Genomic DNA, 115,842 nt, shown 5'->3' with positions numbered 1-115,842 from the left:
CCATTCTCCTGCCTCAGCCTCCCGAGTAGTTGGGACTACAGGCGCCCGCCACCTCGCCCGGCTAATTTTTTGTATTTTTAGTAGAGACGGGGTTTCACCGTGTTAGTCAGGATGGTCTCGATCTCCTGACCTCGTGATCCGCCCGTCTCGGCCTCCCAAAGTGCTGGGATTACAGGCTTGAGCCACCGCGCCCGGCCTTTTTTTTTTTTTAATAGTGACATGGCTTTACCATGTTGGCCAGGCTGGTCTCAAACTCTTGGCCTCAAGCCATCTGCCCGCCTCGGCCTCCCAAAGTGCTGGAATTACAGGTGTGAGCCACCACACCCAGCCAGATTCTTAAACTTCTTTGGGTTATGCACATCCCTGCAAATCTGGGGCCCTCTCTCCAGAAGACTGCACACACCCACACATCCATGAATTTTTATTCTTTTTGTAAAGCGAAAGCAAGTTTATTAAGAAAGTAAAGAAACAAAAGAATGGCTACTCCATAGGCAGAGCAGCCGCATGAAATTTTTCATACAATTTCAGAGGGTTGATATTATAGATAATACTTACAATAAATAGTGTTGATAAGGTACCAAAGTCCATCTGTGGACCCAGGATAAGATGCCCTCCAAGCTTTAATGATATTAGGAACAGGGTGGAGTTCAATCTCCTCAACACAGCATACAAGGCCTTTCGTGATCGGGCCCTCACCCTCCATCCAGCTTCTCCTAATGCTTGCCACACGTAGCCTCTCTAGGCAGCTCACAGTTCTTTCTCACTTCTGCATTTTCATGCATATTAATCTCTCTGCCTGTAATGTTCTCCTCCCTGATTGCTCGGAAAAGAACTCAACTCTGTCAAGGCAGAGTTCATCACTTCCTTCTCTTCTTCCTTCTTTGTTGTTTCCCCTGCTCATTTAAAAATTTTTTTTTTTTTTTTTTGAGACGGAGTCTCACGCTGTTGCCCAGGCTGGAGTGCAGTGGCGCGATCTCGGCTCACTGCAAGCTCCGCCTCCTGGGTTCACGCCTTTCTCCTGCCTCAGCCTCCTGAGTAGCTAGGACTACAGGCGCCCGCCACCGCGCCCGGCTAATTTTTTGTATTTTTAGTAGAGACGGGGTTTCACTGTGGTCTCGATCTCCTGACCTTGTGATCCGCCCGCCTCGGCCTCCCAAAGTGCTGGGATTACAGGCTTGAGCCACCGCGCCCGGCCTTAAAATATTTTAATTAAAAAAATATATATATTTGCTTTTAAAGACAGGGTCTTGCTCTGTCATCCAAGCTGGAGTGCAGTGGCATGATCATAGCTCACTGCAACCTTGAACTCCCTGGCTCAAGCAATTCTCCCACCTTAGCTAGGACTACAGGAGCAAGCCACCATTCTCTGCTAATTTTTTTAAAAAGTTTGTAGAGACAGTGCCTTGCTATGTTGCCCAGGCTGGTCTCAGACTCCTGGCCTCAAGCAATCCTCCCTCCTTGAGGTCCTAAAGCTCTAAGATTACAGGTGTGAGCCACCATACACGGCGCCTCCTGCTCATTTTTGACGGGAAAGGATTCTTTTAGCGTGATGAGTAATGATCTCGACCACAATTGATAGATATTAACAATAATGAAATTTCTATGTCTAGGTACTCCCATCTGAAGAATCTGAAAGTTCAAAGACTATGTTTGCAGATGGAGTCAAGCATGACATTATCCTTGGTCCTGACCACCATGGACTCCATGGCAGACATTGTCCCGGGCTGCCCACAGCCATGTCCAGCACCCACCTCTCTTGCTGCCTCCTGCCATAAGGGCTTTCCTGGTGTCCTTTGCAGTTAGAGGCTGAGCCATGCAACCTGGTTTTGGCCAAGGAGTTTTTTTTTTTTTTTTTTTTTTTCTCTCGCTCTGCCGCCCAGGCTGGAGTACAGTGGCCTGATCTCAGCTCACTGCAAGCTTCCGCCTCCTGAGTTTACGCCATTCTCCTGCCTCAGCCTCCCGAGTAGCTGGGACTACAGGCGCCCGCCACCTCGCCCGGCTAGTTTTTTGTGTTTTTAGTAGAGACGGGGTTTCACTGTGTTAGCCAGGATAGTCTCGATCTCCTGACCTCGTGATCCTCCCGTCTCGGCCTCCCAAAGTGCCGGGATTACAGGCTTGAGCCACCGCGCCCGGCCTTTGGCCAAGGAGTCTTAAGGGAAAGACTGCTGGGAGCTTTCTGTTTTCCTGATAAAAGGAACAGCTAAGACTGGGGACATTCCTTTTCTCTTCTTCCTTCATTGAAAGATGATGCAATGTTTAGAGCTGTGGTGACTGTCTTGTGACCATGAGGTGATCTGCATGAGCAGCAGTTCTCAAACTTGAATGTGCACCAGAATAATCACCCAGAGTGATTATAATCCAGAGATATTATATCCAGAGTGATCTAAAACCAGAGATATTATAATCACCCAAAAAAATCTTTATTTTTTTGAGATGGAGTTTTGCTCTTGTCGCCCAGGCTGGAGTGCAATGGCACGATCTTGGCTTACAGCAACCTCCGCCTCCCAGGTTCAAGCGATTCTCCTGCCTCAGCCTCCTGAGTAGCTGGGACTACAGGCATTTGCCACCATGCCGGGCTAATTTTTTGTTTTTTTAATAGAGATGGGTTTTCACCATGTTGGCCAGGCTGGTCTCGAGTCCCTAATCTCAGGTGATCCACCCTCCTTGGCCTCCCAAAGTGCTAGGATTACAGGTCACTGCACCTGACCCAGAGGGCTTCTTAAAAGAGATTGGCAAGCCCTGTCCTCAGAGGTTCTGATTCATACATCTAGAGTGGGCTGAGAATTTGCATTTCTTTCTTTCTTTCTTTTTTTAAACAGACAAGGATCTTGCTATGTTGGCCAGGGTGGTCTTGAACATCTGACCTCAAGCAGTCCTCCTGCCTCAGCCTCCCAGAGTGTGAGCCACTGTGCCTGGCCAGAATGTGCATTTCTAACAAGTTGCCAGGTGACACTGATGCTGCTTGTCTGGGGACCACACTTTGAGAACCATTGAATATCAGGATAAAAATACAATAGGTTGAGGATGGCAAAGCAGAATGATAAAGCCTGGGTATTGATGGCCTTGTCCAGGTACTGAATCAATGTAAACCACTCCCTTGCCTCTGGATTTCTTGTTCAGTGATAAAATAAACCACTCTTCAAGCTACTGTGAGTTGGGTTTCTCGTGATTCTCATTCAAAGGCCTTCTGAACTTACAGAGAGCTGGGCTCTGTAGGCAGGGCACAAGCAGAAAAAAATCCAGTGGGATGCTCATCCGAGGGTGACTTCAAATGGAATAAAGACTGCCTCAACAGGAAATGTCTCAAATTATCTCCTAGAGTCCATGGGGGTTGATAATAGTAAGATTGTGAGGTTTTGTTGTTGTTGTTGTTTGTTTGTTTTGTTTTTCTTTTGAGACGGAGTCTCGCTCTGTCGCCCAGGCTGGAGTGCAGTGGCGTGATCTCGGCTCACTGATCTCCGCCTCCCAGGTTCAAGCGATTCTCCTGCCTCAGCCTCCCAAGTAGCTGGGACTACAGGCGCCCACCACCACACCCGGCTAATTTTTGTATTTTTAGTAGAGATGGGGTTTCACCATATTGGCCAGGCTGGTCTCAAACTCCTGACCTTGGGATCCGCCTGCCTTGATCTCCCAAAGTGCTTGGATTACAGGCGTGAGCCACTGCACCCAGCCAAGTTTTTTTATATAAGGTTAGTTAATTTTTTTTTAAATGAGAATTGTTTTGGATTTTATTAGCTTTAGTAGTATAACTTGTGACCAACTAGGTTGGCATATCAGAGCAGTGAAATGAACCAAAACATTGAATAATCTTTTTTTTTTTTTTTTGAGACAGAGTCTCACTCTGTCACCCAGGCTGGAGTACAGTGGCGTAATCTCGGCCCTCAGCTCACTCCAATCTCCACCTCCCAGGTTCAAGTGATTCTCCCGCCTCAGTCTCCCAAGTAGCTGGCATTATAGGCACCCACCACCAAACCCAGCTAATTTTTGTATTTTTAGTAGAGATGGGGTTTCACCATGTTTGTCAGGCTGGTCTCAAACTCCTGGCCTCAAGTGATCTGCCCGCCTCACCCTCTCAAAGTGAGGCCTGAGGTGCACCTGGCCTCATTTGAAGGTTTTACAGATCATTTTATGACGATACTGATAAAGAGATTTGTCTCATGCAGTTATGTTTTCCATACTGAAGTAGAATATAAAAATAGTTGGGGAAAATGTTGCTGAGTTAAACATAGTAATATTAGGTTAATGCAAAAGTAATTGTGGTTTTTGCCATTAAAATTAATGGCCACTAATAGAAACTGACCAGAGTTCTATTCTTGCTTTGCCACCTTCAACACTCTTCCAGCCTCTACTCAGGGTATGATAGTGGTGCTTTTGCCTCTGACTAGTTTTCAAAGAGAATGATGAGTATCAGTGCCTGTTTACTAAGCTTTTTTGTTTTGGTCTCTTTTTTCCTTATTCCTCATTATCACTATGCTATTATACTTTCAATATGTATTCATAATTGTTTATTTTTAATTTTTGTGGGTACATAGTAGGTGTATGTACTTATGGGGTACATGAGATATTTTGATACAGGCATACAATGCATAATAATCACATCAGGGTAAATGAGGTGTCTCAAGCATTTATTCTTCATGTTACAAACAATTCAATTATACTCTTTAAGCTATTTTAAAATATACAATAAATTATTTTTTACTATAGTCACCCTGTTGTACTATCTAATACTAGATTTTTTTTTTTTTTTTGCAATAGAGTATCACTTTGTTGCCCAGGCTGGAGTGCAGTGGCACCGTCAGGGCTCACTGTGCACCCTTGACCTCCCGGGCTCAAGTGATCCTCCCTTCTCAGCCCCCCAAGTATCTGGAACTATAAGCATGTGCTAATTTTTAAATTTTTTTGGACAGATGAGGTCTCACTATGTTGCTAAGGTTGCTCTACAACTCCTGGGCTCAAACGACCCACCTGCCTCAGCCTCCCAAAATGCTGCGGTTATAGGTGTGAACCACGGCACCCAGCAAATACTAGACCTAATTCATTCTATCTAACTATATTTTTGCACCCATTAACCATTCCCACTTTCCCCCACCCTGCCTCTGGTAACCATCATTCTACTCTCTATCTCCATGAGTTTCTACCATTCCCCGCCTCTGGTAACCATCATTCTACTCTCTATCTCCATGAGTTCAATTGTTTTAATTTTTAGCTGCCACAAATGAGTGAGAACACGTGAAGTTTGTCTTTCTGTGCCTGGCTTATTTCACTAACATAATGACCTCCAGTTCCATTCTTGTTGCAAACTAGAGGATCTCACTCTTTCTTATGGCTGAATAGTACTCCATTGTATGTATGTGCCACATTTTCTCTATCCTTTTGTCTGTTGACAGACACTTAGGTTGCTTCTAAGTCCTGGCTATAGTGAACCGCGCTGCAATAAACATGACAGTGCAGATATCCCCTCGATATACTGATTTCCTTTCTTTTGGAATACACCTAGCAATGGGATTGCTGGATCATATGGCTGTTCTATTTTTAATTTTTTTTTTTTTTTTTGAGATGGAGTCTCGCTCTGTCGCCCAGGCTGGAGTGCACTGGTGTGATCTCGGCTCACTGCAACCTCCACCTCCCAGGTTCTCACCATTCTCCTGCCTCAGCCTCCCGAGTAGCTGGGATTACAGGTGCCCGCCACCACGACTGGCTAATTTTTTGTATTTTTAGTAGAGACGGGGTTTCACCGTGTTAGCCAGGATGGTCTCGATCTCCTGATATTGTGAGCCGTCCACCTCGGCCTCCCCAAGTGCTGGGATTACAGGTGTGAGCCACCATGCCCGGCCCCTATTTTCAGTTTTTTGAGGAACCTCCAAACTGTTCTCCATAGTGGCTGTCTTAATTTACATTCCTGGCCGGGCGCGGTGGCTCAAGCCTGTAATCCCAGCACTTTGGGAGGCTGAGACGGGCGGATCACGAGGTCAGGAGTTCGAGACCATCCTGGCTAACACGGTGAAACCCCGTCTCTACTAAAAAATACAAAAAACTAGCCGGGCGAGGTGGCGGGCGCCTGTAGTCCCGGCTACTCGGGAGGCTGAGGCAGGAGAATGGCGTAAAAACCCGGGAGGCAGAGCTTGCAGTGAGCTGAGATCCGGCCACTGCACTCCAGCCTGGGCGACACAGCGAGACTCCGTCTCAAAAAAAAAAAAAAAAAAAAAAAAAAATTTACATTCCTAACAACAGTGTGCGAGGGTTCCCTTTTCTTCACAACCTCTCTAGTGTTTGTTATTGCCTGTCTTTTGGATAAAAGCCACTTTAACTGGGGTGAGATAATATATCATTGTAGTTTTGATTTGCATTTCTCTTATGAGCAGTGATGTTGAGCAACTTTTCATATACCTGTTTGACCTTTGTGTGTCTTCTTTGGAGAAATGTCTGTTCAGATTTTTTGCCCATTTTAAAATCAGATTATTAGACATTTTCCTATTGAGTTTTTTGAGCTCCTTGTATATTCTGTTTATTAAGCGCTTGTCAGATGAATGGTTTGCACATTTTTTCTCTCATTCTGTGAGTTGTCTCTTCATTTTGTTGATTATTTCCTTTGGATTGTTGAGTATTTCCAATGGCCCCCGTTTTCCATTTTTGCTTTGGTTTCCTGTGCTTGTGAGGTATTACTTAAGAAATTTTGGATCACCTGAGGTCACGAGTTCGAGACCAGCCTGGCCAACATGGTGAAACCCCAAATCTCTACTTAAAATACAAATATTAGCCAGGCATGGTGACGTGTGCCTGTAGTCCTAGCTACTCAGGAGGCTGAGGCAGGAGAACTCCTTGAACCTGGGAGGCAGAGGTTGCAGTGAGCCAAGATCACACCACTGCACTCCAGCCTGGGCCACAGAGTGAGATTCTGTCTCAAAAACAAACAAACAACAACAACAACAAAATAGAAATAAAAAAAGGAAATCTTTGCCCAGTCCAATGTCCCAGAGAGTTTCCCCAGTGTTTTCTTTTAGTAGTTTCATAGTTTGAAGTCTTAGATTTAAGTCTTAGATCAAATTTTGGTTTGATTTTCATATATGGTGAGAAGGGTCTAGTTTCATTCTTCTACATATAGATATGCAGCTTTCCTAGCACCATTTATTGAAGAGACTGTTTTTTCCCCAGTGAATATTCTTGGCATCTTTGCTCAAAAAGAGTTCACTGTAGGTTTATGGATTTGTTTCAGGGGTCTTCATTTTGTTCCATTTGTCTATATGTCTATTTTTGTGCCAATGCCATGCTGTTTTGGTTACTACAGCTCTGTAGTATAATTTAAAGTCAGGTAATGTGATTCCTCCAGCTTTGTTCTTTTTGCTCAGGACAGCTTTAGATATACTGGGTCTTTTGTGGTTTCATATAAATTTTAGGATTGTTTTTCCTTTTTCTGTGAGGAATTTTTTTTTTTATAGGGATTGCATTAAATCTGTGCATTGCTTTGGGCAATATGAATATTTTAACAATATTTATTCTTCCAATTGATGAACATGGAATACGTTTCCATTTTTTGTGTCCTCCTGATTTATTTCATCAATGTTTTATACTTTTTATTGTTGAGATCCTTCACTTCTTTGGTTAATTCTTATGTATTTTACTTTATTTGTAGCTATTGTAAATGGGATTACTTTCTTGATTTCTTTTTCAGATTGTTTGCTGTTGACATACAGAAATGCTACTGATTTTTGGCTGGGTGCAGTGGCTCACACCTGTTATCCCAGAACTTTGGGAGGCCAAAGTAGGCAGATTACTTGAGGTCAGGAGTTCAAGACCAGCCTGGCCAACATGGTGAAACCCTGTCTCTGCTAAAAATACAAAAAATTAGCTGGGCGTGGTGGTGGACACCTGTAATCCCAGCTATTTGGGAGGCTGAGGCAGAAGAATTGTTTGAACCCAGGGAGCAGAGGTTGTAGTAAGCCAAGATTGTACCGTTGCACTCCAGCCTGGGTGACAGAGCAAGACTCCTTCTCAAAACAAAACAAAACAAAAAAACACACACAAAGTGCTGGGATTACAGGCATGAGCCACTGCACCTGGTCTTGAATTTTTAAAGACTTATTTTATGGCCTAACATATGCTCTATCCTTGAGAATGATCCATGTGCTGAGGAGAAGAATATGTATTCTGCAGCTGTTGTATGAAATGTTTTGTATCTATTGGTTCATTTGATCTTTAGTGTAGATTAAGTCTGATGTTTCTTTGTTGATTTTCTATCTGGATGATTTGTCCAATGTTGAAAGTAGGGTGCTGGAGTCTCCAGCTACTAATGTATTGGGATCTATTTCTCTCTTCAGCTCTAATAATATTTCCTTTATATATTTGGGTGCTCCAGTGTTGGATGCAGATACATACATCTTCTTGCTGAATTGATTCCTTTATCATTATATAATGACCTTCTTTATCTCTTTTTATAGTTTGTGTCTTGAAATCTATTTTGTCTGTTATAAATATAGTTGCTTCTGTTCTTTTTCGTTTTCATTGACATGGAGTATCTTTTTCCATTCCTTTATTTTCAGTCTTTGTGTATCTTTTTGTTTGTTTGTTTGAGACGAAACCTTGCTTTGTTGCCCAGGTTGGAGTGCAGTGGCACAATCTCAGCTCACTGCAACATCTGCCTCCCAGGTTCAAGCATTCTCCTGCCTTAGCCTCCCAAGTAGCTGGAAGTACAAGTGCATGCCACCATGCCCAGTTAATTTTTGTATTTTTAGTAGAGACAGGGTTTCCCCATGTTGTCCAGGCTGGTCTTGAACTCCTGACCTCAGGTGACCCACCCACCTCGGCCTCCCAAATTGCTGGGATTACTAGCATGAGCCACTGCACCCCTATGTGTGTCTTTATAAGTAAGTTTCTTGTATGCAACAGATCACCGGGTCTTGTTTTTTCATCCGTTCAGTCTCTCTATGTCTTTTCATGGAGAGTTTAGTCCATTTACATTCAGTGTTACTATTGGTAAGTAAGGACTTATGCCTGCCACTTGTTATTTGTTTTCTGGTTGTTTTGCGGTCTTCTCTTCCTTCTTTCCTTTCTACTTGTCTTCCTTTTAGTGAAGGTGGTTTTCTCTGGTGGTACACTTTACTTTTTTGCTTTTTATTTTTTGTTTATCTGTTGTTTTTTTTTATTTGAGGTTACCATGAGGACTGCAAATCATCTCTTATAACCCATTATTTTAAACTGATGACAACTTAACACTGATTGCATAAACAAACAAGCAAAGAAAAAAACTAATAAAAATGCAACATTTTATTCCCCTCCTTTTTAAATTTTTGTTGTTTCTGTCTATATCTCATTGGACTGTCTATGTCTTGAAAAGTTGTAGTTATCGATAAACAATCACAGTACCTGCTTTTAACTTTGTATTACAGAAAGAGGCACTGAAGAGAGTACAAAAGACAGTTCTTCTTCTCCTTCTTCTTCTCCTTCTCTTTCTCCTTCTCCTTCTTCTTCTTCTTCTTTTTGAAATAAAGTCTTACTCTGTTGCCCAGGCTGGAGTGCAGTGGCAAGATCTTGGCTCACTGCAACCTCTGCCTCCCAGGTTCAAGTGATTCTCCTGCCTCAGCCTCCTGAGTAGCTGGGATTACAGGTACCCATTACCACACCTGGCTAATTTTTGTATTTTTAGTAGAGTCAGCATTTTGCCATGTTGACCAGGCTGGTCTCAAACTCCTGACCTCAGGTGATCTGCCTGCCTTGGCCTCCCAAAGTGCTGGAATTGTAGGCATGAGCCACTGCACCCAGTTCAAAGGACAGTGTTGAATTGCTGATGGCACTGCTCCCCCATTCCCCAGCAGCAGCTGTGTGGCTCAGAGAGAGAATCAGTGTGCTTGGGGGAAGGAGAGCACAGTGATTGTGGGACTTTGCATTAGAACTCAGTGCTGCCTTGTCACAGTGGAAAACAACCCTGGGCAGAACTCAGCCAGTGCCCCAGAGGGAGCATTTAGATCAACCCTCGCCAGAGGGGAATTGTCCATACCAGTGGTTGGAAACAGTTCACAGTAGTCTCAACACCCCAGGCCAAAGTGCTCTGGAATACTAAGTAAACTTGAAAGGCAGTCAAGGCCATGAGGACTGCAATTCTGGGGAAAGTCCTGATGCTATACTGGGCTTGAAGCCAGTGGACATGGGGGACACATGACCCAGTGAGACACCAGCTAGGGCTGCCAAGGTAGTGCTTGTGCCATCCCTTCCCCAACCGCAGGCAGCATAGCTTGCAGTTCCAGGAGAAAGTCCTTTCTTCCACAGGAGAGGAGAGAGAAAAGAGGGCTTTGTCTTGCAACTTGGATACCAGTTCAGCCACAGTAGGACAAGGCACCAGGCAGAGTCTTGAGGCCCCTATTCCAGGCCCTAGGTTTTGGATGATATATCTAGACACACCATGGGTCAGAAGGGAACCCACTGCCTTGAATGGAAGAACCCAGTTCACTCAAGAGCACTTGGGCCCCGAATAATCAGAAGCAGTACCCAGGCAGGACTCACCATGGGCCTTGCATGAGACTCAGAGATGTGCTGGCTTAATGTGTGACCCGGCACATTCCCAGCTGTGGTGGCTACAGGAATGGACTCCTTCTGCTTGTAAAAAAGAGGGAAGAGTAAAGGGAACTTTGTCCTGCAGCTTAGGTACCAGATTGACCAAGTGGGCCCTTGAGGTCCTCAATTCCAGACCTTGGCTCTTAGATGGCATTTCTGAACCTTCCCTGGGCCAGAGGGAAGCCCACTGCCCTGAAGGGAGAGTCCCACACCTCGCAGCATTCACCACAAGCTGACTGAAGAGCCCTTAGGCCTTGAATGAACATCAACAGAAGCCAGGCAGTACTTGCCGTGGGCCTGGGGCACTGGTGACCACAGGGAGAGACTCCTCTGCTTGAGCAAAGGGAAAGGAAGAGGGGGAAGGACTTTGCCTTGTGGCTTGGGTGCCAGCTCAGCTGCTATAGAAGAGAGCACCAGGTAGATTCCTAAGGCTTCTGACTCCCAGCTTGATTATGCTGTCATTTTTGACAAAGTGTCCATGGGAGGTGAACTGGTTAGGATTCCAATAGGAAGTCTATGGCCAGTGCAAAAGAGGCCAGTGAGGAGAGTTTAAAGAAGGGACCATTTTGTAAAGTGTGAGAAGGGTGAAAGAAAATCAACTGAGGGCACTTTGGGAGGCCGAGACGGGTGGATCATGAGGTCAGGAGATCGAGACCATCCTGGCTAACACGGTGAAACCCCGTCTCTACTAAAAAAAAATACAAAAAACTAGCCGGGCGAGGTGGTGGGCGCCTGTAGTCCCAGCTACTTGGGAGGCTGAGGCAGGAGAATGGCATAAACCCCAGAGGTGGAGCTTGTAGTGAGTTGAGATCCGGCCACTGCACTCCAGCCTGGGCGACAGACGGAGACTCTGTCTCAAAAAAAAAAAAAAAAAAAAAAAGAAAATCAACCGAGGGCATGTACCTTGGGGCGAGCAAGTGCAGATGGCTGTTGCCCTCAAAGCCTAAAGAGGCCATGGGAGAGAGTATGACCAGAATGTGATGTGAACCCTCGCTGTAGGAGAGAGCCACTATCACAGGCACGAGGGCCACTGTTGCAGACACTTCGGCTGTCCCTGGAGGGGGGCAGTAGCTCTGCCAGCAGGGAGAAAGAGGAGAAAATAAATAACTCGACTTCTCTCTCCTCCTGCCTTCTGATTTCCCACTGTTCTTCCCATTGGTTGAACACAACCAGAAGCTGGTGTGCAGAGGAGCCAGGTTGATGCCGCCCATCAAAGTTGTCTCTTGGACCTCAGAGCCAGGTGAAGGGCCGAGAGAGGACATGGAAGCCAATGGATCACAACCAGCACAGGAGGAAAGATTTTGAAATCTACAGTATGTGAAACTGTCTTTATTCAACACTGCCTCTAGAATAGCAGTTTGGCTGGTACAGAATTCTGGGTTGGCAACTCTTTTTTTTTTCTCAGAATTTTGGAGGCAAAATTTCATTGCCCTCTGGCTTCCAGTGCTACTGTTGAGAACTCCATGCTATTCTCATTCCTGATTCTTTTTCATGTGCTTTGTTTTTCCTCTCTGGAAACTACAGATCTTGCCTTTTCCCCCAGTGTTCTGCAATTTCACGTTGATATGCTCTGGTGTGGGGCAATTTCCTATCATTATACTACAGAGTTCTTGCAGTAGGCCTTGGTCAGTTATACTTGCTCAGTCCCTCGTAAGCACGAAATCCAGAAAACAGAGCATTCAATACAGGAAAAAGAGGAAGGCTATTCCCAGGATAATAGTGAAGGGGAATTTCAGGGTGATGATTAAGCAGCAGGAGCCTCCTCCAGCTTGGAGCGGCAGGGCAGAAGCTTCAGGATGGACAGTGCCAAGAATAATGAAATTTATAGCTTAGCTGATGTGTTAGAACTTACTAAGAGGAAATTCTCTTCTGTCAGAGGATTGGGAGATGAATTAATCATAGATTCATAGAAAATTAAGCACTTCAAAGTGGAGCAATTATTGACTCCAGGAAAAACAAAAAGTTTAACCAGGAAAAAAATGTAATCAATGAGTACAAAGCACAACTGTCAATAATATTAAGTCATAAAATTATAAACATTGAGCATTAATTTAACAAAATATTGTTATTTAACTATACTAGGAGAATGTGGGAAAGGAAGTCTGCGGGAGTATATATAAAGAAATCTAAATCCTCATCTTCCATATCAGGAAGTGAATAAACAGAGCTGGGAAGGTAAATCATGGTGGTATAAGCATGTTATCTGGGCAATACATAAATTGTACAAGAAACAGCTATAAGAGTGGAAAATGGTTGTCTCAGAGGAGTAGGGACCGGTGTGGGCAGAGATGGGGCAGAAGATTACTGTTTGTCATTATACACCTTGTATAATTTCTTGACTTTTAAAACTATGTGCATGTTTTACTTTGATTTAAAACTTAAAAAAAATATCTAATATATCGGAAGGCAGAGCAAGATGGCCAAAAACAGAAGACCTCACCAATTGTCCTCCCGACAGGAACACCAAATTGAACAACTATCCACTCAAAAAATCATCTTCATATGAATCAAAAATACGGTGAGTAATCACAGTACTTGGTTTTAATTTCATATTACAGAAAGAGACACTGAAGAGAGTACAAAAGAGTCTTGAATTGCTGATGCCACTCCTCCCCCATTCCCCACCAGCAGCTGTGTTGATCAGAGAGAGAACTGGCGTGCTTGGGGGAAGGAGAGTGCAATAATTGTGGGACTTTGCATTAGAACTCAGTGCTGCCTTGTCACAGTGGAAAGCAACCCCGGGCAGAACTCAGCTGGTGCCGCCAGAGGCAGCATTTAGACCAGCCATAGCCAGAGGGGAATCATAAAGCTCACTAAGCTTAGTCTCACTAAGCTCATTTGCATGTGATGAATAACACAGAGCTCACAGTAAAACAGGGAGCATAATTATCCAGTTTTCTAAATGAACAAGTCATTCTATGAATGTTATCCGGAATAGGTAAAGTGACTGGCCAGTGAATCAGAAACTGATTAACATATGGCTTAAGAGATTTTGATCTCTTAGCTATAAGATACACTAATGAAAGTTTCCTGTGGCAATAGTCCAAAAATGTTCACCATACCTCTTTCTTGATAGTAATCTGGGCATTTTGCTACTGTGGCTTCTCTAATATAATGGTTTTTATTTTGTTCTTATTTATGTGAGTTGGGGTTTCAAAATACTCTGATTTAAAGAAAAAAAAGAGGCCGAGCATGGTGGCTCACACCTGTAATCCTAGCACTTAGAGAGGCTGAGTGGGGAGGATCGTTTGAGGCCAGGAGTTTGAGACCAGCTTGGGCAACATAGCCAGATCCTATTTCTACAAACAGAAAATAATTCTTTAAAGAAAAATAAGATGGACCAGGCACTAGTGATTCATGCCTGTAATCCCAACACTTTAGGAGGCCAAGGCAGGAGGATTGCTTGATTCCAGGAGCTCAGGATCAACCTGGGCAACATGGTGAAACCCTGTCTTTACAAAAAATACCCAAAATTAGCTGGACATGGTGGCGTACGCCTGTAGTCCCAGCTACTCAGGAGGCTGAGATGGGAGGACTGCTTGAGCCTGGGAAGTCGAGGTTGCAGTGAGCTATGTTGGAACCACTGCACTCCAGCCTGGGTGACAAAGTGAGACCCTGTCTCCAAAACAAACAAACAAAAAAAATAGTCCAAGACTGTGGATATCCTCCACAGGGATATCAAGGTGCTGAAAAGCTCAGTAAGAATAATAACTGGTCAAACAGCTGTCAAAGAAGTATGATGTCTTTTTAGCCTCAGAGTCTCTGATCAAGCAGATCCCATGAATCCTTGGCCCAGGCCTAAATAAGGTGGGTGAGTTCCCTTCCCTGCTGACACACAACAAAAACATGGTGGCCAGAGTGGATGAGATGAAGTCCACAACCAAGTTTCAGATGAAGAAGGTGTTATGTCTGGCTGTGGCTGTTGGCCATGTGAAGATGACAGACGATGAGCTTGTACATAACATGCACCTGGCTGTCAACTTCCTAGTGTCATTACTCAAGAAAAATTGCCAAGACATTCGAGCTTTATATATTGAGAGCAATGTGGGCAAGCCCAGGCCCCTGTATTAAGCCACATTCTAGGCTCATGCCTGTAACCTCATCACTTTGGGAGGCCAAGGTGTGAGGATTGCCTTAGGCTATGAATTCAAGACCATCCCAAGCAACAAAGCAAGACTCCATTTCTATTTCAAATAATTATTTAAAAGGCACATTTTAATAAATTCTACTGCCACCAAAACAAAAACAAAAACAAAACAAAACAAAAACAATAAAGAAGAGAAATTATCTGGAAGCTGACTATGAAATGTGGTGTCAGGATTCTTCAATTCATTCCAATTTTCTGAAATCCATTAGATACAGTGCAACCAAACTGTGCTCAGTAGCCACTGGGACAGATAGAAAATTCTATAACTGGCTGGGCACGGTGGCTTATGGCTGTAATCCTAGCACTTTGGGAGGCCGAGGTGGGCAGATCACGAGGTCAGGAGATTGAGACCATCCTGGCTAACAGGGTGAAACCCCGTCTCCATTAAAATACAAAAAATTAGCCGGGCATGGTGGCACGTGCCTGTAGTCCCAGCTACTTGGGAGGCTGAGGCAGGAGAATTGCTTGAACCTGGGAGGCGGAGGTTTCAGTGAGGCAGGATCGCACCACTGCACTCCAGCCTGGTGAAAGAGCGAGACCCAGTCTCAAAAAAAAAAAAAAAAAGAAAAAAAGAAAAAGAAAATTCTATAACTAATGTGAAACAGTTTTATATAAGATAACATGTGCATGATGGAACAGAGTGAACATTTTTGCAAGACTTGTCAAAGCAAAATTCAGGATTTCAAACAAAAATGTGTACTCGTGAAGAGCAATTTGCTTTGTTTATACCCTCAGAGCAAAGTGGGCTATGCTCTCACTTTACTCTGCTATTAGTAATGATAATTTAAAAAAGCTAATACTTGATGTATCTGTTAGGATAGGCTAGCTTATACAGTGGTAAACAAACAAACAAAACTCAATGGCAACACAATGCTTATTTCTTGCTTATGCTAAGTTATCCTCTATGGGCTGGCAGAGAGCTCTTGTTTATCAGCTACACAGAAATCCAGGCTAATAGAGCAACCAACATCTTCAGCATCGATGGTTGCCATGGCAGAGGGAAAGAGAAGCAGAAGAGTCTCAAAGCAGCAAATAAATGCTTCAGAGACAAAGCGATCCATTCTTTCTGCTCAAACCCATTGGTCTTTCCCAATCACTTGAAAACTAGGAAATGAAATCCTGCCATGTGCTCAGAAGGCAGAACACCAGAAATATTTAGTGAAGAGCACGAATGGTCTATCATTCACTATGTGCCAAGGGCTGTTCTAATTATATGACAGGAATTATTTCAGCTAAGTCTCATAATAATCTTGTGAAATAGGTACTATTAATGTTATCATCATTCCCATTTTATAGATGAAATAACTGAGGCACCAAGAGGCTAAGTAACCTGCTCAAAGTCACATAGATAATAGATGGGAAAAGCTGAGGATTTAAACCTAAGCATTCTTGCCCCAGAGTCTGTGTGCTTAACCACAAAGCCATGATATCTCTCACTAGGTGGAAAAATTTGAGAAACCCTGCCACAGGCAATGGAGAGCCACTAAATGATTTTTTAAGCAGGAGAGTGTGAGTCAATCAGATTTGGCATTTAAAAGCTCCCTCTAGAGAGCACGGTGAAGGATTAGTTTAACCAGATTTAGACTAAGGCCAGAAGGCTATTTGCAGAGTGAGGAGATGAAGATGGGGAGGGCTTGAACTGAGGTACAATCACCACTCATCGCAATTAACTGGTTTGTTGTTGTTGTTGTTGTTGTTGTTGTTTTGAGACAGGGTAACAGGGTACATTGGAGGTTGGAGGGGTGGTTCTTACTGTGTTGCCCAGGCTGGATTCCAACTCCTGGGCTCAAGTGATGCTCTGGCTTGGCATCCTGAGTAGCTAGGACTACAGGTATGTGGCACCACACCCAGTAACTGGTTAATCTTGACTATTTCAACTGAAAAATTGTTACGGTAATACCTATTTGGATGGGTTTTCTCAGGAAAAACACCCCAATGAACTTGTGTGTTTTTAAAAGTCAAGTCCCCTAGGCATGGCTAGAAGGGAAGAGACTTAGCCAGAAAATTTAATTGTTGTGATTAATAAAGTAATAGAAATGTTTAATTTTCCTCTGATGAGATGAAAGCTTTGAGGGATCCTGGTCTTGGGAGAAAGTAAAGAAATGGAGGAGAGGGTTTCACTAGAGTTTAGATAACTCTTAGCATCTGCTTACCATCTTCCCTGATTAATTATTTCCATGGAAGCCAGAGTGACCTTTTAAAACCACAAATCGGATCATGGTGTTTCCTTTTCCCCTAGTACAGTGCCTGATACTTAGAAATTTCTCATTAACATTGTGCTCAGTGAATGAATGAATGAGTGAATGAAAACACAAGCCAGATGGCAGGTGGATCCCTAAGGAAAAGGACAGCCAATGAGAAATTATCTGTAGCAAGGGTGGCTTTGTACGATGATGTTTAATAATCATTTTTCAGGAGTTGCCTGTTCTGTGCTATGCTTTAATCACTGTCCTCCACCCTTCCCAAATAACATTCAGTAAAAGTCTGCCACACAAAGCTCGCTGTTTTGTGAGAATTTAAGAAATGGAAGAAGAAAGAAATGTCTGGGCACCAGGCCAAACAATATCCAAAAAGGCAGGAGTCACAGAGGAGAGCTAATGAGTATTAGTGGGAGCACGTGTTCCAAGTGAGAGGCGACCAGAGTCCTCTGAAAATCTGGGGAGGGGGTGACGTTCTTATATCCTGGGTTAGGGGCTTGGACTCTTTTAGTTGGCTGTTGGAAAAAACAAGCTGGAGGACTTTGGGGTATCCACAACCCTTAGGTTACATAAGGATGATAAGTAATTCATAGGGTTGTTGTGAGGATTATATTGGGATAATTCATGTAAAGCGCTTAACACAGTGCCTAGCGCATAGTAAGAGCTCAGTGTTAGTTGTTGTCTTCCTTCACTTTCTTCCATTCCCTCCACTCCCTTTCTACCAGGCTCCATTCATTCTCTTCCAAGGACACGCAGGAGGCGTGCCCACCCCTTCCCTCCGCCCCCACCCAAGCCCCGCCCCCTGCTTCTCCACCGATTGGTTGCCGAGAGGCGGAGCTGAAGGAAGAGCCCAGTGCGGCGCGGTGGGGGCGGGGCGCATGCGCGGGCTGGGCAGGGTGGAGGTGGGGAGGAAGAGCTGCCGGAAGTAGGCGGCGGAGGTGGTAGCGGAGCTGACGGCAGCTGCCAGGGAAACCGAGGTGCGGGACGCAAGGCCAGCAGACAGACCGGCCAGAGGGTCATTTCTGCGTCCGGCACCCAGGAGGCTCGTGGTCTGCCTTTTCCTGGGCTGAGGGTCTCTGGCCCCGCAGCCTCTCCTGGCCGCGGGCCTGTCCCTAAGCCCGCCAAGGGGCGCCGCGCCGAGGGGCTGCGGAGTGGGGGACGGACGCCGCCGACCCGGGAAGGGGTGTCCGGCGGGGCCAGAGGAGAGGGCTCTCCCCGCTCAGGATTTGCCCCTGGGCGGGGGACCGGGAGTCCTCACCCCCGGACTGAGGCAGGGGTCTCTGGGGGCGAGGAGGGCGCGTCGCCCTCTGCCCCCGCCGGCACCCTGGCCATGACAGGCAAGTCGGTGAAGGACGTGGATCGGTACCAGGCTGTCCTGGCCAACCTGCTGCTGGAGGAGGATAACAAGTTTTGTGCGGATTGCCAGTCCAAAGGTAGCGCATCCCACCTGGCGGGCCAGGGGTCCAGCCGCGTCGGGGTGGTGGGGGTGGGCTGCTTGAAGAGGAGGTTTCTGGAGCTTAGGCCGCCCAACTCGGCTTATAAGTGGTAACGCGTGCTGCGTTTGCAATGAGCCTGCTGGGCTTTCTGCTCCTCGGGGATTGGTGTGGGGAGAACTTGCGAGGGCGAGTGTGTGTGTGTCGGGGAGGATGGAAGTGATGGTGCGGGTGGAAGTTGCCTGGCGTGTTCAGGTGAGAATGTCTGTATTTGAGGGCCCTGAATGAGTTCTGGGCCGGCTGTCAGTCCAGAGCTCCCAGCATGTCACTTGCAAAGCTGGGGATGAACTGCAGTGCGTGCGTGCGTGTGTGTGTGTGTGTGTGTGTGTGTGTGTGTGTGTGAAAGAGAGAGAATGACGACGAGGAGGAGGGAAGTGAGATGGCGGAGAGGAAAACTGCTTAAATGATTTTTAAAGGTGGTGATTGTTGCTGCCTGCTCTTTGGTTAGCAACTCCTGTCATTTTGCAGCCTTGCTAAGATCTGACAAGAGTGCTTAGGTGGTTTTATTCCTCCTGGATATGTGCAGTGGGAAACTGCCTTATGCAGTGACACAGTGCGGATTTCTAGACAGCCTAGCCCTGGCTTGTAGAGTGCTTTGGAGGCCTATGTATGAGTGGTGGCAGAAACTAGCCGATTATGCCTGTAGTGCAGGATCCGTTTAATCAGTGGAGACAGAAAGATGAATTCGATGAGTTCGTTGCTTCTATGGTGATTACACTTCTAAAGGTGAAATATGATCATTGTAAATTGGCAGAACCATTTAGTCTTTGTTTTCTGTGCCCTAGAAGATACATAATTTGATACAATTAAAAGTCTGTACAATAGGAAATCTTGGTTATTAGTGAAATGTTGGCACTTGACACTTACACAAGCCGCTGTGAATCTTTTTTTCCGTATTTTCTAATTCTTTTGGCATATAATTGGAGGAGTTGGGAAAATTATTTTCCCTTTGGTTGGGGAGAAATGAATAGTTATAATTTGAGGGCGACTATGCAGTGGATTTGCCAGGGTTGTTTGCCGTATAGCGTAGTGGCATATACTATAAAACAAAGATTCAGTTATATTTGTATTTATATGTTTTGAGAAAGGAAGGAAATACTTAATTGATGCTTTCACTTAATTACCTTTTATTTTTGAAGAATAAGGTTATAAAAGGAGAACAGGGGAATGATACATGGACACCTAGTAATGTGTTTTGGTGACCTCTACCAATACATAAATGGAAGTGCCATTAGGAAAACAAATTCCTAGACTTATTTCCTGACTTTTTGCATTAGCAATAATTCATTTTAAAAAGTATTTTAGAATCAATTTATGTTGAGTAGGTTTGTGTCTTATAGGTTGATTACTGTTAGATCTTCTGTTAAATCTATTGGAAGAGTCGATTGATTTTAGGAGCGTATCTTGGCTTTATTCAAATTCCCTTATGTCCTCATGTGACAAATCTTGAGTCACAATGAAGCACCCACTGGAATGAGCATTGCTGCATTTGGAGAGTCAGATGCCATTTTGGTGACTAGAACCCCCCCGCCATTTCTCATATTACCCTTGTACTTACTCATATTCCAATAAAATACAGCATATAGAAGAGAGAGGCTGATTCACTACTTCTTCCTCCAAATTTCCATTGCTTTTTATTTATTTTATTTTTTATTTTTATTTTTTTGAGACAGATTTTCACTCTTGTCGCCCAGGGTGGAGTGCAATGGCGTAATCTCGGCTCACTGCAAACTCCGCCTCAGGGGTTCAAGGGATTCTTCTGCCTGAGCCTCCCGAGTACCTGAGATTACAGGTGCCCACCACCATGCTCAGCTGATTTTTGTATTTTTAGTAGAGACAGGGTTTCACCATGTTGGCCAGGTTGGTCTCGAACTCCTGACCTCAGGTCATCTACCCGTCTCGGCCTCCCAAAGTGCTGGGATTACAGGCATGAGTCACCACACCCAGCCCCAAATTTCCATTGCTTTTTATTAATAAGCTTACTGGGGATCAGGTTATGAAATATCAATTAATTCTTAATAAGAACTAGTAACTGCTGGCTTGTAAACTTTATTAACTACTGTTGATGGTAGACTCCTGGATCCTCAAACAATTTCTTTTCAAAAGTTCGTTTTACATTTTACCGGGTGGCTTCAGTGACTTGGTCATTGTATTAAAAATGAGATGATAATGGGTCAGTTATCTTTCGACTATGACAAATAGGCATTTGTTGGGGCCTCTGTTTATCCAATTTGTGAATTATCTATCCCATTCCACCCCTCAAAGCCCTCTCACTCTTTTTCCCCTACTATTTTCTAATTTCGGTTGTCATAATGATCATTTGGACAACTATCACATTGTTGAAGGAAAAGATGTTTGGATCAATAAATTGTTACCTGTTAGTGCTGATAAAAAAATACATTTCATTGGAGGAGGAATTTAAAAAGTGTTGGCTAAAATGAGAATTGGGTTTCAGTTTATTTACCTGTATTCCTGTGTCCTTTCCTGAAAAATTGGAAGTTAACTGTATAGGATATGGTGAGTGATTGCTCATCTATTAATATCCAGTTAGATGATGTGGCATAGACTGTAGAGCTATGAGCAGGCATTTTTGCAGTGTTCCAAAATATAACTCTTTGGCAATGACTTTTATTTTTAAATTCCTATACTTATTTAGAAACACTTATTAGTTAACTTTTAAGGTATGTGATTTAAACTTCAGAATAGAGGCTGGGTGTGGTGGCTCAAACCTGTAATCCCAGCACTTTGAGAGGCCGAGGATGGAGGATCAGTTGAGTCCAGGAGTTCAAGACCAGTCTGGGCAACATAGTGTGACCTTGTGGCTACAAATAATTTAGAAATTAGTTGGGTATGGTGGTGCGCATCTGTGGTCCCAGCTACTCAGGAGGCTGAGGCAGGAGGATCACCTGGGCACCTGAGCCCAGGAGGTCGAAGCTGCAGTGAGTCATGATCGAGTGCCACTGCGCTCCAGCCTGGGAAAGAGAGCAAGACCCCGTCTCAAAAACAAAACAAAACAAAACAAATAAGCATCAGAATAGAGAACAAGCATGTGTTCTTTTTACTTTGTACAAGTTTTGTTGATCCTGGGGTTTTTAACTTGCTTGGGCACGAGTCTCACCCGTTTCTGGGGCCACGAAGCCATTCCAGTAATTTCAGTGTGGGAAAGGAAACTTCTTTGGTGCTGCCTTTTTAAGAAATGCTATGATTTGCTCTAGGCTCAAGATGTGATTTCTTCATTACCCAAAGCCCTGGGGTTAACGTGACTTTTAGGGTGAGCTTTTGAATTGACTTAGGTAGTGATAGAACAGAGGACAAAAATACTGAAAATTCCAGATATGTGAATGGTTACTCTGGCTGATTTATTGAGGCTGGGTTCCATTTTTGGATATGGATCATACTTCCTTTGTACTTAGGGTCATACTGGTCCAAGATTTAACTTCTAGCTCTGCAGTTCCAGATTTTATCGGTGTGTCAGGAATAACTGCTAAGCCACCCCTTCAGAGACTATGTTTTAAACCGGACACTGTCTTATTTACTATGAAAGGATCTACAGTTGTCCTTTGGTATCCATGGGGGAAAGGCTCCAGGAACCTTCTGGGGTATTGAAATCCACAGATGCTCGAGTCCCTGATACAAATGGCGTAGTGCTTGCATATAACTTTTACACATCCTCCCTTATACTTTAAATCATCTCTAGATTACTTATAATACCTAATACAATGTTAATGCTATGCCAGTAGTTGTTACTCTGTATCATTTAGGGAATAATGACAAGGAAAAAAGTCTGCACATGTTCTGTACAGATGCAACCATCCATTTTTTACTGAATATTTTCTTTTTTTTTTTTTTTTGAGACAGGGTCTTGCTCTGCCGCCCAGGCTGGAGTGCAGTGGTGCAATTATAGCTCACTGTAGCCTCAGACTCAATCTGTCCTCCCACTTAGCCTTCCAAAGTGCTGGGACTACAGGCATGTGCCACAGGACCCAGCCATGTTTTCGAATATTTTCAATCTGCAGTTGGTTGAATCCACAGTTGCAGAATCCATTTCTAACAGAGGGCTGACTATACCTTTCTGATGACCTAAATATTTGTGTCCACTATTGGGACACTCCTTTCTTAGTGTCAAGGTTTGTGAGAAATTAAGAGCTGTTTGATGGGCAAAGATGTATTTATTCATTTACTGGATTGTCTGCAATTGAGACAGGGTCTCACTATGTTTCTCAGGCTGGTTCTAACTCCTGGGCTCAAGGACTCCTCCCGTCTCAGCCTCCCAAAGTGCTGGGATTACAGGTGTGACACATCATACCCGGCAGAGCAAAGAGTTAAAAGTACAAGACATTTGATCATCTTGAGGAATATTTACCTCAGACTGAAACACCATATGAAATTCTAGAGTCTGACAGAAAGTGTAATAAGTTTTTGCTTTTCCCTTCTTCTGCTACATCCTATCTCTGAAATGTTTCACCCCACCCAACACTGCCTGTGTTCCAACTCCTATTGTATATTTTTAAATTTACATTTAAATTTACTTTTTGAAAAAAGTAGCACTTTCATGTAGTTCAAAATTCAAAAGGTCCAAAGGGGAATATGTACAGTATAAAATCATTCTCCTGTCCCTCATCTCTGAGCCACCATTTTCCCTCCCTGGAAGTAACCAGTGTTGGCAATTTCTTTTCTTTTCCTTTTTTTTTTTTTTTTTTTGTGTGTGTGTGTGTGTGTGAGACAGAGTTTTGCTTTTGTCGCCCAGGCTGGAGTGCAACGGCGAGATCTTGGCTCACTGTAACCTCTTCCTCCCGGGTTCAAGTGATTCTCCTGCCTCAGCCTCCCAAGTAGCTGGGCGCCCTCTATTTTTAATAGAGATGGGGTTTCACCATGTTGGTCAGGCTGGCCTCGACCTCCTGACCTCGGGTGATCGACTCGCCTCGGCCTCACAAAGTGCTGGGATTACAGGTGTGAACCACCATACCTAGCCCATTGTTGGCAATTTCTTACGTGACTTTTAAGAGATAATATATGCGTAGACAAACAACAACATTTATTTATTTATTTATTTATTTATTTTATTTTTTTTTTTTTTTTGAGACGGAGTCTTGCTCTGTCACCCAGGCTGGAGTGCAGTGGCCGGATCTCAGCTCACTGCAAACTCCTCCTCTCGGGTTCATGCCATTCTCCTGCCTCAGCCTCCCGAGTAGCTGGGACTACAGGCACCCGCCACCTCGCCCGGCTAGTTTTTTTGTATTTTTTGGTAGAGACGGGGTTTCACCGTGTTAGCCAGGATGGTCTCGATCTCCTGACCTCGTGATCCGCCCATCTCGGCCTCCCAAAGTGCTGGGATTACAGGCTTGAGCCACCGCGCCCGGCCAACAACAACATTTAAATATGTTTCTTTGCAGTGCTTTTATGCAAACGGTAGCATATTACCCACAGCTCTTGACATCTGCATTCTTCAATCAATAGAACATGGAGAGCATTCACTTTCCATGCACATTGAGGAGTGCTTTGCTCTTTGAAGGTGTTTTCTAAGGCTACGACCAAGTTATCTTGATTAAGTTGAAAGATATTCTTAAATGATTTGGAAGACACTGCTCTCTCTCTCTCTTTTTTTTTGAGACAGAGTCTTGCTAAGTGCAATGGCGCTATTTTGGCTCACTGCAAACTCCACCTCCTGGGGTCAAGTTCTCCTGCCTCAGCCTCCTGAGTAGTGGGGATTACAGGCACCTGACTAACTTTTATATTTTTAGCAGAGACAAGGTTTCACCATGTTGTCAAGGCTGGTCTCGAACTCCTGACCTCAAGTGATCTGCCCACCTTGGCCTCCCAAAATGCTGGGATTACAGGCACAAGCCACCACGCCCAGTGGACTCTGTTCTCTTTGAAGGCATCTTAGAAAGTGTCCTAGGCCCATAGACACATATAAGCCTACCGTTAAGATGGCAGAGAGGCAGAATAATGGAAGAGTCTGTAGACTTCGTGTTGAAACAGCTAGTTAAACGCCTTTACTTTGCCTATTGCAGCTTGGTGACCTGATTCCACATACACCTAACTTTCTCAGTTTAATTTTCCTAGTTTGAAAAACGAAAGTGCTTTGTAAGCTAATGTGTTACACAAATGTCTGCATTATTTATTTTCACCATTGCTGATCATAAATTTTTTTATCTTGATTTTATTAGTTTTACTTTTGACTTTATTCCCTTAAGATAGTCTGGTGGCCGGGCGCGGTGGCTCAAGCCTGTAATCCCAGTACTTTGGGAGGCCGAGACGGGCGGATCACGAGGTCAGGAGATCGAGACCATCCTGGCTAACACGGTGAAACCCCGTCTCTACTAAAAATACAAGAAAATTAGCCGGGCGAGGTGGCGGGCGCCTGTAGTCCCAGCTACTCGGGAGGCTGAGGCAGGAGAATGGCGTGAACCCGGGAGGCGGAGCTTGCAGTGAGCCGAGATCGCGCCACTGCACTCCAGCCTGGGGCACAGAGCAAGACTCCGTCTCAAAAAAAAAAAAAAAAAAAAAAAAAAAAAAGATAGTCTGGTTACTGGAAGCCACAGTTAGAATGACTCACCCAGTAATTCCCTAGTCTTTAAGCCAAAACCATTTTCTATATATGGAGTTCTGGCATTTTTGCAAAAATGTGCTTTATGGTACCCTTGAGGATGGTCTCTGGATGTTTCCTGATTTCAAACTCGTATGGAAGATTAGACCAGGGAATTTCTTTGTGTAGAAATTTTCTCATAGTTGTCTTAAATTTCAACTCATGTACATTAATCTTTAGCTTTGCTTTACATTTGTTTTCTGTTGATAGCCAAGTCATTGCTTATTAAATATTCCTTAGAAATGAACTTTCCTATCAATTTTAAATTATTTCAGCTGTATCTGTGGCACTTTTTTTTTCTTTTGAGATGGAGTCTCGCTCTGTTGCCCAGGCTGGAGTGCAGTGGCGCAGTCTTGGCTCACTGCAACCTCCGCTTCCCGGGTTCAAGCAATTCTCCTGCCTCAGCCTCCTGAGTAGCTGGGATTACAGGCTCCTTCCACCACACCCAGCTAATATTTTGTATTTTTAGTAGAGACAGAGTTTCATCATATTGGCCAGACTGGTCTTGAACCCCTGACCTCAGGTGATCCGCCCACCTTAGCCTCTCAAAGTGCTGGGATTACAGGCGTGAGCCACCACGTTCAGTCTGTGGCACCTTTTAAAAAGTAAAAATTCCAATGGAGCTAAACAACAGAAGGAGTTCTGCTTCCATTTCTAGTTGTTAAATGCCTTTCTCTAGCCAAGATCACATACATTTCTGGGTTTTTACAGCTAGTGCACTGTAACTCTTGACAGTCATGCTTAGATTGATACAGTTTTACTGAAAGTAATTTATCAAAATCCCCATTAGATTGTCTTTTAATGTCAACATATTAAACCTGTTCCCTGAGAGATACTTTCGTATTTGTTCTCCTTGCCCTTTAAATATCATTTGGTGCCAGTGAGATGAAGAATAGAAAATGTAATATCTTTTAGGGGAACTTCGCAAGCCTGAGATCCCCTACTACATATAGTCATTCAGAAAATGTTTCTTAAGCACTTACTACCTACTTTTTCTCAGACATTGTACCAGGATATATAGATTAAAAGAAAGGGTTTTTGGTCTCAAGGATTTTACGGTCAAATGGGGAAGCAGATGTGTACAAATATAAATGATGCAATATAGAAATTATTGTGGCATGGTATACAGGGAGAAATGAAAGCACCGAAGAAGGCAAAGAAGTCTTCCTCAGGAAGTCATGGCTTCAAAGAGAAAAGTAGGCTGTGTCTTAAAGGATAAGCATGATTTGCCAAGTGAATTTAGGGAACTTTGCATTCTAGGAAGAGGGAACAGAATGTGTAAAGTCTCCGAGGTGCACTGTTTTGTGTGTGTGTGTGTCGGGGGGATTCTTTAGTATATTTTGACTGCATTTTGAGGAGCAATGAGGAGTAGAGTTTGATAGGTAGTTAGGATCCTGTAAGGTTAAAACCTGAGCTCTGTGGTTGACTTGCTCCGTGACATAGAGATTTTGAATATGCACTATGCTTTAGACTTCCTGTTGTATAAGAAGCCCATAGTATTGTAGGTCCACCTGCTATTCACATGGGGTTATAAATACTGCTGGCATGAAACGCTTCCTAATCGCTGAATAGTAAGAAAGGTCTGAGCACGGTGCCCATAAATTCTCCATTGAAATGTACCTTTGTGGGTACGTTAAATTATTTTAGCATAAGTCTAGTGAAGTGCCAGAAGTAGATATTATGTTATTTCTGGAGCTCATGATGTTGATTTTTGAGGCTGAACATGCTCTTAGGCTCAAGCAGGTCATATTTGGAATACCTGATGTGTGCTCCTGGTTGCTCAGTGCTTAGGATGCATAAACAGGTAGCAGCAGTCTCATCTCTCAGTATATATACTTTTCAGCAAATCTTTTTTTTTCTAGATAAATTAGAAAACTACCTTCTTTCTGCATTTTTCATCTGATGTCATTATGGTATGTAGGTGGCAGCTTTCTTGGGCACAGTTGTCTATATAACTGTTCACCACATGAGTCATTGTCTGTTTCTGTTCTTCTGCCTGAAAATTCCATCTTGGAAATTGTGTCATGCAATCAGTGACTGCAACATTCTACTTGTTATGTACATTGCCACTGGCTGTATATGTTATGTTGATGGACTCTACTTGCGCTACAGAGAAGGAATAAAGTGACTTATTAAATTGAGTCAGACTCAGTTCCTCCAAATACCAATGGTATTTCCTGTAAAAATGATGCCAAGCAAGAATCTGCATAAAACATACATATGCTTTACACTGTAAGCACACAGTGCCTATCTTTTGTTATTGTGTCTGTTTAAATCCTTATCACAGTTGTACTCCTGTTTGATCAAGTGGCCAGTTTAACTAGATACTAGCTTTAAAGAAGTTCTGTATTGGCCCCTGGAATGTGACAGTTCATACCACATTGAAAAGGTAAGAACCAAGTCTTTGTAGAGTAGAACACCTTAAAGTTAATCCACTGTTATCAAATTCCTCTATTGTTAAAGCAACAGTCCTGTATTGGCTAATTTTAAAAATTGTAATGTGCCACACTTTACCCGTCCCTAGAATGTAAGCTAGGGGACAGGGGTCTATACCTGTTTTGTTCACTGTAGTATTCCCAGTACCTAGAACAGTGCTTGGCACAGACCAAGCTCTCAGTAAATATTTGTTTGAATGCATGAATTGATTTTGTCATCTGTAAATGTTTTGTTTCATATTAGAAGATACCTTTTCTAGGTTATCTGAATAATTGTTTTAATTCTTAGGAAAGCTATTAATTTTCTGAAAAATAAGTTTTGAAATATGTTTGGAAGGCCCTATGTCAGTCAAGGACCAGTCAGGAACAGAAGCCACTGTTGGTCTTATAAGCAGAGGGAATTTAAAATAGGGAATAGGTTACACGGTTGCTAGAAAAGCCAAGAAGCTAAACGGGCTGGTGAGGCACCCCATCGATTAGCAATGCCTGGGAACTACTGTGCCCACAAGGAAAATAGACGGTGCACTGGTGTCACCAAGGGCTGGAAGTCCCTGTGGTCTGGTGTGAGTGGAAGCATGGAAAGAGGAGCTGTCTGGTGAGAGCTGGAACTAGGCCGAGTGAGAGAGTGTATTACCCTGGCTGCTCCCTGCTCCTGCCTCTTATCCTCGTCAGTGCCTCCCGTTGATGGAACTTATCCCGAAATCAGTTGGCAAAGGGAGCCTGGGAGATGTAGTTCCCTGTGATCCCAGCGCAAACAGGCAAAGACACAAAGGCACTGAATTCTCCAAGATGTAATTTCTTTCCCCTTATAGTATTTGAATTATTTTGGACAAGAGAACAGAAGGTTTTCCGGCGGATACAACATTGAGTGCTTCTAAAGGATCTTGACTGTTGCTGAAACAATTATTAGTCCCAGCAAGTAATGTAACAACTCAGTCATAGTTTATATACTTAGGGGGTATGACTAGGCAAATTGGCTCCTATATTGAAATGTATTTGACTGTTGGCTGCTGCCAGGAGCAACTTAGGTTACTCAGAAAATAAGTTCCCACCCTGTCAATTCTGAGAAGTCTTAGGTATGGTGTATCCACATTGAGTACATCTACAACTGGACAGCTTGAATTAATAACACAGAAGCCATACACAGAGAATGTTGAAGATTGCAGCCTTAAAACATGGTACAGCTCACTCTTTTTTTTTTTTTTTTTTTTCTTTCGTTTTTTTGGAGACAGAGTCTTGCTCTGTTGCCAAGGCTGGAGTACTTTGATGCCGTCTCAGCTCACTGCCATCTCTGACTCCCGGGTTCAAGTGATTCTCATGCCTCAGCCTTCCAGGTAGCTGGGATTATAAGTGTGTGCCTCCATGCTCAGCTAATTATTTGTATTTTTAGAGTAGAGACAGGGTCTCACCACATTGGCCAGGCTGGTCTCAAACTCCTGGCCTCAAGTGATCCACCCTCCTTGGCCTCCCAAAGTGCTGGGATTGCAGACGTGAGCCACCAAGCCCGGGCCTCAGCTCAGTCTTTTCTTTATAGTTAAGGTGACTGCGGTGTGGCTGTTTTATCTTGTGCTGCATGTCAGTTTGACTAGTCTTACTGATTTGTTTGTTTTACCCCACAACTTCAGATAAGTTTGCACTGGGTGAGGCAGGCAAGATCACTGGGTCTGTTTTCTTCTACCCTGACCTGAAAAAATATTTTGTCTTGTAAGGAATGTTGCTGCTGCTCCATTTAAGGGCAGAGCTTTCCAAGTTGTGGCTACTTGTTTTCTTCTTGATTATAAAAGTGTCTAATGAGTTATATGAGACAAGTTCAGCCCTTTCTAGAAGTGCTTTTTTTGTCAATCAGGTCACCTGCATTTGGGCCCTTGCTATATTAATGGAATTGGTGGAACTAGGCCAGCAGAGTTTTCAGTGCAGTGTGAGTATGTTTGCTTTTAGGCTGTTACTTCCCACAGAGGCCGCAGATAAAGGACTCTCATTGTTTGAGTGAAGTTACCAACTGTAACAATTGCATAGGTTTCCTTGTTTCTTTCTTTTCTCCAAAAAACTCATTTCCTCTTGGCAGGCGGTTACTATAATTCACAGGTGTAATGAAAATGTAATTTGGGATTTGAAAAAGCATATCAGACTGCTTTCCAGAGTACCGGTTCTTTTCAACTGGTCCATTTCAACTTAAGAGATCCATCTATGCATTTTTGAAGCTTCACATTTAATAAACATAATATTTCACTGCTATGTTTGACTATTCCGTTTCCTACACTTTTTCCTTCCCTACCCCACTCTTCTGGATCCTGTGTTTCCCCACAGGCTTTGTGAATGCCGGTCCACTGATGGCTGAACTGCAGGTCTCTCCCCAGTGGACAGCCCCAGAGATGAGCCAGATCTGCCTCAGCTGTGGCCATCCGTCAGCGTAAGGTTGCTCTGGGGGTCGTCTTCAGTTTGTCCAGCTCTTCCCCTTATCCCCCATCCTCCCTCATGTGTGGCTGAAGCTTGCCCTGGAATCCCTCCTTTGTAGCATGTCACTGGGTAGTAGTAGAATTTTATTATTGTTGCTTCTTTTCATTTTCAATTAATGTTAAGTGATTCTCTGACAAGTTTTGTTGACCATAGCCCTCTTTTCCCCTCAGTTTACAGATTTCCTGTAGGAATTCTGGTTTGCTTTTAAATACATATAGAATGCAGTTTATTTAAGTTCTGGATTTCATAAGCTCACTTGGAAAATGCTTTTTTTAAAAAAAAAATTTCAGGTCGAAGCTTCCAAGAAGAAATTTCTTAATCTGAAACAACGAGAACTGGGTTCCTCAGGCCTCATGTCATTTCCCCTCACCCACAAACCAAATGTGTAATGCTCTCATTTTATGATGTGTTGAAACAGTGAAGCAAATGCGAGAGGGGGAGAGACCTACTCTCAGCTGTAGCTGATAAGCGTGTCCTAGCATGGTGATTTGAGCAATTAGAGCACCTTTTCTTTTCCTTTTCTTCAAATAGCCATGCTGTCTTTTGCAGCAGTTGCTGGTGATGGAAGACCATAAATCCCCAGGCTCTGTCTACCACAGAGCTTACGTCTTTAGATGTGGGTTTACATGTTAATCCTGCAGTGTTACTTCACCTCATTGGTCCGAAGTGCGCACACAGTATATTTTGTTGTTTAACTTCCTCTTTTCTTGTCTAACTGGAAGTCCCCAAATGTGTGGATTTAGAAAATAGTTCTCTAGTGTTTCTAGTTTTGAGTTAAGGAAATTTTGTCTGAATATTATTTAGGTGGTTGTTTTTGTTCTATGCCTTCAAAAATAATTTCGTACAGGATTTTCTGTGTGAACCGGTGACATCATATGCTGTAGTGTAAAGCTTGTAGAGAAGGGGGCATCGGTGTATTTTTGTTGTTGTTGACACTTTATCACTCCTTGTAACTGACACAAACTCTGAGAAGAGAAACAGGAAGGAAACTCCCTGTTCTTACCATGATGCTTTTGTTCAAAATAGCTGAAAACAGCAGAGCTGACGGAAACCAATTTGAGTGTGACAGCTGATTTGAGAAGGAAAGAATTAAGAGATGCAGGTGCTTCTGCTATGTTGAAATCATTTTTACTGAAAGATTAGCTGTTCGGAACAGGGATTGACTTTGTCTCTCTGAAAGTAGGCATGAAGAGTTCGGTTAGAGGAACTGTTACAGATGGAGGAGAAACTTGAGGAAAGGTCTTGCCTGTAGTGTGACTACAGTATTAATATTCCCAGATTATATGAAAGAGAAAGGAAGCTTCATTAAATGCAACATTGGAATCAGGAAGACTCCAGCTTGGCTCCTCTGAGCATTCTAACTTGTTCTGAGTCTAGTCTCAACAGAAGTAGCCTGACACACGTGGCTCAGATCAAGGGTCCATATTATGGGCAGAGTAAAAATAGGTCCCAGTTTCATTAGACTTCTCATACATTTAAGGAAAGAAAGATTTGTTGCCATAGTTGTTTTCTGTCTTACGGGATTTTAGGAGCTGGGGAGATGGGAGGATCCCTGTGCTTATAATCAGTAAATGCTGGTTGTTTTTTTTAAACAACAACAACAACTTTATCTTTTATGATTATGAAACCTATACCCCATGATAAAAATCACTGGAAAGTATGAAAAATATAATGATGCTGAAGGTATTTTTCATAATTCTTTTTTTTTTTTTTGAGACAAGGTCTCTCGCTCCGTCACCCAAGCTGGAGTACAGTGGTACAATCTCAGCTCACTGCAACCTCTGTCTACCAGGCTCAAGCAGTTCTTCTGGCTAAGCCTTCCGAGTAGCTGGGACTACAGGTGCACACCACCACGCCCAGCTAATTTTTGTATTTTTAGTACAGACAGGGTTTTGCCATGTTGCCCAGGCTAGTCTCGAACTCCTGAGCTCACATCATCTGCCTGCCTTGGCCTGCCAGAGTGCCGGGATTACAGGCATCAACCATCACACCCAGCCTTATTTTTCATAATTTTTATCACCCATTTACTTAAGCTTATACCATAATGATTTTATATCATTCGTTTTTGCTTAACATTTATTATAAGCTTATTTCATGATGTTAAAAACATTTAAATACCTTTTTTGTATCCCATCATTAGAATATGTCATTATTATCTCTTGCCCAATTGTTAATATTTGAGTTTTCAACTTTTCAACAATACAAATAAGGAAGTATAAATTTTTGTGGTGTTGTTAGAGTGATGGGTTATTTATGTGTTCAGATTTGAGTAGTCAAGTGGGCCCTCTAATTGAAAAAGTTACCAGGGGGATTCTCTGGGTTGAGCCCACGTAGAGACGGCTTTGCTCTGGGCGTTATTCTGAACTGCTTCATTGCAGTAGATGTCTGCTAAGGCAAGGAATGGGGAACTTGGGAGAACCCTCGTTTCTCCAGAAGGGACGTAAGGAACATAAGGGACATAAGGAGCATAAAGAACAGCTTTATGGGTCATATCACAGCAAGATGGGCCGGCACTTTCACATTATATACCTGATGTGCAGAAATACCCTTGTGCCAATGACTAGCATCTTAGGTTGTTCATATAGTCCTCATTGACTTAAACTTAGTCCTCTAGGAAAATGGATTAGAGGTCCTACATTAGTAGAAAGGAGGTAACAGCTACTGCATTATTATTTCTTTTGAAGAAGGGCCTTAGACTGGAAATGAAGACAGGGACTGTGTTTTCACATCTATCTGCATACCTAATGCACAGTGTCTGGCACATAGTGTCTGTGTCCCTGTTATGAGCAGCATTATTCTATTAATGTGTGTTCAGGTCATCTACTTTGTTTTGTTTTTTGATAGTCACCCTCATACTATTAGCCCAGATAGCTGAAGATCTGTGACAGTCCAAGAAGCTGAACAGGTGAATCTCATGGTTGCTTTGTGGTAATTGCTTCTTTGTGCCATTTCATTTCTGTGCTTCTGCCACCTGTGCTGCTTTGAAAGCTGGAGCTAGACATGAAGTGAATCCTCTGCCCTCTCAGTAGGAGGTTTTGGTGTGACACATCGTCTTGGGAAAAATGTAGCATGAAGTGTGAAACAGGAGGCTGAAATAGCAGCCCTTTAGCCCTTTTGTGGGATGGGAGTAAATATTTAGACATTGTTCTCAGGTGCTGTGGAATTTAATAGCCTTGCAGCAGTTTTAGAAACTCTCCTTGTGCCCAATGGAACAGGTTTGTTTAATTTAAAGAATCTTACTTGGGCTTTTTTGAAATTGTGATACCCCTCCCCCTGCCTTTCCCCTGCCCTGCCCCGCCAGACTTTCCCTGGGTTCATCTGCCTAATGTTCCCTTTGCAGGATCTTTCTATTCACATGGCTGGTATCTTTGCCCCACCCCCTTGTGCCATATCTTTGACCTCTACCTCATTGTATTCTATTCTGAAACCCCTAGGTTTTGAAACATCGTGGTGAATGTTTTCCTTTTCAAAGGGCAAATCTCCATCTTTTGCTCTCCTCCCTTAAGCCAGGGCTGTTTTGATGACTGATATTCAGCACCCACTGGACTAACCAACCATCTGTACTTTGATCCCAGAATTCATTTTGATTCTGCTGTTTGTTTAGAACTGGAAGCTCTCTAGCTTGTTTGGATGTGGTTGTGATTCAGTGAAACTGGCACTGATTTTCCATCTGTTTGCCGTTGGTTGGGACTTCCTCAGTGTGTTAGGAAAGCTGCTGTGCTGAGTTGCAAAGAGAAATTCGCATGTCCATGGTCTTGTACAAGGGCTCATTTGCTCACTTAGAAGGTTTTGTGTAGAGCCTCTGCCTGGGTGAAAGACATGAGCTTCCCTGGAAACAATGGAAAAACATTTGCTGCCAGCCACTCTGTCTTGAGCTCTAGTACGTTACACTGTTTTTCCCTTCTGGGCTTCTTTTTGAGGAAGGGGAGTGTGGATGGGAGGAACTTCGTCTTCACAAACAGTCTCAGATTCCCAGGAGCAGAGAGTGAATTGTATGTTGTAACTTAAAAAAAAAAAAAAAAAAAAAGAACACCTAAAGAACAAGATATCAATTTCGTGACCATTATTGAGCATCTACTATGTATAACACACGTTTGGGTGTGTAAAGGTGATTCTAAGTTCGGTCCAGAGGATCCTTTCTTCTGTGAACTTGGGCAAATGGCTTGACCTCTCTAGGCCTTAGTTTCTCCAACTGTGCTTAGACTAGATCATTCCTAAGGTTTGTTACAATTTTAGAATTTTATACTCTAAATGTGTATCTGTTTGTTACAGAACAAGAGAAGAGGCCTTTCCACAAAACTGACATATTCTTATGTCTCACTTCAAACTAAATGGCTTAAAAATGGTTCCTCTAGAGCAGGATTTCTCAACCTCAGACTATTGACATTTTGGGTAATTCCTTGTTGTGGGCACTGTCCAGGGCATTTTAGAATGTTTAGAAGCCAGCATTCCTGTCCTCTGCCCACTAGATGCCAGTAGCACTTCCCCACCCCTCTGCCAGTTGTGACAACCAAAAGTGTCTCTAGACATCAGCATTGCCCCTTGAGGGGAAATTGTTTCTGTTGGGAGCCATTGGTCTAGAGGGACAAAGATGAGACTATTTGAATATGGGCTGTTTTTAATACCAGTTTTCATATTGTTCCACTATTGCTTATTCCCTGTTTAATCAGTAAGCATGTATCAAGTGTGTACTATACACCGAGCCGACACTTGATTATGAGTGACTTTAATGACCATGTCAGATTTATAAATGTTGAGTCCACCTGGCCAACTTTGAAATGATTGCCCAGCTGTTAGCTCTGCAGTCCCTATACGCCTACACCCACCAGCCTGCTGTTAGCCTTGGTCAGGGTAATGATTGAAATGTATGAAAGCATTTACTCGCAAAGGCTATCAGGTAGCAATTTAGGAAGGCCCTGGGATTGTGAGTTATGGATTGGGACTGGGTCGTGTGCATCCAGAACCTAGTATTATGATAGTTATCCCTTCAGCTTTCTAGGGGAAAAAAATCCCTCGTCAATGTGGTGGGGTGGGGAGTCTATCCTAGGGATGGAGGTTGAAGAGCAATCTCACTGGACAATGACCATATCACCCTTTTGAGTAGCTTCTTCTAAACACAGGCCCCTTCCCTCCCGCAGCGGGCAGGCTCACTTTGCAGCTTTAGTTTTTTGTTTTGTTTTTGTTTTTGTTTTTGTTTTTGTTTTTTGAGACGGAGTCTTGCTCTGTCACCCAGGCTGGAGTGCAGTGGCCGGATCTCAGCTCACTGCAAGCTCCGCCTCCCGGGTTTACGCCATTCTCCTGCCTCAGCCTCCCGAGTAGCTGGGACTACAGGCGCCCGCCACCTCGCCCGGCTAGTTTTTTTGTATTTTTTAGTAGAGACGGGGTTTCACCGTGTTAGCCGGGATCGTCTCTCGATCTCCTGGCCTCGTGATCCGCCCGTCTCGGCCTCCCAAAGTACTGGGATTACAGGCTTGAGCCACCGCGCCCGGCCTGTTTTTGTTTTTAAATATATGAGTAGATACTGGTTGTTGCAAAGAGGAAGTTAACCTGAAGTAACCTAAAAATGTAAAGAACTAAATGTCCCCAGGAGATGAAGACAGTAACTTGAGAACCAAGTTTGCATATATTACCTGAAGTGAGGTCACTAGGAAATTGGTTTAATTATAATATCAAGTTTTAAAATATCAGGTCCACCTGGCTGACTTTGAAATGATTTGCCCAGCTGTTAGCTCAGCAGTCCCTCCCTGCACACCAACTCCACCCAGCCTGTTATTAGCCATTGAAGTGGTGATTGAAATGCATTCGATTTCCCAAGAAATCTAATCTTTGGACTTGCTACATTTGCTATAAAATATCAGTTTAGTTTTAATAACTTTGAATTTGCTCCCAGTACCCCTAGTTTTTCTCATCTGTTTTAAATTCACATTCTTCACTCGGTCGGGTGCAGAATGGTGCTTCTCGCTGATTAGGGTGAGCATCTTTGCTGGGATGCTCTGGGATTCCAAAGCCATGATTCAGACACTTAAGCCTGTGTCAGTCCCTATCCTTAGGTCCTGGCAGGCTCCGTGTTCCATTCCAGCTGAGCCTTTGCTGGAGTAATTACCCACATGGAGTCTTCAAGCCAAACAATTGTTTGTACTGAGATAGTCTCACTGTTTGGCTCCTAATGAAATAATCTCTTTCCTGCCCTCAATGAAAGCAGCTATTTTTTGTGTCCTCCCTCCCCTATTCAGAGAAGCCATGTCTCATCCACCACTCTTCCAGCTTATTCATAAATGCTTTAAGCAGGGTCTTTGTGTAAAGGAAATTGGCTAGAGCTGAAATATCATAGGCTAACCAGGAGACAAGGAGCATTAAGGACACCCTTTCCCTTGACTTTCTATTTAGGGTATTTAAATTACCTTTGTGTGATTTTCTGTAATAAGCAATCTAAAAACTTAAATCCACATAAGCAAAATACTCATACTAGGTTTTAAAAAAGTATACTAAATTAGGCCGGGCACCGTGGTTCACGCCTGTAATCCCAGCACTTGGGGAGGCCGAGGTGAGCGCATCACTAGGTCAGAAGATCAAGACCATCCTGACTAACGTGGTGAAACCCCGCCGTCTCTACTAAAAATACAAAAAATTAGCCAGGCATGGTAGGCATGTGCCTGTAGTCCCAGGTACTCGGGAGGCTGAGGCAGGAGAATGGCGTGGACCCTGGAGGCGGAATTTGCAGTGAGCCAAGATTATGCCACTGCACTCCAGCCTGGGCGACAGAGCGTGAATCCGTCTTAAAAAAAGAAAAAAAAGTATACTAAATTAGTATACTTTTATTTGTTGTTGTTACCTAAAGGAGCTCTCAAAAATAAAAGCTGGCCAGGCATGGTAGCACATGCCTGTAGTCCCAGCTACTCAAGAAGCTGAGGTGGGAGGATTGCTTGAGCGCAGGAGATTAAGGCTGCACTGCACTCTAGCTTGGGCAACAAAGCAAAACCCTATCTTAGAAGAACAAACAAAAAACCCAACAACAGAACAACCACAAATCAGTGAGTGCAGCAGGAGAGGCAGCAGAGTGCTGTGGGAGTTGGAATAGGAAGGAGAAAAAGCTTCAAGGGGAAAGTGGGCAGAGCAAGATTTGCACAAAAAGATGTTTTGCAAATAGAGGAAATAGGCCCTGTAAAGCTATTTGTGAGAGATTATAAGTTGATCAACAAAGTGTAAGTAGTTCTTCTCCCTTTTTTGGGGGGGGGGACAGAGTCTTGCTCTGTCACCCAGGCTGGAGTGCAGTGGCTCAATCTTAGCTCACTGCAACCTCCGCCTCCCAGGTTCAAGCAATTCCCCTGCCTCAGCCTCCCAAATAGCTAGAATTACAGGCGTGACCCACAATGCCTGGCTAATTTTTGTATTTTTAGTAGAGATGGGGTTTTAGCATGTTGGCTAGGCTGGTCTTGAACCCCTGACCTCAGGTGATCCATCGGCCTTAGCATCCCAAAGTGCTGGCATTACAGGCATGACATACCACGCCCGGCCTCTTCTAACATTTTTAAGGAGTATTTGCGTGAACAGAACCAATGAGTTTCTTCAAATTGACTTCTGACAGTAGTCTAAGTGGTCTCCATTTCTGATTCACCCTTTTTTCCAATTCCAAATTGCCATTATCCATGTAATTGACTCTAAAGAGAGCAAGCAAATCTATCTTCTCCAGCAGTTTTGATCATAGATTTTTAGCTGGCTCTCTTTATCATTTGCAACTGAGTTCATTCATATGTTCCAGTGTTCAAGAATTTTTTCCTTCAGTTCCAGAACTCTTTGCTTCCATCCTGTGGTTTCTTGGGAGCACAGTTCTAAGCTTTCTTAAGTGTTTCAACCACACCATCTACCATTTTCCTCAGAAGTTGTTCTCTTCTTTTGGGGTGTGTTTAGGGTGTTTGGGGCACCAGTCACTAGGGATTGGAAGGATTCTGATGGATCTTCAAGTGACCATGTCTTGAAGGTTAGCCATCATCAGTTCACTCCATGAAATGAAAGCTTAAGGGGGTCCACTTTTGCTCTTTTTTGAAAAAGTCTATTGTCCTCAAAGAAGGAGGTGAACCTGATCAGATTTTTAAGTTTTGTCTTATTCAGTGTTTGTAGCATCAAGGGACTGGCCTCTAATGGAAGCAACTGGGGGGCCTCATTGGCTTATGTAATCAGTCTCATCTCACTGACTTTACAGGGTTCTTCAATACTGTCAGAAAATCTCTTGGCTAGCTCTTTCTCCCTCCTTAAAATACGTTGGCTCTTTACTATAAAAACAATCATAGCAGCACATACCAGAATCTCCTAGGGAAACCCCCAAAGACTTGGGCCTTGTCTCAGCTCTCAGACATAACTACCAAGATCTCTGCATAGCTTTCCCAGGACCAACTGGAAATAAATTTTTTTTATGACGATATAATTGACAAATGAAAATTGTATATGTTTATAGTATACAATGTGGTGTTTTGACATATATGTACATTGATTTTTGTGGCAGTCAGGAGGTCCTCTAATTGGAACAGGGACTCACCACACCCAAGAGTCCCTCTGTCTGTATCCCATCCCCAAATCAGAAAAAGGCCTGTGGGTCTCTGTGGGTAGGATTCACTCTCTCAGATTTTTCTGTGAGTCAGGAACATGACAAGTGGCATCTCTACACACAGTTTTAAGAGGAAGTGATGTCATTGTTGGTATATAGACGTGAGAAGAGGAGTAATGAGAATTAAAGAAAGACCCAGATCCCGGGAAAATTTAAGCCATACTTTGAAGTTTGGAGTTCAGTTGATGGTGGGGGGTCCACTGACATAGCTTTGAATGAGGTGATGACATTATCAGAATATATGTTGGCAAAATGTCCTTTTCAAAGCCAACAAGGTCCAAACTAGGATCCCATTCTTTCCCTCCTGAAGTCACCTGGGGAATTGAGTTGATAATAATGATACGGGATGACTGATTGATATTTCTTTATTGCCAGAAACATCACCCAAGTAGAAACTAGTTACCTTCCACTGGTGGGAGAGACAACAAGGAAGAGTGACAGTAAATCCCTACCTGTTAATAATAAACCAATGGCCAGGCCCAGTGGCTCATTTCCTGTAATCCCAGTACTTTGGGAAGCCAAGGTGGGAAGATCACTTGAGCCCAGGAGTTCAAAACCAGCCTGGGCAACATAGCAAGACCTCACCTCTACAAAATAATAATAATAATAATAATAATAATAATAATAATAATAAAACCAAGGCAGTAAGATTATGTGGAACCAGATTTACTAAAAGTTAATTGCCTTCCCTTCAATCTTTTTGGAGTAGTTTAATGAATTTTTGAGATAAAGTTACTGTCTTTCGGAAGAGGTAGATTTGAGATAATCTTGTTAAGGTATATTGATTTGTCAGAGAGGTGTATTGACTTGTCTAAAGTCACACAGGAAATTAGTGCTGTAGTTTAGATAATCCGTATCCTTAGCTTTGTAGATAAGAAGGGCCAGTTAAATAACATGAGAAAGATGAAGAATGACTCCTTCCTTTGTCCTAGTAGACCTCAGTCTGCTTCCCTGTTGATTTCTTTGTGTTACAGGCTTTAATGTTTTTTGAGAAAAGCCATTTTAAGTTAACTACTGAATTAGCTTTAGATATAGATTGACTAATCATTTCATTAGTGAGTACTTAGCAGTGTTCTACTTCCCTTAACCTCCTTTTTCCGGTTACCTGTTAGGAAGATAATGTTGCTTTGCTTCATCTCCATTGATAATCACAGCAGTCTGTCTAATTGCTACGCCTGTTCTATCATTGAGCTCCTGGATCAAGTTGGTTCAGTGGGCTTGTATTTTGGTTGAGTATATAAGTGGCTGCTTTCTTCTGCTAGAATCTCTAAACCTCCATCTTTATCTTGCATACTTCGATATATAAGTATGGGGGGAGTAAAAAGCAGCACCAGGATATCAAAATGGTAGGAAGACAGATTAATCGGACTCAGTATAAGGAAGGCCTCTCTGCTAGTCAATGCTGTCTAATGGACAAACCGACTACCTTTTGAAATGGTACATAACTGACTTAGCGTTGGACAAAGCAGGTGGTCACCCTTACAAGGAGGGTGCATTCAGTGGGAAGTTGGACCCAAGAGGACTTCTAAAGTTCTTTCCACCTCTGATGTTCTCATTTTAAATTTCTTGGTGTAGGATTTACCTTTATTCTCTAATCAGTCTCAGACATGTTTTAATTTTGTCTCAGACATTTTTAAGCTTAACTTATGCTCTTTTTTCAACTGTACAAATGTGGACAGTGTTTCTTTTTGACAAACGGAAACAACATTCTTGCAAGATGGCCCAGATGGAAAGGGACTTCTCTTGCAAGCGTTCTGAAAGCAGAGGTTGATTGCATAAGCCTTTATTTTGGTCTCATGGTTCCTTAAAATGTTTGTACTTACAGAAGTTCAAAGTTACTGTTTATTGTTATTTTGGAATAAGGAACTTGATGAACTCTTTTTTGTGTAGATGAAAACATAGAGGTAAACATACCTCTCAGCAGCCCTACATAATTTTTCCAAGATCCCACTGGTGTTTCTGTGTATTCTTCCTTTTCAGTGAATCAGAGAATGGAAGGATATAATGAGTGGAACTGAGGTAACTGGCACTAGATTTGTTTTTAAAACAAATACTGCTGCTTTTTTACTTTGACTTCCAAATTTTAGGTCAGAGTTAATGACAAGCTACGTCATGTAGAATTAATCTCTTATAAAATCCAAGTTTGTTGATTTAGGTTCTTCCTCATGTGTATGTTGTATTTAACCAGTTTTCAGTGCCTACTGTAGGCTCCAGGAACTGAATTTGATTTGTGTTTTAGGTTCCTCAAGAACTAACATCTTCATAAATTGTTTATTTCATTTTACATTTTCAGAACCATTGAATGGTAAGCAGGACGGGACCTAAAAATTACTGCAAACCATCTACTGTAGTAGTAGGACTGTAGTAGTAGAAAGAACCGTAGGGCTCGTTGTTCACCCAATTCACCACATGGGGATCATTTCTCCACCATCCCTGAGAACTGATTACCAAGCCTCTGTTTGAACACTGCACTAACTGGGATTTTACAATTTCTGGATATGCTGCATTTGTTTTTACACAACCTTAATTGTTAGAAAATTTTTCCCCAGAGTGTGCTAAAATCAACTTCTATTCCTTAATGCCAGTTCTGCTTTTGAAGCCTCTCCAAAGTAGCCTAATCCGTTTTCTGTGTTATAGCCTATCCTTTAAGGCATGTGAAAACTTCTTCTCCCTTCATTTTGCAAAACAGGAAGAATATATACATTTATGTTGCTTGTTGATTAACTCATTTAACAGACATTTATTGTGTACCATCTTCTGTTTGCTAGCATTGTGTCAAGTGTTTGGGATAAACGATGAAGGAACATGGTCATTGCCTTCCAGAGCTCATAGTCTGTTGAGGACAAGAGAGACCTGTAAGCAACTCGAACAAGATATTAAGTATTAGAAGAACAAAGCTATTATCTGGGCTATTAGCGATAGAGAAAGTTAAGGTTTATTCCACTGGAGGGCGTCACAGATGAACTGGATTTTTAAGTTTGTCAAGCAGGGAATGAGGGAGAAAGCCATTCCAGGTAGAAAGAATGGTGTAGTCAAAGAGATTTGAGTGTGTCGCATATTTCAGAATTATGACTTACTCAGCACGTGTAAAGCACAAGGCTCTCAACAGACTTTATATATCATGTTAAGGAGTTTCAACTTATCCTACAGCCAGTAAGGAGCCCTGGATGCTCGCATTGTTTTGTTTTTATGATATCTGTACTGGTTTTTCCCACTGCAAACTTAATAGAAAGTTCATTGCAAACAATCCAGAGAGTATATATAGAGAAGAAAATAGATGTTTCACAATCCCATTATCCAGATATAGTAATAATTTACATACATTCTTCTAGATGTTTTTTCTGTGCATACCTGTACATTTATTCTTTTTTCTTTTCTATTCTTTTTTTTGACAAGGTCTTGCTCTGTTCCCTAGGATGGAGTGCCATGGTGCAATCATAGCTCATTGCAGCCTTAAATCCTTGGGCTCAAGCAGTACTCCCACCTCAGCCTCCCAAGTAGCTAGGACTACAGAGGCATGCCACCACACCCAGCTCATTTATTCATATTTTAAACAAAATTGGAATTGTTTCATGTATACTCTTTTAATACTGGATTTTAAAAATTACTGTATCATGGAGATACTTTTGTATCAAATAGAGGCTCCAAAATTTTTCCCCATTAAATGGTGATACCATAATTCCTTAATGTAACCTATTGATGTTTCTAATCTTTATAAAGATGTAATAATGAACATTCTTAACATATTTCTTTGTGTACTTGACCTGTTTTTTCCCTGATGAATTCTTACAAGTGGGGTCAAAGGATTTACTTAGTTCTTTTGTTTTTTTGAGTTAGGGCGTCAATATGTTGCCCAGGCTGTCCTCAAACTCCTGGGCTCAAGTGATCCTCCAACCTCAGCCTCCTGAATAGCTGGGACTACCGACATGTGCCACTGCACCTAGCACACTTAGTTTTAATTAATTTTTAAACAAATGTTGCCTTCCTGCTGTGTTCAAGGAAGCGTGCTATGCTGTGGGTATATGATAGTGAATGTCACAGGTCTGGTGTCAGCTCTTGTGGCACACATTAGTGGGAAAGAATCTTAATCAAATAATTAGATAGTAACAAAATGGGGTATGATTTAGAAAAAGTAAAGGGTGGCCAGGCACAGGGGCTTACTCCTGTAATCTCAGTGCTTTGGGAGGCCAAAGTAGGAAAATCGTTTGAGGCCAGGAGTTCAAGACCAGCCTGGGCAACATAGTGAGACCCTGTCTCTTTTTTATTTCATTTATTTATTTTTAGTTTATTTTTTTCAGATGGAGCCTTGCTTTGTCACCCTGGCTGGAGTGCAGTGGCAGGATCTCGGCTCACTGTAACCTCCGCTTCCTGGGCTCGTGTGATTCTCCTGCCTCAGCCTCCCAAGTAGCTAGGACTACAGGCACGTGCCACCATGTCTGGCTATTTTTTTTTTTTTTTTTCGTATTTTTAGTAGAGATGGAGTTTCACCATGTTGGCCAGGCTGGTCTCAAACTCCTGACCTCAGGTGATCCGCCCGCCTTGGCCTCCCAAAGTGTTGGGATTACAGGCATGAGCCATCGCACCTGGCCTATTTCTTTTTTTTTTTCTTTACTTTTTTTTTTTTCTCCTGACTCTTTACAGCACTCAATGACCCATCTCTACAAAAATAAAAAATTCAGCTGAGTGTGGTGGCTCATGCCTGTGGTCCCAGCTACTTGGGAGACTGAGGTGGGAGGATTGCCTGAGCCCAACAGCCCAAGGCTGCTATGAGTTATGATCGTGCCTCTGCACTCCAGCCTGGGTGACAGAGCAAGACCCTGTCTCAAAAAAAAAAAAAAAAAAAAAAAAAAAAGCAAGGAAAAAAAAAAGGAAAGAAAGAGTAAAGGGTAAATGAAAGTTCATAGCCTTTTAAAAAAGTCCTTATCTTTTAGAGATATATGCTGAAGTATACACAGATGAAATGGTATGATATTTAGGACTTGCTTCAGAATAATCCAAGGTTGGAGTCGAGGGGCAGTGGGTGGGAGTATAGCTGAAACAAAATTGGCTAGGAGTTGATAATTGCTGAAGCCCATGGTTAATTATGCTCTGCTTTTGTTTGTTTGAAATTTTCTATAAGGTAAAAGCCAAAAGAAAGGGTAGAAGAGAGATTACAGTCGTGTTTAGACTGGGGAGCCAAGGAAAGACTCCTTTGAGGAAGAAGCATTTCAGCTCCTTTGAGGAAGAAGCATTTCAGAGGGTCTATTACTATCTAGACCCTCGTGATGTATAGGAGTTGGCCAGGCTGCAAGGGGCATTTGGCAGTTAGGGAGTTTTTTAGGCAGCAGGAGCAGCATATTCAAAGGCTGGCAAGCCCTGAGGAAGGAACATGTTGGTGCCTTGAGGAAATGAAAGAAGGCTGCTGTCATAGGAATTGAGAGGCTGCGGAAGGAGGCATGGGCTAGACCTTTAAGACCTTGGAAACCATGTTAAAGATTTTGTTTTTTAATCCAATAGTAATAGAAGAATTTTAAGTAGCACGAGGTGGCTCTGCTTCTTTAAGAGCTCAAGTTGGCTGCTGGTGGAGAATGGTTTTGGTTTGGGCTCGAGGGAGAAGAGAATGTAAAAGTGGAGAGAGAGCTATTAGGAGGTTATTGCAGTGGTCCAAAAGAGTCTGGTGGTTTTAGATTACAGAAATAGTTATACAGATGGAGAGAAGAGATACTGATTTGACAGATATTTTTGGCTTGGTGATGTGGGGGCTGAAGGAGAGAGAGGTTTTATGATGCATAAATTTCTGGCTGACGCAGTAGAATGGATGGAGGTGTAGTTGACTAAGATGAAGGAAAAAGGAAGAGATTTTGTAGCAAGAGATTGAGAGCTTAGTTTGGAATATGCTATTCAGAAAATGTGCACCAATTTACATATTTACCTCTGTGTATAAGACTACATGGAAGGTATTTATATTTAGAGGTCTGATCTGTACAGATTTGTGTTTTAGAAAGATTATTGTAGTGGGATTCTGGAGACTAATTACTTGTTAGTCTGTGAGGTTTTTGAATTGAGGTATCTCATCTTTATTTTCTCTGCCTTTGTATCCCCAGTACTTAGCAGACAAAGTGCTTGGCACATAGGTACACAATAAATAATGTTAAGAGAATGAATGCTGGCCAGGCGCGGTGGCTCACTCCTGTAATCCCAGCACTTTGGGAGGCTGAGGCGGGCGGATCACAAGGTCAGGAGATGAGACCATCCTGGTTACCACGGTGACACCCCGTCTCTACTAAAAATACAAAAACAAAATTAGGCGGGCGGGGTGGCGGGCGCGGTGGCGGGCGCCTGTACACCCAGCTGCTTGGGAGGCTGAGGTAGGAGAATGGCGTGAACCCGGGAGGCGGAGCTTGCAGTGAGTCGAGATTGCGCCACTGCACTCCAGCCTGGGCGACAGAGCGAGACTGTCTCAAAAAAAAAAAAAAAAAAAAACACACAAAAAAAACAAAAAAGGAATGCTTATAGGTGAGAGATGAGAAGGTCTAGGTAGAAATGGATAGATTGTGGAAAAGTTTCCAAGATAGATTCAACAGGATTTGGATGGAAGATGGGAGAGATTTTTCTGTCCCTTCTCTTACCCTGCCGTTGAACTTTTTGACAGGTCCATTATGCCAGCAGGTCTAAATATAGGTAGCCATCAATTTATCATTTTTTTTTAATCCTCAACATTTATTTGTTTGGAACTCCATAGATTAGAACTCAATGAGGTAATTATTGTAATATTAATAGTAGCTTGAAGCCCTCCATCACTCTAGTTCCCGTTTTCTGTCTGCTGAGTTTTCTGTCTTCCAGAGCCTTTCTAATCCTGGCGTTTGATGGTGGGGAAAGTTTCAGCAGCAAGAGGAATTTGCAGCAGTAGTTACTCAGTATGTAGAAGCTGTCCAGAAGTTGAATATAAGTTGGATATTACCTGTATGCTTTCCATTTTACAAATGGAGACATAAGCCCTAAAGAAACTTGTCAAAATACATGCAACAGGTCCATGTAAACCCAGGTTTTTCCCATACTGAGCTGGTACTTAGGACAGTTGATTTCTTGACTGATCAACCAAATCCATTTCCATCTACTTTTTTCATTTTCCCTGATCGCTTATTACAGAGTGATTCTATGTTAGTTTTAGTATTGCTTAATGCTGCCCAAGCCTGCTCTTAGGCTCCTGTTGAATATGTTCACTTATCTGTGACCTTGTTCTTGTGTTGTGTCAGTCACTACCAGTTTACATCACTTGCCTATCCTCTTTGCTTTCAAAATTGTTTGGCATATTGCCTCTCAGCATCTATTTTCATTTTACATTTCAAAATGGTATCTTTTATATTTTTTCCTTGATTACCATGACCAATATGTATTGAACAATTGGTTTATCTCTCTTTATTGATACATAATAGATACACATATTTTCATGATTATTTTGATACATTCACATAATGTGTAATAACCAAATCATGATAATGGTATATCCATCACCTTAAACATTTATCTTTATGCTGGGAACATTTGAATTATTCTCTTCTACCTATTTTGAGATATATGGTAGATTATTGTTTGCTATAGTCACTCAACTGATTCATTGAACACTAGGTCTTATTTCTTCTAACTGTATTTTTGTATTTTTGGGGTTTTTTGAGACAGGGTCTTGCTCTGTCGCCCAGGCTGGAGTGCAGTGGTGTGATCTTGGCTCGTCACAACCTCTGACTCCTGGATTCAAGCAATTCTCCTGCCTCAGCCTCCCCAGTAGCTGGGATTACAGACGTGCCACCATGCCCGGCTAATTTTTTGTATTATTAGTAGAGATGGGGTTTCACCATGTTGGCCAGGCTAGCTAACTATATTTTTGTACCCATTAATCAACCTCACTTCATCCTCCATCCCCCTACCCTTTCTGGCTTCTAGAACACCGATTTACTCTCTCTTCATGAGATCCACCTTTTTTAAACTCACTGACATTTGCAGCAACACAGATGGAATTGGAGATCATTATGTTAAAACAATTGGTTTCACTTGCATTTTTGCAAGTTTACCAGATTAAAGTAGGCTGGCCTTGCAGCAGCAATACCAGGTACTGTGGAATCCAAGTACCCACCACTTAGGCTGACAGCCTTGGGCCTTCTTTCTTTGCCTGTGTAGTGGGGGCATATGCAAGCACAAGGGCAGGGTGGGGGTGTGTAGCAGAGAAAGGGAACAGGTGAGGGTTTAAAAAGTGCATTTTCAAGAAATATTTTGGCCGGGCGCAGTGGCTCACGCCTGTAATCCCTGCACTTTGGGAGGCCGAGGCGGGCGGATCACGAGGTCAGTAGATCGAGACCATCCTGGCTAACACGGTGAAACCCCATCTCTACTAAAATACAAAAAATTAGCCGGGCGCGGTGGCGGGCGCCTGTAGTCCCAGCTACTCGGGAGGCTGAGGCAGGAGAATGGCGCGAACCCGGAAGGCGGAGCTTGCAGTGAGCCGAGATGGTGCCCCTGCACTCCAGCCTGGGTGACAGAGTGAAGACTCCGCCTCAAAAAAAAAAAAAAAAAAAAAAAAGAAATATTTTAAGATCAATAAAGGAAGCTGCTTAAAATTTCATGTTTTCTAGAAGACTTTGAAATTGGGTCTAGGGTAAATTTCTTCTCTCTAATATTCAGTTCATTTTGGTTCTGGTATTTTAGGACCAGAACTCATATTCCTTTCCAAAAAGAAGCACTCTGGCTGAGCGTGGTGATTCACACCTGTAATCCCAGCCCTTTGGGAGGCCAAGGCGAGTGGATCACCAGAGGTCTGGAGTTCGAGACCAGCCTGGCCAATGTGGCGAAACCCTGTCTCTATTAAAATATGAAAGTTAGCTGGGTGTGGTGGCATGTGCCTATAGTCCCAGCTACTCAGGAAGCTGAGGGAACAGAATTGCTTGAACCCAGGAGGCAGAGGTTGCAGTGAGCCAAAATCACACCACTGCACTCCAGCCTGGGTGACAGAGCGAGACTCTGTCTCAAAAAAATAAAATTAAAATAAAAAGAAGCACTCCGTGGTGTTGCACAGAGTGTAGGTATATATCACATATATGAATGAGTTAACTGGCCCATATCAGGAAGATGAATGGGAAGTGGGTTCTGGAAACCTCATTCGATACCATGTCCTTATATATAGTCCTCAGTTATTGTCCCTCTGTGTTTTAGGCACTGTGAGGTGAATGTTATGGTACCCATTTTATAGATGAGGAAACTAAAGCTCCGTCTCTCAGAAGGTCACACAGGTAATCATTGAAGGAACTGCGCTCAAACCTAAGTCCTTACTGGCAGCAAAGAGCATGGTTGCTGACACCTATAATCCCAGTGCTTTGGGAGGCTGAGGTGAGAGGATTCCTTGAGGCCAGGAGTTCACAACCAGCCTAAGCAACATAGGGAGACCTTGTCTTTAAAAAAATTTGAAAATCAGCCAGGCATGGTGGTGCATGCCTGTAGTCCCAGCTACATGGGAGGCTGAGGTGGAAGAATCTCATGAGGCCAGGAGTTTGAGGTTACAGTGAGCCATGATCTTGCCTCTGCACTACAGCCTGGGCAACAGAGTGAGAGACCCTGTCTGTAAAAAATAAAATGAAATAAAAGTAACTACACCATTTCCCCATGTTTTCAGCCATATAAGTAACATTTGTCTCTTTTATTTTTCTTTTCTCTAGTTTCAGAATCTTTTGTGGAACATGTAGTTATTCACTAATAAATCTAGTGTCTCAAAACTAAAAGAGACTGATTATCTGGGATATAACTATCCCTATATTCACTGGGAAAAGGTTTCAGAAGGGATGTCAGGTGGGGATCTGCGGGGGAGAAGAGGCTCTTCTCTGGCTTTTCATGAAAATACAGTTGCCTGTATTTCTGTACTGAGGCCTTGTCAGTGGCTTCAGAGTCACCCCAAGGCTCGAAGTCTTAGCCTTGCATTCCTCAGAAGCAAAACGACTTTAAGTACTCTGGAGTGGGAGCTGTGACAGTGGCTTAGATGATTGGGAATTGCCTTTTCCCATCTTAAGGCCAGGAAGCACACAGTGTAACGTTTCACAGCTGACTTTCAATTTTTAATGAATGCGTTTGGCTTCTGACTTTGTTAGTAAACAAATACATCTTAACTGTCTTATGAGTTCTAGACTCCGGAATCTAGAGCAAAGAAAAAATGCTTTAAGAAAAATGAAATATTAACTTGGTGCCATTTTAAATCTTATATAACTTAGATCTTATTGAAGTTCCTTTATGAAAACTGTAACCTAAAATGGATAGACAGCATGCTAAGAAACCCCATTTACATCAGTTTAGGGTTTTCATTTTGTGTTTGACGTGACACTCTCCCAACTGAAACAAGTGTGCAGATCGTTTTTGTGTTTATAAGATACATGGTGGACCAACTATGTAAATCCATCTGGGAATGTGAAGGGACTAAATATCATTTTAGAAGATAAATCTGAGCTTGTGATAACGATAAGGCATTGGGATAAAATTTCAGGCAGAGAGCACCACCTGGTGGTAATAAGGAGAATGTGAGCTTTCTGTTGCAGTATTTGCCATAGTAAATAAGTGATATCTTTGTCAAAAAATTACATTCTTATTTGTAATAATCATGTATTCAAATTTCTAAAACTAATTTTCTGCCACATGATTCTAGCATTCCTTCATTAAAACTGCTGTCAAAACCTTCAGGCTGGCCAGGCGCAGTGGCTCACGCCTGTAATCCCAGCACTTTGGGAGGCTGAAGTGGGAGAAGTGTTTGAGGCCAGGAGTTCAAGACCAGCCTGGGCAACATAGTGAGACCTTGTCTCTGCAGTAAATAAACATATTAGCCAGGCAGAATGGCACACGCCTATAGTCCCAGCTACTCCAGAGGCTGAGGCAGGAGGATTGCCTGAGCCCAGGAAGACGAGGCTGCAGTGAGCTATGATGGTGCCACAGTACTCCCTGTCTGGGTGACAGCGAGACTGCCTCTAAAAATAAAAATTGAAAAACCTGCTGGCTAACCAAATAATTGTCTGTGTCCTAAAGAACTGAAGTCTTGTGCTCCTTGTCGTTCCAAGCGTAGGTCCTGTTTATCTCTATAGAAAATCGGTGTCTTTTCACCTCTTTATTGCATCCTCTAATTTTTATGTCACACTTATTTTATGTGGTAAATTTCTGCCAAGTGGGATAATGGAGAAGGAAATATTTCTGAGTTTTCAGTAAGTTTTTGGCAGGTTTCATGAGAGTCATTTTTTTTTTCCTGGGTGAAAATTATGAAGAGGAGTGTGATAATTTTTCAGAGTGATTATTAGGATGAGTAAAGCTGGCAGGGGATGGGAGCTTCTGTAACAGTTTTGAATTAAAATTCATATTTGAGATTTCTTTTTTGTTGCTATAAGCATCTTTATTATTTGGCAATCTAGAAATGAGATACTTCAGTAGTTGAGTAAAGTAGGGACATCAACCTAAGGGGAAAGGATCCTATTAAGTTAATGCGAATGCATATTTTATAGGCCTGGGGTTGGGGGGAGGATAAACACAGTTTCAATTACAGGTTGAGCTGTGGACAATCATGCCTTATCTATCTTTCTTCCTGGTAGGAAAACCGAATATAGGCCACCACTAAAAAGTGGTGAATACAGGCCCATCACCACTAAAACGTCTCTTGGGAGAGGACTGTTTATATAAGGTGCTCAGCCAAATAGAATATGATATGGCTTTGCACTCCTGGGATTTTTCTTAATATAAGTAACAGTCTTGTAACATCTGCGTTTCAACACTCATATTAGCAGACACTGTAAAAAAATTGTACCATGCACAAATGCCCACATATTATATAATTCTGTTTGTATTAAATGTCCAGAATTGGCAATCCATAGAGATAAAAAGTAGATTCATAGTTGCCAGGGGCTGGGAGGGAAGAGTTGGGAGAAAATGGGTAGTGCCTGCTAATGGGTTGGGATTTCTTTTGGAGTAATGAAAATGTTCTGGAATTAGATAATAGTAATCATTGCACAACTATGTGAATATACTAAAAACCACTGTATTGTACACTTAAAAATTTTAAACTAAAGAAAAGCTGACACGTGGAGGAATGAGTAGAGTCAATAAACAGGTGGTTATGGTAAAAATTATTTCACTTACGTTCTAGCAGAAATGTCTGATAATCTAATATTGCAGTTTAGGCCTTGAATGTTGTAATTTGTACTTTATTGCCCTGTTCCTGACTTTCACAGGGCCGCGATGGGCCTCTTGGAACATTGGTGTGTTCATCTGCATTCGATGTGCTGGAATCCACAGGAATCTGGGGGTGCACATATCCAGGGTAAAGTCAGTTAACCTCGACCAGTGGACTCAAGAACAGATTCAGGTACTTAGCCCAAGAGTGAGTCAGCTGCTCCCATATATCCATGTAAAAGGAATTCCAGATGAATTTCAGTCAAACCGGGCACAAAGGCAAAGATAAAGGAAAATTTAGTTGTTAAACACTTATGTCAAATTCTTGTACCTTAACAGAAATTTTTATTCTTTCTATTTAAGATACAAGTTATTCTACCTATATTTTACCTCCTTAAAAACAGAAATAGTCTATGGTCTAGGACTCCATGGGTCCACAAAAGTATTAAGAGGGATCTTTGGGTGATTTTCTAAGACTCTTAGCACTTGCAGGTCTAAAATTTATAGTTTTGAATATTCACTTTTGGTCGGGCACGGTGGCTCAATCCCAGCACTTTGTAAGACCGAGGTGGGTGGATCGCCTGACTCCAGGAGTTCAAGACCAGCCTGGGCAACAGAGTGAGACACCTGTCTCTGCAAAATACAGAATTAAAAAGTTAGCTGGGCCTGGTGGTATGTACCTGTAATCCCAGCAGTTTGGGAAGCTGAGGTGGGAGGATTGCTTGAGCCTCTGCAGAAGTGGTGGCTGCAGTTAGCCATGATCATGCCATTGCACTCTAGGCTTAGAAATAGAGTGAGACCCTGTCTCAAAAAAAAAAATCACTTTTTAAAAAAACCTCCAAATCATAGACTTATGGAAATATTTTATTGCTAAAATGCATACGTGAATCTTTGTTTTAGACATGGAAAATATTTTAATGGTACATAATATTAAAAAGATATCATTTTTGTGAACTCATCTTTTCTGTGATTGTTAATATATCTTTAGACACATACAAACATGGAATTAGATAACATTTAAAATTTCAAAAATTTTAAATAAATTTAAACATAATTAACCTTAAAAGTATATTAAATAAGACAATGTATATATTATATTTATTGTTATCATCTTAAAAAAGCTGTAACAGCTGGAATGCATACGTGAATCTTGCATGCTGTTAGCTTGGTGGGCTTGGAGTGAGACTCCTAAGTTAATGAATCTGGCTGACCTAAGAGCTGTACCTTGATATAGCTTCATTATTTTTTATTCTCTTCCTACATTGAAAAGCTTTAATTTTAATTTTTTCTTTCTTGGGAGTAAAAGGGAAGCCCCCCCGCCCCCCAAATCCAGTTGCTAAAGTTGGTAATGGAAAAAGAGGTTACTCTTAACGAGAAAATGGCTTTAGAAATTGCTTTAGACTGTATTTACAGTTGTATTAAAGGTCTAAAAAGGTGAGTTAGATTTTTCAGTTACACTTTACTCTGTCTTATGAAGGAAATTGTATGCCATGAAGATATTTGGGGATTTGGAGACTTAAAAAGCTCTTGGGATTTATCCCTCACAAGTGTTAAGGAGTCTACTTAAAAGCCTAATGGGAAACACATTTATTGGAATTGATTAATAGTATAAACTCAGAATGGTAACACTGATCATTGCCTGCCAAGTAGACATTTTAATTGGTAGCTGTGTATCTAAGACTGTCAAATGAGATCTTGATTTATTACTGAATTAAATGTATCTTGGTACACAGGTATTTCAGTAAAAGGAACCTATGGAGTAGGGGGAAAGACAGCTTGGGGCAAATGATTGGGAATTCCTAGTAAGGTAGAGAGAATCATGAATTGGAAATCAGAATCTTGGTTCTGACACTCTCTAGGTTGGTTCTTCAATTGTACAGTAGTGGAATTGGGTGAGAAGTTTTTCAGTTCTTTCTTGATCTGACATGCCATGTTTCTACATTCTCTTTGGTCACAGTGCATGCAAGAGATGGGAAATGGAAAGGCAAACCGACTTTATGAAGCCTATCTTCCTGAGACCTTTCGGCGACCTCAGATAGACCCGTATCTTTTCTGGAGCAACTTAGAAGGCTGAGTGGTATTCTGATGTTTGGGGAGAGTCAAACAAGACTCCAGTCCTGTAATGTGACTGGGTCATCTCTATGTGGATTAGTCAGTGTCCTTGCTTGTCCTCTGTCCTGCAACCAAGATGCACAAAAAAGCACATGTATTTGCGAATGTCAGAATTGTCATATGGTGTCACTTGAAGAAGACTCACTCTGGAATTAAGACTGCAGTGATTTCACTGTGTATTCTTCCATAAAGTTACATCTCCACTAGTTTATTTTGGATCTCTGAAACTATTGTTTAATTAAAAATAGTAGTTTATTGTGCTCTGTTAACCCTGGCAGTCAGCAAAATGGCCATTCATTTTTATCATCTTTTTATGTCTTGGGTGAAAGAATTAACTGTTGTTTACCAGTTTATCAATAACCAATAACTTTCTTCCACCATCTGTTCAACAGAGATAGCACCTAGGACACAAAACCAAATCCCCTAAAGGCAGTGCTTCTCAAAATGTAGTTTATAGATCATCTTGTTAAGGTTATTTTTTTTTTAATGGATTCAGGTGGAACCTGTTAAACGCAGATCTGGGGCCTTGCAGAAGACCCACTGGTCAGAATTTGGCAGTGGGGCACAAGAGTTTATGTTTTCAAGGGGTACTTACGTGCCTTTGTTTGAGGCCTATTGACCTAAGTGCTTTAAAATAGACATTTGACTGCTTTACCTATATTCTAGAACAGCCACAGATGTATAGCCACCTCCAATGTCAATTTGTAGATTAATTCCACTTGCTGCTATCATTATGCTGAAGGAAAAGCATAGAAAGTAAGGATTCCCTGCTGTAACTGTGAAGGAAGCATTTTAAGGCTTTGGTCAGAGAAATTGCCTATGAACAGGCAGGAGCCATGTGGGGAAACCAGGCAAGAGGGAAGGAGGAGAACAATGCTCCATGGAACACAATTGACCTTTTATCTTCTTACTGTTTGAGAGGCTTATTTGATTCATCCTTAATGAGCTTTTTGCAGAGCTGTCGAAGGATTTATTCGAGACAAATATGAGAAGAAGAAATACATGGACCGAAGTCTGGACATCAATGCCTTTAGGGTTGGTTATACATCTTTCAAGTTTTGTCCATAATAAGTAATTTGCTTATTAAATCAGGCCAGAGAACACTTTGAAGAACTGCTACCAAAACATTCCAAAACCGTCTTTTAAAAAATGCAAAAGTAGACCAAGTGTGGTGGCTCATCCCCTAATCCCATCACTTTGGGAGGCTGAACTGGGAGGATCACTTGAGCCTAGGAGTTTAAGAACAGCCTGGGCAACAAAGCAAGACCCCCATTTCTACAAAAAATTTAAAAATTAGCCAGGCATGGTGGTATACACGCCTGTAGTCACCAGCTACTTGGGAGGCTGAGGTGGGAGGATCACGTGAGCCAGGGAGGTTGAGGCTACAGTGAGCTATGATTGCACCACTTCACTCCTGCCTAGGCAACGGAGTTTGACCCTGTCTCAAAATAAATATTTAAGCAAAAGTAAAAAATGCCAGTTACTGAGTCAAGACCATGCGATATCATGAAAAAACTTCTGCCTATCAGTGAATTCTTTGCCTTAACCTGTAGTTAGAAGGTGTTACTGATGATTCCCAGTTTTGAATTATTTCTTGAGATGGACATGTTACATATAGTAGATCAAATAAAACAATATAAGTGTATATGTACTACACATATGTCTATCGACATAGATATATACACACATATATACTTTTTTCCTGTAAATGAAATCAACAAAAGTAGGTGTAATTAAATCACCAGTTTCCTTCAGTTTGACCAATGTATATTTCCAGCATTACCTGCGGATAACCAGTGTGTTGGTGGACTGATTGCCAATGTGACCCTTGTTTCTGAGAAGGGTTTCAGAGGGAGGCTGACTACCAGTTTCCAAGAACACATTCCACCCTAGGCATGTTGAGAATCTGCAATACAGTGTATGATAACTAGAACAAATATAACACATGGGGGACAGACAGCGACAGCATGGTTTCTGAAAGAGGAAAATATGCCTAACTAATGACAACTAATGGAGAACCAATAGATATGACTATTTAGACCTTTAAATAACCTTTAACAAGATTCTACAGAAAATTCTCTTAGGAATAATTAGCTATTTCTCTAGTCACAGAATTATTGAGAGTAAGGGATTCTTCACTTCTAGCACAGGTCTTACCTATCTATCATCTATTCTAGTTATGTAATAATGATATCATAGACAGTGAAATCACTGTTTGCGTGGAGCTCTAAGCCCTTCTGGGTAATTAAAAGTTAAGCTAATTGGAATCCGCTTCAGATTGATCTTATGAAGCTATGTGAAAGGGGCATTTAACTGGTAGGTGAATTTCAACACAGGCAAGTAAGTGTAAGGTAATACATATAGTTAGGTAAAAATGATTCCTTCTCAACTTTGTATGAAGGACTCTTATCTTGCAGTCATCCAGAAAAGGGACTTGTCAGTATCATATCTGTGCCAAGAAAGAATTAACCCAGTGTGCAGCTACAGCTTGGATGGCATCATCAAAAACAGTTTAGAACCCAAGCACACACATTTCCTTTTATCTGTAGAAAACTGTGGTCTGTCTGCCCAGCTCTGTTCATTGTGGCTAAAGATATGAACTCAGATGAGGTCAGCCAAGGGTATCTGAGATAATTCAGATGGTGAAGGAGTAGAGTTGCTATTTGTACACAGCTATTGTAGAAACAGCAGCTCTACCCTCAGGGTATTCATGATTACGATGCTGGTGTCCTGTACCCATGAAAGCAAGCCCAGTTACTGGATGTTTTTCTTAGGAAGGAAATAACCTCCCATTTACCAAAAATCTATTTCAGAATTTGTTATTTAATGTACTTAGATTTTTTTCATATTCTTGTGAAGATTTTTATGCCAATAATTAATATTTGCTAAGTGAAGACATTTAATATCAAATGAAAAGAAACTGGCTTTGTTAAAAACTATTCTTTTTATAATGGACAGATAAAACATTTTTAACTTAAATGAAATGTCTGTATTAAAGACATACACTTCATATGAAAAAGCTGCATGTATTGATTATAAGATTATTTTAGAGAAAATGAAAATTAAAGTGAAATATCCATGCATACTCTCACTATCTTTGCTAATAATTATCTTCTTGGTGTGTTCCTCTTTCTTTCTATATAGTTTCTTTTTGGAGGCATAATTATAATACAGTTATATAGACTTCTCCTGCCTTCATTCCACTTAACATATATTTCTATGTCGCTTATATGGTATTTATAATTTTTGATTGTTGCATCATCTTTCAGTGAGTAGCTAAATCACTGAAAGTAATAATTTATTTTACCATTTCCCCTCTGTGGCATAAGTGTTGTTATTTAAGGTTTTTTTAGCATAAATAATTCTGGGGTGAACTTCTTGGTGCATTTAACCTTTTTCATATTTTGGACTATTTTCGTAAAATACATTACAAGATATGGTATCATCTGGGTCAAAGGATTTCAACATTTGTCTTTTCCTAGTTTTGCCAATATACTTTCCAGAAGTTGTACCATTTGACTCTCTCTCCTCAGCATTGTATAAGAGTACTGGTTTCACTTCATCCCTACCAACATTATAGAAAGATCTTTCGCTCTGCATAAAGTGCATTTTAAATTGCATTTTTTATCACTGGCAAGACCAAACATGTTTTTCATATGTATGCTGTACTCTGTATTCTTAAGATTACTTTGTGGTTTTGTTTTACATTTAGATGTTTATTTGACTTTAAAACTTAATTTTTGTTCTTCTAATCTGTAAACTTGAAATTAAGGTTTATTTTCTGACTGTTAAAAAAAGAAATGACTATTGAGAGGACCTATGATTGAATTTATGATATCACAAAGGACATAAGCTGAGTAAGATGAACTTATTCATTAGTATACCAAGATGAGGGGAGACCTCTCAAAGCATGGGCAAATTAAATTTGGGGCACAGATGGGTAACATACTGGTAAAAGGTTTTAGCATCTGTACATAGCCTCGACTGCAAATATCAAGAGTCATAAGTGGGTTAGGAGGGCGGGTGCCTAAGGTGTTTGGAAGACACATCGTACAGCATTGAGGCTAATGTGGAAGAGGTCAACTCTCATGCTCCACACCAAGACCCCGGCCCTCAAGCTTGCATCAGAATCGGTAGGGATTTGGGCTGTCCTTTTCGGACACTTGGAATTACGATTTATCAAACTATTAGTCACCTTGGGCCCTGTGTTCTTTGTCTTGTTAAATCATTATAGAAAGAAAAAGATGACAAGTGGAAAAGAGGGAGCGAACCAGTTCCAGAAAAAAAGTTGGAACCTGTTGTTTTCGAGAAGGTGAAAATGGTAAGTTGGGAAGTATTTGCACTGTATGGACAGCCTCAGGTATGTGTATATTTGTGAAAGGGAGAGTAGGAGGCCTCGTGGTGAGTACCATTGCACCATCACAGCTGGGGCTAGAGGGTTCTGCATCTGGATTGGATCACCTGCTATCACCTCTGCTCTCCCATTACCAGTTGCTGCCTAAATCTGCTCTGTAAGAGCTTCTCTTTGGGGTCAGATGGGAACTCAGGAAGTGCATCTGTTCCGTCTAAGCAAGAGGCACGTTCCAAGCCAGAATGCCAAGGCCGTGGGACACCTTCTGAGCAGATGCTATTTCCACATTAGTCCTTCTCTTGTTAGACCTTCTGTACCCCATTTTCCGATTTCAATGAAGAACAGTCCAGAAGTGAGGCCATACTAGACCATTTTAGATGATCCCTTCTTATATTCTTGCTTTGTCATGTTGAAACAGACACGCTTCTTTTTCCACAGGACATATTGTGGCTGTAGTAGTAGAATCTCTAATATAAAAGCTTGGAATCTTGGGAGAGAGGACTTTACTTACTATTGCTTAAGGAAGAGTCTTTTATCATCATTCTGAATCACATTGTCTATGGACACAGTCACTAGTGATATTGGCAGAGTGAATTAGGTAATCTTTAAACCGACCTCTCTTTCGGTGTTAAAGTAAAAGGTTTTCTAACCACTGGGAGATTTGTTGGCTCTTGGCTCTTGTACCATCAGATACCTACCTTTATTCTTGGCTTTTCCTGGGACCAAAAACTGCTGCTTCTGTTGGATCCCCTGTTCTGTGGTTGTCTTGGTTTCAGAAAGATCTGTCTCTTTAGGACGCCAGACAATCACAGGTGATATCTTTGTTTTTCGCTTCAGGTTTGGTTTATGCACTTCTGCCTCCTGACTTGATTCTTTCACCTGACACTTCCTGAGTTTCATTTCTTTGGTAACTCTTTTTGAATAACAGTAGCCCTACCCACAAGAACACCATGGCTTTACAGTGGAGATGGGAATAAAGAGTTCAAAAACACCTGCTTATTTCTTTCTATAACATATTTTCACCTTAGCCACAGAAAAAAGAAGACCCACAGCTACCTCGGAAAAGCTCCCCGAAATCCACAGCGCCTGTCATGGATTTGTTGGGCCTTGGTAAGAGTTGGACTTTTCAGCTTCCATGTTCTTACAAATTTTGATGAATTCTCAGTGACCCTGGAAGATAGGTAGAGATGGGATTCTCCAGTTTTGTCTTCATTGCTAAGACTGTTCTCTCACACTCCTCCTGATCTGTTTTATATCTGAACATTTGCTCTAAGGAAGTGTTTACCATGACACTTTTCAGAGCGACAGTATGGTGTAGTGGTTAAGAGCATGGCCTTTGGAGCCAGTGTCCCGCTGTGTTACTCACTGTCTATGTGACCTTGGGTAGTTTACTTAACCTCTAATGTTGCTTTCCTAATCTGTGCAGTGAGAATGAGTCTCTACTTCAAAGGTGTTGTTGGAAGGATTAAATGAGATAATGCCTCTAAAGCTCTTAGCCCCATGCCTGGTACATACTGAACCCTCCATAAATGTTAGCAATTTTGCTAAACAGCACCTTTGAGCCTCATGTCACTTCCCTGTACTCCACTCCCTGCCTGCATTCCTTTCATTTTTCAGATGCAGGCTGTTTCTGAGATGGCCTGTGGTCATTTTTCTCTAAACCTTTGAAATCCTGAACTAGTGATTCTACCGTTTCAGAAAGAAAGCCTATTGTCTGCCTTTCACAGCACTGATGGTTGCACTTTGTTTCCATCTGCTTCTGCACTTAGGTTATTGGCTACTTAGGTTTCTAATTTCTGTACCTTTCCTTGCTCTCTGAAAATGAACCCTTCATACCTTGCCCTTTAAATAGCCAAAAGGGAGCCAGCCAGCCCCTCACTGCGGTGCTGAAATAGCCTTCAGGCCTGGGCTTCTGCTGCCCTGTGCCTGATAGCTGGGCTACAGGCTTTCCCAGAGCACCCTGGGAATGTGGGGTGAAGCCTCTTTTGAGAAGCCCCATCCATGCTAGATGGTTCTAGAAGTCTAGATTTCTAGGTCCGTGAGATTATGGGCTACCTTTGCTTTTTGTCTAGAATAGAAGGAAGGCATGGGCTTAATAAGCAGTGCTGCATCTTAACTTCAATCTCTCTTTCTAGATGCTCCTGTGTCCTGCTCCATTGCAAATAGTAAGACCGGCAATACCCTAGAGAAGGATTTAGATCTCTTGGCCTCTGTTCCATCCCCTTCTTCTTCAGGTTCCAGAAAGGTGAGTCTTGTGGGCTCCTCAGGATTAAAGAACATTCTGAAATGGGTGATTTTGATATCTTAATTATAGAACCAAGTCATGCTTCCTTGGTGGAGATGGACTTTGGTTTTCTTTATTCTTCATTCTTCCCTTAACATTGTGTCATTTCTGTCACAATCTAAGATTGCTGTTCATGCCATTTTTTTCTCCTGCTCAAAAAGAGTGGGCCCTTTGAGTTGCTTCTGTGGAAAGTGTGTGATATTGTGAAGGCTGATACTTGAGGCTAGCTCCTAGGCCTGAGTTACTGCCAGAGAATTGTGGGTAGGAAGATTTGAAACCTTTAATGGCTACCATTCGTGAAATGCCTGCTATGTCTCGGGCACAGTGTGAGGTGGTTTTTGTATATCATTTTGTGTATTTCATTAATAATTTCACATCTTCACCACAAACCTGCAAAGTGGGAATTTTACAGGTGTGGAAACATTAGTTCATAAAAGTTATGTCACTAGCCTCTGGTTATACTAGTAAATGGCTACACTGGGATCTAAACTCAATTCCCCCTGCTGCGTCATTTGTGGGTTGTTTTGTTTGTTTGTTCCTACCAAATCACATGTTTTGGTGAAAGGAAAGAATTGTAACAGAGCTTAATTATCAGGTGTTTTCAGATATTTCAATGGTAAAAATGTCAGGAAGCTATTAACTTGAACCATGAATTCTTATTGCAGATGTTAGGAACAGCAGAGAGGGAAGGGAGATCCTTAAGGAGACCCCCATGAGAACCATTTCAATTCTTCCCCTGCCCTCTTTGCCCTAAGGTTGTAGGTTCCATGCCAACTGCTGGGAGTGCTGGCTCTGTTCCTGAAAACCTGAACCTGTTTCCGGAGCCAGGGAGCAAATCAGAAGAAATAGGCAAGAAACAGCTCTCTAAAGACTCCATTCTTTCACTATATGGATCCCAGACGCCTCAAATGCCTACTCAAGGTAGACTTCCTGGGTATCATGGCCATGTGCCAGATAGAGACATGAGGGCTTCCATGCAGGATTTATTTACTGTGACAGAGGACAGATACTTTGGGGACCAGGATGTCATACAGCAAACAAACCTGAACATGACCAAAGTATCAGCAGATAGAAATTAATGTAACTCAGAGTCATACTTCTGTGGAGTCTGGGGTCACACTTCGGTGAAGTCTAACTCAAGGTCTGGATCTGGACCCTAAAGGGAAAATGACTCAGTCAGCAGCCCATTGGTAAGCCATAGCAGGCCTTGTAGAGACTCTGACTACTTTGCTGTGTAAAGAGCATTGTGAGTAGAGTAATCCTGAGAAATTCCAGCTGGAAAGGGGTAGCCAGGGAGAGTTTGGGCTGACTATGTTTTTCACTCTTTAACAGACCTGTATGTGTGTTGTCTTGACAGCAATGTTCATGGCTCCCGCTCAGATGGCATATCCCACAGCCTACCCCAGCTTCCCTGGGGTTACACCTCCTAACAGCATAATGGGGAGCATGATGCCTCCACCAGTAGGCATGGTAGCTCAGCCAGGAGCTTCTGGGATGGTTGCCCCCATGGCCATGCCTGCAGGCTATATGGGTGGCATGCAGGCATCAATGATGGGTGTGCCGAATGGAATGATGACCACCCAGCAGGCTGGCTACATGGCAGGCATGGCAGCTATGCCCCAGACTGTGTATGGGGTCCAGCCAGCTCAGCAGCTGCAGTGGAACCTTACTCAGGTAAGCTATCCCATTTTACTTGCAGCAAGAGTTTTGAGCCTTCCTCAAGTTTGTTTCACTTTGTACCTCTCCACTATCCTTTGAGTCCTTTCCATGTAAATGAGATAATGCCAGAGATATTGTTAGGTTTGCTTTTTTTTTTCCCCTAGAAGGTCTGTCTAAAGTCATCCTTTCTGAGGAAGAACTCCTCAGTTCTGTAGAATTCCTGTAGAATAAGTGCAACTGCCTAAATCTGAATCTCTCCACACATTCTCAAAAGCAAAAACAAACACAGAAAAAACCCTATACAAACAATGAATGCAGATATTCTCACAACAATCTCATTTGGTAGACAAGGTTCAAATGGCATGGCAATGGGCATATAAACACCAAATCTAGCAGAGCCAGCATCACAGAGGAGGCTGTAAAAACAGAAGATGGAGCAGGGGCCTAGCAGTAATACCACAGATAAAGTAACTCCCCAGAAGGAGAAGGACCTACCCTCATCAAAGACATCCTGAGAACAGGTCTGAGATGTGGCAGATTAGAACTCTGTTTACTTGGAGGATCAAAAATAGGAGACTTGAGATATATAGGCGTATAGGTAGTAACCTTGGGAAAGCATTGCTTCTCGGGGAGATGGGCATGGCCTAAAAGGAGGAGGTACCCTTTGGAGGACTGGTGGTGAAGGGAAAGAAAGACACGAGAAATGGAAATGAGAACCACAAAATCAAATATACACCTTCCTCCCTCTTCCAAAATAACCACTTCACTAATAAAAGATGGTGCTTTTAATCTAAGAAATTTAGTAAGCCTCCCCAAACCCTCACACCTATTATTGCTGATTGAGAAAAAAAATACGACCTTACAAAATAAACCAAACATGGCAGCTGACATTTGTGCAAAACTACTACAAGAAGAAAATAGAAAATGAAAATCAAAACATTTCACGTAATGAATATTCTCCCTCAAAAAACAGTCATGAAGCAGAAGAAAATCATTACACTATTTATCAACCTGAATTAAATGTCCTTAAACAAACATTTGCAGATAAGACAAAACACCTTAAATCAGAAATTCAAAAACTTAAAGCCAAAATGGATAAAAAACTGAATGTTGTGAAATGAAAGTTTACTGAACTCAGAAAAGAAATTGAAGAAAAAGCCAAAATGTTCTTATAAAGACTGAGTTACAAGTTAGCCAAAGAACAATAGATTGAACTGAAAATATATTTGGCATTGAGGAAAGGCATGAAACAGCTAAGAGAATAAAAACTAAACATAGAAAGGAGTAAGAAGAATCAGATGGAAATTAATATAGAAGTTAGGCAAAGAAAACCTAACATAAATATATTTGGAGATGCCCAAAGAAATAAAGACAAAATAAATAAAACAAAATATGGGACAGAATTAATGTATTTAAAACTACAACACCAGAAAACTTTCTAGTAATAAAAGACTTGGATATAATAGGGGAAGAGCCCATTGTGTATCAGGGAAAATTGACCCAGAATAGTAAACTCTAAAATATATCCTGGTAAACCTACAGACTTTAAAGAACATTAAAAATGTTTAGGGTGGCTGAGCACGGTGGCTTACACCTGTAATCCCAACACTTTGGGAGGCCAAGGCAGGCGGATCACAAGGTCAGGAGATTGAGACCATCCTGGCTAACATGGCGAAACCCTGTCGCTACTAAAAATACAAAAAAATTAGCCAGGTGTGGTGGCGGGTGCCTGTAGACCCAGCTACTCGGGAGGTTGAGGCAGGAGAATGATGTGAACCCGGGAGGCAGAGCTTGCAATGAGCCAAGATTGCGCCACTACACTCCAGCCTGGGTGACAGAGCGAGACTCCATCTCAAAAAAAAAAAAATTGTTTAGGGCTCCAACCTTTTGCATACCTCCTTCTCACAAAAATCTGTCACAACAAACAAAAAATACCCAGGTTGACATCAGACTTCCTAATAGCAAAATACAAAAAGAACAACAAGGAGAGTAGTATTTTAAAGACGCTCAAGTATATGCAAGACAAGACAAGCATTTTACAGCCAAGCCAGCCAAGCTAGCCTTCAGGTATCAAGGCTGTAAAAAATAAATATGCAAGAACTCAGGGAATATCACATTTACAAGACTCTCCTGGGGAATCTAACAGAAGATAAACTTCATCCACCTAAGAGGTGACTGGGGTCATTTTCATTTTTGTCAAAAGAACTGATGGTGAGAATTGAATGTTTAATTGAGAATCTAAGACTAAAACAAAGGTAGTGACCAGAATATACATTATATTTTATTTTATATAAAATATAATACATTATATTATATTTTATACATTATTTTTAGGTACAACTAAAAATAATGGAAGGAGAAGGGAGAAAAGTTGAATAGTAAATATTGTATGGGAAATAAGTAGAAGTCAAAGGATGTAATAAGCTGACAAACCAAAACATGGAAGCTTGAATAAGGAAAAAGCAGACCAAGGACATTGCTAAAAAGTATTAGTATAAAGGTAATCACTAAAACAAACATGTGGGATGTTCTGAATACCAAGATAATTTTCCCTTCCCTTCCCCCTCCCCCTCCCCTTCCCCTTCCCTTTCCCCTTACACTTCCCCTTCCCTTTCCCCTTCCCCTTCCCCTTCCCCTTCCCCTTCCCCTTCCCCCTCCCCTTCCCCTTCCCTTTCCCCTTCCCCTTCTCCTTCCCCCTCCCCTTCCCCTTCCCTTTCCCCTTCCTCTTCCCCTTCCCTTTCCCCTTCCCCTTCCCTTTCCCCTTCCCTTCCCCTTCCCCTTCCCTTTCCCCTTCCCCTTCCCCTTCCCTTTCCCCTTCCCTTCCCCTTCCCCTTTCCTTCCCCTTCGTTTTTCTTTTCACCTTCCCTTTCCCTTCCCTTCCCTCCCCTCTCCCCTCTCCCCTCTCCCCTCTCCCCTCTCCCTTTTTCTTTTCTTTTCTGAGACAGAGTCTCACTCTGTAGCCCAGGCTGGAGTGCAGTGGCACAATCTCAGCTCACTGCGACCTCCACTTCCCGGGTTCAAGTGATTCTCCTGCCTCAGCCTCCCAAGTAGCTGGGATTACACCTGGCTAATTTTTTTGTATTTTTTTGTATTTTTGTAATTTTAGCCACCACACCTGGCTAATTTTTTTGTATTTTTTAGTAGAGACGGGGTTTCACCATGATGGCCAGGCTAGTCTCAAACTCCTGACCTCAGGTGATCCACCCGCATTGGCCTCTCAAAGTGCTGGGATTACAGACATGAGCCACTGCACCCCACTGAAAATTTTTAAAAACAGACAACAAAGTGCAGCAAATACAATAAACACAGTTAAAATATAATATGATGGAATAAAGACCAAACATACCAGTCATATCAGTAGGCAACTCGTCTATAAAAAGAAAATGATGTTCAAATTGGTTCACAACGCAACACTAGTTTTGTACTAGGTACAAAGAAATACAAAGTGATTTAACGTGAAAACCAAGAGACAGGCAAAGTAATACCAGAGAAGTGGTATGGTGCATGTGTACTGCACATGTGCATGTATATGCTATCTTTATCAGGGTTATACTTATTTATAAAAAGTATTTTTATGTTTTTGTTTCTCTGTGGTCTGGAATAATTTACGTAGTACTGGTCTTTGAAGGTTTTGTGGAATTCCTGTGTGAAGTTTGTGGTCCCTATTGCTTTCCTTTGTAGCAAATCTTTGATACATTTCTCTGTTTCTTCTATGGAAGTCAATTTTGGAAAACTGTATTTACCTAGATTTTCCATTTCACCGAGGTTTTCAAATTTATCAAAAGTTACGCCAAGCAGTCTCATTAATTTTTTTCAGAGAACCAGGATTTTGATTTATTGGTGCTACATTTTTCTGTTTTCTACCTCAATTTTTGGTGTATCTTTCCATATGCTTTCTATGGGTTTACTTTGTTATTTTCTAGTTTTTGTAGTGGAGATTTTAATTCACATATTTTCATTGTTTCGTTTTTATTTACATAAGTAATGGAATGCTGTAAGTCTGATGGGAATATGTCAGAGGGACACATGAGCCAACTTCCAATGGCTCTGACTGGCCAAATGTGAGACACTTTGAACATCAAAAAGAGTAACAATAGTAATGGATTATGACACACTGAATGGAAAAAAAAAAAAACAACCCATGAGTCCATGGTGATATTTTTTAAAAACCAGGTGTGGAATGGAAGGAGAAAAAGCTTTCTTTACAGAAGAATGATAGTAATTGTAAAAAGAACAAAGGATTCCCACATTTGCAAAGAAATGCCCTTCAGATTATTTATTAATTATAATGAAAGAAATATAGCCACTACCTTAGCCAAGTGATCAAACATCAAATTACTGGCAATGGAACAAAGTAATACCATGTGCTTCCTGATATTTTGTACTAAGAAAGACATCGTATCTCCTCCATAGAATCTTGCCAAAAATATTTAACCTGGATCCAATTATGAGAAGATGAATCCAAATTGTGGGATATGCTACAAAATAACTGTCCTGGGTTCTTAAAAATGTCAGTGTCAGGAAGAAATGGGAGGAAGTGGTAGGGAAACTGTTCTAGATTAAAGGAAACTACAGAGATCTGGAAATGAAATGCCATGTACATTAGAATATTGTGTTAATGTTAAAATTCTGGAGTGTGTTCATGGTTTTGTGGTTCTGTTAAAGTGTTCATTCTTATGAAGTGCCTCCTGACTTAGGAGTGAAGTGTCGCGATAGCTGCAGTTTTTTGTTTTTTTTTTTTAATCTGCGGCTTTTGATGCTCATCAAAAAAATGTAAGTTTTTATATAAGGAGGGAGAGAAAATATGGCAAATGTTAACAGTTGGTGAATTTAAGGAAGAAGATATATGGGTTTTATTGTACTATTCTTTCAACTTTTATGTAAGTTTGAAATTTACTTTAAAAGTTGGTAAAGAAAAAGAATTTATATAGAAAATGTACTAGGCTCAGGAAATTCAAGGCATTTTTCTCCATAAAGTATTTTTCTGCTCACTGCTAGGGGGCCAGTCTTTCCATCAAATTCATGAAGGACCCCCACCCTATCCTGCCCGAGGCCTTATTCCACTGACTTTTCTTCCAGCTCCTTCCCTTCTCATACACCGAAGACACATTAGTCTTTTTTACCCCCTGCCTTTGTTCATTGCGAACAGTCCAGTTCCTTTTTTCCCCCTTCTGCAAATGAAAGAGGCTGCTCAAGCGCTTTCCCTGACACTGACAGTAATAGCTGTACTGAAGATGAGGCGGGAGCACTGGGGAGGGGCTTGCCTTTCAGCTTTTAGGATTGGCCAGGCAAGTTAACAATAGGCCCCTTTTATTTACGATGAGGAACTGGAAAGGAAAAAGAGAGGAACTCATGCTGATTTTCTGTCAACTAGATCCAGATGCCAGGATGCCTTCTTTCCCTCCCTGAGCTCTAGTCTCTGTCAACATTGCACTCCCAAAAAGTCGTTCATGTACATGGCCTTGAAATGATCTGACTGCGAAGGTCCAGGGTTTACTGTCCATAACAGTTTCCCTTTGTCTCATTCTCCCCATCCTGGCAGAGAAAGGGACTCCCACTCTGCCTTTTGCACTAATTGGCAGAATGCCCACGGCCTGGTCTGAAAGTCTCCTCTCTCCCTTTCAGATGACCCAGCAGATGGCTGGGATGAACTTCTATGGAGCCAATGGCATGATGAACTATGGACAGTCAATGAGCGGCGGAAGTGGACAGGCAGCAAATCAGACTCTCAGTCCTCAGATGTGGAAATAAAAACAAAACACCTGTATGGCTGCCATTCTCTTCAGCCCTCGCTCTCCCCTTTCCACAGCCTCCACCCCTGACCCCCATCCTCTTTTCCTACCTCTCTGTTTGGTTTAGAAATTGCTCAATAAGTCATTTGGGGTTTGGCATCCTGCCCAGCCACTTCCCAAACATGAAGACCTCTCTGTTGCTTTATGTTGGACATGCCCCATAGCCATCCCAACGTCCTCCCCAGTCCTCTCCTGGCACCAGCACCTTAGAAGTTGTTGGCAGAAGGCACTTAAACTGTGGGAGAAACGTGCACACCTTTGAGTACCTTCCCTCAAGGTTAAAGCTCCTGTCAGACTCTCAGAAGGGTCTGTAGGTGTTGTGTATTAGGCAAACGGGAAAGCTTAGAGGTCCTTCTATATATGTTAATAAGCTGTTTCTAAGTGTTTAAATTTGAAGGGGAAGCATCATGTTCTCATGATTTATGGGAATGAAGCAAGTACTGAAATCTAACTAAATACTCCCTGGGCCCTGGGTCAGTTTGACCCTAGCCCCGGGGTGAGGCAAGCCCCCTCCTATGAGGATGAGCAAAAATTCTACTCTCTTCACCCTGAGTTGCTTTCCGGATCTGGGGCTTCAGGACTTGCTGCTTCAGTCAGCCTTTATTAGCACCAAAGACTTTATGAAGATCCCACACACAGACACACATCCCTTCCTGCCTCCCACCTGCCTTCAGTAGGATCTGGCTCCGTGGCTGGAGGACAAACCCCTAGAGTGGGAATGCAGAGCTTAACGTGTACTGCTTGTGTGTGCACGTGAGAGTGTGTGTATGTGTGTGTGTGTGTATGTGTGTTCCGCCTCCCATCCTCTCCCCATCTGCTCTGGGTATTTTTGTTTTTGTTTAGTTTTAGGTTTACAACAGAGAGGAGTTAATTTATCAGCAGCCTAAAACTGTTGTGTTTTTCTTACAGTTTAAAAAAATGCCATGTCATTGATAACTCCCTTTCTCCCCTCCCTTCTCCCAGTCTGCTGATGACTCTTTCATGCCTGTGTATCCGGGTGCTCTGTTTCCCCACCGTTCCCAGGTGTACGAGGCAGAGGCCGGGACAGCTTTCCTCTCAGTCATTGTTCACCCCACTTGAAAATTCAGACAAGAAAACTTTGCTTAAAAGATTTCATGTGTGGGAACTACAGTTCCTGGCTGCCTTTCTCCTGTGTATGTGTAAATTCCTTAATAAATATTGCAGGGAAGGACTGTTTGCTTGGCCATTACTGTGCGTCACTCTTGGAGGAGGGTGCGTTACACTCAGGTTTTCTGTTTTCCAAAGGCAATTCTTTCACTTACTGTATTTTGGAAAATTCTGTACTTCTCGTACCCAAGGGCGAGGCCCAGGCTCCAGCAGTCAGAAAGGGGGCCTCTCTCCACTGGCGTCTAGAGCTGTGAACTGAGGGAACTCCGAAGATCGGCACCTGCTAGAGTCAGAACATCAGAGCGGCATGCCTTTCCCCCACAGATGGAGAAACTGAGACACGGAGAAAGGACATGGTTGGCTGATGTCCACTAGAGAACCCTGGGCAGAGCCGGCAGTAGCCTCGCAAGTGTTTGGATTTCCAGCCCCTTGTTCTTTCCCTATGCCATGGCAATTAAGTAGTGAGTTGAAATTCCTCTCTGCCGAGAGAGCAGTAGCTTTAGCTGGTAAAGGTAACTCACCCCTCTCTGAGCTATCGGAACTGGGCTTTCCAAATTAGTGTCAGGAATGAGAAACAGGACACTCATTCCTGGGGGCAGTACGAAATACAAAAGGAAGAAGACCGTCTTTGGTCTGTTTCCTTCTCTCCCTTTGACTCCCTTTCTGCTCTCAACAGATGTGATCTTTGGACCCTTCCTCCCTTCTTTCCTTTGAGTACACGCTTTGAGTCCTTACAGATGTAAGTGGGAGGACAGCTCAGTGACTAGGAAAGTCAGCTCTGGGTCAGGCTGCCAGTGTTCCTATCCCTTCCTACGCTGAGCAAACTACTGAACTCCTGTGTCTCCGGGTAAAATGGGGACAATGGTAATAGTTAGGATAATAAGCAGTTCCTGTGGTATATTTAGCACACTATTGGGCACTTAGTAAGCACTCAGGTATTAGCAGGTATTGCATGCCAGATCTGTGTTAGGCAGTAGCTCATTTGACAAACATTTAATAAGTGTCAGTAATGTGCCAAACACTGTTTTAGGCTCTAGAGACAAAGCAGTGAATAAAAACTCTCCAATCTCATAGGGTAATGTGGTAGGAGAAATGGATAATAAACAAATAGATCTAATTCAGACAGTATAAGACGGGGAGAGAGTGGGTATGGGGCCATTTGGATGGAGTGGTCACGAGAAGGTTACATTTGGACTGAGACCTGAATACGCAGCCAGTCCGTAGAGATCTGGAAAGAGTTGGAAATAGTTTGGGGGCGTTAGTTTGGGAGTCGTGAGGATACGGGTGTTATGTAAAGCCATGAGAGTGGTTGAAGTCACTTGAGAACATAGAAGAGAACTGAGTCTGGGAACCCATCAGCGTTTAGAGGTTGAGAAGGATGAATAAGATGAATCTGAGATAGTTTCTGGTTAAGAAGCTCTTGGTCTCTTGGGGCAGCAAATTTATAATTTCTTTTTTCCATTTTTTTTTTGTTTTGTTTTTGTTTTTTTTTTTTTTTTTTTTTTTTTTTTTTTTTTTTTGAGACGGAGTCTCGCTCTGTCGCCCAGGCTGGAGTGCAGTGGCCGGATCTCCGCTCACTGCAAGCTCCGCCTCCCGGGTTTACGCCATTCTCCCGCCTCAGCCTCCCGAGTAGCTGGGACTACAGGCGCCCGCCACCTCACCCGGCTAGTTTTTTTGTACTTCTTTTTAGTAGAGACGGGGTTTCACCGTGTTAGCCAGGATGGTCTCGATCTCCTGACCTCGTGATCCGCCCGTCTCGGCCTCCCAAAGTGCTGGGATTACAGGCGTGAGCCACCGCGCCCGGCCGACCATTTTTGTTTTTGAGACAGAGTCTCACTCTGTCACCCAAGCTAGAGTGCAGTGGTGTGATGATGGCTCACTGCAGCCTTGACCTCCTGGGCTTACACAATCCTCCCAACTTCAGCCTCCCCAAGTAGCTGGGACCGAAGGTGTGCACCACCACACTGGGCTAATTTTATTTTATTTTTTTGTAGAGACAAGGTCTCCCTATGTTGCCCAGGCGAGTTCCTGTGATCCTCCCACATTGTCCTCCCATAGTGCTGGGATTACAGGCGTGAGCCACTGTGTCCGGCCTGTAATTTCCTATACAGGTGGATAATGGGAGCTGAGGTGAGGGGGGACTTAGCCCATTCAGGAAACCTTCCTAAAGAGAGTGGCACTTGAGCTGAGTCTTAAAGGGAGAAATAGCAGTTAACCAGTGAATTGGTGTGGAGAAGAATATTCCAGACAAATAGTGTCATGTGAATAAGGATATAGAAACCTACAAGAGCATGGAACATTTTGAGAGGTACAAACGTATTTCTAGGGTATGATGTAAGTGTGGTGCGCTGTGGGAGAGGTGGAGCTGGACTAGGTTGGGGGGCCTTTCCACATCCTATGAAGGAGCTTAGCCCAAACTGTAAGTGGTGGAGAGACTTGGTAGATTTGAGTCTTAGATAGCTCACTCTTGCATCACTGTGAACAGCACATTTGAGGAAACAAGACCAGAGGTAGGGAACCAGAAATGGCAAGAGCTGACCTAGGGCTGTGGTGGTGGGGGTAGGGGAGAATGGAGGGGCTTAGAGCAGCAGTTAATGATTGATCATGAGGCATGTGAGATGCTAAAAGGTGTTCCACAGAAATGCTAAATAAAATAAGCATTTTATTTGTCTTAGAAAAGACTAGGTTATATCACTTCATATCTAGAATATAATAGCTACAAAGTAATCTCTTTGAAAAGTCCTGTAGTAGACTTTTTTCGTAGTTTTCTAGCACTTACCAATACTTATTTTACCATGGAGTCAATTTCTCTGGTATATCTAATAACCATAGAATACTATTTGGGGAAAAGCAACCAGAATACTTTAGGACAAGAGTGTCCTATCTTTTGGCTTCCCTGGGTCACATTGGAAGAATTGTCTTGGGCCACATGTAAAATACTGATAAAATGTGATATCTGATGAGCTAAGAAAAAAAAAAAAAACATAATTTTTTGTTGTTGTTGTTTTGTTTGTTTGTTTTGTAGAGATGGAGTCTCACTCTGTCGCCCCAGCTGACTCTCGGCTCACTGCAACCTCTGCCTCCCGGGTTCCAGCAATTCTCCTGCCTCAGCCTCCCGAGTAGCTGGGACTACAGGCGCATGCCGCCACACCCGGCTAATTTCTTTTGTATTTTAGTAGAGACAGGGTTTCACTGTGTTGCCCAGGCTGGTCTCGAACTCCTGAACTCAGGCAATCCACCCACCTCAGCCTCCGAAAGTGTTAGGATTACAGGCATGAGCCACCAAGCCTGGCCCTCATAATGTTTTATGAATTTGTGTTGGGCCTCATTCAAAGCCATCCTGGGCCGCATGCAGACTGTGGCCCGAGGGCTAGACAAGGTGCTTTAGGAGGTAGAGTTGAGAGGTGTCAGTATTGGATAAGATGTGGGATGGAGAGGGAGGAAGCAGTCAAATCTCCCTTGTTTCTAGATTGTGTAAAAGAATTTACAGAAGGAAGAGAAGCTGGCTTTTCTCTAGGAAGGAAGAAGTAGATAATTAGGAGTTTGGTTTTAGGCTTGTTGAAATTGTGTTACCTGTGTTATATCCAGGTCTGGCTGACCTGGATTTAAATTGGATTTAAGAGTCTGAAGTTCAGCCGGGCGCGGTGGCTCAAGCCTGTAATCCCAGCACTTTGGGAGGCTGAGACGGGCGGATCACAAGGTCAGGAGATCGAGACCATCCTGGCTAACACGGTGAAACCCCGTCTCTACTAAAAAAATACAAAAAACTAGCCGGGCGAGGTGGCGGGTGCCTGTGGTCCCAGCTACTCGGGAGGCTGAGGCAGGAGAATGGCGTAAACCCGGGAGGAGGAGCTTGCAGTGAGCTGAGATCCGGCCACTGCACTCCAGCCTGGGCGACAGAGCCAGACTCAGTCTCAAAAAAAAAAAAAAAAAAAAAAAAAAAGAGTCTGAAGTTCAAGGAAGAGGGCAGGCTGGAGAAATTAATTTGTGAGTTAGCCCATGGAGGTGGTAACTGATACCATAGGAGATGGATGGGAATCACATAAGGTGGGTTTGTAAAATAACAGCAGTGGGCTGGGACAATTTGTGGGGAAATATTTATTTTTAATAGAAGTTAAGGAGGAAAGGCCCAAGAAGGAGAGGAGGTGGAATGGGGATGAGGAGCAATAGTCAGAAAGTTATGCAAAACAAAACAAAACTCTAGGAAAGTACAATGTCAAGGAACCCTAGAAACTATACTATCTAGGAAAAGGGATGATCACAAACATCAAATCAGCAGGAAAATCTAGAGAGATAAGGATTGGTAAAACGACTACTGAATTTAGCATTTGGAAACGGTAAACTACAGTTGGAATGGTAGGGCCAGAAACCAGATTATAGCGAGTTGAAGGGTGAATTGAAGCAGTTGTAAAGTAGAGAAACAGGCGCTATAAAATTAAATATACCTCGTAAGATTTAAGAACAGAAACAGAGTACGTAAATTCCAAGCCAATAAAGAGGGAAAAATTAGAAAATGCAAATAAGCAAAAATATCAACCATCCTCTTGTCCCCGAAGAAAAAGGCAGGGTAATAATTTTTTTTTTTTTTTAAAGCTCAGAAAAGTGGACTAAACTGAATTAAAAAGTAGTATGATTGAAACAAGTCTAAATACAAAAAATACAATGTAAATGGAATAAATACATTTGGAATACTGACATTGTCAGATTGCACTTTTAAAATCCATTCCTAGCTGTGTGCGGTGGGTCACGCCTGTAATCCCAGCACTTTGGGAGACCGAGGCGGGTGGATCATGAGGTCAGAGGTTTGAGACCATCCTGGCCAAGATGGTGAAACCCTGTCTCTACTAAAAATACAAAAATGAGCCAGGCGTGGTGGCAGGTGGTAGTCCCAGTTACTCGGGACGCTGAGAAAGGAGAACCGCTTGAACCCATGAGGTGAAGGTTGCAGTGAGCCGAGATCGCACCATTGCACTCCAGCCTGGGCAACAAGAGCGAAACTCCATCTTAAATAAAAAAATAAATAAATGTAAATAAATAAAAAAGGCCGGGCCAGTAATCCCAGACTTTGGGAGGCCGAGGTGGGTAGATCACGAGGTCAGGAGATCGAGACCATCCTGGCTAACACGGTGAAACCCCGTCTCTACTAAAAAAATACAAAAAGCTAGCCGGGCGGGGTGGCGGGCGCCTGTAGTCCCAGCTACTCGGGAGGCTGAGGCAGGAGAATGGCGTGAACCCGGGAGGCGGAGCTTGCAGTGAGCTGAGATCCGCCACTGCACTCCAGCCCGGGCGACAGAGCGAGACTCCGTCTCAAAAAAAAAAAAAAAAACCCACAAAAATTTGCTATGCGGGGTGGTGTTCGCCTGTAGTCCCAGTTACTCGGGAGGCTGAGGCAGGAGAATCGCTTGAACCCGGGAGGCAGACGTTGCAGTTAGCCAAGATCTCGCCACTGCACTCCAGCCTGGGTGACAGAGCGAGACTCTGTCCCAAAATAAAATAAAATTAAATTTAAAAACCCATTCCTAGCCGGGTGCAGTGGTTCACACCTGTAATCCCAGCACTTTGGGGGGCTGAGGCAGGCCAATCACTTGAGTCTTAGGAGTTTGAGACCAGCCTGGGCATCGTGGCAAAAACCATTCTCTAAAAAAGTTAGCTGAATGTGGTGGCGTGTGCTTGTGGTCCCAGCTCCTTGGGAGGCTATGGTGGGAGGATTGCTTGAGCCCAGAGGTTGTGGCTTCAATGAGCCGAGATCTCCCCACTGCATTCCAGCCTGAGTGAAAGAGTGAGACCTTATCTCAAATAAATAAAATAAAATAAAATAATAAAATAGTAAAAATAAAGTAAAAATCCATTCCTTCCGGCATCTCGACCTTTCTTTAAGATCACTTTCCTTCACCTGAAGTAGATCCTTTGGAAGTTTCTTTAGTGAAGGTCTCTTTGAGTTGTTCCTGAAGCATAAGGATAGGAAAATGTTTAAAATAAAGGAATGGAACAAGCAAGATCAGGCAAATGCAAAACCAAAAGTCAATGGGGATCCTTTATATCATTTATATTTATATTTTCAAAATAGACTTTCAGACAAAAAGCATTACAGGTTGAGCATCCTAACCTGAAAACTCAAAATCCGAAATGCTCTAAAATATCAGCACTAACATGACACCACAAGTGAAAACTTCCACACCTGACCTCATGTGATGGGGTCACAGTCAAAACTTTGTTTCATGCACAAAATTATTTAAAACATTATATAAAATTACCTTCAGTCTATGTGTATAGGATGTATATGAAATAAATGAATTTTATATTTAGACTTGTGTCCTGTTCCCAGGATATCTCATTATCATTATGTATATGTAAATATTCCTAAATATGAAAAAATCCAAAATCTGAAACATTTCTGGTCAAGCATTTTGGATAAGGGATACTCATCCTGTATTAGAAAAGAACTCTATGTAGTAATAAAATGTTCAATGCACAAGGAAAATATTACAGTTCTAAACCAGTATGCATTCTTAAAGCCTCATAGTACAAATTTATAGAACTTCATGGAAAAAGAATCCATCATAATTGCGTGAAAATTCTCCACCAGGTTTTTTTTTTTTGTGGAAATTCAAAAGCTGATTCCAAAATTTATATGGAAATGCAAAGGATCTAGAATAGCCATGACAATCTTGGAAAAAGAAAGAATAAATTTGGGCAGGGCACAGTGGCTCACACCTCTAATCCCAGCACTTTGGGAGGTCGAGGCGGGTGGATCACCTGAGGTCGGGAGTTTGAGGTTAGCCTGACCAACATGGAGAAACCTCGTTTCTACTAAAAATACAAAATTAGCCAGGCATGGTGGCACATGCCTGTAATCCCAGCTACTCGGGAGGCTGAGGTAAGAGAATTGCTTGAACCTGGGAGGCAGAGGTTGCGGTGAGCCAAGATGGTACCATTGCAATCCAGCCTGGGCAACAAGAGCAAAACTCCATCTAAAAATAAATAAATACGTAAATAAATAAAAGAATACATTTGAAAGGATTACACTACCAGATTTTAAAATTTCTTATGAAACTACAGTAATTAAGACAGTGTGGAATCAGTGCAGGATAGACATATAAACCACTGAAATAGAATACAGGACCCAGAAACAGCCCCAGGCACATATTGATTTATGAAGGGGGCAATGCAATGCAATAGATTAAGGGTAGTCTTTTTAAGAACGGACACTGGGACATTAGATAAGCATAGAGAAAAAGTGAAAGTTGACCCCTACCTCATACCATAACAATAAATGAATTCTAGGCCGGGCACAGTGGCTCACGCTTGTAATCCCAGCACTTTGGGAGGCTAAGGAGGATGGATCACTTGAGGCCAGGAATTTGAGACCAATCTGGCCAACATGGTGAAACCACATCTCTACTAAAAATACAAAAACTAGCCAGGTGTGGTAGCACGCACCTGTTATCCTAGCCACTCAGGAGGCTGAGGCGAGATGATCGTTTAAACCCAGGAAGCAGAGGTTGCAGTGAGCTGAGATCACACCACTGCACTCCAGCCTGGGCGAGAGAGCAAGACTCCATCTCAATAAATCAACAAAATACATAAATAAATAAATTCTACATAGATTGTAGATCTAGCGTGAAACTTAAAAAAATTAAGCTTCTGAAAGATAATAGGAGAGACTATCTTCATGCCCATGTGGAGAAGCCTTAGGAATTAAAAAGCACTAATCATAAAGGAAAGATAGATAAAGTTGATTAGATTAAAATTAAGAACATTTATGATTCCACTAAGAGAGCAGAAAGGCTTGCCACAGAGTAAGATAAGATATTTGAAACACATATGATAAAGGCATTGTATCCAGAATATATGAAGAATGCCAGCAAAATAAGAAAAAGACAATGTATTAGAAAAATATGCAATAGAGACCAGAATAGGCACTTCAAGAAGACTAACACTGAAGACTTTGAAGAATGACTAACGTTGAAGAAATGCTGAATCTCATTAGTAGTTAGGGAAATTAAAACAAAACAAAACAAAACACGAGACATCATGAAATACCTACCAGAATGGCTAAAATAAAAGATCATTCTAAGTGTTGGCAAGAATGTGGAGCAACAGAAACTAGTAGGAGTGTAAATTGACATGACTACTTGGAGAATGGTTTAATTGTATCATTGGCTAGATAGACAACCCTATGACCCAACAATTCTGCTCCTAGGTATATACCAAGTGGAAATAGATGTACTTGAGCATTAAAAGATATGCACAAGAATGTTCTGGAAGCATTCATAATAGCTCCAAACTGGAAACAATCCAAATGCCCATCAGCAGGAAAATGGATAGATTATAGTATATTCCTACAATAGAATACTATACAGTAATGGGAATGATCAAACTACAGTTGACCGGGCACAGTGGCTAAACATAGGACATTAAATCCAAAATCTGTGGTAGGTGCATTCGTATCAGTAAATACCACCAGACCTTAAATGACATCTTTCCTTTCTTGACTGAGCACTCAGTATTTTCCTAAGAATTCCTCATGTTTTTTCCGATGACTGTGTAAGTCTCCTCCTCTGTGTGCTTCCTGTTTGCTTCCTAGTGTGATACGTTGTACCCAAAATAAACTGTGACATTCTTAACAAAAATATTTAACCTCAACCTAATCAAGTTTCTAGACCTAACTTCCAGCTTCTAGGAAGATTGAAAAACATTTTTCTTTTCTTTTTTTTTTTGAGACAGAGTCTCGCTCAGGGGCCCAGGCTTGAGTGCAGCGGGGCGATCTCAGTTCATTGCAACCTCTGCCTCCCAGGTTCAAGCAATTCTCCTGCCTCAGCCTCCGGAGTAGCTGGCACTACAGGTGTGCGCCACCACGTCCAGCTAATTTTTGTATTTTTAGTAGAGACCAGGTTTCACCATGTTGGCCAGGCTGGTCTCAAACTCCTGACCTCAAGCAATCCGCCCACCTCAGCCTCCCAAAGTGCTGGGATTACAGGCGTGAGCCGCTGCACCCAGCCTGCACCCTGAAATTTTATATCACCTAAAATCTGTCCATTTTCAATTTTGCCATTTATCCCAGGAATGTCTTTTGATGCTTTTCTTTTTAAACCAAGATACAGTGTAGCTTTATGCATTGCATTTGGTTATTATGTCTATTCGGTTTCCTTTAGTTTCGAACAGTGTCTCTCACTTTTTTTTTTTCCTCGTGACAATGACTTTTTGAGGGGCTCAAGCCAATTCGTTGGTAGAAAGTTCTATGTTTTTTAATCTTCCTGGAAGCTGGAAGTTAGGTCTGGAAACTTGATTAGGTTGAAGTTAAATATTTTTCTCAATAATTTATCAGTTTATTTTGGGTACATCATATCACACTAGGAAGCAAACAGGAAGCACACAGAGGAGGAGACTTACACAGTCATCAGAAAAAACATGAGGAATTCTTAGGAAAATACTGAGTGTTCAATCAAGAAGAGAAAGGTGTCATTTAAGGTCTGGCAGTATTTATTGATACGAATGCACCTACCACAGATTTTGGATTTCATGTCCTATGTTTAGCAGCTGGGCATGTTTTTCATAGAGAAAGCTGAACATAATATTGGCCTATCTATTCTAAAAGCTGAGATGACAGAAATGCCTTTGTATAATGTGGAGAAAGGAATTTAAGAGAATTCTGGAACAAATTACCAAATATGTTTATGTTATCCCTTTTCCCAACCTATCCCTGCCTGGCAGGATCCTGAAGACGTTCCCTTCACCAAAGTCTTGAGGCATACTTTGTTCACAAGAGTACTGGGATCATTACAACATGATTTAGTAGGAGTTCATAAAATGTTGAAGTATATTTCCTTCTTCTGTTTTTTTTTTTTTTTTTTGCCAGGGTCTCACTCTGTTACCCAGGCTGAAGTGCAGTAACTCACTACACCCTCAAACTCCTGAGGCTTCAGGGATCCTCCCACCTCAGTCTCCTGAGTAGCTGGGACTACAGGTGTGGGACTACGTGCCCATGCCCAGGTAATTCCTATTTTTAGCTAGTTGTAATGATTCCAACACTAGCCTTTAACGATGACCCTCGTGCAATTTATGGTATTCAAAATGGATACCAAGATCTTTGGAGGTGGTTAACTGGAGATAGGGTCCTAGATAAATGGCAGATCACTGAGGCCCTACTTGATCTGTATAGGCAAAAATTTATCCAGATTTGGAGGCAGACATCAAGACAGAAATGCAGCTCCGTTTTCTCTTGCGAGACTTAAGCTAGTTTGCAGATTCAGAGCCTATTCAATAATGGAGAGGCCATGTATCCTGAGGAGGGAGCTGGTAAAAGTGCTGTCAGTGCAGAATGTGTATCATTACCATTTTCTTGATAAATGTGTATTACCATTTTTGTCTGGATAGCTGTACACTAGGGAAACTGTACAAACACTTGGGCAACAAGTGGACACTAGCTGTTAGCTATTACTAATTCCCAGATACCCATGATGTTATTGTCTGCTTTTCAGAGCTCATATGGGGACCAGGTAATGATGGAGTTTTTTTGTTTGTTTGTTTGTTTGTTTGTTTTTTTTGAGACTGAGTCTGGCTCTGTCGCCCAGGCTGGAGTGCAGTGGCCGGATCTCAGCTCACTGCAAGCTCTGCCTCCCAGGTTTACGCCATTCTCCTGCCTCAGCCTCCGGAGTAGCTGGGACCACAGGCGCCCGCCACCTCGCCCGGGTAGTTTTTTGTATTTTTTAGTAGAGACGGGGTTTCACCGTGTTAGCCAGGATGGTCTCGATCTCCTGACCTTGTGATCCGCCCGTCTCAGCCTCCCAAAGTGCTGGGATTACAGGCTTGAGCCACCGCGCCCGGCTATGATGGAGTTTTGTTTTGTTTTGTTTGTTTTGAGATGGAGTCTCCCACCGTCGCCCAAGCTAGAGTGCAGTGGTGCATTCTCGGCTCACTGCAATCTCTGCCTCCCAGGTTCAAATGATTTTCCTGCCTCAACCTCCCCAGTAGCTGCGATTACAGGTGTGCACCACCATGCCTGGCTAATTTTTGTAGTTTTAGTAGAGACCAGGTTTTGCCATATTGGCCAGGTTGGTCTCGAACTCCTGACTTTAGGTGACCCACCTGCCTTGGCCTCCCAAAGTGCTGGGATTACAGGTATTAGCCTCTGCACCTGGCCATGATGGAGTTTTTACCTAAGTCAGCTGCACCACTGGTCCAGTGGAAACTTAAACCTCTCCTAACAGAGTTCCCCAAGTGCCTGAGCATCTAGTTGGAAAAGATGTCCTTAGCACATGATAGAATCCCCACACTGGCTTGCTTAGCTGTGAAGTAAAGCCTCTTAAGAAAGGAATGGATTCAGTGAGTCTTCTATAGTTGATTGAAAGAAAAAATTAAAAAAGAAAGCAATGGAGATGAGGAAGCTCCTGCAGCTCTTCCACATCAGAACAATAAATGGATCTGGTACTGCATCCCTAGGGGAATTGCAGGGATTAAAAGACTTCACAGATGTGGTAGTGGTGATTGCTATCACATGGCCTTTTAACTTGTCTTCTAGCTAGGCTTCCAACATCACAGAGCAAAGACAAGCTGTCTGCACTGTACCCTGTCTAATTCCTGACTCATGGAAACTGGGGGAGATAATAAATGATTATTATTTTAAGCAGGAAGTAATAGGCAATCCATAACATATCATAATCTGTAAGGAGTCCTGTCACATCAATGACTTATTTTAGGCATATTAGGATAACCCCTTTAAAGTGAGGAACAAATTGCTGAACTTTTTATCCCTTTCTATTAAAAAAGAAGTACAGTAAGTGGTGAGTCTTTGTGTGTGTGTGTGTGTGTGTGTGTGTGTGAAGTACATGTGTCATATTCAAGTGTGTTGACTCAAACAATTTTTTGCACAACTTGCCTACTTCAAGCAGAGCACAGAATGATGGACTTGTTTAGGCAACAGGCAGCTCTGCCCCAGCCCTTATGATTCAGTAGGTCAGTTGCAGATCTGGACGCTGTAGAGACTCTTAGGAGCCCCAAAGAAAGAATCACAAAGGAAGCAGCTATGGTTTTTGAAGTTATGCCCTCTTTGGCAAGTAACTACTTTTCCATCTGGCCCTGGGGAGATTGAACTGCAGATCATGACACTCTTGGTGCCCTGGGACCAGAGCTGCCCATATGAACTGGGTGGTGATCTGCGCGTTCCTGGGGAAACCCCAGTGTCAGTGCGCTTAGGTCTTTTCTCTTAGGCCACCTGGAGTCACTGAGACATCTCTTAAAATTTGCTGCTCAGAGAGTGTAGACCTGGGTGGGAGTTCTGAAAAAGGAGGTTGGGAGTCTTAAGTGTGTAAATTTTCATTTATCCTCACCCCATCCCATCCACCATTTTCAGCATAGTAGCCTGTCCTCAGCTGAGCCTGGTGTCCTGCTGTTCAGAGACTCATCTGTGTTATCCTCTCCTGAAACTACTGGTTCAGTCTCCTGCAGAGGTAAAAGAACAACAGTCACCTATAGAGTAGTTGAGGGACGCTGGGAATATAACTGCTTCTTCAGCAGATTTGCCACCTATATTCAATTTATTTTATTTTATTTTATTTTATTTTATTTTATTTGGAGACAGAGTCTCGCTCTGTCGCCTAGGCTAGAGTGCAGTGGCACAATCTCGGCTCCCTGCAACCTCTGCCTCCCGGGTTCAAGCGATTCTCCTGCCTCAGCCTCCCGAGTAACTGGAACTACAGGCATGCACCACCACACCTGGCTAATTTTTTTTTTGTGGTTTTGTTGTTGTTTGTTTGTTTTGAGACGGAGTCTGGCTCTGTTGCCCAGGCTGGAGTGCAGTGGCGCAATCTCAATCCACTGCAAGCTCCGCCTCCCGGGTTCACGCCATTCTCCTGCCTCAGCTTCGCGAGTAGCTGGGGACTACAGGCGCCCGCCACCACGCCTGGCTAATTTTTTTTTTTTTTTTTTTTTTTTTTGAGACGGAGTCTTGCTCTGTCGCCCAGGCTGGAGTGCAGTGGCCGGATCTCGGCTCACTACAAGCTCCGCCTCCCGGGTTTACGCCATTCTCCTGGCCTGGCTAATTTTTTGTGTGTTTTTAGTAGAGACAGGGTTTCACCGTGTTAGCCAGGATGGTCTCAATCTCCTGACCTCGTGATCCGCCCGCCTTGGCCTCCCAAAGTGCTGGGATTACAGGTGTGAGCCACCGCGCCCGGCCATTATTTGTGTTTGTAGTAGAGATGGGGTTTTGCCATGTTGCCCAGGCTGGTCTCAATCTCCTGACCTCGTGATCCGCCAGCCTCGGCCTCCCAAAGTGCTGGGATTACAGGCGTGAGCCACCGCGCCTGGCCTGTGTTCTATTTTTAGCATTGCTTTCACTCCGTATTTTTAGGCGGTACTCCAGGCAACCTATTTCTCTGCTTTTCAGGATTCTGCAAGGGAAGTTGGGTTCCTCTTGTCTTTCCCCTCTGCCCACTTAGGATTTAGCCTTTTCAGGACTCATAAGTCCGTCACCATTCATCTATTTGTTTTCCAGTTTCCAAAAGTTTTTGTTATTTTTCTTCTCTTCCACTCGATGTGTCCCTGTGGGTTCATGCCTCTGGCTTTAAATCCCTTTTTCTATAGTAATGATTTTTGATGAGGGAGCTAAATGCATATGTTCCAACTACTCCCTTTAAATAGAATTTAAGACAGAGAATAGGGAGGAATAAAGGCCAGGGAAGGAGGCCCTTCTTTTGAGAAGGAATTCAGTTTTCCAGGGAGGGGAATTGTAGACTGAAAGTCTCTCAAAGAAAAGGGCACCTGTGGGATGAAGGTGGGGACTGCTGTCCTTGTGAAGCCCTACATCGTTGGGTACTTTCTCTTTAGGAAAGTACAAAAAAAAAAAAAAAAAAGGAAAGTCCAAGTTAACTACAGCTTTAATTCTGAATTTCCCTGACTCTCTCCTAAAATTAGCATAAAAACTGCAATCTGGTTTATTAATTTTGTGGGAGCTTAAGGCAAGAAAGATGAGTGTGGCTTTGTTCTGTCCCATTGTCTCCCAGGAGAGAGAAGGGGTATTAGCTTTGAGTACCCATTCTGAGTGAAACCAGTAGCTGAAAAGTGACCCAAGATCCTGGAGGATTGTTCCAGAGAGGACAAGAGAAGAGCAATAACCTTCTGTTTACCCTCGTGTGTTAGTGAAGGTTGTTCTTTGAAGAGAAAGGATTCCAGCAAAATTCTAGATGAAGTGGGGTGGCAAGATGACCTATAAACTGAATGAACTCACTGGAAGCAGAAGCTCGGAACCAGAGGTGACTGTGACTCTGAAAGATGATTTCAATTATTGTGTATTTATGTCTTTAACTGTGTAATTGAAGTGTATTCTACACATAGGAAAGTATACAAATTATAAATGTATACCTTGATGAATTATCTGTTTATTCATTTTTAATGTGTACTAAGAGAAATGTAACTGGCACATTAAAGATGAAATTTCAAGGATGTCATTCCTTGCGATGAGGGTAGTATAGGCTGGTAAGACATGATAACTCACCTTACAAGAACTCCATAACTTACAGGCGTATTGTTCATGCATTCAGTGACTGCCTGGTTTATGTTATCTCAGAAGCAGACCCTAAGGATTGCAGTGCAAGTAGTTTATTTAGGAAACACAGGAAATACCAATAGGGAGAGGGGGAAATGAGACAGGAAAAGGAAGATAACCAATAAAGGATACACTTTGAAGTTAGCTACCATCGCAGGAGACTGGAGCTTAATCTCAGTGAAACTGGGAAACTGCAAAATACAATATTCAGAATTATGCCACCTAGTGGTGAGCAGACCAGGCATTCTCATACCAACTCCCAAATGTCATTGGTTGAGGGCTGTTGGTGGGACTACGGTGGAATGGTCAGTATTAATTCTCAGATATTCGGGGCAGCCCAGCTTCTGGCAGAGAGATGCAGATACTGGCCTCTGGCATTTGCTGGAGGCACTGGAAGTTCTCAAGGATATGCACAGGACAGAAACAGCATTGGCTACTGTAACTAAACCTTCCATGATACATCTCAGGAGTATGGCTGGTACAGATGATGCCGAGTGCTAGTGTGAATTCCTCCTACGTTGTTTTCAGCATTCTTCTGCTGGAAGTTGACGATCATTATTCATAGAAAATATGTAGGAGGATATATAATTGCAAATTGGAACTGGACCTCACTGTCAGTCTTGATAATGTTAATTTCCTTTTGATTCTATCATGAATCAGTGATGAAAATGTATTTCTAAAGGATAAGGCTGGAGATTGTAATGGAAATGTGAACAGTGGTGGTGATTTGAATAAAGTTTACTGATTGTGCGCAGGAAGAACTTGGGCATGAAGGTTTAAAACAAATACCTAACAAAGCTGTTAAAATTGCCAATCATATAAGAGTGGGTCACTGAATTCTCTCTGTTTCTCAGTTCTGTGACGAGATGATTTCAAGCAGCTTCTCATTTTGTTCAGAAGCTCACTGGTTTTCCCTCAGAAGAATCCCTATTTATCTCTTCAAGATGCTAAAACATCTTTATCTTTCCGGATTACATACCCTTTGTAACAGCATGTGCCTAACTGGCACTGGCTATATCACGTGAACAATCTAAATTCAGTCCTGCAAGGCAAGGTTTAAACCAGTTTTCCACTTGAGAGATCAAGTGCATTAAACTACAGTGTTGTGTAACTGGAGTTGTGGGATATGCCTCTTTATAATGGTGAGTCAGGTTCCTTTTGCTTGAATGATATGGTTATTAACTCATCTGAACTGAAATGATACAGTTATTAACTCCCTGAAACTGTATTTTTGAAGATTATGAAGAGACACTTAAATGACTTGATAAAATATCTTCATTGGGCTGGGCATGGTGGCTCACTCCTGTAATTCCAACACTTTGGGAGGCCGAGGTGGGTGGATCATGAGGTCAAGAGATCGAGACCATCCTGGCCAACATGGTGAAACCCGTCTCTACTAAAAATACAAAAACTAGCTGGGCATGGTGGTGTGTGCCTGTAGTCCCAGCTACTCAGGAGGCTGAGGCAGGAGAATCGCTTGAACCCGGGAGGCAGAGGTTGCAGTGAGCCAAGATTGCGCCACTGCACCCCAACCTGGCGACAGAGCGAGACTCTGTCTCAAAAAAAAAGAAAAAGTCTTCACTGGGGTTTTCAGAATCTGATGGCAGAGATGAGTAGATAAGGAACCCTTTCCTCACTATCTTTGGAGACGTGACCAAATAACTTGACACATTTTGAAGAACAGATTCTAGATATTGTATTAGATGTCCTATTGAAATACAGTTTGTTAAACAAAAATTTCTCGTAATTTTGGTTAGTTTATAATTCCATCAGAGAATACAGTTAAGTATGTTGCCTTTACACACTATCCATACTTATAAATTAGGGTTTCCAGTGGTGAAAAATAGAAACACAGAAGCTCATCTTTTTTTTTTTTTTTTTTTGAAACAGGGTCTTGCCCAGGCTAGAGTGCAGTGGCGCAGTCTTGACTCACTGCAGCCTAGGCCTCCTGGGCTCAGGTGATCCTCCCACCTCAGCCTTCTGAGTAGCTGGGACTACAGGCATGCACCACCATTCCTGGATAATTTTGCTTATTTTTAAAATTTAATTTAATTTAATTGTTTTTTGAGATGAAGTTTTGCTCTTGTTGCTCAGGCTGGAGTACAATGGTGCAATCTCAGCTCACTGCAACCTCCGCCTCCTGGGTTCAAGCAATTCTCCTGCCTCAGCCTCCTGGGTAGCTGGGATTACAGGCATGCGCCACCATGCCTGGCTAATTTTGTATTTTTAGTAGAGATGGGGTTTCTCCATGTTGGTCAGGCTGGTCTCGAACTCCCGACCTCAGGTGATCCACCCGCCTCGGCCTCCCAAAGTCCTGGGATTACAGGTGTGAGTCACCGTGCCCGGCCTTGTTTATTTATTTTTTTTTAAAGATGGAGTCTCCCAATGTTGCCCAGGCTGGTCTCAAACTCTTGGGCTCAAGTGATCCTCTCACCTCAGCTTGAGCCCATCTTTTTTTTTTTTTTCAATAAGCCTTTTTTTTTTTTTTTTAATGACTTGATAATAAGCCAACTATCTCTCCCCTTTTAAACTGATAAAGATTTTTTTTGTTTTGAGATGGAGTCTTGCTCTGTCATCCAAGCTGGAGTGTGTAGAGGCGTGATCTCGGCTCACTGCAACCTCCACCTCCCGGGTTCAAGCAATTCTCCTGCCTCAGTCTCCCGAGTAGCTAGGATTACAGGCGCCCATCACCATGCCCAGCTAATTTTTTTGTATTTTTAGTAAAGATGGGGTTTCACTATGTTGGCCAGGCTAGTCTTGAACTCCTGACCTCATGATCTGCCCAACTCGGCCTCCCAAAGTGTTGGGATTACAGGTGTGAGCCACTGCGCCCGGCCCTACTAATTTCTATGTGCTTATTTCTAAAGCAAGGAAGATATTTATTTTGTGTGTATTTCTTATGAGGCAACTATCTCACATCAATTCTCCTATTAATTCTAGCAGTCTTTCTTAGAGACTTTTTCTAGATATTGTATCATGTCATCAGCAAAAAAGATATAGCTCTACCTTTTCTTTTCCAATATTTGTGCCAGTTTTCTTATTTTATTTGACAAATACTCTAAGACAGTGTTACAAACTAATATGATTCAAGTTTCTGATTTTATTTGAAATTGTTTTATTGTTATACTATTTAGGGTGCCATTTACAATTTTTATTTTTATAAATGGTCTTTCTTAGAAGTAAAGTCTTAGTCTGTTTGTGCTGCTATTACAGAAGACTGTAGACTGAGTAGCTTATAAACAACAGAAATTTATTTCTCACAGTTCTGAAATCTGGGAAGTCTAAGATCAAGGTTTGAGCAGATGGTTCCCAGAGGCCATCTTGTGGGTATGTCCTTATATGGTAGAAGGAAGGGACAGGGAGCTCTCTGGGGCCTCTTTTATAAGGTGTCAGATACAAAAGAAGTTCCTCTTCAAAGGTTTGACTTGCTCAACCTCCCGTTCTTTGTTCCCTACTTCCAAGGCCAAACCAACTTCCTTATCCTTCGTGCCTCCTTAGTTTCAGTAAATAACTTTCCCACCGGTCCTTATCTACAGAGACCACATCTGCTACCCACTCTGTAAATTACCCCTCCCGTCGCAACAGCTCTTCCTTTGGAAACTGCCTTTCTCACCAGTGTAACCACATTCCGAATTAGCCAATTGGGTTCAGCTTAGATTGTGCGGTCCAACTCCAGCCAATGGAGGCAGGACACAGTGACAGGGACAAGCTGCATTAGGGATAAAAACCCCTTCCCTCCTTTGTTTGGTGTGTTCTCGTGGTGGCCAAACCTGCAAACAGCACCCTGCTACAGAAGTAAATTTTGCCTTGCTAAGAAATCCTTTAAGTGCTCGTTTTCTTTGCGACTCCACGGTTTACTTCTAACATAAGGGTAGCAATCCCACTCATGAAGCCTCCACCCTCATGACCTAATCACCTCCAAATACCATCACATTGGGAGTTAGGGTTTAACATAGGAATTTTGTGGGGATGAAACATTCAGTCTATACCAAGTAATCTCCTTCTATTCCTATTTTACTTTTTTAGTATATGAGTTTACTTTTTTAGTATATGAATTTTTAGTATATGAATTAGAACAATGGTTGGCAAACCGTAAATGCTCTTTACTTGTTAAGCAGATGATGTACCAGAAATGACTGCTAAAGTTTATTAAAGTCTTTTTCACTGTCTATTGACATGATCATACAGTTTTTCCTCTTGAATTTGATGTTTTAGGTTATGTTAATATGCTTCCTGGTATTGGAACACCCTTATATTCCTGGGAAAAACTTGGTTGGTCATATCTATTTTTAAAAATTCATCACTAGTTCTATTTGTGAATATTTTATTTAGAATATTTGTACTCACAGTCATAAATTAATCTATAGTTTTCTTTTTTGTACATGAAAAATCATGGTTTAGTATTAAAGTTCTACTTCTGTTATTAAATGAATTGAGGAACATTCATCTTTTTCCTTAGTCTGAAACATTTCCCCTTTGTTGGGAACTGCTAACTGTTCATGGGGTGGGTGCCCAGAAGCCAGGTCTTTCTACCATGACACTCGCTGGCCCCTGGTCAAAGCTGAATGATCAAATGATCCTGCCAAAATTTGGAATTTTGAACTGAGTAACACAACTGAAAGTTGCCAGAACTGAATCATGTTAAGGGTGGTGGTTTAGAGGGCATCTCTCTAGGCATTTGCTTTGTGGTGCTCAGAAATCTGCTGGTTCCTAAACTTCCACAGATGAGGCTTACCAGTTCTTCCTCAAATTCCTGAAGACTCCAGAATCCTTCCAACAACAACAATAATAATCATCATTTTAACTTAGAAAGCAATTCTGGTGAGCTAGTTACTTGCAAATAATAGAGCCTTAATCACAAAACTACATATAGAATAGTTTCTTATCCCCAAACTATGTCTAGAATCACCTTTATGTGAACATACTAACAGTTCTGCTTTTACTTTAAAACAAAAGTTTACTTTGACTAGGATATGGGGTAATTAAAAAAATTAAAAAGTGAAAAAGAAAACAAAACTTTCTTGAAATTATGTGATGTGTAACATGTACAGCAGGAACCCAACTTGATTTGTTCTTGCCATGGGCTGAATATTTGTATTCCCCCAGAAATGAATATGTCGAAGCCCTAACCCCCAAAGTGACTGTATTTGGAGATGGGGCCTTTATAGAAGTAATAAGTTTAAATGAGGTCACAGGGGTGGGGCCCTGATCTGATAGGATTAGTGTCCTTAAAAGAAGAGACATCAGAGAGCTCACTCTCCTCAAGCACACAAGAAGAGGTCTTGTGAGCATACAAGGAGATGGTGGCTGCCTACAAGCCAAGAGAAGAGGCCTCAGAAGGAAACCTATCTTGTTCACACCTTGACCTTGATCTTGGACTTCCCAGCCCCCAGAACTATAAGAAAATTAATTGCTGTTGGTTAAGCCACCCAGTCTATGGTATTTTGTTGTCTGCCAGAGAAGACTCATACTGTTCCCCAAATGGCTAACTAGTTGTCCTAATGATACTTGTTCAATAATCCATCATTACCCAGCTGTTTTGAAATGCCAGCTTTACAATATACTAAATTTAAATAAAGTGTCAAGTCTGTTTCTGAGTTTCCAATTTCATCTCACTGATTTATGAACATATTTTGGCACTAGTTTTATTTTGATTATTTTGCCTCCATAATACAAGGTAATATCTGGTAGGGCAGTCTGCCTTCATTATTGTTGGAAAACATTATTGGCCATTCTGGAACACTTGCTGTACTAGCTAAATTTTAGAATCATTTAGTTTAGTAAAAAGAAAAGCTGATTTTATTTTTATTTTTATTTATTTATTTTTTTGAGATGGAGTCTTGCTCTGTCACCCAGGCTAGAATGCAGTGGCGCAATCTTGGCTCTCTACAACCTCCACCTCTCGGGTTCAAGCGATTCTCTTGCCTCAGCCTCCTGAGTAGCTGGGATTACAGACACATACCACCACACCCAACTAATTTTTGTATTTTTAGTAGAGACGAGGTTTCGCCATGTTGGCCAAGCTGGTCTCGAACTCCTGAGCTCAGGTGATCCACCCGCCTTGGCCTCCTAAAGTGCTGGAATTACAGGCGTGAGCCACCATGTCTGGCCAAAAAAGTTGAAATTTTGATTGGGATGCATCACAGTTTATGTGAACTGGAGGAAAAGTGACATACTTAGAATGTTCTATTCCAACTCGTGAATATATTATATCACTATTCTCACCATTTAAACAAAAAAAATGGAGTTTTATTTATAAATTCCTGCATAATTCTTGTTTATTCTTAGCTGTATTTTTCTGATATTTTATTATGAAAACATACACATATAGAGAAAAATTGAAAGAATTTTACTGTACGGCATCCCTATACCACCACTTAGATTCTACCATTAACATTTTATTGTATTTTATGCTGTATTTTTGTTGAGTAGCAGATAGGAACATAGACTGCCTGTGTTCCCCACTTGTAAGCTACATGATCTTGGGCAAGTTATTCAACTTCTCTCAACCTCAGTTTTCTTTTTTTTTTTTTTTTTTTTTTTTTTTTTGAGACGGAGTCTCGCTCTGTCGCCCAGCCCAGGCTGGAGTGCAGTGGCGCGATCTTGGCTCACTGCAAGCTCCGCCTCCCGGGTTCACGCCATTCTCCTGCCTCAGCCTCCCGAGTAGCTGGGACTACAGGCGCCCACAACCGCGCCCGGCTAATTTTTTGTATTTTTAGTAGAGACGGGGTTTCACCGTGGTCTCGATCTCCTGACCTTGTGATCCGCCCGCCTCGACCTCCCAAAGTGCTGGGATTACATGCGTGAGCCACCGCGCCCGGCCTCAACCTCAGTTTTCTTATCTGTAAAGTGGGAATAATAATAGTACTTACTTCAAGCGGTTGCTATGATGACAAAATCAGTTAAAATATGAAATGCGCTTAGGACACAGCCTCATATTCTGTAACTATTATATGCTAGTGTATTCATCAGCTTGGGCTGCTGTAACAAAATACCATTGACTGGGTGGCTTAAACCATGGAAGTTTGGTCAGGTGCAGTGGCTCATGCCTGTAATCCCAGCACTTTGGGAGGCCGAGGCGGGAGGATCATGAGGTCAGGAGTTTGAGACCAGTCTGGCCAACATAGTGGAACCCCATCTCTACTACAAATACAAAAAATTAGCTGGGCGTGGTGGCGGGCGCCTGTAGTCCCAGCTGCGTGGGAGGCTGAGGCAGGAGAATAGCTTGAAGCCGGGAGGTGGAGCTTGCAGTGAGTTGAGATTGCGTCACTGCTCTCCAGCCCGGGCAACAGTGCGAGACTCCATCAAAAAAAACCCAAAAAACAAAAACAGAAAAACACGGAAATTTATTTTCTCAGTGTGGAGACTACAAGCCCCACATATGGTCCAGCTGGGTTCGTTTCTGACTAGGGCTATATTCCTGGCTTGGAGACAAAAACCTTCTCCATAAGTCCTCACATGGCCTTTCCTGAGAGCCTGCAGCGCCTGGAGAGGAGGAGAGGAGAAAAAAAGGAGAAAGGGAGAGGGAGGGTGATAGCAAACTCTCTAATGTCTCTTCTTATAAGGACACTGATCCTGTCAGAGCAGGGTCCCACCCTTATTTATGACTTCATGTAACCTTAATTACTTCCATAAAGGCCCTATCTCTAAATACCCTCCAAATACAATAGGGGTTAGGGCTTCAAGATAAATTTTGGGGAACCCAAACATTCGGTTCATAACAGCTAGCAAGTACTATAATTGTATTCTATTTCCAGTTGTGGTTTTTGTAAACTATTGATGTAGAAATGTATTTGGAGTGATGTACTCCTATTTTGTTGGAGGGAGAAAACTCAGCAATAAAACAGCATTACAGTATAATTGCTTTTGTGGAAAATATATAACAATGCGTGAAAAACGTTGTGTGTGTGTAGGAAAGGCTGTACACCAACCTTTAGCAAGGTTACCGCTGCTTGCTGAAATTATAGGCAATAATTTTGTGTGTGTGTGTGTGTATTTTCTGGCATTTCAGAAATACAAGGTAAGCAATAAACATGAGAACTTTGATTGAATACTAGAACAGAAAACTGTTGTAGTATTCTTTTAACAATACACCAGAACCCATTCAACTGTGTGCTGATAATAAATAACTGGCATGTACATAATATTTAGGGAAAGTGCTATGGATTATTTTACACCAGTGTCGTTTCACCAAAAAACGTGATGCCGATGGCTCCCTTTTGTCAAGGGTTTCAAAGGCTCACCCTAAACGTTCACGTGCATTTTCCCAGCGGAGGAAAGATGGTTGTTCTTCATCAGAGTCTGGGGCCCAAGAACGCAGGCTCCTCCCGCAGGAGCCAGGCTGATGATGCTCGCAAGAATCGGATCCTGGGAGACCCTGAAAGGAGCCAACCCAGCGAGCACCGGTGGGGGCGTCTGCGCCCGCCGAGCGGCTCCCGGGGAGGACGCTGGGAACGATGCTCCGGGGAGGACGCTGGGAACTATGCTCCGGCCAGCCGCTGCGCAGGCGCACTGGGCCCCGGCTGCCCGCCGCGGCGCTACGAGGGAGCGTGGCGGCGCAGTGCCGGGACCTGGCCGCAACGGGGGGAAAGCGGGACGTGCCGGCCCAGCGGGGAGAGGGTGAGCGGGTGGCTGTCCCGAGCTTGGGGAGCTGGGCGAGCCGGGAAGCGCGAGTTCCGCCCGCGGCCACCCTGTCGCGCGCGGTGCTCTCCGCAGCCCCGGAGTCGTGCTTAGACAAAGGCTGGGAGGGCAGGGCCGGGCGGGTCCCGCTCTGAGGGGAAGACTTAGCCTCTCATTCGGGGAGGAGGAGACGGGGTCTAGCGGTTTCGCGGTTTGCTACAGCCGACTAGGGAAAGAGCTGGGATTCCAAATCCCCGGCTACTTTACACATAATTACTGCCCCAAACAAATAATTGTATTGTATTCATCTCTTTGTGCTTCCTGACACCTGCGCGGTGCTTTGAACTTTGTGGGCTGTGTCTGCTCACCGCCTCCGTGTATCGTTTGGAAACATTTTACAGTGATCCATATACGTTCTAGCGTTCCGCCCTATGACTGAGCCTCCTTGGTCCTTTGCTGATGCTAATGTCTTCTGGGCATCTGCAGGGGCTGCTGAGAGTAAATACTTGGCGCCTCCAGCTGCTGGCCGAGGAGACAGATGGAGCTCAAGTTGGGAGATGCGCCCTGAGAGCTGATGACAGACACAAGTCCAGATCTCGGATTTTGATACTGTATGTTCTCTGGGTTGATACTGTTGATACTGTACTTCTCTGAGGTGTAGGAGTCGGCGATTAAAGGAGATCGGTACAATTGGGAAGCCTCCTGTCAGAGGTTCCAGCAATTTCCTCGTCAGAGGTGGACAAGCCCTATGGGCTAAGACAGAGGGTCCTCAGAAAGGAGTGCAGACGCCGTCATGCTGCAGCAGCTCCTGATCACCCTGCCCACCGAGGCCAGCATGTGGGTGAAGTTGCATCATCCAAAGAAGGTCACGGAGGGGGTGGCCCTGTGGGAGGATGTGACTAAAATGTTTAAAGGAGAAGGTGAGAATAAACTGATGGGTGGGAGGGAGGAAAAGCAGTCCCCTCTAGTGTGAGACGGAATGAGTCACTTGAGTGGAAGCATCTCTTAGATGAATGGGTGGAAGGTTTCTGGAGTTCTTGATTGTGGCTCCTAGTCTGGGATTTTCCTAAATAGTAGTGGTCAGTTCAGCCTAGGACCAGTATTTCAGTGTCATGGTTATGTATATTATTTATTTTTATCTTTCCCATGGCCATGTGGGGCAGGATGGACTTAACCTGATTTTTCTTATTCTAACAGTGGGGAAATGTAAATCAAATGGGAGGCCTGCCGAGGGTCACACAGGAACTTAGTGGCTAGGTCAGAAGGAGAAGCAGCAGGGGAAGTACCAAGTAGGCCTGGAGTAACTTGTGCTAGAAAGCAAGGAAGAGCTTAAAGACTAATGGATATGTGTCAAAAGAGGCCAGGTTTAAGGGTCTGTCACTCGACAGATTTGGGAAAGCTGAAGTATCCAAACTGATGGTAACACCTTGAATAAGTAAAATTCCACATGATCACCTTGACACTTAAAATAGAGAAAGATGGGGGGAATTTCATTTGCAAACATTGGAGGTAATTAATACACTGATTCCTTACTTTGAAAAATAGGTTATTATGGGAATGAATGATGCATTTCCCTTGCCTTTTAGATCCTCTTCAGCTGGGGAGGGAAAGCTTTTTACAGAAAATGCCTGCCAATAATAAAGGTAGAAAGAGGCCAGGTGTGCTGGCTCATGCCTGTAATCCCAGCAATTTGGGAGGCCAAGGCAGGCAGATTGCTTGAGACCAGGAATTTGAGGCCAAGAGTTTGAGACCAGCCTGGCCAACATGACAAAACCCTATCTTTACTAAAAATACAAATATTAACTGGGCGTGGTGGCGCATGCCTGTAATCCCAGCTACTCCAGAGGCTGAGGCACGAGAATCGCTTGAACCAGGAAAGCGGAGGTTTCAGTGAACTGAGATGGCGCCACTGCACTCCAGGCTGGGTGATAGAGCAAGACCTTGTCTTGGAAATAAATAAATAGATAAATAAATAAATGTAGAAAGAATGATAGACTCTTTTACCATAAATAAAATAATTGAAAGGTTAATGAGGAACAGATACTTACATATCAAAGTATTATTCCCTCAAATTACTTCCTAAATGGCAAAGAATGAACAGAATTTTCCAATGGTGAGGTGTGGTGGTCACAGTTTTAACCAAATGTCTCAGTAATGGCATAGCCGGGCATTTTATACTTTCCAGATACTGTAATATAAAGCACCTGGTACTACCTACAAGGTATTCCTACCAAAAATGTTTAACGTGATCCTAAATTAAATTTAAAGACTGAACTGCTGGTTTACAGAAAATACAGAGGATGGAGAAATAAGATAAACCCCACCTTGAGGATACAGTCAGACTGTTCTTGTATCTTAAAAAGACAACGTCATGAAGAAAGGGAAAGTACTTATTCTAGAGTAAAAGAGACTAGAAGTAACCACTTTGAATGTGTGAGCCTTAATTAACTCCTGGTTTGGAAAAAATCCAGAATAAAAGTTGAGGAAACAGTTGAGGAAATGTGAATATGGACTGAATATTTAGATGATACTATGGAATTATTGTTAATTTTCATAGATGTAATAAATGGTATTGTGGTTATACAAGAGAAGATCCTTATTTGAAATCTTTAGGGATAAAGTATTATAATGCAGACAACTTTGAAATGCTTCAGAAAAAATGTAGATCGGTAAAGCAAATACGGTAAATATTAACAATTGTTGAATCTAGATGTGGATGTATGGATGTTCAATAGTCGTGATAAAAAGTTGGAGTAAAATACAAAGTTATTCATGTGCCTTAATTCCTAGTGCTTTTTTTTTTTTTTTTTTTGAGATAGAGTCTCACTCTGTCACCCAAGCTGGAGTCCAATGGCGCGATCTTGGTTTACTGAAACCTCCGCCTCCCGGGTTCAAGTGATTCTCATGCCTCAGCCTCCCCAGTAGCTGGTATTACAGGTGTGCACCATGATACCCAGCTAAATTTTTTGTATTTTTAGTAGAGATGGGGTTTCACCATGTTGGCCAGGCTGGTCTTGAACTCCTGATCTCAAGTGATCTGCCCACCTCGCCCGGCCTCTAGTGCATTTTTTTTTTTTTTTTTTGAGACAAAGTCCTGCCTGCTCTGTCACCCAGGCTGGGGTGCAGTGGCGAGATCTTGCTCACTGCAACCTCCGCCTCCCCAGTTCAAGTGATTCTCCTGCCTCAGCCTCCCGAGTAGCTGGGATTACAGGCGCCCGCCACCACACCCAGCTAATTTTTGTATTTTTAGTAGAGATGGGGTTATACTATCTTGGCCAGGCTGGTCATGAACTCCTGACCTCGTGATCCACTCACCTCAGCCTCCCAAAGTGCTGGGATTACAGGCGTGAGCCACTGCGGCCGGCCTGTAGTGCATATTTTTAATACCTCAAATTCTGCCAAAATTACTTAAATTCTAGAAAGCTGGCAGTGTGTTATGTGTAGCACTTTAGCAGATGGAAAAAAATGAGCAAGATACAGTTTCCATCCATACCCTCATTAATACTCAATTGAGAGAGATAATTATACAAATAAAGTAAAAAGCAGCCAGAGATAGATACTAGAACAGATATAAAAACCAAGCTTTTGGGAAGCATAGGAGAGAATAAACTTTCTTCTCATTAAGGGTGTCTGGGAAAACTTTACTTGAACTGGGCCTGAAGGATATCTCAGTTTTTCAGCAAATAGGATTTGGGTGGGGTACTATCCAGCTGTGTTCAAAGAATGGTACTAGGATTGTGTGGGTAGGTGTGTCCAGTGAATGAAGGATAATGTTTAGAGAAGATAATACTTAGAGAAGCCATGGACTGGTTGTGGAGGATCTTGAAATCTATGTTGATTAGCTGGGCATAGTGACACATGCCTGTAATCCCAGCTACTCGGGAGGCTGAGGCACAAGAATCTCTTGAACCTGGGAGGTGGAAGTTGCAGTGAGCCGAGATTATGCCACTGCCCTCCAGCCTGGGTGACAGAGCAAGACTCTGTCTCAAAATAATAATAATAATAATTTTAAAATAACAAGAAATCTATATTGAAGTGTTTGCATTTTTCTTTCTTGTCAGTGGGGAAACCTTTGAGGATTTTTGAACAAAAGATTGGCCTGAGAGATCTCTAAGACCATTGGGAAATATTAATGGTGAAAGCAGCTTACAGCATGTCCTCCTTATTAAGGAGGCCCTTGAGTCGCTCTAAATGTCCCTCTTTGTGAACGTTTTTGGGGAGAAGCCACACTGAATGGGTCTGTAGGCAGTTTCTCTGGGTGATTTGGGGAGATGCAAACCTCATGGCTCTTTTCCTTCCCCAGCTCTGCTGTCTCAGGATGCTGATGAGACCCAGGGAGACAGTTTAGACAGTAGAGTGGCCCTTGGACCCCTGACAGCAGAATCCCAGGTGGGTTGGAGTTTCTGGTCACTTTCTTGACATTGTTTCTCAGATTTTAAGAACACTGGAATTTGATTTTCTTTGACTCAACTTCCTGGATTGGCCTTTCTTTTTTTTCTTTTTTTTTTTGAGACGGACAGTGGTGCGATCTCGGCTAACTGCAAGCTCTGCCTCCCAGGTTCACGCCATTCTTCTGCCTCAGCCTCCCGAGTAGCTGGGACTACCGGTGCCTGCCACCATGCCTGGCTAATTTTTTGTATTTTTAGTAGAGACGGGGTTTCACCGTGTTAGCCAGGATGGTCTCAATCTCCTGACCTCGTGATCCACCCACCTCAGCCTCCCAAAGTGCTGGGATTACAGGCGTGAACCACGGCGCCCGGTTGATTGGCTTTTCTTAGCCTGTTCTTCCTTAGAAAACCAGGCCACATCAGTTGATTTCACAGGTAATTTCCCCACCAGTAGTAACTTTCCACAGGAAACCTCTTTTTTTGCCAACCTCTAGCCATTTATCCAACAAATATATTGTGCTGAGGCCGCATGTGTGTGAGAGAGAGAAAGAGACAGAGAGGAGAAGAAGTATGTAATGTAGTCCTTGCCCATGAAATTCACGTATCATCTGGGAGAAAGACAAACATGAGTCATTTTAAGTAACATTTAAAAGTCAACAGAATCCGTTTCTGATATTCTTGGAGATGTGTACACTTCATTGATGACCTTTAAGTGAGGATTTTTGGTCAAGTCCTAGAGCAGAACTGTAACTGAAAAAAGAAATGATTTTCTTTTCAGATTTCAGCTTTCCGAGAGGATACTGGCAGGTCATGAAGAGCATGAGCTAAATAGGCTAAGCAGAAAAGGAGGGAAGACTTCTAAGAGCAGTTTAACAGTGTGCCGTGTGTCCTAAAGGAAGTAATCAGAAAACTGATAGCACTGGCGAAACTCTGCACTACCAAACCCCAGAGGCATAGGGAAACTCAAGAAAATTAGAGAGTAGTCTGAGAAATAGAAGAGGGTATTATTAGAGAACAGAAGAGTTTTAAAGTGGAGTGATCTTGGCTCCCAAAATCACATGGTTTAATCATGTGTTTAAATCACAGGGTTTAATCCTATGTCTTTAACTTTTCTCAAATTCAGCTTTCTCATAGGTTAAATGTGGATGCTAACATCAGCCTAATAGGCCTGAAATGCATTTCAGAATTATTTACAATATAAAAAGCATTAAAATATTCTCTATACTTAGGGGATTTGTTGTTATTTCAGCCTTCCAGCATCTGAATTCTCTTAGCTTTTGGGAGGTTTTTTTTTAATTATTATACTTGAAGTTCTGGGATACATGTGCAGAATGTGCAAGTTTGTTACATAGGTATACACGTGCCATGCTGGTTTGCTGCACCCATCAACCCGTCATCTACATTAGGTATTTCTGCTAATGCTATCCCTCCCCTAGCCACCCACCCGCTGACAGGCCCCAGTGTGTGATGTTCACCTCCCTGTGTCCATGTGATCTCACTGTTCAACTCCCACTTATGAGTGAGAACATGTGGTGTTTTGTTTTCTGTTCCTGTGTTAGTTTGCTGAGAATGATGGTTTCTAGCTTCATCCATGTCCCTGCAAAGGACATGAACTCATCATTTTTTATGGCTGCATAGTATTCCATGGTGTATATGTGCCACATTTTCTTTATCCAGTCTATCATTGATGGGCATTTGGGTTGGTTCCAAAGTTTTGCTATTGTGAACAGTGCTGCAATAAACATATGTGTGCATGTGTCTTTATAGTAGAATTATTTATAATCCTTTGAGTATATACTCAGTAGTGGGACTGCTGGGTCAAATGGTATTGCTGGTTCTAGATCCTTGAGGAATCGCCACACTGTCTTGCACAATTATTGAACTAATTTACACTCCCACCAACAGTGTAACAGCGTTCCTATTTCTCCACATCCTCCCCAGCATCTGCTGTTCCCTGACTTTTTAATGATTGCCGTTCTAACTGGCATGAGATGGTATCTCATTGTGGTTTTGATTTGCATTTCTCTAACGGAGTATTTTTAAAAAATAATTGTCAAATGGTTATTTGTTTTTTGTAGATCATACATAATAGACCCTTATACTTCTTACCCCAGCATGTCTATCTCTGTCCAGATGTCTTCATTATTAGGCAGAATTCATGCTCCCTCCAAAAATGTGCTGTTCTCTCATACTTTTATTATTAACAGAAAAACCTAGGTAAGGTTATTTTACCCATGCTAAAGTATTCTCATTTTAACCAATTCTTTCAGCCCAAGAAAAGTCCCTGTCTTCTCTTGTGGCCTTAGCCCCTTCTGAACTCCCCACTTCCCCAAATACTCCTGAACTTTATTGTCTTTAATCAAAATTACTGTACACTGTACTGTGACCTTCTTTAATATTTCATGAATATTTTCCCTTCAGCCAGATTGTAAGTTGCAGAGGTAGCTTACACGTTTTATGCATTGTTTTATAACCTCCATTTTATGTAATCTATAATCATTATAATAAATTAAATGATTAGCAAGAGAGTATCCAGGAAAACTTGACTAGAATCTCTTAGCTTCTAGACAAGGTCAGAAAAACTTCCTGAAGTCTGGCTGAAAAGGAACGTATTTGATGTTCTAGGAACTATTAACCTTCAAGGACGTATCTGTGGACTTCACTCAGGAGGAGTGGGGGCAGCTGGCCCCTGCTCACCGGAATCTGTACCGGGAGGTGATGCTGGAGAACTATGGGAACCTGGTCTCAGTGGGTAAGGATGGGCTTCTCTTGAAAATAGAATGTACCTATTGGATGAAAACCTTTGTTTCTAAATTAAGTGCTTTGTTTGGGGTTTGGGTTGTATATTAGAGGTTTTCTGTTTCCTTCTGAACACCCAGTCAGGATTGCTATGCTCTTTTCTGCTCTGTTCTTTCTACTCTACTCTGCTTTCTTTAGAAGGCCTGAATACCAAAGAACCATATTTAAATTCTTGGGATGGCTCTGTGATCTCAGCACATACAGTCTTTTCTTCCCCATAAACAGGATATCAGCTTTCCAAACCTGGCGTGATTTCCCAGTTGGAGAAAGGAGAAGAACCATGGCTGATGGAGAGAGAGATTTCAGGAGTACCAACTTCAGGTAAGTGCAAGGCAGGTGGGGCCTTTGTGATGTCAGCCAGAGAATTCCCCTCAAGGCCTTGTCCAAGCTGTGGGGAAGACTGAGGCCCTGAGGATGGTACATTCAAGAAAGTTGATTCTGTTATCTCTATCACCCTTTCCCACACTTGCATCTTCTCATTAGTCTCTCTGGAGTCAGAGGAAAAGAGATGCCTTTCTCATCAGGGTTAACCTTCATCATTTCTTTTGATCTGACTTTCATGATTTTTACCTCTTTCCCAGTATTTTAAACCTTGCTCTGATCATAGTTTCTTTCCCATGTACATTTAGATTTACACAGGTCTCTCCTCGTTAAACACAGTCCACTTCACTGGACTCTCATGTCATTTTACCATCGGTTTCACTTTCAATGATTTCATTTTCAATATTTTTTCTAATCCTTATTCTGTGATCACAGTTTCAATTGTAACTCTCTCATTTTAACTTGTGTAATTTAACTTTTCATGCCAGAAAATGTATGGCTCTTTGAGAAATCAACCACAGAATTCGTTCTTAGCAGATCCAGTGGCTTTTAACAGTCTTCGTTAACATTTAAGTTCAGTAATAATGACAGTATTTACCTGGGTTCTCTGAATGATAGTTGGGTTCTCTGGGAGTCCCACATTAGCTCTGTCTTAGAAATGAGGAAAAGGAGGCTGATTAAGAAATGTATACAGGGCAGTTAGCTACTACTTGGTAGACTCAGTATCTTAATTCTAATCATTCTGACACCACAGTTTGTGTGTTCTTATGGCACTATTTTACATGGCTGCATTAGATTATACATATAGTCCTTGTCACCTTAATATCCTTTCCTCTATCAACTAGTTTAATAATTTTTGTCTCCTCTATTTCTCTTGTTGCTTTTTCAGTGCTTCTCATCAGTGTCTTTTTTAATGCAGATACATGATTTCTGCCTAGGTCAGGATATGAACTTATTCCTTGATCATATACTGATCTGGAGAAATTGGTTTGTTTTTTTTTTCTTTTTTGAGACAGAGTCTTGCTCTGTCACCCAGGCTGGAGTGCTGTGGTACAGTTTTGGCTCACTGCAACCTCCACCTCCTGGGTTCAAGCCATTCTCCTACCTCAGCCTCCCAAGTAGCTGGGATTACAGGTGTGAGTCACTGTGCCCAGCTAATCATTTTTGTATTTTTAGTAGAGACAGGGTTTCACTATGTTGGCCAGGCTGGTCTCAAACTCTTGGCCTCAAGTGATCTGCCTACTTGGCCTCCTAAAGTGCTAGGATTACAGGCATGAGCCACTGCAGTGGGCCCTGGAGAAATTGTTTAGGTCACTGGACAGTTCCTCTTCATCTGGTGATTCAGAAGGATTCTTCTGCCTGTGGCTCCTCTATCCCCCAGGGTTTCCTCATCATCTGCATTTAGACAACATAGAATAAGCGAGGAGTTATAATAGAATAAGCAAAGGAGTTCATCTGGGAGGCTTTTATGGGCCGGTCTAAGGTGGTTCACATCACTTTCACTTTCACTTTCATTCTGGTAACAGGAGAGACCTTCATGACTTCACTCAATCTAATTCAAGGGAGATTGGGAAATATAATCTAGTTGTGTGTCCAAAATCGGGGAGAACAGAGTTTAGGGAATAACCAGCAGTCTCTGCCATGATTTCTGAGGAACCTTTGTCTTTTTTACACTGCTGTTCTATTTCTGTACAAACTCCCACAGATGTTTTGTGATGGTTTCAACTATTCCTTCCATGCCCATATTCTCCTTTTTTCATCTTTGTTTTATATATCCATATGAACCCTATTCTTACATATCTCTGGCATTTACGACATCTCCACATAGAAGCACTGTACTTCACACCCAGTACATCCAAAAACAGAAGCCATCTCATCTAAACAAGTTTCTCATCCTAACCTCCCCTGTTCTTTCAGTCTCTAGAAATCATGATATCATCAAGAACATTAAGCAGGTTTTCGACTCTGTTTTTCCCTGGTTCCCTACAGTTTTTTCCTTAATATTACCTGTTTGATCCGCTTGTACTGTTCATCTGTGTTGAGGCAACACTAAGGCACATTTCCATCATTTTATGCCTGAGTTATTAAACTTTCAAGTTGCATTTGCTGATGTCTTACTTTATTTTTCTGAATCTTCTTGAATGTTACTGCCAAATTTGGCCACTTGAAATACCACATTTATCTTGCTTTTGCCTTTAAAAGAAAAATTAAACATCTCCCTATTCCCTGTAATCAGTAATCTAAACATCTCTGCTTGCTTTTTAAGCTGACTCCAAAATTTATTCAGCTATTTCTGAGCTCTTTTTATGTGTTGTTACTAAAGTGAGGTTAGAAATACTAAGGAATAAGATTTTTTTGTGAACAGGAAGTATTGGTGCTTTAGGTTGGCAGAGCCCAAAATGGATGGATAGGAATAGTAAGGGTAAATATCAGAGAAACTCCTTCATCCAAAAATTTTATGCCAGGTATACTATGAATAAAATATATATTCTCTATCCTTAAAGATTTTACAGAGTAATTAACATTTTATCACAAATTGAGAAGCCATTTTCTACCTCTTATATTGGCAAAAATTATGAAGGTTGATCAAATCCAGTGAGTATGCAGGGAAAGGCACCCATATTTGCTGAGTGTGCACACATCCACAACCCATCAATTTCTCTAGTAAAGCCAATGAAATACTGACAGGAGTATAGAAACATTTATGTATAATGATGTACTATGGTGTAATTTTGTAACAGTGAAAAATTGGAGACAAGTGAAATGTTTTTCAGTAGGGACAAGTCAAATTATGTTATGTCCATGCAGTAGAATGCAATGCAGTTGTAGAAAAAATAAGATAGCCTAGCTAGGTGGTTTACATTGTCTTCTCAGCAACTCAGAAGGCTGAGACAGGAGAATCACTTGAGTTGAGGAGTTGGAGACCAGCCTGAGCAACATAGCATGATCCCATCTCTAAAATATAATAATAATTTAAAAATTTTTTAAATAAAGAATGAGATAAAACTTAATGTACAGATATAAAAAGAGGCCCATAAAGATGTAGACTTAAGGCTGGGCGTGGTGCCAATAACAAAGGTAGAAAGAGGCCAGGCATAATGGCCAACACCTGTAATCGCAGCACTTTGGGAAGCTGAGGCAGGCGGATCACTTGAGGTCAGGAGTTCGAGACCAGCCTGACCAACACAGCAAAACCCCATTTCTACTAAAAGTACAAAAATTAGCAGCCAGGCGTGATGACTCATGCCTGTAATCCCAGCACTTTGGGAGGCCGAGGCAAGCAGATCACAAAGTCAAGAGGTTGAGACCATCCTGGCCAACATGGTGAAACCCCGTCTCTACTAAAAATACATAAATTAGCTGGGTGTGGTGGCGCATGCTTGTAATCCCAGCTACTTGGGAGGCTGAGACAGGAGAATCACTTGAAGCCGGGAGGCAGAGCTTGCAGTGAGCAGAGATCGCGCCACTGCACTCCAGCCTGGCAACAGAGCGGGACTCTGTCTCAAAAAAAAAAAAAAAAAAAAAATTAGCCAGGTGTGGTGGCACATGCTTGTGACCCCAGCTACTCAGGAGGCTGAAGCAGGAGAATTGCTTGAATTTCAGATGCGGAGGTTGCAGTCAAGATCGCACCACTCCACTCCAGCCTGGGTGACACAACGAGACTCTGTCTCAAAAAAAAAGATATAGAGGCCGGGCGTGGTGGCTCAAGCCTGTAATCCCAGCACTCTGGGAGGCTGAGACGGGCGGATCACGAGGTCAGGAGATCGAGACCATCCTGGCTAACATGGTGAAACCCCGTCTCTACTAAAAAATACAAAAAACTAGCTGGGCGAGGTGGCGAGCGCCTGTAGTCCCAGCTACTCGGGAGGCTGACGCAGGAGAATGGCGTAAACCCGGGAGGCGGAGCTTGCAGTGAGCTGAGATCCGGCCACTGCACTCCAGCCTGGGTGACAGAGCGAGACTCCGTCTCAAAAAAAAAAAAAGATACAGAGTTAAAACAGATGTAGATATGTATATGATTTTTTTTTTTGCAGATGTATATTTAAGACCATATATACAAATGCATACATTCACATATACATTTTGGTGGGAAATGCATGAATAGAGACATTTCAGAATCCTCAACCACTGGAGGGAATTTTATCCCAGTTAGGGAGATGCTATCCTTTGTTAAAAGTCAGTGCATTCCTACATTATTCAGTGTTTTATTTAGTGTTTAAAAGTATTTGAGATACCTTTTAAAATACTTTTTTTGTAAATAAAGAAAATTTTGTCATAGAAATATGGGCTTGAGATGATATGATGTTAGAATCCTATCTTCCACCCAGGCATGGTGGCTTACACCTGTAATCCTAGCACTTTGGGAGGCTGAGGCAGGTGGATTGCTTGAGCTCAGGAGTTTGAGACCAGCCTGGGCAATATGGTGAAAACTCCTCTCTACAAAAAATACAAAAACTAGCCAGGTGTGGTTGCATGTGCCTGAAGTTCTAGCTACTTGGGGGACTGAGGTGGGAGGACTGCTTGAGCCTGGTAAGTTGAGGCTGCAGTGAGCCATGATCACGCCACTGCACTCCAGTCTGGGTGACAGAGTGAGAGACCCTGTCAAAAACAATATTCTATCTTCCTTGATCTTATCTTCTGATATTTGCTCTTATTGTCTTATTAGTTTATTTCCTCTTGCACTTCACATGGATGAGCTCCTCCTAATTGCCTAAAGTCATTTTACATACTTTTTTCTTTGAGACAGAGTTTTGCTTTGTTGACTAGGCTGGAGTGCAGTGGTGTGATTACAAGCTGAGATGTGAAGTGATCCTCCCAACTCAGCCTCCCAAGTAGCTAGGACTACAGGCACACACCACCATGCCTGGTTTGTTTGTTTGTTTGCTTGTTTGTTTTTGTAGAGACAGGTCTCTTTATGTTGCCCAGGCTGGTCTTGAACTCCTGGGCTCAAGCGATCCTCCTGTCTCAGCCTCCTAAAGTACTGGGATGATAGGCATGAGCCACTGCACCTGGCCCACCTTACATACTTCTAACAGCTTCTTTTCTCTACTTCACTTGCATTCATATCAGCTCTCAAGGTGGCAGAATCACATTTGAAGACAATCCAAAACTCCTGTACCTAGTAATATATATTTTGTCCTCCCATTCTCACTGTGGCAATTAATTTTTTAAAGTGCAGGGAATATGGGTCATTTTTATTTTTTTATTTCTTTCAGACTTGGAGAGCAAAACAAAAACCAAAGAGTCAGCCTTACAGAATGATATTTCATGGGAAGAATTACATTGTGGCCTAATGATGGAAAGATCTACAAAAGGAAGCACCATGTATTCCACCTTGGGAAGAATCTCCAAATGTAATAAGCTAGAAAGCCAACAAGAGAACCAAAGAATGGGTGAGGGGCAAATCCCCTTGATGTGCAAGAAAACATTCACTCAGGAGACAGGCCAAGAATCTCATAGATTTGAGAAAAGAATTAATGTGAAGTCAGAAGTTATACCAGGACCAATAGGTCTTCCAAGTAAAAGAGATCGTAAATATGACACATCTGGAAAGAGAAGCAGATACAACATAGATTTAGTTAATCATTCAAGGAGTTACACAAAAATGAAAACCTTTGAATGTAATATTTGTGAAAAAATCTTCAAACAGCTTATTCACCTTACTGAACACATGAGAATTCATACCGGGGAGAAACCTTTCAGATGTAAGGAATGTGGAAAAGCCTTTAGCCAAAGTTCATCTCTTATTCCACATCAGAGAATTCATACTGGTGAGAAACCCTATGAATGTAAGGAATGTGGGAAAACCTTCAGACATCCTTCATCACTTACTCAACATGTTAGAATTCATACTGGGGAGAAGCCCTATGAATGTAGGGTATGTGAGAAAGCCTTCAGCCAAAGCATTGGACTGATCCAGCATTTGAGAACTCATGTTAGAGAGAAACCTTTTACCTGCAAAGACTGTGGAAAAACGTTTTTCCAGATTAGACACCTTAGGCAACATGAGATTATTCATACTGGTGTGAAACCCTATATTTGTAATGTATGTAGTAAAACCTTCAGCCATAGCACATACCTAACTCAACACCAGAGAACTCATACTGGAGAAAGACCATATAAATGTAAGGAATGTGGGAAAGCCTTTAGCCAGAGAATACATCTTTCTATCCATCAGAGAGTCCATACTGGAGTAAAACCTTATGAATGCAGTCACTGTGGGAAAGCCTTCAGACATGATTCATCCTTTGCTAAACATCAGAGAATTCATACTGGAGAAAAACCTTATGATTGTAATGAGTGTGGAAAAGCCTTCAGCTGTAGTTCATCCCTTATTAGACACTGCAAAACACATTTCAGAAATACCTTCAGCAACGTTGTATGAAATATACTAAATATACTAAACATCAAAGAATCTATGTTGGAGCAAAAGATTCAAAATCAGTGGTTCCCTGATTTTTTTATTTCCAAAAACACATTAAAAAAAATGGTTTGGCACAATGTTACCAACTATTATTTTTGCCATATTAAAAGCACAACCGGCCGGGCGCGGTGGCTCAAGCCTGTAATCCCAGCACTTTGGGAGGCCGAGGCGGGCGGATCACAAGGTCAGGAGATCGAGACCACAGTGAAACCCAGTCTCTACTAAAAATAAAAAAAAAAAATTAGCTGGGCGCGGTGGCGGGCGCCTGTAGTCCCAGCTACTCAGGAGGCTGAGGCAGGAGAATGGCGGGAACCCGAGAGGCGGAGCTTGCAGTGAGCCGAGATCGCGCCACTGCACTCCAGCCTGGGCAACAGCGTGAGACTCCGTCTCAAAAAAAAAAAAAAAAAAAAAAAAAAAGCACAACCACCTATTATCAGCGTTGTTTCAGAAAAGAAAGGACATTTTAATATTTTAAAATGTAGAAACATTTCCCCCCTCCTTTTTTTTTTTTTTTTTTTTTTTGAGATGGAGTCACTCTGTCACCTGGCCTAGAGTGCAGTGGCTTGATCTTGGCTCATTGCAACCTCCACCTCCTGAGTTCAAGCAATTCTCCTGCCCCAGCCTCCCGAGTAGCTGGGATTACAGGCGCCTGCCACCACACCTGGCTAATTTTTGTATTTTTAGTAGAGACAGGGTTTCACCATGTTGGCCAGGCTGGTCTTGAACCATTGACTTCAGGTGATCTGCGCATCTCAGCCCTCCAAAGCACTGGGATTACAGGTGTGAGCCAGCATGCCTGCCCCCCATCCCCCTGCCTTTTTTAAAAGACAGTTTCTTGGGAGGCTGAGGCGGGTGGATCACGAGGTCAGAAGATCGAGACCATCCTGGCTAACATGGCGAAACTCGGTCTCTACTAAAAATACAAAAAAACAAATTAGCCAGGCGTGGTGGCAAGCACCTGTAGTCCCAGCTACTCGGGAGGCTGAGGCAGGAGAATGGCATGAACCTGGGAGGCGGAGCTTGCAGTGAGCTGAGATCATACCACTGCACTCCAGCCTGGGCGAAAGACCGAGACTCCATCTCAAAAAAAAAAAAAAAAAAGGCAGTTTCACTCTTGCCCAGGCTGGATTGCAGTGATGTAATCATAGTTCACTGCAGCCTCAAACTCCTGGGCTCAAGCAGTCTTCCTGTCTCAGCCTCCCAAGTAGCTAGGACTACAGATGTGCACCACTATGTCTGGCTAAATTATTATTATTATTATTATCATTATTATTATTATTATTATTTGTAGAGACAGTCTCACTATGTTGCTGGGCTGGTCTCAAACTCCTGGCTCCAAGCAGTTCTCCCACCTCAGTCTCTCAATATGCAGCGATTACAGACATGAGGCACCATGTCTGGCCAGGGACAGCCTTTTATATTATGTCAGCTTTATGACAAATGCCCACATTTGTCTTTACTTTTCTCAATTCACTATGTGCCAGTGAAATTTCATGACATGTTAGTGATCTGTGGATTGACTTTTGAGAAACACTGTTTTAAATATCCCTTTAATAAATCAGAATAAAATATAATACAGCCTTTTACTCTAGCCCTTTATATGGCTAGAAGAGGTGGAAATTAAAATGTTGATTCTCATTTCTAGAAGAAAAAATGTTAAAGGGAGTTTTCTAGAATTGATCGATAACTTACTGTACATGAGATACTTATTTATATTTTTAATTTTTCTATAGAGCAAGAATTGGCAAACTTTCTGCAAAGGGCCAGATAGTAAATACGTTAGGTGTTGTGGGCCATGGGGTCCCTGTCACAACTATCCAATTTCCCCATTTTAGTACAAAAATAGCCAGAGACAATATATAAACTAAAGTATCTGAACCTTGGCACTGCCAATATTTTGGACTGGATCATACTTTGCTATAGGAACTGCCCTGTGCATCCTGGGATGTTTAGGGGCATCCTTGGCTTCTACCCACAAGATGCCAGCATTCAATGCTGATAGCTGCCCCTCCCCCAGTTGTGGCAGCCAAAAATGTCTCCAGACATTGCCAGGTGTACCTGGAGGCCAAAATTGTCCCTGGTTGAGACCCACTGATGAATGTGTGCAATAGTGGTTCCCATAAACTGCATTTAAAAAACAGCTGTTAGGTTTCATTTGGCTCAAGGGTTGTCATTTTTCACTCTCCCCCCATAGAGTATGTAAAACGATTAGAAATGACAACAGACTATCATTTAGTATCAGATTAGTATGTGTATATGCCATAAATTATTTCCTCAGTAATTCCTTTAGTATTTTGTTGCAATAATTCTTTAAACACTACATTTTTAATACTGTATTGGAGCCTAGGAATTATTTTTGGAGATATTTATGCAGACTTCCATCTATAATGATGGGTTTTTTATTGTTAGTCCATAAATATTTTGAGATGTATATCTAAAAAACAAGCACTCTGAAAACATAACCACAATGCCATTATTATACCTACAAAAATTAACCACAATTCCTTAAAATAATGATGCCTTTTTGAAGACAGATATATTGAGACTTCATTCTGGGGAGAAACTTTTCGTATAACTGTATTTAACTTTTCCTTTGCCAAGCATACAATATTAGACTTGAAATACACTTTGTATCAAGTGGAAGTGTCTCTTACGATAGCCCCTAGAACAACACATCAAGAGGCCCACCAAAGAGGACCAGAGAAAGATGACTGCAGGAGCCATACTCAGGCAGGGAAATATGGAGAGAAAGTGGAGGCATTGGCTCCTAATGCTTCACTATACTTAATGAAATAGATACTCCATCCTTACAGACATAATTGGAAGTAAGTCAAGTTCAACTTCTTACTGTTTTATGTGGAGAAAGAACAAAAACATGAGTATTGTAAGTGTGAATTATCCAAAGTAAAGCTATAAATCCAGAATATATACCAGTATCTCTAGAATTTTTTATGTTACTACATTTACTTAAAAAAAAAAAAAAAAAAATGGCCGGGCGCGGTGGCTCAAGCCTGTAATCCCAGCACTTTGGGAGGCCGAGGCAGGCGGATCTCAAGGTCAGGAGATCGAGACCACAGTGAAACCCCGTCTCTACTAAAAAAAATACAAAAAATTAGCCGGGCGCGGTGGCGGGCACCTGTAGTCCCAGCTACTCAGGAGGCTGAGACAGGAGAACGGCGGGAACCCGGGAGGCGGAGCTTGCAGTGAGCCGAGATCGCGCCACTGCACTCCAGCCTGGGCAACAGCGTGAGACTCCGTCTCAAAAAAAAAAAAAAAAAAAAAAAAAAAAAAAAAAAAAGCTGGCCTCTAACTCTTAAGTCCTGTATGACTTTGATGGACAGAAAAAGAGTGGGGGTATACACTGTTTCTTAAAATTGTTCTGCCATGTTTCTATGCTCTTAGAGTTCCCAATAATTTGAATTTCTCCAATTCCTCATTTCCCTGAAAGACATGACTATGACTTTTCTCTATAGTTCCTGCCTCAATGATCTTATACAGTCTTTGGCTTAAAATACCATCTCCGTTTAACAACTGCCAGATTCACATCTCCAGCCCAGACCTCTCCCGAACTCCAGCCTTATTCTAACCTTTGGGCCGTTTCACTAGCTGTTGCAGATGTCCTATACCCTGACCTTCTCATCTTTGCTCAATTGTTGCCTTCTTACTGAAGCCTGTCCTGTCTATACTATTTAATACTGCAGCTGTCTGCCTTCCAAATCAAGAAATCCCATACCCTTTCACCTGCTCTATGTTTTTCACATCACCTATCACCTTCTAACACCCTAGATACCTCACATATTTGTGTTTATCGTTTACTGTTGTTTTCCCCGGCCGTAATGTAAGCTCCGTGGGTGCAGGGGCCTTTGTTTTGTTCACTGATGTATCACAAGTGCCTAAAACAGTGCCTGGCACACAGAAGGGACTCAGTAAATATGTATTGAATGGTTTTGATTTGAACTGAATTGAACTATGTATTCATTATGAAAATAAAGAAATGTAATCCATATACTTTCCTACCTACATTTTATATGTGAGAAAATATTTTTTGTTTGTTTCCTTTTTCTTTTCTGTGCAAGTGGGCCAACATTTGAGAATCACATACCTTTGAGAATCATAACTGACATACTTTAAGATAAAAGGGTACTTCTAAGTTAATTTGGTTTGGTTTTTTTTGTTTGTTGAGACAAAGTCTCACTATGTTGCTCAGGCCGGAGTACAGCAGCATGATCATGGCTCATTGTGGCCTCAACTTTCTGGGCTCAAGTGATCCTCCCACCTCAACAACCTGAGTAGCTGAGACTACAGGCACATACCACCACACCTGGCTAATTTTTGTATTTTTTGTAGAATGGGGTTTTGCCATGTTTCGCAGGCTGGTCTCAAACTCCTGAGCTCAGGCAATTACCTGCCTCAGCCTCCAAAACTGCTGGAATTACAAGCATGAGCCACTATGCCCAGCCTAATTTGTTTAAAATGCATTTAAATATGACTGATTAACAACATGAGTTTATCTTTATTTCGTGAACCTGAGTGCATAAGCAAAATGGAGCGTATAAAAGACAATAGAGGAGAATATAGAAGCAGACATGAGATGTCAGGTTTTTGGTGGTGAGAAAATAGGAGTGGTGACTGACTTAGCAGAGCCTGCAGAAAAGTATACTGGCACAAGGATGTTCCTGGGAAGACAGAGGCCTTGGAGACCGTGGGCATTATGGAAGAAAGAGGGCTGAAAATGGGGATTCATTGAAATTCTATCGTCAGATCCTTAGACCCCCTCACCTAACCATACAGCTGGCTGTTATGCACACATTCCCCCCTCATGCCTTTCTTCATCCCATTATCCTTTCCTCATCCCAAAGAAGACTAGATGTTTATTCTCTGGTGAAGGACTGGTCTCCCAATGTGCTGGGATTATAGACATGAGCCACCATGTCCAGCCAGGAGCAGCCCTTTACATTATATCAGCTTTATGACAAACTCTCAAATTTGTCCTTACTTTTCTCACTTCACTATGTGCCAGTAAAAATTTCATGTCATGTTAGTGACTTGTGGATTGACTTTGGTGTCCTTGATTCCAGAGTTGTTCTAGAATCAGGGACACCAGACAGTAGAGACTGGGGTAAAAATACGACTGAAATGGGGACTAATGTAAGGCTGCATATTGAACTGCAGGGCCCTCAGCACTCTTTTCTAGTGAAAACCAGACTTTCATCCCTTCAACCATCTTCCATCCAACCCTAGCAGGAGATTGGAGGAATCCTCTGGGGAAACTGGTTGGGAGGCTGGGCGTGGTGGCTCATGCCTGTAATTCTAGCACTTTGGGAGGCCAAAGCTGGTAGATCTCCTGAGTTCAGAAGTTCAAGACCAGCGCGACCAACATGGTAAAACCCCATCTCTACCAAAAATATGAAAAATTAGCCAGGCATGGTGGCACGCACCTGTGGTCCCAGCTACTCAGGAGACTGAGGCGGGGGATCGCTTGAGCCTGGGAGGCAGAGGTTGCAGTGAACCAAGATTGCTCTACTGCACTCCAACCTAGGTGACAGAGTGAGACTCCATTTGAAAAAGAGAAAGAAAGAGAGAAAGAAAAGAAAGAAAGAAAGAAAGAAAGAAAGAAAGAAAGAAAGAAAGAAAGAAAGAAAGAAAGAAGAAAGGAAGGAAGGAAAGAGAGAGAAGGAAGAAAAGAAAAGAGAAAAGAAAAGAAAGAAAAACTGGATGGCTCTGAAGAAAAGATACTGACATTTGTGGATACTTCAGTGAAACATAGAGGTCAATTTACTGTATTAGTCCACTTTCACACTGCTATAAAGAAATACCCCAGACTGGGTAATTTATAAAGGAAAGAGGTTTAATTGACTCACAGTTCCACATGGCTGGAGAGGTCTCAGGAAACTTACAATCATGGCAGAAGAAGAAGGAGAAGCACATCCTTCACGAAGTGGCAGGAGACAGAAAAGTGAAGGAGGAACTTCCAAACACATAAAACCATCAGATCTTGTGAGAACTTACTATCACAAGAACAGCATGGGGGAAATTACCCCCGTGATCCAATCACCTTTCTCCCTTGACACATGGGGATTACAAATTGAGATGAGATTCGGGTGGGGACACAGAGCCAAACCATATCAATGCCCTAAACACCCTGCATGTAAAGACCAAGCTTCCAGTCTCCATAAAGAGAAGAGAAAACGAATGGTAGGAAATACATACATATAAGTAAGACAGTTTTTCAGAATCAAAGGACACAAATATTCACATTAAAAGGGTCCTCTGTCTGCCCAGCACAGTAATTACCAATGGCTAACATTTATCATTCATTTACAATGTGCCAGGCACTGTTCTAAGTGCTTTATACATTTCAACTAATTTAATTCTCAAAATCTTCTGAAGTGAATGCTAATATTATTCCCATTTCACAGATGAGGAGATAGAGACATATAGAAGTTAAGCAAGTAAGGACACTCAGGTAGTAAATGGCAGATCTGGGATTTGAATCCAGGCAATCTGCTTCTCAAAAGAACCCACATCAAGGAACATAATTATGAAGTATTAAATACACACAGCAAAAGAAAACACCCTAAAGGCTTCTGGGGCAAGACAATAGGTCATTTGCCTTTATGGAAAGCAGAAAAAACTTTAGACTTCTCACAGCAATAATCAAGCAATGTCTTCAAAATGTTGAGAAAATGGGCAGGGCACAGTAACTCACGCCTGTAATCCCAACACTGGGAGGCCAAGGCAGGAAGATCACTTGAGGCCAGGAGTTTGAGACCAGCCTGGGAAAACACATTGAGACCCTGTCTCTACAAAAAATAGAACAATTGGCTGGGTGTGGTTGCATGTGCCTGTCATCCTAGCTGCTCTGGAGGCTGAGGCAGGAGGATGGCTTCCAGGCATTTGGGGCTGCAGTGGACCATGGTCACACCACTGCACTCTAGCCTGGGCAACAGAGTGAAACCCTATGTCTAAAAACAAAAAACATTTCATGAGAAAAATGACTTTCAGCCTAGGGTTCTATGCCCAGCCAACTACCAATCAAATGTGAGGGCAAAATAAAAACATTTGATATGCCAGGTATCCAAATTTACCTTCTCTGCACCCTTTCTTAGGAAGCTGGAGGAGGATGTGCTCTATCAAGACAAGGGAGTAAACAACAAAAAGAGAGGGAGCTAAAGGATCTAGAGAACAAGTGCTTCCAACCAGGAGGGCAGAAAATAGACTCAATTTTTAGACTCATGAAGTGAGACAATTAATACCTAGTCTCTGGGATTCATGTAAAAACACTCCTAAGATGGACACTTACTTTAATTTCCTTCCAGTTTTATTTGTGTGTGTCATTCCATTTTTACATTTAAAAATATTTTACTTATCACTTCAAAAATATTTTACTTATTACTTCATACAGAATTTTGTTTCATCTTTCAAATTCCAGAGTATCTTTGTTTTTTATCTTCTCAGAATGTTTTTCTGATTTTTCTGGATGTTAGCATCACTGATAAGGTTATTTCCTATATTTTAAGTTAGTGTTTTTACATCCAATGCAATTGAAGATCTAAACTTTTCTTTTCTTTTCCTCCTCTCCTCTCCTCTCCTTTCCTCTCTCCTCTCCTCTCCTCTCCTCTCCTCCCCTCTCCCCTCCTCCCCTCTCCCCCCCCTCCCCTTCCCTCCCCTCCCCTCCCCTTCCCTCCCCTCCCCTCCCCTCCCCTTCCCTCCCCTCCCCTCCCCTTCTCTCCCCTCCTCTCTCCTTCCTTTGCTTTCCTTTTCCTTTTCCTTGAGACGGAGTTTCACTCTTGTCACCCAGGCTGGAGTGCAATGGCACGATCTTGGCTCACCGCAACCTCTGCCTCTCGGGTTCAAGCAATTCTCCTGCCTCAACCTCCCAAGTAGCTGGGATTACATGCACCCGCTACTACACCTGGATAATTTTTGCATTTTTAGTAGAGATGGGATTTCACCATGTTGGCCAGGCTAGTCTTGAACTCCTGACCTCAGGTGATCCACCCACCTCGGCCTCCTTAAGTCGATTACAGGCGTGAGCCACCTCACCCAGCTTAAACATTTCTGCTTTCCAAATTTCTAATCAATTATCCAAAGACCTTGCATTTTATGTCATCCCTTCTTAATTGATTGTATGTGTCAACACACTCTATATACATCTACATATATGATCTTACTCAGAACTACATCATCCCTACGAAGTGGGATGGAATTATTTTTCCTCAATATTAAATTGTTCTCAGATCTTAAGCATTCATAACAGAGTGGTAAAGAGCTTGAGCTCAAGAATCATTAAAAACTATATTCAAATTCCAGCTTGATCACACCCTATCTTTGTAATCTTAGTCAAATTACTTAATTTTTCTTAGTCTTATTTTTCCATTGTAAAGAGGCATTTGTAATAGGCACTACACAACAGGTTTATTATACCAGGCATATACAATGACTCAAAAATAAAAGCTACTAATATTGTATTTTGTGTTTTTTACTTGTTATAAAAAAGTAAATGCTCATTTATTAAAGCACAGAGATAGGTAAACAAAACAAACATGACAGAACCTAGGTATTAGCAATGTTAAAACTTTGAGGCAAAAAGACAAATACTATATAATTCTACTTATATGAGGTATCTAGGGTAGTCACACTAGTAGAGACAGAAAGTAGAATGGTGGCTGAGGGAAAAGGAAAAAGAAGAATTGTTTAATGGATATAGAGCTTCATATTTGCAAGATGAAATTCTAGAGCTCTGTTTCACAATAATGTGACTATACTGAACACTACTAAACTGTACACTTAAAAATGATTAAGATGGGCTGGGCGCAGTAGCTCATGCCTGTAATCCCAGCACTTTGGGAGGCCGAGGGAGGGCGGATCACCTGAGGTCAGGAGTTTGAGACTAGCCTGGCCAACATGGTGAAACCCGTCTCTACTAAAAGTACAAAAATAAATTAGCCGGGTGTGGTGGTGGGCGCCTGTAATCTCAGCTACTCAGGAGGCTGAGGCAGGAGAATCGCTTGAATTTGGGAGGCAAAGGTTTCAGTGAACTGAGATTGTGCCATTGCACTCCAGCTTGGGCGACAAGAACGAGACTCCATCTCAAAAAGAAAAAAAATGATTAAGATGATACATTTTATGTTATGTGGTTTTCACCACAATAAAAAATTTGGAGTATTTCTTTCCAGCAGATGCATTTTAGTACCCAGTTTTGAAAATTTCTTCAAATTCACTTGTGCTAATGCCATAACATCTCTTCACCGACGTTTCCTGATCACATGCTGCTTTCCCTACCTGGCTTTTGGTCATGATTTTGCAAACACCCTCAACTCCATATATGTATGTTGCTAAGAATCAGATTTATATTTCCAGCCCCAAATTCTGTCTGCACTTGAGACTCCTAGTGCATACTTCATTCTTGGATATGTATTAGGCATCTCAAATTTAATAGGTCCATTTCTGAACCTGCTGTATCTCCTCTATTTCCTGCCTCAGTAAATGGGAACACTCGGTTGCCCAAGCTGAAATTCCGAGAATCATCCTTGACTCCTCTTTCTTTTACGCTCTTCATTCAACCCATCAGAAATTTCTGAGTTGAATCTTCGAAATATATGTTTTCTCATCCTCTCCACTGCTACCACTTAGTCCAATTCACCATTCTCTCACTTGGCTTCCTGAACACTTGCGTCCCCCACAGTTTATTATCCTCCAGATAGCAGCCAAATGACTGTATTAAAACATAAATCAGATTATGCTGTTTCTCACTTCTAAAGTCTTCAAAGGCTTCCCCTTTCTCTCCGAATATATCCAAATTCGTACCATGGTTTGCCTCAAGCCATCCTGGATTCCTTGCCAGTCCATGCATATGCCCACATACGCTTTCACCTCAGGGCCTTTTTCTTCTGCTAAGATGCTTGCTTTCTCCAGGTGTCAATAGGGTCCACTTCCTGACTTCTTTTAGGTCTCTGTTTAAATTGCATCTTATCAGAGGGATGTCCCTTGATTACCCTGTGTAAAACAGCTCCCCACTTCTTATAGATACTCACTTTTGGATTGATTATATTTTATTATTCTTTTCCCCCCTTTGCTATTCTGAAGTTGCATGCTCTGCTTCTGTTCTTTTAGTTCTGAAAGATACAATATGCATTTTTAGAACACTTTATTAAATTACAATATTCATACAGAAAATGACATATATAGATAACTATCTTGATGAATCTTCAAAATTAAACATACCTGCGTGACCACCTCGTGGATTAAGAACAGAAATTATAGCATTTTGGAAGCCACCAGAGCCCCCCTACTTCCACTCACTACCCTTCAAAGGGTTACTTCTAACACCATAGATTAATTTCACCTGCTTTTGTACTTTTAAATAATGGAGTCACACTGTGTATATTCTTCTGTGTCGGGCTTCTTTTGCTCAAAGCTGTTTGTGAGCTTCATCTATATTGTGTGTAGTTGTTTGTTTTCATTGCTGTGTATACTTGATTATGTGAATATACCGATATTTATTTGCCCATTCTACTGTTGATGGGCTGCTATAAGCATTTTAGTATATGTCTTTTAGGGAACATATTTATGCATTTCTGTTGAGTATATACCCAGGGGCAGGATTGCTGGCTCCTAATATTCAGCTTCAGTAGATACTGCCAAATACTTTTCCAAAATAGTTGTACCAGTGTGCAGTCTCACCAGCAGTATCTGAAAAATCTAGTCCTTAATTTTTATCTGTGTTAATGTATCATTTTTCTTTATGTTTAGTACTTTCTATAGTGTGTAATAAATCTGTGCCTATATTAAG

At 42.2% G+C, this 115,842-nt stretch overlaps 2 protein-coding genes and 2 long non-coding RNA genes across 11 annotated transcripts; 2 read left to right on the top strand and 2 right to left on the bottom strand.

The window, feature by feature from the left end:
• The first annotated feature begins 13,043 nt into the window (after positions 1 to 13,043).
• Positions 13,044 to 68,019, top strand: LOC105494805 (small ArfGAP2). Of its 5 annotated transcripts, none has more exons than XM_071095362.1 (10): positions 13,044 to 13,063; positions 50,688 to 50,821; positions 52,586 to 52,671; positions 53,697 to 53,775; positions 56,975 to 57,061; positions 58,120 to 58,201; positions 59,227 to 59,336; positions 60,131 to 60,296; positions 60,733 to 61,049; positions 66,660 to 68,019. In XM_071095362.1, the coding sequence occupies exons 1-10, from the start codon at positions 13,048 to 13,050 to the stop codon at positions 66,783 to 66,785; spliced, it is 1,203 nt and encodes a 400-aa protein (XP_070951463.1). In that variant the 5' UTR covers positions 13,044 to 13,047; the 3' UTR covers positions 66,786 to 68,019. The 5 variants fall into 5 exon arrangements, with proteins under 5 accessions (XP_070951463.1, XP_011761950.1, XP_070951472.1 ...); XM_011763648.2 differs by lacking the exon at positions 13,044 to 13,063 and adding an exon at positions 17,801 to 18,323; XM_071095371.1 differs by lacking the exon at positions 13,044 to 13,063 and adding an exon at positions 29,797 to 29,817.
• LOC105494806 (uncharacterized) lies at positions 50,757 to 90,850 on the bottom strand. Of its 3 annotated transcripts, none has more exons than XR_011622624.1 (5): positions 90,740 to 90,850; positions 82,629 to 82,687; positions 82,446 to 82,526; positions 80,284 to 80,395; positions 50,757 to 50,845 (listed from the first exon to the last, which is right to left on the bottom strand). It is a non-coding gene; the product is annotated as an uncharacterized lncRNA (long non-coding RNA). The 3 variants fall into 3 exon arrangements; XR_011622627.1 differs by having other exon boundaries at positions 82,646 to 82,687; XR_011622625.1 differs by lacking the exon at positions 82,629 to 82,687 and having other exon boundaries at positions 90,740 to 90,827.
• Positions 90,851 to 91,036: 186 nt separating this feature from the next.
• LOC105494808 (ZFP69 zinc finger protein B) lies at positions 91,037 to 105,311 on the top strand. 2 transcript variants are annotated; one of them, XM_011763651.2, is made up of 6 exons: positions 91,037 to 91,115; positions 91,602 to 92,035; positions 95,419 to 95,504; positions 98,129 to 98,255; positions 98,528 to 98,623; positions 103,840 to 105,309. In XM_011763651.2, exons 2-6 carry the CDS (start codon positions 91,909 to 91,911, stop codon positions 105,006 to 105,008), a joined length of 1,605 nt encoding a protein of 534 aa, XP_011761953.2. In that variant the 5' UTR covers positions 91,037 to 91,115; positions 91,602 to 91,908; the 3' UTR covers positions 105,009 to 105,309. The 2 variants fall into 2 exon arrangements, with proteins under 2 accessions (XP_011761953.2, XP_070951450.1); XM_071095349.1 differs by lacking the exons at positions 91,037 to 91,115; positions 95,419 to 95,504 and having other exon boundaries at positions 91,898 to 92,035; positions 103,840 to 105,311.
• LOC105494807 (uncharacterized) lies at positions 91,862 to 98,634 on the bottom strand. Its single transcript, XR_011622628.1, has 3 exons — positions 98,546 to 98,634; positions 97,613 to 97,694; positions 91,862 to 91,998 (listed from the first exon to the last, which is right to left on the bottom strand). It is a non-coding gene; the product is annotated as an uncharacterized lncRNA (long non-coding RNA).
• Positions 105,312 to 115,842: the final 10,531 nt, after the last annotated feature.

Source organism: Macaca nemestrina, chromosome 1 (genome assembly GCF_043159975.1).
Source record: "Macaca nemestrina isolate mMacNem1 chromosome 1, mMacNem.hap1, whole genome shotgun sequence".
In the NCBI taxonomy this organism is placed as follows: domain Eukaryota; kingdom Metazoa; phylum Chordata; class Mammalia; order Primates; family Cercopithecidae; genus Macaca; species Macaca nemestrina.
The sequence above is the reverse complement of the archived record's forward strand: the minus strand, read 5'-3'. Positions and strand labels throughout refer to the sequence as shown.

Bases quoted from the DNA above. Each gene is read 5' to 3' on its own strand.
- LOC105494805 (XM_011763648.2), top strand. From the start codon at position 18,221: ATGACAGGCAAGTCGGTGAAGGACGTGGATCGGTACCAGGCTGTCCTG. The intron at 52,672-53,696 runs GTATCTTTTCTG...AGCTTTTTGCAG, and splicing joins CGGCGACCTCAGATAGACCC to AGCTGTCGAAGGATTTATTC. The intron at 60,297-60,732 runs GTAGACTTCCTG...TTGTCTTGACAG, and splicing joins GCCTCAAATGCCTACTCAAG to CAATGTTCATGGCTCCCGCT.
- LOC105494808 (XM_011763651.2), top strand. From the start codon at position 91,909: ATGCTGCAGCAGCTCCTGATCACCCTGCCCACCGAGGCCAGCATGTGG. The intron at 92,036-95,418 runs GTGAGAATAAAC...TTCCTTCCCCAG, and splicing joins TAAAATGTTTAAAGGAGAAG to CTCTGCTGTCTCAGGATGCT. The intron at 98,256-98,527 runs GTAAGGATGGGC...CCCCATAAACAG, and splicing joins TGGGAACCTGGTCTCAGTGG to GATATCAGCTTTCCAAACCT.